This window comes from Opisthocomus hoazin, chromosome 2, assembly GCF_030867145.1.
Source record: "Opisthocomus hoazin isolate bOpiHoa1 chromosome 2, bOpiHoa1.hap1, whole genome shotgun sequence".
In the NCBI taxonomy this organism is placed as follows: domain Eukaryota; kingdom Metazoa; phylum Chordata; class Aves; order Opisthocomiformes; family Opisthocomidae; genus Opisthocomus; species Opisthocomus hoazin.
Window position 1 is genome coordinate 132,637,125 of NC_134415.1, and position 138,373 is coordinate 132,775,497.

Sequence of the window (138,373 nt, forward strand, 5' to 3'; positions counted from 1 at the left end):
GGAAACAGCCAGCAGCTGCTGCTGTGACTTGGGATAACCTTTTCCAGGCGAGCATTGTCCTTCAACCAGCTGCAGGCTGGCCTAGAGGAGGGCTGGGCAGGGTGCAACTGCCAGATCTGTCCCTGCACCCCCAGATCTCATCTCCCGACTGTCTCATGGCTGCCTGCCCCATGCTCTCACCAAAGTTGCCATGGCTGCTCCTCTGCATTGGCTGTTGTCTTGCCTCCTGTTCACTGGAAGATTATGTCCAAGGTATGTTGTGAGGGTTCATTCACATCAGTTCAGCCATGTCCATGTGCTGGCTGCTGTATCTTATTTCTCTCACGTGGGGGTGGAATTAACTCATTGATCCTTTGTGATAATAGCAATGGAGGGCAAAGGTACAGCAAATCACAGATACTTTCTATAAAACTGCTACAGGAAATTCCCCTATTGTCTTCAGCAAAGGAATGGGCTCAGATCCATCACCAGATTGTAGATACCAATACTTTGAGACTTTATGAACTTTATGAAAAGTGGAAAGCCCCTCTGCTAATCATTAATAATTCCCGATCCTTCTTTTTTATTCATTTGGTGATGGTGGTTTTTTTACGATCTGCTGTATAACTGGATTTGGGGAATTCAGTGCTACCCAAGAACAGACATTTATACTTCTGGTTTTCAGAGGGTATTGTGAAGTCAAGAGTTCTGCTATGTAATTACGTGCAATGTGAAAAGTAATTTATTTTGTTGGGTTTAGACCATCTGCCCAATTATTTCTTCTGGTGCTTCCTAGTTTCTATCATAAGACACAGGTAATAATTATTTGCTATGTACACGCACTGCCCCATTTGTGACACTGCAGCTCCTTGCCATCTTTCCCAGCTGATAATTTCTTTTCTACCCTTTTAAGATGGGACATTTAGACAGCATATGGTGTTTGAGATATGGATGTCCTGGGTATTGATACATTGATAACAATGTTACCCCTCAGCCCTTTCCCAGATCATTTACACCAGGGGAAGGCATCGAAGCCAAGAGCCTAGTAAAGCTAAAAAGGGATCTGACAGGCATACTGATAGCAAAAGTATACACTATTATCATGGTCACTGAGCACATGCATGGTGGAAGTTACTGAGCTTCTTTGCTTTGGAACTAAAATCAGCCTCTATCACAGCCCACACTGACACCCCTGGGGAAGTAGTTTATTTGTAATTGCTCGTTCTACAAACGAGGGTGCAGATGAGCAGAGGAATGTACAAAGCACTGAACCTGGGGCAGAAAAGCTAACCCCAGCGAGAAAAAGAATGAGGAGTACTGGGCAAGTGCTCCATCTCACGCTGAAGACTGCTCTGCTGTAGTGACCAGCTGCCATGGAAAAGGAGGCGTCGTGCACCTGTGTAAACGAACACATAGCCTGCAAGAAGCCTGCTCAGGTTCAGATGCCTAATTTTCTGCCTGGTAGTGCTGCTGCTTCTTCTGGGACTTGGTGTTCAGCCAGGGGCTTGGGTTTCACGGAAGAAGAAAACTCACCTAAGAGTCCTTAAGAGGAAGGTTTGGACAAAGCAGCTTATGGTGAAAATATAAATTAGGTTGGATTGTTTAGCCTAGAAACTATGAAACTGAGGGGGATGTGCTGACAGCTTCTCTTTATATGTCTGACAGCTGCCAAGTATATGCAAGGCTGCTGCAGAGACAGGAATGTATCCTCTCTGCTTTGTCTCCGCTCTGCATAGCAGCATTTTTGAGGTGAGGGCCAGGGCTACGCCTGTCCTCTTCTGCTCCTGTGTTGGCCCAACCACTCTCAGATTGACTGGGCTACACTGCCAGTCTTTCCCTGTGAATGGTCACAGCCCTGCCCTAACTGCTCGGTGCACTCTCGTTATGCCCCACAGCATCGCAAAGCCATTGTGTTGCATTAGACCCAGATACATATCCGGCAATGGGAACATCGCTGTAGGCTGAGACAAAGGCATGGAGGTCTCTATACACCAACCCTCTGCATCCACAGAATGCATTATCTGGTACCCTCTGTAAATCATTACTTCCTACCCTCAAGCTTCTTTGTGAGAGCCAGTGCTCGCGCACAGTTTTGGTGGGCAGGAAAGGTCTGATTTCATGGATAGGTCATTCTCTTTCTCTTCCTGCTGTGTCCCATTCCCTTTCAGACTTTGCTACCCTGAGATGAGGTCCCTGGCTGGCAGCCTTGTGTGCCCCTACTCACCCCAGCCACCACTCCTGCTGCCATCCCTGTCTGCCTTGTGCAGCGCCTTGGCAAGGCCACAGTGCTGCAGACACTGCTCCACTGCAGGGCCCCCTTGGAGCAGTGTCTGTGCCAAGCCCCTCTGTCAGAACAAGATCTGGGAAATGGTGCCAAATGCAAGGCCACGCCAGCACTTCTCCTCCCCATTACACCACAGCCACGCAGAGCAGTGCAGAACGTGCAGGCTGGGCTTGTCATGGTGTCATCTGCTCAGAGACACACATTTCTAGACCCAGCCCACAGCTGAGGACCTGGGACAGCTGCACCCCTGCCTCCCTGGCCCAAAACTGTGGCTGGCCATCGTGGCGAGGCTGGGATTGAGGCACTGCACAAGGAACAAGGGCTGTGCCCGCTCCTGGGCAGGGCTGCAGATCTATGGCTTGAGGTGGAAGAATCTTGCACAGCTGGACACAGATACACTGCAATGCAGCAGTTGGTGCTGGCATATGGGGCTTTCAGGTGAAACGAAAGCCAAGACCTGGTGCACCCACTTGTCTGCTTCTGACAAAGATGGAGAGATGAATCTGTGAAAGGCTCACAGACCTCACCAGAGCTGACCAGGCTTGCCTCTCTTCTTTCTCCTGCAAAAGTTTCCCCTGAACCACTCTCAGTGGAGACTGGGTTATGCCCTGGGTGAGGAGTCATCCCTCACCTGGTTAGTTGTAACGGTCAGGCTACCGTCCTGAATACTTGTTAGCCATTTAAATGCGCAGTCAGTTTCTGAGGTCTGCTAAATATCTGCTCTCTTTGTTGTGTCTCACTCCCTGGAGTCAATGTCACATCTGTCCCATCCTGTGCTGGGATTAGGATCACATCCCCCTCCTCATGTGGGAGCTATCTGGAGATGCCTCTGCCCATTCACAGACCTGTTGTTGGCAAGGTCTGTAACAGCCCCAGGGCACTGAGCACCTGCTGGCTTTGCTGTGCTTGCCTCCAATGACCCGTGTTGAAATTATTGCAAATCACAGGTTTGTGTCAGCACAGATACAGGTGCAGGTTATGTTTCTTTATGACCAGGATGAAGTGTTTGCTCTTCACCAAACCCACAGGGTATTGAACCCTGCTGGCTGTGCTCTCTGCTCACTCTGAGTGGGAGGTCTGTGTGCATCAGTATTGCTGAGGTCTCAGCAGCCAGGGTTGCAGTGCTCACCTCGTCTTCAGTTCCAGGGGAGCTCCATTGAGACATGAACCCCAGGAAAAGCTGCAGAAGGAAAAAAACATGCTCTTACAGGCACATTCAGAGAGAAGCATTGGTTCTTGGAGTTTTCCCCAGTGTCCAAATGTGTTATAGACTTCACAGGAAGCTGAAGACATACAAGAAATCACAGTGTTGTATATATTGTGAGATGCGACATATAGATTGATTATAGTAGATCTGAAAGTTTTAAGACTGTTTATTAGCCTGTCTAGACAGGAGGAGTGGGTTGGAGACAAACACAAAACATTGCAGTGAAGGGAAAACAGAAGAAAAATTGTTTTAGCCAGGAAATTATCAGCATTGGTGTTAACATTATCATATCAGTGATAATAATGTCCCATACAAGTCTTCCATATTAGCAAGAATCATAACATAAAGGTTGTTGAATGTATTTGAGAAGTGAAGCCCAAGAAATTCCCATCAAGGATGTCCTCAGGGTCTGAGGCGTCTTCAGAAATCCTGTCTTGACAGTGGCCAGATGTACATGTTTCAGACAATGTACTGCAGGTGGCACGTACCAGGGACTGTCCTGTCAAGTCATTGCATTTTACTTGTAACTTCTTGTCAGAAATTTTAACTTGAACTTTGACCCCCCCCCAACCTTCAAATTGTTTTTACTAAAAAGCCCACCCTGTTGTGCACAAGAGGACCAGTATCGCAGCAGTGAACCTTTCTGTGGCTTTCCCTCCAGAGGCAATGAAGCCATGTAACCAGGGCTGTGCAGATTCTGCATCTCTGCAGAATAGAAAATTGTCACTGTGGAGGTTTGCCTTGGTGGCCCTGGCAACATGAGGTGAGACAGAGCCATGTGAGCAGCATCTCCCGAGTTTCTTTTATCTAGCCTGTCTCAAAGGCATACCTAGGTCACAGTAAGGCTTGCCTGGCCCCTCTTAACTCTGGCCTTTGACTATAGAAGTCTGGAAACCTGGTTGCACACATGCAGAAGGCCAGTGTTGGCCCGTTTATTTACTGCATCAGGAAACAATACCTACTGTGGGCAAATTACAAGATCCTCTACTAAAAGAGTTCCAGAATTGTAGAAGATATCCTATGAAAATGCAGATATAAGTACTTAGATGCAAGTTTGATCTGCAGTCAAATGCTTTTTAAAACACTGCTTTTAGAACACATTTTTATAAAATAAGAGAGGATTATCCCATTGCAGTTTTAAGTTCTTGAAGACTGAAAAGACAGATGACCAAACACTTTTAATGTCAATCACGTGTCCTCCATGATCTTCCGAGGCACAGAGGTGAGGCTGACAGATTGGTAGTTCCCAGGGTAGTTCTTGGTTCAGCTTTTGCAGTGGAGCTGCGGGGAACAGATGCTGCCCCTCAGAATGTACCCAGAGATGTTCTGTTTCTGCCATTCTTTGCTGAGGCCAGCCTATCCAGACATGCTTCTCAGGTGAGACTCAGAGTTGTCCCTCTCCTCCCACTGATTTCACAGAATCACAGAATGGTAGGGGTTGGAAGGGACCTCTGGAGATCATCTAGTCCAACCTCCCTGCTAAAGCAGGTTCACCTAGAGCAGCCTGTACAGGACCATGGCCAGGCGGGTTTTGAATAGCTCTCGAGGAGGAGACTCCCCAGCCTCTCTGGGTAGCCTGTTGCAGGGCTCTGTCACCCTCAGAGTAAAGAAGCTCTTCCTCATGTTCAGCTGGAACTTGGTCTCAGCACCAAGCCTGTCAGAGTTCAAGGACCATCTGGATGATGCTCTTAGTCATAGGGTTTCATTTTAGGTAGTCTTCCAAGGAGCAGGCAGTTGGACTCAATGATCCTTACGGGTACCTTCCAACTTGAAGATATTCTATGCTTCATGTAGCTGACATTGGTTTTCACCAACACATTGCCTGGTGTCTGCAGCAGTGGTCTCTGCATGCACAGCTCCTGGGTCTCTGCCGTGGGAACTGTCAGACCACAGCTCAGGCCCTGTCAGAGTCCTTCTGCAAATTAACGCAAAAAGCAGATAAATGTGAATCTGCATCTGGCAGGTGACTGAAGGCTGTCAGCCCTCCTGGCTGGGGCAGCTGCTTCTGCACAGAAGTCAGGCACCCAGGTCTGTGTGGGGTGCACAGGGTCTTGGCCTGGCAAAGGTTCTGCCCCAGCATCCAGTACCTGCTGTCCTGCAGCTGCTGGCAGCAGCGGAGATGGATTGGGGTAGAGGCAGCAAGATCTCCTCCTGCCTGCACGTCCCTCTTCCTGCATGTTGCAATGTAGGGACATCCATGACACTGTTTCCAGCCACCCTTTCCAGACCCCTTGGATTGCCTCATGCAGGCCTCCAGGGCTGTATGCTTCCCAGGGTGCTGTCTGCTGCCGGGTGATTTCCAAAGTGCCCCCATTTCTTTTGCTGTAAAAAAATACCACCACCAACAACAAACCCCAACTTGATGCTTTCAGCTATTTACAACTCATTTTGGCTTGCCAAAGACACATCTCACATGTGTGACTTGCCACTATTTCAGGCACAAGGCTCACTGGGCTGATGGACTTCACTGATTTACTGGGATTTGAAGTAAGCAAATCAGACCAGTCCCATGGCCCTTCTACCTGCAAATCCTGGCAGAAACCAAACCTTTCCCTCTCACTCTGAAATGTATAAACCAGTGATAGCTAAGGAGGAAGGCAAGCAGCCCAGTCACAGTCCCTCTATATTATGAACCGAACTGTGAGCCTGACATACAGCTGTGTATGTGATATTAGTATAGTAGATGTGTCGCGAATCTTCAAAACAGTTCCCAATACAATCTGCAGACTCTGAAAGTTGGGCTGTCAGAGAAACTGCAATTTGGATGAATGCCTAGGCAGGAGCCTCACAGGCTGACTCTAAGCATTGGTTTCACAGAATCGTAGAATGATAGAATGGTTTGGGTTGGAAGGGACCTTATAGATGCCATCTTACAGGCAACATGCACATCTGTCTGCTTTCCACTGCCCAGTCATAGAATCATAGAATCGTAGAATTGTTTGGGTTGGAAGGGACCTTAAAGATCATCTAGTTCCAAACACCTTGACATGGGCAGGGATACCTTCCACTACACCAGGTTGCTCAAAGCCCCATCCAACCTGGCCTTGAACACTTCCAGTGAGGGGGCACTTCCATTTCACTGGCCTGTGAGGTAAAGTGCAGACATCTCTGGAGAGACGGTCAGGCAGTGAACCTTGGTGGCAAACGGCTGTCCTGCTGAGCATGTGGGGTGGCCAGGCATGGCCTCCCATGGCTGCCAGTAGGCTGTCTCTAAGAGACCAGTCCTGACGAGGCTTCTGACATTCGCCAGTGATCATAGAAAGCTTTGGGTTGGCAGGGCTTGGCTGGCAGGGACAGGCAAGGCAAGCCTGACACAGGGAGGGCAGGTTTGAGGAGTTTGTGGGGAAAATAGATTGTTCTAGATAAATAGATCCTGAAGGGTGTGTGGGCAAGGACAAATGCATCTGTGGACAGGCCAGAAACACAGTGCTGCCTTAACCTTGCATTACTGAAGCTGTGTGGGAGCAGAGCTAGATTTTAGGCTAAACAGTATCCTCTGTCTCTTGAGATTAAGTCCCCAGCTGATAAAAAGAGGTTGAGAGCCAGGATGGCCCCCGACTATCCCCAGATATTTGGATGTAGCACACAGCACAGAAAGCTCTACCATGGGACAGGGAACCTTGAAGCAGTGATGCAGATTTATCTCCTTCATGTGGTACAGCTCTACAGGTACACAAGATCCTGGACAGGTGTCGTGGTTTAATCCCAGCTGGCAACTAAGTCCCACACAGCCACTTGCTCACTCCCTGCCCACCGCAGGATGGGAGAGAGAATCAGAAGGGTAAAAGTGAGAAAACTCGTGGGCTGAGATAGACAGTTTAACAGGTAAAGCAAAAGCCACACACGTAGTAAAGCAAACCAAGGAATTCATTCCCCACATTTGGCAGGCAGGTGTTCAGCCATCTCCAGGAAAGCAGGACTGCATCATGCATGGTTACTTGGGAAGACAAATGCCATCACTCCGAAGGTCCCTCCCTTCCATCTTCTTCCCCCCGCTTTCTGTGCTGAGCATGATGTCATATGGTCTGGAATATCCCTTGGGTCTGTTGGGGTCAGGTGTCTCGGCTGTGTCCCCTCCCAACTCCTTGTGCACCCCCAGCCTGCTCACTGGCGGGGTGGGGCGAGCAGCAGAAAAGGCCTTAACTCTGTGTAAGCACTGGTCAACAATAATGAAAATATCTCTATGTTATCAACACCGTTTTCAGCACAAATCTAACACATAGCCTCATAGTAGCTACTACGAAGAAAATTAACTCTATTCTAGGCAAAACTAGCACAGCAGGTGATGGGTCTTCTTTGCATCTCTCCTGCAGGAATGATAAGATTGAGGGCTGGTGCTACACTTTCCGCCAGATTGCTGACTGGATGCAGAAGCTGCAGGAATTGCACAAAGCCTTCATCCTCAACCCTGGTGTGGGGGTGTGTAGCACTCCCCACCAACCGTGCTCACTTCAGGGATGGCACCTGACTGCTTTTTTGGGGTGTCTCTCCACTTTACAATGCTGTCTCTTATCTTCCACATGGTATTATGATAAGGAAGAGTCTGGGCATCATGGAAGACAAGGGGCAGGTGGGGTGGAAGGCAGCTGGGTTAGCAGACACACATCTCTGCGGTTGCTAATGTTTGGGTAAATTATGAAGGCATTCACAACCTTTAACCCCAGCAACATCTCTTCTCTCAGTCAGTCTGGGCTCTTACCTTATCACAGGTTACGCTGCTTCTGTGCAATCATGTTAAAAGATGGTACAGGAGACACAAGTTCAGTGTTCTGTCAGCTAGGGAGAAGCTCCACCCTCACTGCTCCCATTGGCATGGTTCCATGGCCTCCATCCTTACTGATACCATGTTGCAATGTCTGAAGTCCCCCACAGCAGATGAGCACCGGCAATAAACAACCACAGCAGGTTTTTGTATCAGGACACCACTGGGGCAAACTGCCACAAGCATGAGCTGTCCTGCAATTCTCTAGCTTCCCTGCGCCATAGGACCCATGCCACTAAAGACCAGGTGCCCAGGCAGGAATGTTTGACGGCTAATAGCCATGCACAATTCCTCTTTCTATCCCATTTCATCAGCCTGAAAGCATTTGTGGTTCTTCATGCACGAAAGGTGGAAGTGCCACCAAGATCCTGCAGGAGACTGTGCTGCTGGCGGCGAGCAAGACAGTCTCTAGGGAGAGTAAAATCTCAGATAAGTGAGTGTTGGGTTGCTGAACACCAGCAAGCAATCAGGCAGGTAGCCTCCCCATGACACACAGCTCATCACAGCTGACACTGATCTGTGGAAAGATCCCTCTAGCTGGCTGCTGCTGCTGCTTGCTGTGAACGGCACCTAGGCTGGCCTCCTTCCAGAGAGGACACAGCACCTGGTCTAGTTTGACCGGGTGCACGGGCTCCTGTGAGGGCTGACTGCACCCTTCCTCTCTCTAGGTGCCTCGTGGAAATCCTGAGAACATATGAATGGGTCAACAAAGTCACTATGCTCAGAGCACACAGGTAGCTGCAGGCACGAGGTGAGGAGTCCTGTCAGTCCCCTTCCACCCAGAGTAGCAGTGCTAGCTTTAGGGTTGGAAGAAAGGGATGCGGTGTCAGTGCACACAGCTCAGGCAAAGGCCAGTTAAGTGCCTGATTCTGCAAGTGTCCAGAGAAGAAAACTGCACCTTTGGGAATTGGAGGAAGCAAGTTCTACCATAGCCTGGATCTATGCACTGCACTTCATTTTGACAGCAGCTCCTCTTCCACGTTTCCCGTCCCCTGAATATGTTGGTAGCTCCCACATGTCCCATAGGCTGTGCTTTTCTGTTCATATCTTACAAACCTCTTGTCACCCATTACAGGATCTTCCTACCCCAGACCACTTACCACCTGGCTCAGCCAGCACCTGGCTCTGCAAAGCTGCTAGCACTGCCAGTCAGTGATCACCTTATGCTATGCCTTCCCCAGTCTGCAGAAGGCGGCCTGTGCGTACATGGTGGGCTGGCACACGCTGGATCTCATTGCGATCATGGATGGTGTAGAGTCCATCCCAGCCTTTGGGGCAGGTAAGAGACTATCCTGTGCAGCAGACACAGTATTCCTCAGTGCATGGGATATCCTGAGACCTGACTGCTGTGTACTTTGCACGGAAAGGGTCAGACAGCAAGTGCATGGTATCGCTAATAATTGTGAATGGCTTAAGGAGGACCTACCTTTCCGCTGGGCAGCTTTCCAGCCACACTTCCCTAAGACTGTAGCATTGCATGGGGTTGTTGTGACCCAAATGCAGGACCTCGCACTTGGCCTTGTTAAAACTCACACAGTTGACCTCTGCCCATCAATCCAGCCTGTCAGATCGCCCTGCATAGCCTTCCTACCCTCAAGCAGATTGACACTCCTGCCCAATTTGGTGTCATCTGCAAACTTACTGAGGGTGCACTCAACCCCCTCATCCAACTCATTGATAAAGATGTTAAACAACACTGGCCCCAATACTGAGCCCTGGGAGCCAGCTCCCTCAGTGCTCTTGGGTGGATCCCATCTGGCCCCATAGACTTGTCAGTGTAGATGGAAGGACTCTGAGCACAGCCAGAAACCTACCTTCTGAGTTCATTGACTGGTTTTACCAGGGCTCTAAAGGCTTCTGAGGCAGGTTTCTGGGGGTCTAGGGACTTCTGGAACAGACTAGACTTGGGACCAAAGAGGCTGTGGGATCTCCATCCTAGCAGATACTCAAAGTCAGCTGCACAGACCTGAGCAACCTACTTTAATAGGAACTGTTTTGAGCTGGGGTGGTTGGACCAGCAACCTCCGTAAGTCTCTCCCCACCTGAGTTTTTCTGCAACTCTGTGAGGCAAATGAGTTACCACTGTTTGATGCTGCAGTATCAAAGCAATGGGAACCATTATAGGGGCCCAGAGCACAATTCGTTGTTAGTTGTGCCAGCACGTGCCTTTCTTGGCATTGCCTGTCTTGCTTGGACATATGCACAGACACATATGATGTTCATGCAGCTATAAGCATTACTGGTTGTGGCTATGCATGGGGTCATTTATTATAGCTTGATCTTCACTTCACACTGGTTTAGGCCGTCTCTCTCTCCTGGCTCTAATGTGCAGTGTTCTTCTCACAGTGATTTGCAGGGCACTCCCAGGCCAGGTGTCTGGATAGCCTCCTGCAGGTTGTGTATGTCTCTGAGGTGTTGTCAGATGACCTCTGCAACAAAGAAATCCACACACACATTCTGGTAGCAACTGAAAAAGACAAGGTAGTTGGGATCTCGTGCACCACTCACGTGTCCCATACCCCCCCCTTACAGCGCAGGACACCAGCAAGCCCAGCCCTGGCTCCAGCCCATTCAGATGCTTGTGTCAAGCACGAGTTAAACACCCCACTGTGCACAAAAGGTGGAAACTGTCTTTTGAATGCCAGCCTGAGAGAGGAAGCCTGAGCAGAAACAGCAGAAAAGCACCAGCAGAGCCTTTCCTTGGCAGACTGGGGAGGCAGAGCCAGTGGGCAGGGAGCTCTTGGCTCTTGGGCTGTTTGCACCACGCAAGAAGGGCTCCCCACAGCATGGCGTGATGCAGGGGTGCTGGTATCCCCTTGGTGTCTGGGTAGTCGGGGTGGTCCAGCAGATGCTGATTTTCTCTCTCATATCCTCGCAGGTTGTCCACACAGCTCTCTTGTGCTTGTTGAGGAACTACTCAGTGCAGGAAGCCTGAACATGCGTGGACACCTCCCATTCCATCTGTGCAGCCATTGAGGCTTCATTGAATGCGCCGGGGCACAAACAGGGGGCAGACAAAACAGATGCTGCAAGCTGTATCACATAGTAAGCAGGATCCTGACTCCAAGGAGCCTCAGAGAGGATTTCTGCGTTTGGGTTGGTCCAGGCATATCTTCTGGCTGGGCAGCCACACTATTTTCCAGCTGAGGAGGTGTTCTGATGCCCTGAACAAGACTAGCAGTTAGGGATGGTAAATTAATCTTCACAGCAGTGGGAGGGAACGGGGTAATGTTCTGGACTCTCCTGCTTTGATCTGGGTTACTAGTTTCTCCTCAGGTGAGATGTAATACTGTCTAGAGTCCTGCTATGAAGGTTCAGGCTTCACTGACCTCCCCAGACTGCTCTGGGACAATCCAACCTGTAGACTGTAGGGTGGGCAGGTGCAGAGCATTGTTCCTAATCACTTGGGGAATTGAGGTTGAGAGCTGTAATCTCTTAGAAGAATACTTGTTCTCCCTGGCTATGGAGGAGAAGAAGCATGGGACTGGAAGGGACCAATGGAGTCACTGATTCCAGTCTCTGCTGTCAGGATCAACATGCTGTATCATCTCTTTCACTGCCTGGTCAAGATCCTTCACAAAAGTAATTTGATTTCTCATTCCCTCTTTTACCACTGTGTACTTGGTTTGCATGGCAAGGTTTTGGTATTAGAAGGGCTACAGGGGTGGCTTCTGTGAGAAGCTCCTAGACGCTTTCCCTATGTCCGACAGAGCCGGTGCCAGCCGGCTCCAAGACGGACCCGTCGCTGGCCAAGGCCAAGCCAAGTAGCAACGGTGGTAGCGCCTCTGTGATAACATATTTAAGGAAAAAAAAAAGTGCAAAACTGTGTAATGGCATTTGCAGCTGGAGAGAGTAGTGAGAACTCTGCAGACACCAAGGTCATTGAAGAAGGAGGAGGAGCAGGTGCTCCAGACGCCAGAGCAGATTCCCCTGCAGCTTGTCGTGAAGATCATGGTGAGGTAGACTGTCCCCTTGCAGCCCACGGAGGTCCACAGTGGAGCAGATCCCCATCTGCAGCCCGGGGAGGACCCCGCGCTGGAGCAGGAGGATGCACCCGGAGGAGGCTGTGACCCTGTGGGGACCTCATGCTGGACCAGGCTCCTGGCAGGACCTATGGACAGAGGAGCCCACGCTAGAGCAGCCTGTTCCTGAAAGATGGCACCCCATGGGAATGACTCACACTGGAGAAGTTCACAGAGAACTGTCTGCTATGGGTGGTACCCCATGCTGGAGCATGGGAGGAGTATGAGTCATCCTCCCCCTGAGGATGAAGGAGCGGCAGCGACAATGTGTGATGAACTGATTGCAACCCCATTCCCTGTACCCCTGTGCAGCTCCGGGGAGGTAGAGAATATGGGAGTAAAGTTAAGCCCGGGAAGAATGGATGGGTGGGGGAAAGGTGTTTTAAGATTTGATTTCTCCTTATCCTGCTCCGATTTGATTGGTGCTAAATTAAACTAATTTCTCCAAGCTGAGTCTGTTTTGCCCATGACAGTAATTGGTGAGTGATCTCTCCCTGTCCTTATCTCGACCCACCAGCCTTTCACCCTATTTTTTCTCCCCTGTCCAGCTGTGGAAGGGGAGCTACAGAGCAGCTTTTGCAGGCACCTGGTGTCCAGACAGGCTAAACCACGACATTCACACCTCGCTCCTTTGAGGTTTGCACCTTTCATTTCTTTTAGCCTATACTCACTAATGGCCAGTGAACACTGACCTCAACACTAACTCCTTGACTGAATAAATGGAAATCATGTAGTTGCTCAAAGCCTTGTCCAACTTGACCCTGAACACTTCCAATCATGAAGCATCCACAGCTTCTCTGGGCAACTTACTCCAGCATCTGTCTCACCACCCCCATTGTAAAAAAATTCTTCCTTACGTCCAATCTAAATCTACCCTCTTTTGGTTTAAAACCATTATCCCTTCTCCTTTCACTGCAGGTCTTGGTAAAAAGTCACTCCATCTTTCTTAGAAGTCCCCTTTAAATACTGAAAGGCCACAATAAGGTCTCTCTTATGCCTTCTCCAGGATAAGCAACCTCAACTCTCAGCCTTTCTTCACAGGTGTGGCATTCCAGCCTTCTGATTGTTTTCGTGGCCCTCCTCTGGACCCGCTCCAACAGGTCCATGTCCCTCTTGTTCTGTGGGCTGCAGAGCTGAACACAGTGATCCGGGCAGGGTCGCACAAGAGCAGAGCGGAGTGGCAGAAGTGCCTCCCTTGACCAGCTGTCCATGCTTCTTTTGTTCCAGCCCAGGATATAATTGGCCTTCTGGGCTGCAAGCACACATTGCCATCTCATGTCCAAGTTTTTGGTATCCCCAAGTCCTTCTCTGCAGGGCTGCTCTCAATCCATTTATTACCCAGTCTGTATTCATATTGGGGATTGGTCTGGCCCATGTGCAGGACCTTGCACTTGGCCTTGTTGCACTTCATGAGGTTCTCATGCGCCCACTCCTCAAGCCTGTCAAGGTCCTTCTGGGTGGTATTCCTTCCCTCAAGAGAATCAATTGCACCACAGAGCTTGGTATCATCTTTATACCTGCACTCAATCCACTTGTCTGCATCACTGATGAAAATATTAAGTAGCATTGGTGCCAATACAGTCCCCTGATGGACATCACTAGTTACTCATCTCCATTTGGACATTGAGCCATTCATTGACTGAAACTCTTTGGATGTGGCCATCCAGCCAATTCCTTATCCACTGAATAGTCCATCCATCAAACCCATATCTCTCCAACTTAGTGACAAGAGTGTTGTGTGAGACTGTGTCAAAAGCCTTACAGAAGTCAAGATAGCATCAGTTGCTCTTTCCTTATCCACCAACACAGTCATTCCATTGCAGAAGGCCACGAGATTAGTCAGGCATGAGCTGCCCTTTGTGAAGTCATGCTGGCTGTCTCTCTGTCATCCATATGCCTTGACGTAGCTTCCAAGAGGATCTGCTCCATGATGTTACTGGACACAGAGGTGAGGCTGACTAACTGGCAGTTCACAGGGTCCTCCTTTTTATGCTTTTTAAAAATCACAGAATGTTAGGGGTTGGAAGGGACCTCTGTGGGTCATCTAGTTCAACTCCCCTGCCGAAGCAGGGTCTCCTACAGCAGGCTGCACAGGACCTTATCCAGGCGGGTCTTGAATATCTCCAGAGAGGGAAACTCCACAACCTCCCTGGGCAGCCTGTTCCAGTGCTCCATCACCCTCAGAGGGAAGAAGTTCTTCCTCATGTTCAGACGGCACTTCCTCTGCTTCAGTTTGTGCCCATTGCCCCTTGTCCTGTCGCTGGGCACCACTGAAAAGAGTCTGGCCCCATCCTCCTGACACCCACCCTGCAGATATTTAGAAGCATTTATGAGGTCCCCACTCAGCCTTCTCTTCTTCAGGCTAAACAAGCCCAGCTCCCTCAGCCTTTCCTCCTAGGAGAGATGCTCCAGTCCCCTCATCATCCTCGTAGCCCTGCGCTGGACTCTCTCCAGTAGCTCCTCATCTTTCTTGAACTCTCCATCATCTGAAAGGTCATGGAGAACAGCAGAGGTGCCTGAAGAATGGAGGAAAGCCAGTGTCACTCCAGGCTGCAAAAAGGGCAAGAAGGAGGACCCAGGGAACTACAGGCGGTCAGCCTCACCTCTGTTCCTGGAAAGGTGATGGAACAGCTCATTCTGCATGTCATCTCTAAGCAAGTGGAGGAAAAGAATGTTATGAGAAGTAGTTGACATGAAATCACCACGGGGAAATCATGCTTGACCCATCTGATAGCTTTCTATGATTGCATGACTGGCTGGGTAGATGAGGGGGGAGCAGTGGATGTTGTCTACCTTGACTCAGCAAGGCTTTCGACACTGTCACCCAGAACATCCTCCTCGGGAAGCTCAGGAAGCGTGGGCTAGATGAGCGGACAGTGAGGTGGCTTGAGAACAGGCCGAATGGCAGAGCTCAGAGGGTTGTGGTCAGCGGTGCAGAGTCTAGTTGGAGGCCTGTAGCTCCTGGTGTTCCCCAGGGGTCAGTACTCGGCCCAGTCTTGTTCAACTTATTCATCAGTGACCTAGATGAAGGCACAGAGTGTACCCTCAGCAAGTTTGCTGATGACGCAAAACTGGGAGGAGTGGCTGATACACCAGAAGGCGAGACCTGGACAGGCTGCAGAGCTGGGTGCAGAGGAACCTGATGATGCTCAACAAGGGCAAGTGCAGGGTCCTGCACCTGGGAAGGAACAACCCCATGCACCAGTACAGGCTCGGGGTGGACCTGCTGGAGAGCAGCTGTGCGGAGAGGGACCTGGAAGTGCTGGGGGATGACAACTTAACCATGAGCCAGTAGTGTGCCCCTGTTGCCAAAAGACCAGTGGTATCCTGGGGTGCATTAAGAGGAGTGTGGGAAGCAGGTCGAGGGAGGTTCTCCTCCCCCTCTACTCTGCCCTAGTGAGGCCCCATCTGGAGTACTGTGTCTAGTTCTGGGCTTCCCAGCTCAAGAAAGATGAGGAGCTACTGGAGAGAGTCCAATGGAGGGCTACGAGGATGATGAGGGGACCGGAGCATCTCTCCTATGAGGAGAGGCTGAGGGAGCTGGGCTTGTTTAGCCTGGAGGAGACTGAGAGGGGATCTGATAAATGCTTACAAAAATCTTAAGGGCGGGTATCAAGAGGATGGAGCCAGACTCTTTTTAGTGGTACCCAGAGACAGGACAAGGGGTAACGGGCACAAACTGAAGCAGAGGAAGTTCCATCTGAACACGAGGAAGAACTTGTTTACTTTGATGGTGATGGAGCCCTGGAACATCAGCAGGCAGGCCGTTTCATGCAGGCAGGAATGACAAACTGCTGCTGTTGTCTCTGCGTAAGTTGCATCCCCTGTTTCACAGGGGTTCCTGCAAACTTTGACAGAAGAGATCCATCTTTTTGGACCTTCTGGCATCATAAAGCTACCATATTGGATAACTTGCATGAAAGGATGATAAGTAATCTCCTGAAAAGTTCTCTGAATTATTATTAATGGCTTTTAACAATTCTTAGAACAATGAGGAAATCCTTGAGGATTAAGGAAAAAAAAAAACCCACAACCCTCAAACCAGCAAGACATTCTCTTTCCTCTTCAAAGAAAAAAAAAGATACAGAACTCTAGTGTTGTGCCAGTATCTAAAGAACAACAAGCTAAGTGGTCAGTCTAAGTACAGCTTATCAGTCTGAAATATTCCACGCAAACGAACAGAACAGTTGACATTAAAGGCTATCATAAGTGAAAACCAGCCAACATGGTTTCACAGAGAACAGTTTTCTGTAAACATTATTTTTTCATTAATTACAAGTCCAGGTTTGTAAAAGTAGCTATTGACATAATACGTTTCTGTAAGGCATTTTTCTTGGCCCCACGTGTTACACAAATATTGGTGGAGCACATTAAATGCTAGTTAGCAAATACTTATAAATAAGGACTTGTCCTAGAGAATCCCAGACCCTGCAGCTATTTGGCATCTTTATCAAGAACGTTAATGAAAGTATAAAACAATTGGAAAGAAACCTGCAGATTAAAAAAGCTGATGACAAATGAAAGCAATGAAAATATTGATTATACATCGAAGTTTTCTGGAAAAGTTACTCAAAAAACCCCACAGTTACTAAGGTCTCTGCTAGAGTAATTCTGTGAAACATATAATGTTTTACAAATGACAGATGAGTTAATCATGTGCTGTCTGGCCTTAAACCCTGTTAACCTGAATTTCTAGAAACAAAGGAAATGGGCCCTCAGACACATTTTCAGAACAATTGAAAAATACACTTAAGAGGGTAAATCACAAACTGAACGTAAACAGTGTAATGAAGCAATTGATGAGGAGAAAAAGAGGTGGCTAAGAGCAGAGCAATATTATCTTTGTAGTCTACATAAAAGAGGCTATTACAGAATACCACAACTGGTTCCTGGTTTGTGTCTCTGGACTTAAAAGGCCAAAAATATACTCATGAATATGTAAAATGTCAGCAAAGAACAAGAAAAAAAAAAGAAAAAAAAAACTTAGATTGAGACTAGCAGGTCTTTTTAGCTCATACAGCAAATTATGTATGGAGTTAATTATGACTACAAATACGCAGGAAGAAATTTCTGATACCATAAAGCTATTTAAGTTACCAGGTCTGAGCAATATGAGATGCAGAGGCTGAAAATAAAAACAAGTTCAAACGAGAAGACACATAATCCTTAGTGTAATTAATAACTTCAACAAGTATCAAGTGACTAGCTGGTCCCTTTTATCACTTCTCCCCCCACACCTCCCAAACAATCTCTTTTTAAATATGTACTCTATCAAATTAAATTTATAAAAGCAAGGCCAAGTTTGGTGGGGCAATGAGTGGTGTTCATCAAGGGTCTGCGTTGGCACCAATGCTATTTAATATCTTCATCAATGATGTAGATAGGTGGATTGAGTGCAGGTATGCATATGACACCAAGCTGCATGGTGCAGTTGATTTGCTTGAGGGAAGGAATACCATCCAGACAGACCTTGACAGAGGAGGGCCACGAAAACAGCGGGCTGGAATGCCTCACCTATGAAGAAAGGCTGAGAGTTTGGGTTGCTTATCCTGGAGAAGGGAGGGCATAAGGGAGACCTTATTGTGGCCTTTCAGTATTTAAAGGGGACTTCTAAGAAAGATGGAGTGACTTTTTACCAAGACCTGCAGTGAAAGGAGAAGGGATAATGGTTTTAAACCAAAAGAGGGTAGATTTAGATTGGACGTAAGGAAGAATTTTTTTACAATGGGGGTGGTGAGACAGAGGCTGGAGCAAGTTGCCCAGAGAAGCTGTGAATGCTCCATCATTGCAATTGCTCAAGGTTAAGCTGGATGGCATTTTGAGCACCTGATCTAGTGAAAGATGTCCCTCTCTGTGGCAACGGGGGTGGACTACATGGTCTTTAAAGGTCCCTTCCAAGCCAAACTATTATATAATTCCAGAGGGTAGAATTTTGTCCTGGATTTGCAAAATGTTAGGCTAACCGTACTCTTAACAATGAACAGTAGACTCGTGGGTACTTGAACAGTAAATCTTTGCACGGTAGGCTGCAGTACAATTAGCTGGTTTTATGTTATTTATAGCCCTGGGTACACATGATGTTGTGAATTCTCCAATTAAAACACCTTCCTTGAGGCTAAATTTTCCCATGCCTTCAGAGCAGTACAGCACGGCTGCAGGCATACTGGGTAGCCTGCCTTAGTCCATCTACAGCAGGATGCAGGTGCTCCTAAACAGATCACACTCCTCAAAAGCAGTGGACTGTGCTGGTGCAGCAGTGCCACCACCTCTTATCAGCTGAGCCTGTTGTAACACTGATGGAGCATCAACGGACTGTTGGATAATGATATTTTTCCACGTGCCATGTTATGTGGGGGAGTATGTTGTTGATGTAACTCTACAAAATCCAAACGGTCACAAAGCATCCATGTCTAGAAAGCAGGTCTGGTTAGTTACTCGTCAATGACAGTAAATAGGACTCTAGACTGAAATCCACTAAGAAAAACCTCCTTTAATTCATGGGTTTGTGTTGTCCATCTATGGCAGGAAGGTAGTAAACATGTGTGGTCAAAGTACAGCTGTGTAGAGTGGAGTACTGAGGAGAAATGGTGCAGACAAATGAACAGCACCAGAGCATGCAGGACAACCAAGTGGGCAGGCTGGGGCGTGCTCTACAAGTAGGGATGGTACCAAGAACACTACACACCCGACAGACAAGAAACCACATTCCTGCACTGGTGACATTTTGTCGTCTTTTATCTTGCCCCTCTTACTACAAACCTTATACACCCTGCACAGAGGTCCACATATTTATACTTCCAGTGCAGCACTGCAACCACAGTGACAGCTGGTTCCAAAAGGCAGTGTAGCTACTGCATGTAAATCACAAAGGAGCATTGCATGCTGTCTCACTACCATACAGGTGTTAATCCCCATGAGAGACAGACCATGCTCAGCTGGGGTCTGCTTTGCTTATTACATGGAAGAGGCAGTTCTTGAGAACACCCTGGCCATGCAGCACTTGCCACTGTCAGGGCCAATGTGATTATTCTGGTAATAACGCCTAAGTATAAACCTGTCTGTTCACTAGGCACTGCAATGGCTTCCCCGTGAATTTCAGCACCAACAGCTTTGGTAGACAGTGAAAATACACAGCGAGGCAACATGGAGCCAGCTGCCCATTTCCTTGCCCGCTAAACTGCAAGGAAAACTTCAAATTTAGCAAATTTCTCGTACAGTGGGTCCTTGGATAACAGAAATTCTGGAGAACCCATTCTCTGCAAGACAGAGTAGGACTGCCTGTGCTGCTGCTTCCTACCAGCTTCTATGACATCTGCTGTATTTATGGAGCACAGGATGATATTCCCTATGATTCAGAGTTCATGCCAACATGTGACTTAAAATAACGAACCCTCTTCTTTTAACCTTTTCCACACAGGGAAGCCACTGCTAATATACCTCATTCACACAAAGGAAGCAATATTGAAAAGAAACAGGTGATATAAGAAGGTGGCGTTTACAGAAAAAAAGGACACTATGGGAGCATGAGCATGACAAGAACACACTGGCACGGCAGTTCAATGGAACCTGGGTTTCAGCATTAGCAAGACTGCTGTGTAGATATGCACCGTCTTGCAATAAGTTTATTTCCCAGGTGAGTTTGAAACAAGTGGTCTTCAGAGGGCCCATGAAGGCCATCTTATTACATCAGCTACTGGGGGTCTCTAAAAGGCCAGTGAATCTCCAAAAGGCTGAAAAGTATTTATTCCTCACTGGGCTGGAAGACCCTCTACATACATTCAACGCCCAGTGCTACAGAAGATAGATCCCAGGGGAATACTGGGTTCCTGACGAGGGTAGTAATGATGTCCCATCACTTCCAAGCAGACCAGAGGTCACGTGCTACTGTCTGGTGCTAAGTCTAAACATCAGTGTATGAAGTAGAGACAGTGCCTTGTGCAGCAGACTGCAGCACACACTAGGAAGGTATTTGCTTTTCTGTGGCAGCCTTGCTAACAGACAGGACAATTACAATACAAGACAGAGCCTTTGTATTCTGCGCAGCGCTACTTTGTGTGCATACTGAGCAAAAAGAACCCTGATCTCACCCATCAGAGGAAGACAACAAAACAGACAGCTGCTGTACCGGAAACCACTAAAAAAGCAACTAATGTGACCCAAACTGAGATTGTAACCAGAGCATGAACTACACTGCTAGTGCCACTGTCCAAAGAAACTACACCAGGAGAGGCAGCCTCTGTACCACAGCTTTGGTTTGAAGTCTCTCACAACTGACCAGAGGCAACAGTTTCAAAATCAAGGTCACCGCGTAGAATGAGGTCACAGTCCCAAAGACAGTCAGTTGCTTGTATTAGCGCTGTGGGTTATGAGTCTGACAGAAGTGGGGCTTGTAACTGAAAAGCTTTAGGATTACTCCTTCTTTTCTCCTAGGGATTTACTTCCGGCCTCGTTTGCGGCTGGTTTTTGGAAATTCGTCTCTCTCTGCAACTTGGGGCTCCCCCTCCTCGCTACTCACACTCTCATTGTCCACCCGCTGTGGACGACCTCTCTTACTTCTCCTAATTTTTTCAACTCCAGCAGCGGGGAGCTTCTTGGTAGCCAGGGTCCCAGTTCTCTTCTTTTTGCCCCGAGTCAAAGGACGTTTCTTCCGTTGCTTCCTCTGCTCTTCTCTTTGGCGGATTTTCATTAGCTTCTCAAAGCTTTTGGTGGTAGTTGTGTTCACATCAAACCAGTCCTGAAGGGTTTAGAAGGCAACAGGTTGGTACTCATGGTGGAAATACCATATAAAGTCTATCAGGGCTCATAATAAAGCAGACTTTTGGGACCAAGGTTTCCTGAAACATGAGATCTGGAAAGACACCTGCCTAACAAAGCGCCGTTCTTTGATGTTCCTCCTCAGTTGTCACTCTGTCTCAGAGGATTCAGATTTGATTTGGCAATTGCCTGGCTAAATGCATGGGAAATGCTGAAGAGCTGAATCGAGCAGCAGCAGCTTGGGACAAGACATGTGACATGACACAACACTTGCTCCCCAGACCAACGCATAAGACCAGCTATGTTTAAGCAAATCAAAGGCCACTTGAGTCTATAGGACCCTGTTCCCAACAGTGAGCAAAGAAAAAATAAAACAGGGCAAGCATCCAGCATTTCCTTCCCAAGACACCCTCCCCACCTCCAACAACCTGGGGTTTGAGGACTTCCATTCCACCTGCCTTACCTCAGCATGCACAGAGTTGATGTGATACTTGACCCCACTCTCTGAAATGAACTCCTTCTCACACAGGAGACATTTATATTTACCAGCCACAAAGTCTCCCTGGCACCAAAACAAAAAAACACCATCATCAATTACTGCCTAGAAGGCTGACGTCCCTATATATTGTATTTGAATCTTGCTCAGATACAACCCAGTAATAAGAAGCAGAAACTCTCATTCATACCAGACAATACTTCAGCTACAGAAGCGCTGACATTATTGATCAGTTACGCCCAGAAAGCATAGGGCTGCTCTGTGAGATGTTACAAGGTCTCCAGCACTGTACCTGGAAAAAACGCTCTTGTAGCTGTGAATCTACAGGTAAGACTGCAGTTTCACTAAAATGCATCCCATTAAGATGCTTCCTCCTTGCCTCAAGCAGTGTTTGCAATGGCAACCCCATCAGGACAAATTGTGAGGAACTCAGATTAGCAGATGGCAGGACAACAGCTCGAACAAGGAGATCTCTGAAGGAAAGGGATAGTCGGGCTATTGGTATAAAAGATAGCGAGTACAGGAAGGCTACCAACCAAGGTACATGTGCCGAGGTGAGATTTGAGTCCTGAGACACTGCAATATACAGATTCACAACCCTGAAACAGTAAAAAAAGTGCATGTCAGCAAAACTCTAGTAAGATATAACTTCTTCCTGCACAAGAAAGTCTTATTCTCTGAAAGACAATTCTAGAAGGGATAAGAGAGGTAGAGGGAGGGAGAGACCAAGTCCTACAAAGCCAGAAAGCTTCTGGTAAAAAGACTGTTAAAAGAGACTTCAGCTATTTCCAGTTTCTGAGCACATTTAGACATAACAAAGAGAACCCTGTCACAGTTACTTTCAGCCTGAGTAAAACGATCATTTGTATGTTGCCTGAAATGCAGCAGAGATGAATTTCAAACAAAGCCCAGAGGCAAGTACAAGACACTTCAATCTTTCCTGTCCTGCTCGTGTATCTAGTGGCACAGAGCAGAAGTACTGCATCCGACATCAACTGTCTCAGTTAAAGGGCAGCTTTACAGGCCTACCCCATGTGAGCTTTAGGCATCAGTCTCAGGATACCAGATCATGCTCAGTCAACAGCCCAGACCCTGAAACAGGATGTAGGTGCAAGACATGCTTCTGGGTTACTGGTCGGTGAAACAGAACAGCTGCTTTCTGGGGACAGCTCCATATACAACATTATGTTGCAATTCTTGTACTTGGAAGTGATGCAAGCCTGAAAACTGGAGAGAGCATGCTGGGGTCGGGGTAGGGCAGGGGGAAGGCATTGTCTCTACACCAAACCCATACGGAGGTCAAGACTGACCCATGGCTACCTGGCAGTATGCACCACATCTACCATTATTTCCACCAATGGGGCCATTTCTTCTCACTGGATCTGACTAGTGGCTGCTGCATGGAATTGTAAGAAACTAAGTGCATATGCATAAGCATCCCTAGACCAGCATAACAGTGCCATGCACGAGTCTTCTATAGCCCATTTCCAGCTTTCAAAACAAAACTTAAGTGCTGTGCCAGACAAAGTCCCTCTACTCTTATGTCTCCATCTCTACTCCTCCCTTCTTCTACAATTAGATTTAGTACATCTGCTAGACAGGCAGGGGCCTGTTATTTTTCAACTAGTCAAACGTCCAAATGGACCATCTCCCAGCTGGATGTGAAAGCTATACCAGTCTGACACCAAGTTACTGGCTCTGAGGTGGACAAACACATCCCCGGAGAGATCATCCCTAGGGCAACAGTCCAAACAGCGTCTTCATTACTCTGACCAACCATACTGAGATGGAGCAGAATTTGTCTCCCACAGAGAGACAAACTGCAGTTTCAAGGTTGTGGAAAGCTGTTGACTCATACAGACCTGAAATCTGTCCCCTTTGAGGCTTCAGAAACACTTAAGGATTACCTGATTTGGGCAGTGGACTCTTCGGTACATCTTTATCTCTGTTTTCCATTTGCACAGCACATCTTGACTAAATGTGGGCAGTCCAGGACGAGTATACTTCAGCTGAGACAAAGAGATGGAACTGAATGCTGGAAGCAAAGTTTGCTACACATAGTTCCAAGTATGTCCCTTTCTCTCCCAGGCTGTGAGACAGAACTGCTATTTCTTCTCCTACTTTAACAGCCAAACTCTCAATAACCAATCTCTTCCCATCTCACTGACTCTCTGCAAACATAACTGAGTCTGGAAATCCCCCACAATACCAGAATCAAAAACTTTCCGTAACTTTGACTACAACAATTCCTCTAAATGTACTTACCCCATTAAAATCATAAATCATCCTTTTCCCTTGGACTTCCCTGAAAGTGTAAAAGATGCTCCTGGAAACTCCGAAGCCTGAAAAACTATGAAATATCACTGCATGGCAGCAGTGATCTGCAGCCTATGACTTGTGAGCAACATACTGCTCATAACTGCCTTCGTTACTTGTGCCCACTGAAAATTACAGCAATAGGATCTGAAAGTCATTATAGCCTCCCTGGATAAAATACTTGTATCACAACAGTTGCTACTGTAGCAATACTGTAAATCTAAGACCAGAGAGAGCAAAACCTGATTCCCCCCCCCCCCCCCCCCCCATATTACTACTTTGATATTGCTTTCCATGGGCCACTAAACACTGGCAACACTGGGTAGTTGTCAGTGCAAGACTCATCTGATGTGAAGAAAGACTCAAACCCTATATAGTACTTTTTAAGGCTTTGTACCTTCCGGTCATCTGGAATCAAGTCCTGCAGAACTTTTCTCTTGGGCCACTCTTTGGCCAGCTCTTCTCCAGCTAGCTCATGGATATAGTAGATTGCCACCTTTGCAGATCTCCTCTGAACTCTGCCTGTTTTGCTTGCCTCCCGTTTTATTTCCTTTGGGTTCTCTGTTCTTCTCTCATCATGGAGGAAAGTGACCTGCAATGAAGGCCAAAAAAGGTGAGCCTCCTTCACTAGTTCATATTTCAGTTACAATAAATACTGTGAATATATATATTCTGCCAAATCCCTCACAAAAACACTGCTGCAGCTGTGGTTCACTGTCACAGACATAGGACAGAAGTGTATCCCACTAGCAAGAACAGACCCCCCACATCTACTCAGGAGGGTCACAGCAGCAAGGCGCAAGCAGAGAGTTTCATGTAGCCACTGGTCTTTAAAGGGTATCACATCACTCACTGTAAAACCCCCATGGACAACAGGCATAGTAGTGCCTGTTCTGCTCCGATGCTGCGTCTTTTAAGAGCAAAGAAAAGCATTTCACAAGTTGTATGTGCTCCCATCATTCTTCCACAGAGCGGAAGTCAGGCTTGGGAAAGTTTATTGCTGCCATGGTGATTTACTATTAAAAACTTCATCCTAGTCACAGAACAGCAACAGCTGCTGCTAGAAGGAAAGTATCAAGGACTGAATACTCCAGGAGAGACAGAAAAATGCAAAGATTTGCTATCCCTAATTACCCACCCAAGTAGCAGACAAAAGCGTATGTGTGTCTCAAGTCTGAATGGCTGAGGTACCACCACACTATCTTGATAACTATGGCAATTTGCACTTACCGGCCCATGCTTAGATCGGAGATGGTAGACAAGTCCTGCCTTTGATTTATACGCTTTTCCACAGTGATGGCACTTCATAGCCATTTTCTCCAGCTCAGAAGCAGCCTTCCCACATTTTTTAGCATGATATAGGTATCCCATTATGCTAGTGAAGCTGCCTGTGCAGCCCTGTCAATGCAGAAGAAAAATGCATGGAAGAAAAACACACTCCAAGTGAGCACAAGACCGCTGTGTACAGAATCCATTTTGCTGACCAAAGTACCATCGCTTTTCCTGCCAGATCAGAGACAATTAGATAGTAAACTTTAATGTTAGTCTATTCAGATAGACAAGATCTGGGACAAAGCATTGGCTGCAACTGGGACAAACTGTTTCTTAGAACTTTGTAGGTAGTGGGCAGCAGAAAAATTCAATATATGGAATGAAGAAGTAGGACGCTAAATGAGGATGCACAAAACTGAAAGACTTTCAGATACAAATGGAGGAGTTGGGCAGAAAAAGAGGAAGGTTTTATACTTGGTTGGCTGGTCAAACCATCTAGAACACAGCAATCTTAGGGTGATGGTAAATAAAACTTTTTTATTTTATTTCGAGTATCTGGTCCCAGCTACTCCTAGGATACAGATATTGTCTCATGCTGCCACAGAGGAAAACAAAAACTCCCATGGTTCCTGCAGATGTCATTTACTAGAGTACCTCGTAACCCTGAAATCAGTGATCAACCTGACACTGAGCTTGGAAACAGGACGAATCAAACGCGCATCAGGAAGATTTTAATGCTGTTAGATGTATTCCTCCACTCCCTTCTCTAGTTAACATCTAGTTAAGCTAGTTAGTGTTCACCAGACTCCTACTTTGTTTAATCATGATGTTTTAACCAAGTACTAGTCATTCCAAAATTCATTCTCTATGCATAATCCTTCACAAGTGTTTAGACAAAATTCTCCAGGCAACCTGCTGCTTTCCAGGTAACACAGCATCTTAAGAGTGAAGGGTATAACATCACACTTGCCCATGACAAGCCATGGGAGGATATACCAAGGTTTGAGGGACAAGGTGCTAGCAGGAGCCCTCAGCCTGTTGTTCTGAGATGCACTGGATACACTGCAACACTGTTTAATACTTTCATCAGTGACACAGACAGTGGGACGGTGCACCCTCAGCAAATTTGCAGATGACACCAAGCTGAGTGGTGCAGTTGACATGCCTGAGGGGCGGGATGTCATCCAGAGGGACCTGGACCAGCTCAAGAAGTGGGCCCATGTGAACCTCATGAGGTTCAACAAGGCCTAGTGCAGGGTCCTTGTATCAAGCCCTGGTATCAATACTGGCTGCGGGATGAAGGGATTGAGAGCAGCCCTGCCGAGAAGAACTTGGGGATACTGGTGAATGAAACACTGGACATGAGCTGACAATGTGCATTTGCAGCACAGAATGTCAACCGTATCCTGGGCTGTGTCAAAAGAAGCATGGCCAGCAGCTTCTGAATCCCCCCAGGGAGGGGATTCTGCCCCTCTACTCCACTCTGGTGAGACCCCACCTGGAGTCCTGAGTCCAGAGGAGGCCACAAAAATGATAAGAGGGCTGGAACCCCCCTGCTGTGAGGAAAGGCTGAGAGAGCTGGGGCTGTTCAGCCTGGAGAAGAGCAGGCTCCAGGTAGACCTTATTGCAGCCTTTCAGTACTCAAGGAGGGCTTACAAGAAAGATGGGGACAGACCTTTTTGTAGAGCCTGTTGCGATAGGACAAGGGTAACGGCTTTAAACTAAAAAAGGGGTAGGTTCAGACCAGACATAAGGAAGACATTTTTTATGATGAGGGTGGTGAAACACTGGAATAGGTTTCCCAGAGAGGTGTTAGATGCCCCATCCCTGGAAACATTCAACATCAGGTTGGACAGGGCTCTGAGTAACCTGATCAAGTTGAAGATATCCCTGCTCATTGCAGGAAGGGTTGGACTAGAAGACCTTTAAAGGTCCCTCCCAACCCAAACTATTCTACGATTCTATGATACTCTGTCTTAAATGCATATCTAGGATCTTGAAACAAATCCAGCTTTGGCCAGCATCAAAGCATACCCAGCAGAACTCACAGTATTTTACATACATGCACCCGCTGCTGCTTAATTCAGGATACTTAGCACAATCCAGCTTACCTGCCTCGTACACTTCAGTTTTCCCATACGCTTCAAAACCTTCCGAAGGCGGTCTCGCTCAAGCTGCTCATCCAATTCTCCTCCCTCCTTCACAACCGGCTAAAGCACAGCAGAAAGATGGAAGAAAAACACAGAATGCTCATTTACAGTTGTTCTCACAAGGAATTCACTACTCAACACACTAGTGAAGGAAAGCTTCTAAAATAACTAAATCTCTGCATCTTACAATTTTACAGAAGTGTATCTAATACAATGATCACTGTCTATATCCCAAACAACTGAAATATCTTTAAAATGAGTAAACTGCCTGAAAATCACTTTGCAGATAAGAGTTTTAACATTTATAAAGCTATCTATGAACAAAACCTCAGTAAGAAATGGTCCCAAACTATACCTGCTGGGAAGGACAAAGGTATGTATTTCCATAATCACTTTTCTCCCCTTCTACCTGTGGGAAGTACTTGCTCATCTGTGTCATGCATCTTTAACATTTAGTGGTCCTACCATTTCCACTTAGTGTAACTAAAGCTAAGCACACTTAACTGCCTGTAACAGTTATTCATCTATGCTAAACTACAGCTCAAGTTCTATTCTCTCTCTGATGGTTAGCATATATTATTTCCTACACTACCTTACATTACACCTAGACTGAACAAAAAGTTAGAACTGAGTGACAAACCTACTCCTCAGGGCCAGAACATGATCCCTGGCCTATTTCATTTATTAGTACTGCTGTAGGTTCAGAAACCACAGTAATGGGAAATATATAAAAAATAACACTAACTAATTATCTAAACTTTAGCCAAACTTCTGAATGACCTTTTCAGTTCTAATTCTGCACAACCACTACAGCAGACATTGCCTTCTTTAAAGTAACAGCAAAGACAAAAAGCAGACTGCAGCAACAGTATCTTTACAGTACACAGAGAAAAGAACTAAACTGCTGCTTCTGCTTTTTTTACCTTTGAACTTGTAAAGAACTGAAATCTAGTCTGCTCCGGATGTAGAAAAACTCCTACGTTCCAGCAAAGGACTGAAAATTGCAGCCTAATGAGTAATCATTTTTCTTCTGATTGAGAATGACTTTCATGTGTGACACATAACCAGACTAAACAGAAATTCACCCTCTCTAAGCTGTAGCACGCTTACCATCTCTGGTAATATTCTACTGTTTTTTTCAGAGGTCAAATCTCACGGGAAAAACAATAGGTAGACAAGATTTGACCAGCTACAACATTTGAAAAAATGCACCATGTTCTGCTTCTGTGTGCACCATGGAAGGAAAAAAAGACTGTCTTGCCTGAATGATTTTTAGATGCACAGCAGTTGTGTTACCTGATTGTTATGATCTGCCATGACATGGTACTTCATGCCTCCTAAAGACTTCAACTGCTTCCCACAGTGATGACATGTGAACATTTCCTAGAAACAAACAAGGACATGGTATGTATAACTGTAAATTAACCAAAGCAGTGGGAAACTCTTTTGGGGGAAAGGAACAGGAGAGCAGAACATTTCATTTGGGCCTGGTAACTGCCCAATTAAGAAGACATTTTATGGAGCTTAACATCTAGGAGAACATGGAAATAGCTACACCTTTGTTCACTACTCCAAACCTCCAGCAAAAGGCTAAGCAAGAAGCCCCAAGCGCAGGCTCTTCTAGATGTATAAATGACTCTTGCTTAGAGACATGATGATGAGATGAAACTGGTCTTAAATGTGACACAAAACAGTGTGCAGGCATTTCTATCAGTAAGCTGAAGAGGAGTAAAGGACACATTGGTCATCTCTTGTGTTCTTACCTGCCTGCAATTTAACATATGTTTCTTCAGTCCTTCTATAGTCTTTCTTACCACAGCCCGGCATGTTGGACAAGTAACTCGGCCTTTGTCCTGAATTTCCAAAGACCATCGCTCTTCCATACTACCTGTCAAAACAAAACGTTTGGAATAGAACTGCAAACATAGTATCTTTTTTTTTTGCCTTTGATGTGCATAATGAATCCTAGAAGGAAACAGGTCACACGCTACCAAACTTACGTCCAGCTACACTCAATAGGTTTAGTTCATTTGCAGCTTTAAAAGTGTCAAGCAACAAGACACACATCACTTCTTTTGGGAAATCATTTTATAAAACTTTTTAATCCTACCATCCCGTTGCAAGGACTGTTATTCCACTTGTTCAGTAGTGATTTTTCCTTCATTCGTTTTTATTACACAATTACTCTAGCATGCAGAGTAAACTTCTCTTTTGGCAAACTGGTTTTCACAGCAAAACCAGTCACAGATGTGACAGAACAGTTTCAGACAGTGTCCATGGTTCAGTTCTACAAACCAAATCTTTAGAACTCCACTTATGTTAGCCAGCAGTTTTGGCACTGAAAGTGAACAGAGCTGCACCACCAAGCCAACTTATTCAACAGTCAGGGAAAAGTATTCTGTGTGGCATGGTTTCCAGTTCCTGGCCTCTTTCTGAAATGCTAAGCAAAAGATTGGCATAATCGATGAGGATTATAAATTACTGAAATGTGTTCTGGGAATAAAGTGGCTTAGCAGCCATCTTCTTGAATTCTTATCATAAAAAGATCTAAAGGCTTTCCTCTTTGCCCAGTAGTAGCAGGCAGGGGTTGTCCCTCCCCAGGTGGATGAGGGAAATGTCTGTGAATTCAACAGCACTTAGCAGAAAACCGCGGTATTTAAAGAGCCCTGTGCGCTACACATACCGAGTCATTCCACTTGCTGAGTCAAGGCTAACGTTATTTTTCTAGGATGGACTGACTGGGTTTCTGACTATCAGGTTACTAAAAGAGGTGATTTGGCAGCTACAGAGTTTTTCCTGCAAACATATTGTGCTGGGTAAAAAAGTAAAAATATTTTAGAGTTTTACAGTGAAACTATTTTAACAAGCTTTTGCTCAGTTCAAAAAGTGATTCCCCCTGCACTGTTCCATGATGCAGTGGCAAAACCACGTGGAACTACACCATTAGGCAGCATGCAGCCTCGCCAATCTTGCTTTGCAGTACTGCCACAGTGCTAAAAGGACAGCAGCCAGTTCTTCCTTGTCAACAGTAAAGTGAACAACAAAATGGAAACACCAGAAACGCAGCTGTTGCTCAGATTCAAATCCTAACATAGCACTTCTCTTTTAGCTGCTTTATAAACAATTCTGAGCAACTGCTGCTTCTTCTTACCTGTGCCATAGGCTTCTGGTTCTTTCTGAACACAGCGGCCTTTTGTTTTGGAGTTCTGTTGTGTTCCAGCTTGCTGTTTTTTTCCTGTTACAACACAAATGAGAAAGACCAGAAGACTTAATTCTGTGAGCCTTGTTAGAAAAAAGCAAGCAGAGATTTTTTGCTAGGAGGCTGCTATTTAGCCTGTTGTCTCAAAGCTACTAATTCAGAAATGTTCGATGCTTTTTTTTTTTTTTAAAGAATTTCAAGATTCTATTCCCTACTCCTTTTCAAAATTTGTAGCTATTTACACCTGCAGGCATTAGTCCCATCCAGATATCTGTAACCTGTATGGTTGTTCATATACAAAGCTCAGCGGATGGAAACTCTTCACACTGAAACATCCTCTGTTCACAGTACAGCTGAGCCAATTTAATGACTTGTTGACAATCAAATGGTCAGTCCCATTCCTCTATTCACTCCTGTTTTCTTTGCACTAAACAACTTCTATTGTTTCAATATTTTCTCATGGGCAATGTTTTTTGCTCAATTCTCCCTGTTCTCGTCGGTTGGTCCACACATTTCCTGAACTGCATTGCCCACTGCTGGAAACAGCACTCCAAGTGTGACCCGGCATTAGAGCAGAAGAATTGCTTCGTATGTCTGAAAGTTTACATTCGTGCTCAAACACCTCAGTAAACATCAGCCTTTTTAAAAACAAGTATGACACTGTCGGTCCCTATTCAGCTTTTAATCTGTTATAAATCTCAAATCCTCTTCTGAAGAACTGACACCTAGGAGGTTGTTCTTTGTTTTTCAGGTGTGCCAATATTTCTTCCTAACTACAGTATCTTTAATTTTACATACTATGTTTCATTCTATTTTTTAACTGTTTCTCTAACATCAAGACCACTTTCAATTTTAGCCTTTTCTTCAACTCAATTGTCATCTCTTTCAGCTTTGTGCTATGCAAATACTTAAAAGTCCTTGGTGACAAAAACAATAGTTAGAATTGAACATAGGACAGATTGTGAACCATCATTCTATACTTTTTTCTATTTCACAGAAATCGCAGAAACTTTAAGGTTGAAAGGGACCTCCTGAGATCACCTAGTCCAACCCTTGTGTTCAGCTACAGTAGGCTGCTGAAGGACATGCCCAGTGAAGTTTTGAGTATCTCCACTGATGGAGACTCCACAACCTCTGGGCAACCTGTGCAGGGTTTGACAACCCTCACTGTAAAAAGTGTATTCTTGTCTTTAAATAGAATTTTATGTGTTTTAATTAGCACCCATCTCCTCTTGTCCTGTCAGTGAGCACTATAGAGAAGAGTATGGCTCCCTGTTCTTCATTCCTTCCCTTGAAGTATTTATACACACTGATAAGATTCCCCTCAAGCCTTCCCTTCTCCAGACTGAAGAGCTGCACCTCTCTCAGCCAGGAAAGACATTCCAACCCTGCACTAAGAATTTCTCCAGTATGTCTCTTGTACTGGGGAGCACAAAACTGGACACAGTACTCCAGATATGGCCTCACCAGTGCTGAGCAGAAAGGAAGGATCACCTCCCTCGACCTGCTGGCAATGCTCTTCCTAATGTAGCCCAGAATGATGTCGGTTGCCTTTGCCACAAGAGTGTGTTCCTGGCTCATGCGCAGCTTGCTGTCCTCCAGGACCCCAAGGTCCCTTGTCTGCAGAGCTGGTTTCCAGAAAATTGGCCCCCAGCATGTGCTGGTACATGGGGTTATTCCTGCATAGGTGCAGGACTTCACATTTCTCCTTGATGAGCCTCAAGAGATTCCTCTCTGCTTAATCCTCCAGCTTGTCTGGTTCCCTGTGATGGCAGCACACCCATCTGGTGTACCACCACTCCTCCCAGTTTTGTGTCATCTGTGTACCTGCGGAGGGTGCACACTGTCCCACTGTCCAGGTTATTAAAGAAAATGTTAAACAGTACTGGCCCCAATATTTACCCCTGGGGTATACCACTAGTTATGTGCCTCCAGTTAGACTTTGTGCTGCTGATCACAACCCCTTAACAATCACAACCCTCCAGGCCCGGATGTTCAGCTGGTTTTCAATCCACTGCACTGTTCATTTGTCTAACCTGTATTTCATCAGCTCATCTATGAGGACGTTGTGGGAAAGAGCACCAAAAACCTTACTAAAACTAATGCAAACAACATCCACTGCTATCCCCTCGATCACCAAGCTAGGAACCTCATTGTAGAAGACTATCGGGTTGATTAAGCTTGATTTGCCCTCCATGAACCCATGCTGACTACTCCCAGTCACCATCTTGTCCTTCATGTGTTTGGAAATGCTTTCCAGGAGGATTCTCTCCATCACCTTCCCAGGGACTGAGGTGAGGCTGACCGGCCTGTAGTTCCCCAGATCTTCCTTCTTTCTGTCCTTGAAGATAGGAGTGATATTTGCTCTCTTCCAGTCTTCAGGAACCTCTCCCAGCCGCCATGACCTTTCAAAGATAATCAAGAGTGGCCTCACAATGACATCAGCCAGCTCTCTCAGCACTCAGAATCACAGAATCACAGAATGGTAGGGGTTGGAAGGGACCTCTGTGGGTCATCTAGTCCAACCCTCCTGCCGAAGCAGGGTCACCTACAGTAGGCTGCACAGGACCTTGTCCAGGCGGGTCTTGAATACCTCCAGAGAAGGAGACTCCACAACCTCCCTGGGCAGCCTGGGCCAGTGCTCCATCACCCTCAGAGGGAAGAAGTTCTTCCTCATGTTCAGACGGAACTTCCTATGCTTCAGTTTGTGCCCACTGCCCCTTGTCCTGTCGCTGGGCACTACTGAAAAGAGCTTGGCCCCATCCTCCTGACCCCCACCCTGCAGATATTTATAAGCATTTATTAGGTCCCCTCGCAGCCTTCTCTTCTTCAGGCTGAACAAGCCCAGCTCCCTCAGCCTCTCCTTGTAGGAGAGATGCTCCAGTCCCCTCACCATCCTTGTAGCCCTCTGCTGGACTCTCTCCAGTAGCTCTTCATCTTTCTTGAACTGGGGAGCCCAGAACTGGACAGAGTACTCCAGGTGAGGCCTCACCAGGGCAGTGTAGAGGGGAAGGAGAACCTTCCTCGACCTGCTGGCCACACTCTTCTTGATGCACCCCAGGATCCCATTGGCTTTCTTGGCAGCCAGGGCACACTGCTGGCTCATGGTTAACCTGTCGTCCACCAGGACACCCAGGTCAGTACAACCCATCAAGCCCCATGGAACTTAGAATCACAGAATCATTTAGGTTGGAAAAGACCTTTAAGATCATCCAGCCCAACCATTAATCTAGCACTGCCAAGTCCACCACTAAACCATATTCGTATATGCCAGGTCTACACATCTTTTAAATACCTCCAGGGATGGTCATTCAACCACTTCCCGGGGCAGCCTGTTCCAATGCTTGACAACCATTTTGATGAAAAAAAATTTCCTAATATCCATTCTCAACCTCACCTGTTACTTGGGAGAAGAGACTGACACCCACCTCGCTACAACATTCTTTCAGGTAGTTGTAGAGAGCGACGAAGTTCCCCTCAGCCTCCTTTTCTCCAGACTAAACAACCCCAGTTCCCTCAGCCGCTCCTTGTAAGACTTGCTCTTTAGACCCCTCACCAGCCTCGTTGCCCTTCTTTGGACACGCTCCAGTACCTCAACGTCCTTCTTGTACTGAGTGGCCCAAAACTGAACATAGTATTTGAGGTGCGGCCTCACCACTGCCGAGTACAAGGGCAGGATCACTTCCCTACTCCTGCTGGTCACGCTATTCCTGATACAAGCCAGGATGTTGCTGGCCTCCTTGGCTACCTGGGCACACTGCTGGCTCAACCACCCCAGGTCCTTTTCCGCTGGGCAGCTTTCCAGCCACTCTTCCCCAAGCCTATAGTGTTGCATGGGGTTGCTGTGATCCAAGTGCAAGACCCAGCACTTGGCCTTGATGAACCTCATACCACTCGCCTTGGCCCATCAATCCGTTCTGTCCAGATACCCCTGCATAGCCTTCCTACCCTCCAGCAGATCAACACTCCTGCCCAGTTTGGTGTCATCTGCAAACTTACTGAGGGAGCACTCAATCCCCTCATCCAGATCATTGATAAAGATATTAAAAAAGACAGGCCTCAAAACTGAGCCCTGAGCAACAACCGCTCGTGACCAGCTGCCAGCTGGATTTAACTCCATTCTCTGCAACTCTGGGCCTAGCCATCCAGTCAGGTTTTTACCCAGCAAAGCATACACCTGTGCAAGCCATGAGCAGCCAGTTTCTCCAGGAGAATGCTGTTCGAAATGGATTCAAAGGCTTTACTAAAGTCTAGGTAGACAATACCCACAGCCTTTCCCTCATCCACTATGCAGGTCACCTTCTCAGAGAAGGAGGTCAAGTTGGTCAAGCAGGACTTGCCTTTCATAAACCCATAGTAACTGGGCCTGATCACCTGGTTGTCCTGTATGTGTCACGTGATGGTACTCAAGATGATCCGCTCCATAACCTTCCTCGGCACTGGGGTCAGACTGACACGTCTGTAGTTCCCTGGATCCTCCTTCCGGCCCTCCTTGCAGATGGGTGTCATATTTGCTAACCTCCAGTCAACTAGGACCTCCTCGGTTAGCCCGCACTGCTGATAAATAATTAGGTATGTCCAGTTTGTTTCAGTGCTCTAACCTCATCCTTCTCCACTGAGTGCAAGGCTTCCTTGCTCCAGACTTTCCCCCTGGTCTCAGGCACCTAGGATTCCTGAAGGATTACTTTAACTGATAAAGACTGAGGCACAGGAAGCACTGACTACCGCAGCCTTTTCCATGTCATTTGTCACCAGTTCCCCTGCCCTGTTCAGCAGTCCACTCACATTTTCCCTAGTCTTCCCTTTGCTGTTCATGTACTTGTAGAATCCTTTCTTGTTGCCTTTCACATTCCTCCCAAGATTCAATTCCAGGTTGTCCTTGGCTTTCCTAACCTCATCCTTGCAAGACTGGACAGGAAATGCATACTTCTCCTGTGTCACCTGCTTCTACTATCACCACTTGTACACTTCCTTTTGCACCTAACCACTGATTAACAGCCCTTTGAAGGCATGAAAGACCTACAATGTCAAGCATTTCTCCCCTCTGTCTCTGTGGTAAAAGAAGAATAAATTGCTTGGGTTTCATTTCTTCTTAACAAACCCATATTGCTGTTATCATCTATTCATTAATCTCCACATGTTTACAGGTAATTTGTCTGATTATTTAGTCCGGAATCTTCTGGGAAACTGAAATGAAGCAGACTAGCCTGTACTTCCCATACCTCCTTTCCTCCCTCCCTTTGCTGGACTTTCAAGAGAGACTGAAATTAGTACAATCATCTCCCACTGTAAAAAAGAAACTAGTCAACTGTCTCCTGTAACAAAATACCCAGAATCAGAAATAGAGTTGGAAGACAGCAGAGGATCACATTTGGGCAGAGAGGAAGACTGAACTACCCGAAGGCTTATAACTAGGAATTACAAGTTAATTGTATTACCTGAAATCTTCTGCTTCTTCTTGGGAGAGTCTTTCAGATCTTCGCCTTCCCCTTGCTCAGATTTCCTCTTGCCTTTCAACAATACTTCATCTGCTAATGAGTAAGAACAGAAATGCTTCAGTCTCATTATTCGGTCTGGATAACAGCTTTGAGTTTGCTGCTGCCTCAGCTTATCCTCGTATTCAAAAGTTTTTGTAAGGCACCTGGACACCAGTGAGCTAGACACAGCATTTTGACTCAATACCATTTAGGTACTCCACAGCCTGCAATCCTCAAACACAGATGTGGAAGAAACAGTGCCACAGCACGGTCCGGGAAAACAATACTCCTCAGGAAGAGAGCTAGAAGGTGCTAGGTTATGTTATAAAAAGCTCATCTGCACACACACAAAAAGAAGCATAGAAAAACAATGTCAGGCAGGGAAACCCAAATAATATCCTGCCTCCCCTAACTGTTTCCAGTCCTATCTCCATGAACACAGAGACGTACAGAAGCACAATGGTAGAGAGGGGAACACAAATTATGGACTCCAAGAAACAGACACCTTCCCCCCAGGCCTGTCCTAGGAGAGCCACCAGGATGAGTCAATGGGAGCCACTCTCTGGACCACCCTTTGCAAAGTGGGAGCAGGGCACTGGTGAGAAGGGAAAGTGTGGTGTTGATGCTTAGGGTTATGTGACACATGGGATGCTAGCAAAGGACAATTCAGGATTACACAAGATCGGGATATGTAGGAGTTGTATCAAAGGAAGGGAAAGGGAGAGAATCAGTTGATTTGGGGAGGATAAAGTGTGGAAAAATAGAGCTGTAAGAGGATAAAAAGGGCCACTTGCCTGTAAACAGGTGATTGGTATGTAAGTCTGGCCATACCTGACACAAAAATAAGAGGGACCAGGGGAGAGTAGTGTCTGTGAGTGTGAGCTTGTCTGTAAGGAGGTCTACACCAGCAAATGGCATGGCTCTGAGGGCCTCAGGGGCTAGTACATCCACGTAACAGGCAACTGAGGAGACTGGGATCCAAAGGCAAGATACTGAGTACATGGAATGTTTTAAGTTCAGCAACAGGAGAGATCCGCATTGCACATATGTATGCACACAAACATACACATATAAGTACTTCTTTTATATATACTTCTAACATATGCTTCTTTCATCTCACTAACACATCTTCATCCTAATCAGCCAGACACAGAAACAGGATGAAGGCTGTTGCTGCTGTTTGTTTGAGTGCTGAGCGCGCCTCTTCATGTTGATCTGTGCAGCTAGCTGTGTATACATGTTGTATACGTGTGCTCATATCGACAGGAACAGATGCTTAGTCTTGCTACTGGTTGGACCTGGGAGTGCGGAGCTGCAGCAACCTCATTTCTATCAAGCTAGCAGATTCGCCTCTCCCCACAACAGGACGGAATACAGATTCTGACTTCAAGATAAGAAGAAAGGGCACTAAAGAAGAGTGAAGTTTTGGCTCTCCACCCCACAAAAAGTCTGGAAAACAGCTCCTATGCCAGGAAATCTGAATATTCCTACAATGACATAAGACCCAAACCACTAAAAATCAGAAAATCATAAATGACAGAACCAAGAAAATAAAAGAAATAAAATCATCCTTAAAAAAATAAAATCAATCACAAAAGCCGTGTCTAATCCAGAGTACTGCAGAATGGTCCCCTTTCTACATCTTTAGTGTTGTTTATTCTATTTTTAAAGCCCTCAAAGCATGCTGATTGGCAGAACCCTTATACATATCTCTTCAACAGATAAAACTGAGTTCAGTCACAGCATCATTAATTTCAATATACAAGCAACTCAAAAGGAACTGCGTAACATCAGAGAATTTTACCTATGTTTCTGCAGTGGAGGAAGTTCATTTCTCCCAATACATGAGCAGCATTACCAAGCTTGTGATCTGTGGCTGAACTGCACTATGACTTTCAGAAGTCATCTAATCTCTCAAAAGAACCAGAAAGAAAAACAGGTTTGCATCAAGCCAAGAGTGATAAGTACCTTTTTTTCCTGAAGATTTGTCAATACTGTTTTTTATTCCTCTCATTTTCAACCAGTAAGCAGGCCTGCGAATAGTCCGCTTGCTTCTGGACTCTGCATTTCCATTCACTTGACTCTCTGGTGAGGCAGAAGAAACGTTGCTGACTGTCTCATCATAGCTACTGGTCAGTCCTACAACAGTAGTTTCCACCTCCTCAAATTGTTTAGACCTGGAAAACATAAACTTGAAATCCTATGTATATATATGCATACATACACACACAACCACAATAACTTGACAGACAACATCCCTTTCATCTTCCCAAGTACTCTAAAAATTCATCCCAGTTCATTGAACCTCCTGACTTTTGTGAACTGAAAAGTACCAGCAAGATAAAACATCCTAAATGTTATTTTTCAGTACATCTTTTAAAGAATGACATTAGAAAGCTACTTGAGAGGAAAAAAAATATTAATCCTTGAGGAAAAAAAATATTAATCCTACCCCACACTTTCAACTTCAGAAGCAGGCAAAAGTTAATCTCAATTTAAAAATATACATTTACTCTTAAGCAACCAATTTGGAATATAAGCGTTCTTCTGCAGCCCATCATTACAGAAGACACCTTTTCCATCCCACAAAGGACAAGATCTCCTTTAGTATGTATTCCAGAGTCAGAGCTGACAGTACACAGTTAAAAGACAACGCTAGTATGAATTATAACCAGCAAGGCTTTCAGCAGTGAAGATGGCCTTACAAATCACACGACATTAAGACTAATTTAGACTAGCCACCAGCACCAATTTTTCTTCCCAGAGATCAGAGGGAACTTTGCTTCACTGTTTTCGAATATTTCTCATGGCCCTGAAATGCCTGGACATTTACAGTACTGTCTGTACATGACAGCAAAATGATTACATGCCCAAGAAACATAGAGTGTCTACTCTCTGGGCAAATACCATTAATGTAAGAACAAAGAACAGAAAACAGAAGCACTTTTCAACATATCCCATTGCTACCACAATTCACAAACTGAAATAAGTAGATTACTTGAATGATGACTGTGATGACCATCCCAGCAATACTCTCCCACACCCTCAGCTGTGGAGCTCACGTTTTAATACATCAATCCAGAAATTAGTAAGTGGGGGACACTGATAGTATCAGGTCAGATCAGCATATACTATGTTTAAGGAGATAATGCGGAAGGATGGGGAGAGGAATTCTCAAATGAAAGCCTTTCAGTTGCAGTCACACTGAAAACACACAGATTTTGGAACACCATTTGGTCTTCAACATAAAATATTAATCTTCTGAGTGCTAAAATCTCTCTTAAAAAAAATTCTGTAAATGAAAGCTAATACCCCTTGAAATGTCAGAGGAGCATTTTTCCTACAAACCAATAAGGAAAGTCAGTGGAGATTCTCATCACACAAGTCATTGCAGCTCTTAAAATTCAGAACACTATGTTAAAGACCAGACATGGTTTTCCCGTTGGAATTTGTCAGCTTTCGTCTTGCCCTCAGTCAACTAGACAAGGAACATTCACATACTTTTTGTTTCCCAGAGACCTCTTGACCTTCTGTTGTCTGTGATGTCCAGGCCTGGTGTCCTAACAAAGTAGAACAACTCACATTAGCAGCATAATTTTTCTTCTTTTTTGCATGTTTCACTTTTCAGTTAAACACAATCACCTGTACTTCGAGGATGTGCATACCATCCTTTTAAAAGGAAACCACTGTTTTCTGCAGCAAGGAAGTGTTTAACCTTTTCAACTCCAGCTGAATTAGAACTGGAATCAAAATCAGGATGAGCTCCTCTACGCTCCCCATACGGAAGCCAATCACTCTCCTGGTACTGGGGCACAATGGAGTGTTCTTTGTCTCCAGTTCATTCAGTGGTACATGCTTTCTGCCTAGACTTTATCACACGATGATATTTTAGATCCTAACTTACTAGCTTTTACATAGTACCTATCTTTTCCTTAATAAAATAATTCTCGCATTTACCATGCCGAGAATCTTGTCTCAGGTCTCTTTCACGCTCTCTTTTCATTTCTTATCTCAATTATTTTGTCATACTCCATCAGCTGCCCAGATGTTCAGTGTATCAACATCACAGAATCCTTTTTCTTATTTAACAAAGATTTTTTTCTTATTTATTGCTTGTTGTTTCTTATAATCCTATTAAGACATGTAATTTCACAGATACCATGGCCACTCCCAAGTCAGTATAAACCACCTTCTTTCAAATACTAATAATGACTCAATGCTGTTCTTCATTGGGAAACCCAGGACAAAAATCTTGGTTATACAGACTAGAAAACAAAAATCACTGCGCAGTAGAAGTATATGAAATACCAAAACTGTAACCTAGGAACAGAGATAGTATTTTGCCACGTACAGCAACTGGCCAAGAAACTGGAAAAAAAAGAGCAACAATATGGATAAATTACCTATCTTCTTTATAGAAGAAGATAATGCACATTATCAACTGGACTATGCTATGAACTGTTTTAGTTATTAGAAATAAATGCTACACATTATCCGGGGAAAACAGCAAACAGGGATATGACAGAATTTGAAGAAGTCATAAAAACATCATGACTTGTCAGGAGGAGATGCTGATAAACTTCAGGTGCTGTATGAAAACTAGAGAATAGGCAGCTTCAAGGTAAATGAAATTCACCACAAAAAAAAAAAAAGCACTGGAAAAAAAATTAACTTCAATCTGTTTCTTATGCTCTTGCCTCTTAAGTTATGCATAGAACAAGCAGTATTTCACTCTTCCCACGACCACAGTCAATGAGAGACACCCTAACCACCAGGTAAGAAATTCAGTAGCAGCACTGACATTACCTAGATGAATTCTTAAACTGTGAGAATGGAGTGTCAGACTTTCTCTGGGCCTCCAGCCCCAGAGTCTCCTCTCATGGAAAGGTTAGGGAAGCAGCAGGAGAGAAATTCACAACTGCCTGATCAATGACTTCACAATCATGTCGTCTTCTTTGCAAGAAAAGTCAATTGAAAGTTTATGTTTCTATTACTTTGATATGGTTTACATGCATCTAGTAGTGCAAACAGCAGTGCTGGGGAAACATCTATATCAGAAACATGGAGAAACCTCAGGAAGGAGCAGCTAGGAAAAATTAGGCCTGTGAAGATATAACGATAAAAATGAACAAATAGGCAGGCATAGTATGTGGCAATTAGCTGGCCTAGTCTATCATTAGAAGCACCCGGATGACTGACAAACATGGAACATGTTCTAAGATTTTTTTCAAGAACTAAAAAATTTTGCATAAAAGTGAAGACTAGCATGAAGAATTTACGTCACAGTTAAGGATCTGCAATAAAAAGAGTTTAGATGATCTGTCTAGCCTTGCTTTCTGCAAAGTTGATAGCAGCAATTATAAAGGAAATATCTACAGAAACTAGTGTTCAAGTTTGTAATATTTTTTTTTTATACAGTGTACTTCCCACTATAGAACACAGAGACTGAACATATGCTGGAATGCCCAAGGGCCAAACATCCGGAAAACAAAAACGCCAACTTCTTTGCACAGGATAGAAAAAAAGAAACAGTGGCCTAGAGCCTGAAAAGATGAAGAAACTTCATTTGCGAGTGGGCCATTTCTGCCTCCCTGGGCACTGTGGGATGCTTCTGTGACCTGGAACACTGCCTGCTGCTGGAGACAGGCTGCTCCACAACAACGCACCTGGAAACACGGTGTTTAAGCAGAGCACAGAAACTCTGACTGGGATCAGGAGACCGATGTATAAGCTGCGAGCGAGTCAATCCTACAGCTACAGCGGAGAGGTATCAGTGGAAGCTCCAAGCGTCCCGCACCACCGTGACTGTCCCTACCCCCGAGGAAAAACCCCCAGGACCCGGGCCCGGCGCGACGGCTCAACACCCTTTGGGGAACTCCCTGTTTCAGTCTCAGGTTTCCATTTCTACCTGTACCCTTCTTGTACTACCACTTCTTGCAACGAAGACCTTTAGGACAAAAAGTAGGACCGGCACCAAGAGCCAGCAGCGCCCCGCTCCAGATGCCTCCCCAGCCCTCGGCCGAGCAGAGCGGGGCTCGCCGCTCCTGCGGGCCGCCCCCCTGCTCCCCGGGCTCGGCGTCAGCGGGCGACTACGCCTTCAAACGGAAAGCAAGCGTTTCCGCCGTCGCTAGCGGCTCTCCAGGCAGCCCACAGCGGGTCCCGCTCGCCGCCCGCCCGCTCCGCGACAGGGCCTAGCCGACGGGCGGCAGCAAACAAGACCCGGGCTGCTCATCGAGCCAAGGCCGTCCCGCCCCCGCAGATCAGCGCTGGTCCGGGCCAGACCCCCTCTCCTTCCAGTCCCGAGCCCAGCGAGACCCTCGGGGCGAAGAACAAGTCCCACCGCGGCTGTTCCTGTGGCGCCGGCCCGCTCCCGCCATGCCGACGGCGCAGCCCATTTTCGCGCGGCTTCTGGCCCCATACGCCCCCCCATCCCGCGCCCCCAGACCACAGCCCGGCCGCGCGCCCCGGGGCAGCAGCCCTCAGCACCTCAGACGAGAACCCCAGGCACTCACCGAACCGCCGCCCCGCATGGTGCCGCCGCCACGTTAGCACGCGCCCCGCCCGCCCGCGCACGACCGCGAGATCCCGCCCGCCCACTTCCGGCCGCCTCCTTGTGGCAGCAGGCGATCCCTGCCCACACGGGGGCGTGTTGCCAGCTTCCCCTGGGCCCCGACCGAGCCGTCCACCGCGGGGAGGCCGCGCGAAGCCTGCGGTGCGTACCCGGCCGGCGGCGGCAGGGCGACAGCCAGGTCCCACGCGCGTCATGGCGGGGCGCTGTGGGGCCGCCCCTCCGTCGTCCTCCGCGCGCCCCGGAAGGACAAGTGGCTGCTGGGAAAATGGCGGCGGCGGCTGCAGAGAGCGGGCTAGCGGCGGCGGCGACGACAACAACCACCACCCCCACCACCACCACCCCCCTCACCCCCCCGGTGTGCGTGCTGGTACTGGGTATGGCCGGCTCCGGGAAAACCACTTTCGTGCAGGTGAGGGGCGGCTGGGGCGCTCTGGGGAGCGGCTGGTTTTCCTCAGCGCTACCTCCATGTCTAGCGAGGCCTGACGCCTCCTCGTGTCCCCTTAGCGACTCGCCGCCCACCTGCATGGGCAACGCTGCCCCCCGTACGTGATCAACCTGGACCCCGCAGTGCGCGACCTGCCCTTCCCTGCCAACATCGGTGAGTCCTGTCGCCCTGGCTTAGCCCCTGGCCGTGGCGGTGGTGGGCGGTGTGAGGGAGGGGCTGGTCCCGGACTAGAGGTGTAGCGTGTTTGTGGGGTCCATCAGAAGAAAAAAGGTATGTTTTGCCATAAATAAATAACACCATTTTTAGTATACTGATTTTCGAATGTTTCGCCGGAGCAGGGGGGCGGGGTATGTGAGATATTTCACCAGATTGCGTATATTGTCTTTAAGAGATTCCAAGTCCTAACAGAATAAGGATTTTAATATATTTTTCTTTTTTTTTTCTTTAAACTTAATTCCTTTCTCGTACCAGTTTTTAACATATGAATTTTCATGACCAAAGGCATTCTTCCATCGTGTTTTTACATCGTGTGGTGTGATTTGATATGTTTAGGTTCTTGTAGGTTTTTTTCTGTCAGCAGTGGGTGTCTTAGCAGGTTCGATCTGGTTCCCTACATCCAGAACAGTGGTATCCATAGGTGCTACCAAGTAACGTCTTTAAAGCACTTTAAAAGGCATGAATTTTAGACAAAATACATTAACAATAAAACAGACCTTGTGTTTAGCTGTTCCAAAGGGCTTACCAATCATTAGGTTTGTGAGGGTCCTGCCTGTTAAACTTTCTAACATTTGTCAGCCTGCCTCTCCAGAGGATGAGAAAGGCAGTGTGGATACCAAAGTTTTTTTATTGATGTCAAGTGAATAATTAGAGTATTCCACTGCTGGAGCTCTAATAACATAGTTAGATGTGTATGCTTTGTTAACTGATGTTCATCAGCTGAGAATACAATTAAACGGAAGTGGTTGCTGGTAGATACGTAAATTGGTGTGTTTCACGTGAATTACATTGGGTTTCATATATATGTTGAGAGCATAGCTAATCTGGTAGATTTTATTTATGCCACTTGGAAGATTTTTCCTGTTGGTGCTGGATCTATTACTGAGATGAAAGAAGACTTGCTAGAAAAAGAAGGGCTTTCACCTGTCAGCAAATTGATGAAGAAGGATATTTTAAAAGTGATGTCCTAAAACTATGTGTCTTCCTCCTCCAGATATCAGGGACACTGTGAAGTACAAAGAAGTCATGAAACAGTATCCTTTTTCTGTCTAAATAATGATATTTGAAATTTTAGATTTTGTGAAAATAGTCTGTCACTTCTGCACACTACAATGAAGGGAACGGGAGGCGTTGGGAATTGCAGTAATATGGAATGTTACATGAAGATCAGAAGTTTTTGACTATGTATTTCTTGCATATGAGGTTAGAAACATATGTTCTATGAGATTTGATACTCCTTGGGTCGTTTTCTCCTGTGCTAAAAGTCATTCTGCCTGATAGTATGTTTTTACAAATAATAGGCACTCTGCCCACATCTGTTTTTTTTTCTCTGTTCTTTTGAAGAGCTTGTATATTTCTTTGTGCAAGCCAGCAGCCTTTTCCCCATGTTTTAAAGAGTCTAATTTTATTTATTATAAACAAATATGCAAATTCCTATTTGCCTGTAGTAGGTGGAGAAAACTATTTTCTACAGCGTTTACCGTAATCAAGGCACTGTTGTCTTTCTGAATTTCAGAGATATTGGACTGTTGGCTCTTGCTGCACAGTAGTTTTATGACTGTAGTTCAGTAACATTACACTAAAAGAACTGCACTTCCAGAGGGTCGTGGAGGTCCTTTGTCTCCTATGTAGTAGCTTATGCAGATGGAGATAATATACAGTGTTTGGTTTTGACTTGCTAGTGTGACTCTTAAATTTAATATTTTAGACAAGAATGAAGATGGTGGGGGATAGGATCCTTGATCTTGGCTGTTGTTCGATTTGGAGTTACCACCAAAACATCCAAGTATAAGTTTCAATTTGATATGTAGGTGCATTATTTGCTTTACTGTGTCTGTTACCCATTACTGGAGTTTAAACATCTCATTAAATAGCGCTTAAGGAGGGTGTCTGAACTTGTATTTGGATACTGAGAGTAGAAGCCCTAGAAGACAGCATGTACTGGTGGATCAGTACTGGTTCTTATGCAGTTAAAAAAAGTTCTCCGTTTTTTGAACATAATTAGTATACAAATCTGTATACATGAAAAAGGATTTTGAAATCTTCGTCTGTAAGCTGTCATTTTGAGTATCTTTGCAACGTTAATCATAGAATCATAGAAAGTTTTGGGTTGGAAGGGACCCCTAGAGGTCATCTAGTCCAACGCGCCTCGCAGCAAGCAGGGACACCACTAACTAGATCAGGTTGCTCAGAGCCCTGTCCAACCTGGTCTTGAATGTTTCCAGTGATGGGGCCTCCACTGCCTCTCTGGGCAACCCGTTCCAGTGTTTCACCACCCTCATTGTAAAGAATTTCTTCCTTATGTCTAGCCTAAACCTACCCTGTTTTAGTTTAAAACCATTACCCCTCGTCCTGTCACTGCTGTCTCTACTAAACAGATTGTCCCCATCTTTCCTATAAGCTCCCTGTAAGTACTGAAAGGCTGCAATCAGGTCTCCCCGCAGCCTTCTCTTCTGCAGGCTGAACAAGCCCAACTCTCTCAGCCTGTCCTCATAGGAGAGGTGCTCCAGCCCTCAAATCATTTTTGTAGCCCTCCTTTGGACCCGCTCCAACAGCTCCATGTCCTTCTTGTGCTGAGGGCTCCAGAGCTGAACGCAGTACTCCAGGTGAGGTCTCACCAGAGCAGAGTAGAGGGGCAGAATTACCTCTCTCAACCTGCCGGCCATGCTTCTCTTGATGCAGCCCAGGACACGGTTGGCCCTCTGGGCTGCCAGCGCACATTGCCGGCTCATGTCCAGCCTTTCGTCTATCAGTACCCCCAAGTCTCTCTCAGCAGGGCTGCTCTCGATCCTTTCATCCCCCAGCCTGTATTGGTACCGGGGATTACCCCGACCCAGGTGTAGGACCTTGCACTTGGCCTTGTTGAACCTCATGAGGTTCACACAGGCCCACCTGTCCAGCTTGTCCAGTTCCCTCTGGATGGCATCCCGTCCTTCTGGTGTCTCAACCGTACCGCTCAGCTTGGTGTCATCTGCGAACTTGCTGAGGGTACACTCGATGTCGCTGTCCATGTCATTGATAAATATAATGAACAGCACCGGTCCCAGTACGGACCCCTGAGGGACTCCACACGTCACTGGTCTCCATCCGGACATTGAGCCGTTGACCACTACCCTTTGGCTGCGACCATCCAACCAATTCCTTATCCACCGAACGGTCCACCCATCAAATCCATGGCTCTCCAATTTAGAGAGAAGAATGTTGTGGGGGACCGTGTCAAAGGCTTTACAAAAATCCAGATAAATGACATCCATTGGTTTTCCCTTGTCCACCCTTGTTGTTACACCATCATAGAAAGCCACTAGGTTGGTCAGGCAGGACTTGCCCTTGGTGAAGCCATGCTGGCTGTCTCAAATCACCTCCCTGGCCTCCATGTGCCTTAGCATAGCTTTTAGGAGGATCTGTTCCATGATCTTCTGAGGCACAGAGGTGAGGCTGACAGGTCGGTAGTTCCCAGGGTCCTCCTTTCTACCCTTTTTGATAATGCCCAGTATAATTTCAGTTCTTCTAAAAATGTATTTGTGTAAGAAATCTTTTAATTATCTTTTGAAGTATAAATTCTTAGAATGAAGTGCATTCAGGGCATTGTTAATTCTCAGTTACTGGCTGTGTTGTGAATCTTTTTGGAAAGACAAAGATGGCTTTGATGCATACACAGAAGTATATTTTCTCTTTGTCCAAAATCGTAATGTTTGACTAATGGCAAGGGGAAGCCATGGCATAGGTAGTTTTCCTTTTGTCAATCACACATGATTGGGCAAGAGAGAGACCATTGTGTATTTGTTGTACTGCTGTATCACTTGGAAGACTTAATTGTGTGTTAAGCGATATTAATTGTGCTATTAGGGATATTGTCTTTTGCTGCAAGGTATCAAATGTGCGTTGTACATGGCCAACTATTATCTGAATTGAAAAAGAAGCTCTCTGAGTTCTGCTTAATCATCTGCTTTCCTAAATGAAGCGTCTAGATATGGACTGGGCCCAAATGGTGGAATAGTGACCTCTCTCAATCTCTTTGCTACAAGATTTGATCAGGTACAAGGTTGTTCCTATGTGATACTGTGCTACAAATACTGTGCTGGGAGACTGAGGAGTTTTTTTTGTGTATTTGGAGTCTCAGAGAGCACTGTGTTTGGTTAGCCTCCTGATACTCCTTTGGAGTTAGAGTATTCTTCATACAGAACCATGTATTTCACAAAGTAGCCAAAGTGCATTAGCTTTCATTGGAGAGATTTCACTTTTTTCAGCTTTTTAAAAAGTAAAATTTAGAAGCCACATGTACAGAACGTTCTTTAGTCTTTGTACATAACTATTCTATTGCACTATGTTCACTATAAAATCTTTCATAGGAGGACTCTGATTTTGAAGTAGGAAAGCTCACTTCTGGACACAGGTTAAGATTTCCTATGGTTATTTGATAATTGACCGCTCTCTTAAGTCAGACTACTAAATCAGCTCTGGGAGTGGGAAATTATGCAAGTTATTGAGACAGTGCACAATTTCTTAGTAAAAAGGCAGGGAACAGCTGCATTTGTTATACTGTTTCTTTAGCCACTTACTAGAACACAGACAAAATCAAGGTTGTCTTTGACCCATGCAGTGTCTGAGCATTTTCCGCCCTTCCTTAGTAGGGCATTTTCACACACTGAAAAGCTTAGAGATTTCAGTCGTCTTCTGATACATACATGCAGCTGTGCAAGTTAATGTAGTTTCTGGTATGAAATTATTATGAAGTTTCCTGTTGTGAGCCTAAAAACAAAGTATACTCCTCCTTTTTCAATCAGGTGATGAAGTTTATTGAAAAAAGACAAAATGCATCCAAGTGAGTACATTCTACCGAGTTCTGCTTTGCTGGGACGGGTGTGGGAAACCCATGTGAAATCCTAGAAAGATTCTCTGAATGTTTTCTAGTTGTTTTTCAGCCTTGGTACAAATTTTATGTGGAAAAGGATAAAGAATTAAAGCAGATGAACTAGACTTTCTTCCGATACGTCAAAGAAATGTCTGCTGATTCCAGTTCTGCTTTTCTCGTCTTCCATTAGACTGTAATTTTTTCTCACTCACTGTTCAAATAGGCAGCAATTAATTCTTCTGAAGAGTTTGCAGTACTAAGTGTCTGTGAAATTGATGCCTTCAGCTTCAATAGAATCTGAAGAGAGTACTTGCTTCTTAGTTACAAAATTGATACAGGAAATTTTCAGGCATGGGCATAGATCTTGTCACTGTTTGGGAGAAGCTTTTCTGATCTGTAACAGAATAATCATGTGATTTGCCCTTATGTGCTTGTGGTAATCTAGTCAGAACGGGACCATGTGCTTAACTAATTTTCTCTTATTTTTTGTTGGGCGTAACTTCTTTGCAGGTATGTTATTATTGACACACCAGGACAAATTGAGGTATTTACCTGGTCAGCATCAGGAACCATCATAACTGAGGCATTGGTAAGTGTTTTCTACATGACAGTGAGGCTGTGTGGAAGAAGTGGCTGTTGAACAGCATGTACTTCTAATTAAAATATCTTTTATTTGTGTTTCCAGGCTTCCTCTTTTCCTGCAGTTGTTGTTTATGTGATGGACACCTCTCGCAGTACTAACCCTGTCACCTTTATGTCCAACATGCTGTATGCCTGCAGGTAAGAAAAGCTGAAAATGCAGGCCATCTGCTTAGGTTGCTGTGTCTCTTTCATACTGCTTTTGGAGGGGAATCGTAGAATGGTTTGGTTTGGAAGGGACCTTTAAAGACCATCTAGTCCACCCCTCCTCCCATGGGCAAGGACATTTTTCACTAGATCTGGTTGCTCAAAACACTGTCCAGCTTGACCTTGAACAACTCTGATGATGGGACACCTACAGCTTCTCTGGGCAACTTGCTCCAATGTCTCACCACTGTTGTCATAAAAAATTTCTTCCTTATGTCCAATCTAAACTTAGCCCCTTCCAGTTTAAAACTGTTGTCCCTTGTCCTGTCACTACAGGCCTCTGTAAAAAGTCTCTCTCTCTCTTTCTTATAAGCCCCCTTTAAATACTGAAAGGCCACAATAAGGTGTCCCTTATGCCCTCTCTTCTCCAGGATGAACAACGCCAACTCTTAGCCTTTCTTCATAGGTGAGGCGTTCCAGCCTTCGGATTGTTTTTGTGGCCCTCCTCTGGACCTGCTCAAACAGGTCCATGAACTTCTTGTACTGTGGGCCCTAGAGCTGGACACAGTGATCCAGGCGGGGTCTCAGAGGGGCAGAATCACCTCCCTCAACCAGCTGTCCACGCTTCTTTTGTTGCAGTCCAGGATAGCATTGCCTTTATGGACAAGCACACATTGATGCCTCATATACACTTAATCTGCTTGGTTATTCTCTTAGTGATTTTATCCATTGGATGAGCAAAATAATTTAGGTGCCAACAGACATCTGGTGGTCATTATGTCAAAACTCCCACTGAAAGGATTAAATAGTCCATGAGACCTTAGTGTGATGAAGGCTAGTTACATCAGAGCTAACGCATTGCCTGTTGCTTATAAAATCATTTATCTAAGGTCTATCGCGATAGCCTACTTTAAGCTGCTTCTTGTAAACACATAATATTTTATTCCTTTTTTTTACTATTATTGATACTTTCGGTGATTTTTCAAGATTTGTTTGGAGCTCAGCATACCATGGAGTTCTTGTTTCACTGTCTTCCTCCTCATACATGGATTTACCTGTTTTCTTTCACATTGAACCGGAGACTAAATACCTAGGTAAAGATCAACATATCTAGAGCTCTCATAATTCATGGTAAATGCTGGCAAAAGGTTTTCAAAAAAATCTATCAGTCCTTGTACCAAGGTCAAAAGCTGCATCACTGTGATAGGTGTATGCAAAACGTGTCTTACTACATGCTGCATTGTCTGACATTAGTGTTGAGTGAAAGATGCTAGAAATGTACAGTGAAATGAATATGTAAGCTCACGTCTCAAGGTAGTTTTGCTTAGTAGATATTTTGAGTTATTTGAGTTCGTTGCTCAGTTCACAAATAATATCTCGGAACCTAAGGTTTGAGTCAAAATCATTAAAAAAATGCAAAGAGAGTTAAAAACTGGGATTTGAGAGTGATAGAAAGTAGCAATCAGAATCAGCCAGGTGTGTAGAACATTTTCTATCTTACAGACATGTGCCTGCATCTTGGGGGAGTATATTTTGTTCAACTATGGTAGGCAGGATCTGGGTGAAAATTACATTCTAGTTGATGCAGAGGAAAATAATTATTTTTTGAAGTCAAATGTTCAGTTTTGCACAAATCTCATCTGTCTTACGCTTAACTTGTTTTCTATTCGAGTGAGATTTAAATTAATTGTAAATTTTTTGTGGTTCTTTTTTTGTTCCCCCCTCCCAGCATCCTGTACAAGACAAAGCTACCTTTCGTTGTTGTCATGAACAAAGTAAGTTAAAGCTGTGGTTGCTATGTCCTAGTGGAACATTGTTCTATTTAGCTTGCTTTACTGTAGTGTCTTTGTCTTACTACAATAACAGATTTTCTAGAAAAGAGAGGCTGCGAGGGAGCTGCAGGCTGAAAACCAAATCTAAAATATACAAATGCACAAGAAGAATCAGTGGTGGGCTATTATACCCAAACATTCGAGTTAGAGATAATACTAACAATTTGAAAAATGTTTTGCACCTTAACCCTAGACTATAAAGAAGCTTAACTTTGTAACATAAGGGTAAGTTTATTACTGAATCCGCTCTTACAGTCCACTGCTTCCTCAGAAAGATTGTCTTAATCATTAATTATTTCTACTCAGCAGCAGGGTAATGACTCATGGTTGGAACTGTGTAACACCTGCTTGTTTTGAAGGAGTACCATGTATTGTAGCAGGCAAAACATAACAAAAGGTGTTTGGTTGTGATCAGTGACACTAAAAACCATGCCAGCATTTTCCAGAAAGCAGATACTTACTAGCCTAAGTATACACCTCTACTGTTAAGTTACTTGTAGAAGCTAGCTGCCAGCTAGCTGGTTCTTCAAATACAAGTGTCATATATTAAAAGAATCCCATTCCCCACAGACATCCTTTCTGTTCAAGGAATTGCCCCCCAACATAGAAAACTCTCTGTGTGTGTGCACATATATCCCATAAGCTTCCTCAAGAAGACCCATGCTTTGAATGTGATTTTTTTTTTTTTGCCTCACACCAGCTGAGTAGGGTGGGTGTCTGATGTATTCCAACACCACACATCTTCCCGGTGATCAAAACCATGCATGTCTTTGATATCTGCTTGCTTACTTAGCAAGTTTTTGTACACTCTTTTCTTTTTAACTCTAGACAGTAATTTTAGAGTAAGCTGTTAAGCTTTTACTGTAGAAAAAGGCATGAGATAGGAAAATTATTCTCTCTGGGGGAGTGAGTGAGTCTGTAGAAGTTCAGCAAGCGCAGCTTGAGCAGTTGTGGGTGAATGCTTATACCCCTATGGGAGTCTGTGAAAGGTATATTGTGTTTCCTCCCAAGTGAAAGCTTTATCTTTTTTTTTTTTTTTTAATCCTCCTCCTTCAAGGGAACCATAAAGAACATATCTTTTACATCTGGCGCCACCATCCATGGATGTGCAGCTGCTTGCAAAATAGCTGTGAAGTTTGCACTGTTTGGTACAGCAGCTGTTAACGGGGGTTGTGGTAGCATTCAGGAGCCGATAATCAGTTGTTAAACCCCACCTCCTGTCTGGTTTCCGAACTGGCCAGGGGAGTGAGCTATATGGGGAGTGGGTTCTGGAGATGATTTGTTGTTTCTTCAAATAAGCAATGACTTCAGAAATTCCATTTCGTGCCGCAGCAGAAATCAGGTATTGCAGTATGTTAGTAATTTTTGAATTGGGGAGTGCAGGGGCTGCATGAATTACGCACACTGCAGTCTCCCTCTTTCTGGCGGGGTTGGGACGGATGTTTGAGCCGAAGGACCACACACTGCCATTCGGCAGGCACCAAGTTAGTCTATTTGAAAGATCAAAACCTAAAATATTTTCGTGGTGATCTTTAGTTGCAAAGTAGTCGACATGCATTTCTCTCCCCGGAGCCATAACCTTGGCAGTTTGACACACTTAACTCTTGGCATCTCGTTTTGTTGGATTTGAAATTTGCGCTCCCATATCTATTAAAAACTTCACTAATTGTCCTTGGGGACCAATTGGAATTAAAATGTATGGGCCATCATCACTTACCCCCTTACAAGCCTCCACTTCCCAGACAGTCAGGCCCAATTGCCTTCCTGACATTCATGTCTGCAGTTCCTCCCTAAGGGGGAGGAAGGGGGTTGTCTCCCGACTGGCCACACAGGAATTGAAATACTCTCCTCTTCAGGATTATCTGGAATGCTTCAATTGGACTCAAGATAATGTCAGTAAGCTGACCTTGAATTGCAGCTCTGGGAATGCTGAGGCTGATGCGTTCCTCCATAATTCATTCCTCAGTTTTAGGGATTCCGGGGGTTTTTAAATTTGTGTCCCTTTGATCTAGCTTCTGTTCCCTGTTTCAGGGAGTTTTTGTGATCTCCTCCCCGGGGCTTCAGGTTTTGTTTTTCACTTGGTGCGCCCATTTCATGGCTGCAGTTAACAATGCTGTGCATTAATTCTGCCCACGCAGGGAGTTGTTTGTGGGCATTTTGAGCGTGATCACCTAATCCCTCCTTGTATTCTGTGTCTGTCTTGATCTTATCTCGTTTTACAACGAGATGGGTTTTAAGAATTGCTGGGACCCCTCTAATCAGTGGTTCTAACATTGCCTTTGTGTGGCCCTGAGTTACTTCTAGGAGGTTTTTCATACCTCCATAATCAGTGACACTACTTGCCATCCTGTTGACTACACCAATTTGTCCTGGAAGGGGCGATGCACTTCACTCCTAAGAGAGAAGCAACAATATATTTATTGATATAAAACAGTGAGCTCATAAAATTTGATAGTAAATGCCACAGTGGTTTAACAAGATTTGATGGCAAAGTACACGGGATTATTTATGTTGTCCATGGATGACAGAGTCAGATAAAACTGTCAGGGAGACCCTCCCATAGAGTCATGATGTCACCGAAAATCCGGGAATAAAACCTCATAACACCAATGTAGTGTTAAAAGGCAGGCATTCTTTATTGCAGCGCTGGATGCACGGGGGATAATTCCACCAAACGTGCATACCTCATACCTTTTCCATGCGGTTTATAGAAATCAAAAATATGTATATTTATTTATACATATTCATTATTATTCTCTTTGGTGATTGGTGCAAATTTGCTTGCTTTGCATGTAAATTATTACTCAGTCATCCTCTTCCATTGTTCTGTTTTGAGTAGGTGGCATTACTTGGGTAGGTGGTCAGTGGGTCGGTGGTTGCGATCTGCCCCTGCCGGAATTACCTTCTACCCACTCGGTTCTCAGTCTTGGCAGTCCTGGTCAGTTTTAGAATCATAGAATCATAGAAAGTTTTGAGTTGGAAGGGACCCCTAGAGGTCATCTAGTCCAACCCCCCCGCAGCAAGCAGGGACACCGCTAACTAGATCAGGTTGCTCAGAGCCCTGTCCAACCTGGTCTTGAATGTTTCCAGTGATGGGGCCTCCACTGCCTCTCTGGGCAACCCGTTCCAGTGTTTCACCACCCTCATTGTAAAGAATTTCTTCCTTATATCTAGCCTAAACCTACCCTGTTTTAGTTTAAAACCATTACCCCTCGTCCTGTCACTGCTGTCTCTACTAAACAGATTGTCCCCATCTTTCCTATAGGCTCCCTGTAAGTACTGAAAGGCTGCAATCAGGTCTCCCCGCAGCCTTCTCTTCTGCAGGCTGAACAAGCCCAACTCTCTCAGCCTGTCCTCATAGGAGAGGTGCTCCAGCCCTCGAATCGTTTTTGTAGCCCTCCTTTGGACCCGCTCCAACAGCTCCATGTCCTTCTTGTGCTGAGGGCTCCAGAGCTGAACGCAGTACTCCAGGTGAGGTCTCACCAGAGCAGAGTAGAGGGGCAGAATCACCTCTCTCAACCTGCCGGCCATGCTTCTCTTGATGCAGCCCAGGACACGGTTGGCCCTCTGGGCTGCCAGCGCACATTGCCGGCTCATGTCCAGTTTTTCGTCTATCAGTACTCCAAGTCCCTCTCGGCAGAGCTGCTCTCGATCCTTTCATCCCCCAGCCTGTATTGTACCGGGGATTACCCCGACCCAGGTGTAGGACCTTGCACTTGGCCTTGTTGATCCTCATGAGGTTCACACAGGCCCACCTGTCCAGCTTGTCCAGTTCCCTCTGGATGGCATCCCGTCCTTCTGGTGTCTCAACCGTACCGCTCAGCTTGGTGTCATCTGCGAACTTGCTGAGGGTACACTCGATGTCGCTGTCCATGTCATTGATAAATATAATGAACAGCACCGGTCCCAGTACGGACCCCTGAGGGACTCCACTCGTCACTGGTCTCCATCCGGACATTGAGCTGTTAGTGGACATTTTCTCAGTTAGCTGCACGAAACCATGCTCCATCATTCCTTTTTGACAGAAACACATTGTCTGTTGTTTTGTTCACATTAGTGATTACCTACATCTATCCCGAAAGACTTCGTATACTCAGTGTTCCCAGATGTAATGTCCAATTGGAATATAGCAGCATTGTTCATTGCCATGGTTAGCTGATTCTATCGCCCTCATTACAATGAGGTTGAGAATGGATGGCCTTGCTTTCTAAACTCCTTCTCAGAGAGGAGTCAAGGTGCAGCTGGATCCAGACTTAACCCAGACTTGGTCAGTTGTTTTCGTCTAAAGGATTATATGTGCACAATCAATCCGTTGTATAACTTAGCTAAGGTTTCAGAGTTACAGCGCACTCATTAATCACTGAGAATCTGTTGCAGCAAGGAATCTCTCAGCCTCGAGGAGTAAACCTTGAGGGGTGTCCCCAGACTAAAGGGGAGATCTTTGTATGCAGCCCGTTGCCGAGCAGGAGAGTTCAAAGGGCTCTTGGGCTGCTCACTATATATGAGGTAGGATGATTGACACAGTCATATTTACGTACCGATAGCAGCTTCCCAGTTTGGCTTGAGTTGGACGTTGATCAGCACTACAGTTAGGTGGTTGCGTTGTCATGAATTAGCACTTGGCTATTATGCTGTTATCTGTCTCCCCCAAGTCCACTTCTATCACTTTAGGCCAGATGCATCCATCACAACTGCCACTGGTGGTTCTCATTTGAGCAGGATTAGGGGAAAAGGGCAGGTCGGGGGCGGTGGGGGTGTCACCGAAAATCTGGGAATAAAACCTCATAACACCAATGTAGTGTTAAAAGGCAGGCATTCTTTATTGCAGCGCTGGATGCACGGGGGATAATTCCACCGAACGTGCATACCTCATACCTTTTCCATGCAGTTTATATAGATCAAAATATACATATTCATTAAATTACATAACCCATTTCTTTCATAGTAAAATTAGTCCATTTTCATACGCTCTTCCCAGCCGTGCTTGCGCAGTGCCTCCTAGTGGTGGTCGTCAGGGGTCCCAAGATGAAGGCTTATCCTCTTCATCACGGTGTCTGTTGATTGACCCCTGTTTCTGCGCAAGCTCAGTCTCCTTCTGCCTCCTGTCCCTGCAGCAGGGTCGCCTTGACCGGTTCTAGGCAACTCCTAGTTTTAATTAAAAACTGACTTCTCTGGTGGGAGATGTATTCTTCAGTTAGTTTTCACAATGTAAGTACCCTGAATACGTCTGTGGTTACAATATATAAGTACCATGAATACATCTGTGGTTAGCTAACAACGTTATTCCTATTTACCATTGCTTAATACTTAATGATTGGAAACTTAACTGTTCGTTCCTACTAATGTCCAGATAGGTAGGGCTGTGCAAGGGACGTAATAGCAGCATTGTTTGTGCTTTGTGGTTAGTTGATTCCATCACCTTGGTTACAGGGGGAAGCACACTGTCACACTGGGAAATTAAATATATCAGAGTTTTAGACACCTCTATATTGTGATAATAGTGGATACACATGTGGCAAGATATGTTTATAAAACTCTTTAATAGACTGTTTGCATACTAATCCATGTAAAATTCTGGAACCATCTCACCTGTTTGTGTCCATTGTCTTGCACTGAGTTTAGATTCTAACTTCTTCAGGTCAGAGCATAGCTCACTTCTTGTAAAGATCCTGTAGGCTGTTACCCAAAGTGAAAATTGCTCCCTCTTCCTGCTGGCCCCCAGGCCAATCAAGAAAGAATGAGATCTTCAGTGAGGACTGTTCTTGTCTGGCCTTAATCATACGATCTGATATTTACAACTTAAACTTTCTTGTAGAGTATGCAATTTTTGGAAGCCCCTTTCCAGTAAACCATAGAAGCCTTTAGACTTGCAATTGTTTCCCTAAATGTGCCTTCTTAAAACTGGGATAGTGGTTGTTTGTCTTTTCTTCCTGTATTCAAGCAGCTGGTTTGATAAAAGCAGAGCTTGGAAAACTTCAGACCACGGCTGAGTATTTTGAAAAGATCAGTGTTTTGAAAGTAAGTTTAAAATGGAAAGTTTTTATTTGTCCACTTAACAGCCTAAGTCTAAGAATTCATTATTACTTCTGAAAATTTTCTCTTCTCCTTCCAGACTGACATAATTGACCACAGTTTTGCAGTTGAATGGATGCAGGACTTTGAGACTTTTCAGGATGCCCTGAATCAAGAGACATCTTATGTCAGTAACCTGACTCGTTCTATGAGTTTAGTGTTGGATGAATTTTACAGTTCACTTAAGGTAAGAATCTTCATTTGTTCACTGCCTCTTATAAAAACCTGGAGAAGAGAAAGCTCAAGGAGGATATTATTGTTATGTAAAAATACCTGATGGGAGGATGTAAGAAAGACAGAGGAAGGCTCTTTTCAGTGGTGCCCAGTGAAAGGACAAGAGGCAGCAGACATGAAGTGAAATACAGGAAACTATGTTTAAACAGAAAAGGGAAAAAAAGAATTGCTGTAATTTTACTGGTTGAGCACTGGAACAGATGATCTAGAGAAATTGTGGAGTCTGCGTCCTTGGAGATACTCAAAATATGCTCAGACAAGATCTTGAGCAACCTGTTCTAGTTAATCCTGCTTTTTGAGCAGGGGAAGGTGGACTAGATGATTTCCAGGGGTATCTTCCAATCTCAACCATTCTGTCCTTCTGTAAAAGGGCTTTACACTGCCCCTTTGAACTGAAATCTGCTGATGAACCTTGCATTGGGGGCGAGGATTTGTTGGTTTGAACATAAAGTAACTTTAGTTGCTTGTCACGCTGAGTGGCAGCCTGAATCATTTAATAGTGAATTATGAGTAATCATTAGAAGAAGGCTAAGATGGACTGGTAAGAGGTAAGGTTCTGTGTTACAGTGTCTCCCATCTGAGATAATTTTCCTGTTCTGGAAGCGTCAGGTACAGTTGGGCAATTTACTGTGTAGGAAGAAGGGAAAGAATCTCAAAAACAAACGAACAAAATCCTGTATTTTTGCTAAGGCAAGAAAAAGTGGTTTTTTTTCCACTGACCAGGTTTTGACAGGACAAATCCATTCAGTTTCTCTGAAAACACTGTACATCAAAGGATGTTAATAATCCCATAGTCTGTGCTTAAAAGGGTTCAGCTAATTGTGTTTTTCATCAGCTTTTACTTAAGAAAAAGCAAGCTAGTGGCCTTATGGATGTTACAAGAAAGGCAATGAAAACAAAAAAGTAATTCCATTCATATAGATAATGATCTTTTAGCGAAAACAAAAATATTCTCTGTGCCTTATGGGGAACAATATACGGTATTTCAAAATGGATTGTAGCAGTGCCATATACAGGACTAAAGTACTTCCCTTATTTGCTAATCAATTGTTTGTGTGCATTTCCTATCTATTAGAATATTAGACTGGAGAGCAGGACATATGCAGACGATTATAGATTAGAAGGCAGCTTGTACTTAAGCACAATGAAAGTATAAATACTAATATATATCAGCACAGTGCCTAGACTAGTGCTTAAAATCCCATGGAATGCTTGATTGTCTGCATATTTACTGTATTAGTGATAAAATGCAAGGCTGTGTTGGAAAAAGCCTTACATTTGAAAGCGAGTAGTTAAGACTTCTCGCTTATGGAAAAGAGGGGGAATTTCCATTAGAGGATACAAGATTCTTAAGGGTCACCAAGTACTGGCTAGTAATAGTCTTAATTAAAGGTATTTTTAGATCAGTGATTTAATAAAAGCAGGATAAATAGCCAGAAGTGTAATGACAGACAAGTTCAAATTAGAAACCAGATGTGCATTTTGAATGTATTGCCATAGTAACTGATTAAATTCTCCATCTCTTGCTGTTCTGGGGGTTGAATTGGGTACCTTTTAAAACGTGCTTCAGCTAAATACAAAGTATTAAACAGAACTTCAGAGGCAAAAGCTCAGTTCTTGCAGTCTATTTTACTCTTTAATTCTAGTGAACTGATACTGCAGCAGTCATACTAAGCACTTATAATACTAGGTTCAGAATGAGAACTTGGATTATTAACAATAACCAAGCAGACAGAAGAAAGACTTGCTCTTTCTTTTGAATTGTCCATCTTGTTCATTATGTGTAGGCATTGTGTTGTCTGACTATTTTTTGTGGAGTATTGAGATTGGAGATACAAGGATGGGTGCCAAGTCAGCTTTTATTTATTTTTTTAAACTGTTACTTTTCCCCTGCCCACCTCCCCCCCCCCCCCCCCCTTTCTCCATGGTAAAATTTGTAAAACAGACAGGAAAACCCAGGTCGCTGAGTTAAATGAGAGAGAGAGAGGAAGGAAGGAGAAAAAAAACCAACCAAACAAAAAAAAACCAACCAAAAACTGGAGGTAGGAAACATTAGCAGCAGGTGGAGAAAGAGGTTGAAAGTAGGAATGACAGAAGCAGAAGTATTACTGCATACTCTTATGCCACTGTGATAATTAAATGGATATCATTATATTCCCCTATTTTTTTAGTTAAGTGTTTTGGGTTTTTTTTTATAAAGACACTGCTTAGTCTTTCCAGCTCTGATCATCCATCAGTTACCTAAAAACTTGGTTCAGTTACTCTTCAGTTCTGGTATATGGTTTTCTTTTATAGGTGGTTGGTGTTTCTGCTGTGCTCGGAACAGGACTGGATGATTTTTTTGTTCAGCTTTCTAAAGCTGTAGATGAATATGAGAGGTAAGGTGATAACCTTTGATCCTTGACCCAGTGAATACTTCCTGAAGTTATGGATTCATGAGCTCACTCCTTTTATTTGAAGGGATGTTCACTTTTCACAGCCAAGGTAGTCTAGGGTTTCCTTGCCAACCATATCCTGGGCTGCATCAAAAGAAGCATGGCCAGCAGGTCGAGGGAGGGTGTTCTGCCCCTCCACTCTTGTGAGACCCCACCTGGAGTCCTGTGTCCAGCTCTGGGGCCCCGAACAGAAGAAGGACATGGAGCTGTTGGGGTGAGTCCAGAAGGCCACAAAGATGATCAGAGGGCTGGAACACCTCTCCTGTGAAGACAGGATGAGAGAGTTGGGGCTGTTCAGCATGGAGAAGAGAAGGCTCCGGAGAGACCTTATCGCAGCCTTGCAGTTCGTACAGGGGGTGTACGAGAAAGCTGGAGAGGGACTTTTTACAAAGGCATGTAGTGGTAGGACAAGGGGTAATGGATTTAAACTAGGAGAGGATAGGTTTAGATTAGGTATAAGGAAGAAATTCTGTACTATGAAGGTGGTGAGGCACTGGAGCAGGTTGTGCATGCCCCCTCCCTGGATGTGTGCAAGGCCAGGTTGGATGGGGCTTTAAGCAACCTGATCTAGAGGAACGTGTCCGGGCAGGTTGGAACTAGATGATCTTTAAGGCCCTTTACAGCCCAAACAATTCTATGAGTCTAATAAACTTAAGTGTGAGAGTCAGCATAAGAAGCAGCAATCAAAAGGAACTATTCAGTGGTGAATTTTTGTGCTAACTGTTCAGCAGAATAAGTAAAAGCTATTTATGCCAGCAGGTCTGTGAAGTCATGTTTTTCCTCTGAGTTCGTACAGTGATTAAGGTTTGAATCGTCCTCAAGAAGCTAACAGATCAGTTTGGCAAACTGAGTAGATGAGCAAGCTGAAATTCAATAATTCTTTGAGAATTTGTTCCTTACTGGATTCCTCCCCATGAAATACTGACAGGCTGCTTTATAACATTATAAAACAAATCTAGTAACTTGGATTACTTGGAAATAACCTAAACCAGACCATAGACTACTGTTAGAGGAAAATACATCATGCCGGCTTGGATAACTAGAGCGAGGCTGCTACAGCTTCATGTTCCCAGGTCTGATTACTCTGGCTTGGTCATGCCCCCAGGTCTGCATACTGCCTAGTTTCTGCTTGCATGCAAATAAACCCTTTTATTCCCTTATCCCTCTATTTCCCACACTTGTTCCTGCCCTCATCTCCTAAATCCTTCCCTTTGTCCACCCCTAAACATCCCATAATAAATCCAGTGCTATCCCAAATGCTCTTTCCCTGCACCCCATAACGTGTCCCACACCGCTAGGCAGCCACCCTTCTGTGCTCGCAAGATGAGCCAAAGAGCTCCTGATGAGGCATAGTGGTCAGTGTATGCCAGGACCATGGGGCTAGTGGTTCTCCTGGATAGGGTATCCCATCCTCTGAGTCCTAAATTTGGATTCCCTGCCTGCCACCATGGCCCTGTGCTTCTCTGGGCTTGTTGAGAGGGGTCTGTGATGGTTTGATGGCTCCCCTGTGATGGACCTGGGAGTATCTGGACAGGGTATTATTTGAGGCCATAGATGGCTATGTACTTTTTAGGAAAGAGAGGCCAGCAAGGCAGTGTGGTGGAGTTGCTCTTTATGTGAGGGAACAACTGGAATGCATCGAGCTCTGCCTAGCGGTGGATGAAGAACAGGTCGAAAGCTTATGGGTAAGAATTAAGGGACAGGCTGGGTGATGCTGTTGTGGGTGTTTACTGCAGGCCACCTGGTCAGGAAGAGGGAGTCAATGAGGCGTTCTACAGACAGTTTAAAGTAGCCTCATGATCACAAGCCTTGGTTCTCATCGGGGACTTCAACCACCCTGCTATCTGCTGGAAAGACCACACAGCCAGGCACACACAGTCCAGCAGGTTCCTGCAGAGCATTGATGATAACTTTTTGACACAGGTGGTGGAGGAGCCAATGAGGAGGGGTGTGCTGCTGGACCTTTTACTGACAAATAGAGCAGGACAGGTTGAGGATGTGGAGGTTGGGGGCAGCCTTGGCTGCAGTGACTATGAGATGGTGGAGTTCAGGATCCTGCGTGGAGGAAGCGGGGCAATAACTAAGATCGCATCCTTGGACTTCAGGAGAGCTACCTTTGGCCTCTGCAAGGACCTACTTAGAGGAATCCCATGAGTTAGGGCTCTAGATCGTAGGGGGGTCCAAGAGAGCTGATTACTATTCAAGCATCACTTCCTACATGCTCAGGATCCAGGCATCCCCATCTGTAAGAAATTGAGCAAAAACTAAAAAGTACATAGCCATCTATGACAGGGGATGTATCTTCTCAGGGGAGTGAGGCCACTGGGAGAATCCCATGAGGGATTATTGGAGGCTGTATTATGAGAGTTATTGGAGCCCATTTGTTTGCTTGGGAGCGGGGGTTAAGCATCAAGCGACCAAGTGTTCACTTCACTGCAGATCTCCCTGCTTTTAATTTGTGCCAGAAAATGGTATCGTCTTTAAAAATATGTGTGTGTGCGTGGGCATACTTATGTATATATAAAAACTTGTATCTATATACTGGACCTGTTGCTCACCACTTCAGAAGAACTTATTGGAGAGGTCAAGACTGGTGGTAGCCTGGGCTGCAGTGATCATGCCCTGGTGGAATTCATGGTCTCAAGGGGTACATGCCAGGCAATGAGTGTAGCCAAGAACATAAATCTTAGGAAAGTGAACTTTCAGTTCCTTAAGGGACTGGTAGATGGCACCCCCTGGGAAACTGCCCTCAGGAGTAAAGCAGCACAAGAGACCTGGCCGCTCTTTAAAGGTATTTTTGTTAGAGGACAAGAACGCTGAATTCCCACATGCAAGGAATCAGGAAAGGAAGGCAGGAGACCAGCATAGCGGAGTAAGGATCTCCTGGAAAATGCGTACGCAGTGGAAGCAGGCACACACATCCTAGGAAAACTATAGGGATACTGGCCAAGAGTTTAAAGATGGTATGAGGAAAGCTAAGGCCCAGCGGGAGCTAAATTTCCAAGGGATAATGAGCAACTCATTCTGGAGGTCATCATTGAGCAAGTGGAGGAAAAGAAGGCTATGAGAAGTAGTTGACATGAAATCACCAAGGGGAAATCATGCTTGACCCATCTGATAGCTTTCTACGATGGCATGACTGGCTGGGTAGATGAGGGGGGAGCAGTGGATGTTGTCTACCTTGACTTCAGCAAGGCTTTCGACACGGTCTCCCATAACATCCTCCTAGGGAAGCTCAGGAAGCGTGGGCTAGATGAGCGGACAGTGAGGTGGCTTGAGAACAGGCCGAATGGCAGAGCTCAGAGGGTTGTGGTCAGCGGTGCAGAGTCTAGTTGGAGGCCTGTAGCTCCTGGTGTTCCCCAGGGGTCAGTACTCGGCCCAGTCTTGTTCAACTTATTCATCAGTGACCTAGATGAAGGCACAGAGTGTACCCTCAGCAAGTTTGCTGATGACGCAAAACTGGGAGGAGTGGCTGATACACCAGAAGGCGAGACCTGGACAGGCTGCAGAGTTGGGTGCAGAGGAACCTGATGATGCTCAACAAGGGCAAGTGCAGGGTCCTGCACCTGGGAAGGAACAACCCCATGCACCAGTAGAGGCTCAGGGTGGACCTGCTGGAGAGCAGCTGTGCGGAGAGGGACCTGGAAGTGCTGGGGGATGACAACTTAACCATGAGCCAGTAGTGTGCCCCTGTTGCCAAAAGACCAGTGGTATCCTGGGGTGCATTAAGAGGAGTGTGGGGAAGCAGGTCGAGGGAGGTTCTCCTCCCCCTCTACTCTGCCCTAGTGAGGCCCCATCTGGAGTACTGTGTCTAGTTCTGGGCTTCCCAGCTCAAGAAAGATGAGGAGCTACTGGAGAGAGTCCAATGGAGGGCTACGAGGATGATGAGGGGACTGGAGCATCTCTCCTATGAGGAGAGGCTGAGGGAGCTGGGCTTGTTTAGCCTGGAGGAGACTGAGAGGGGGTCTGATAAATGCTTACAAAAATCTTAAGGGCGGGTATCAAGAGGACAGGGCCAGACTCTTTTTAGTGGTGCCCGGTGACAGGACAAGGGGCAATGGGCACAAACTGAAGCAGAGGAAGTTCCATCTGAACACGAGGAAGAACTTGTTTACTTTGAGGGTGACAGAGCCCTGGAACACGTTGCCCAGAGGGGCTGGGGAGTCTGCTTCTCTGGAGATACTCAAAACCTGCCTGGTCAAGGTCCTGTGCAGCCTGCTCTAGGTGACCCTGCTTTCGAAGGGGGTTGGTTGGACACGTACTGGTCTCTGGTTTCCATGAGGAGAAGCAGCTGTCACAAAAACAGCACCACATTAACCATCTCTTCTGTCTGGGGCAGTAGGGAGCATTGACTGCCTGTGCATGATGCCTGCGTCAGCCAGCTGGGCTGTGGCTGACCCAGTGACCCTGCTTTGGCAGAAGGGTTGGACTAGATGATTTCCAGAGATCCCTTCCAACCCCTACCATGCTGTGATTCTGTGATATCCACATCCACTTTATCCTTACTTCATTACAGAAATATTCCAAAGGTCCCATAGTGGTACAGTAGTTTGGAAGTCTGTGACGAACAGTCTTTTTGTATGAGATCCCATTTGAACTGTCTGAGGACACACAAGTACTGTCAGAGTCTCATGTCTGTAATTAGAGGACAGTGGTAGATGTGCTTATTAGGTATAGCAGTGAAATCACTACCTCAGTTGAGCTGGTTTAATTTCCAACAAGATGGTGTGAGAAAGGTTTGCAATTTTCATAAAGTATGTTCACTTATTTTGCATCCATTGGTTTCAGAATCCAAATCTGGGTAAAAAGTACCATGGTTCTTTCTGAAATGTCTCTCAAACATGAAAGCTTAGAGAAAATTTGTAGGGTAGAAACAAGCCTCCAAGGCGATCCTTTCTTAATATGTCATGTATTAGTTCAGACTGAATGAACTCTCTTTATTTATCTTTTCAGAGAATATCGTCCAGAATATGAGCGCCTGAGAAAAACACTGGTAAGTATTTTTAACTGTTGTATACATGGGCAGCAGATCTTGGGGTCACTTTTGTGCACACAATTGCCTCTATCTTGGGAGTGTCTAGCATTTCATTTACTAATCATACTCAGTGTGGTAAAACTCCTGTCCTGAAGCTCACCATCTGTCTTTTTTTCCTAGATTTGGTGGAGCATATCTTCACGAAAATAAAGATGTTTTGTAAAACAGATGTTGCTTGGTGTTTTAGTACTAATAATTTTTTTGAGCAAATTGTGAAAACATGATGGGGAAAGATTTTTGTATCTTCCATTCAGAAGGAGGGAGACTTTTTAAAAATTACTTTCCACGTGATTTGTTGAGAATATCACTTCATCTTTCTGCACCAGTGAAGTGTACTGTTTTAACTGAGACAATTAGTAATGAAGACTGAATTGCAGTACCAAAATCAGTAGCTCTTTTCATCCTGAGTTCTGGCTGTCCGAAGGACAGTTCTCTGCAGGCACAACTTCACTGAGTTTGGCTTCCTTATGCCGCTGAATATATATACTTCTTGAAGTCGGTCCTGCTGGAGTTTGCTTTCCATATTTATCCAAAAGTTCCGTGTAACTTAGTTGTAATGTAAGACCTGCTTACTGACTTCTGCTACCTAGCTGGGGGACAAACTGATAGTATTGGGTGAGATTGCTCTTCTACTGATGTTTTAAATGTACTTAGAACCCATATGTAACTTTGTACCTATAGGAGAAAGCTCAAAATAAGCAAAAGAGAGAGCAGCTGGAACACTTGTGGAAGGACATGGGCAGCGTGTGTGTGCAGGGCAACACACTTGCAGGTACATTACTAGGAAGATTAAGTTTACTGCAGAAGTTGTCTCAAGGGTCTGCCTTGAGAAGTCATATAGTGCTTTTCTGTCTTAACAGAAAAAGTGTGAAAGCAGCTTTATGTTAGTAAAGATGAGTGGGGCTTTAGTTCCTGTGGGATGGGTCAGACTTGGCTCTTCTATGTGTCAATCACAGACATGAGAAGAAGAAACCCTACTGTGTAGATATGGCAATGGATGTGTTGCACACCACACCGGGTAACAAACTCTGTGTGAGACAACAGACGTATTAGAAGTAATGACATACTTCAGAAAAAGTGAAGCAGTCAAATTGGAATATGAGAAAGTTCTGCTGTTCGTTGAACTGTTTCCTCATATGATGTTGAGTATGGTGCTGATGCAGTCTGTCCTGTGTCTTTGGAATCCAGAAGCAGCTTTCTGTCCCTTGAGAGTAGGTATTAATTGCTGTGTTTATGTGCAAATAGAAATTGTCTAGGCATAACAGGGCATGAGTTAACTTTCTTGTTAAAATGCTGGTTTGTGTATAGCCATTTCTGTTCCTTCCAAGGGTCTGATGATTATTCTGCAGTGGGTCCCTCTGAGCTGATCCTAACACGAGGAACTCTTGATGAAGAAGAAGAGAGGGAGAGTGATACTGATGACATTGACCATGAAGGTAAGGGAATGAGGGATCTGATCTGAAAGATGCCTGTCTAGTCAGGAAATACCCTCTGTATTTCATTAACTGGATTGACTGTAATGAGAGCCTAGAAAATAAGCAAAAATTGTCACCCAAATACAGGTGTCTGAATCTGTAGCAGAAGCCCAGCTGCAGTGCTTAGTCCAGTGATACCACTCTCTAACCTTTGTGAAAATTCAATTGTAAATTTTCTGTTCAAGTAATTATTTTTAATAGGTGTATATAATATGCGTAAACTAGATGACTTGCTATGCTCAGAGCATGCAGTGACCTCTGAACCTGATTAACACACGATATGTCTTATCATCTGTTTGACCTTACAGTTTCTGCCCCTGGTTCTCTTCTGTTTTCCTGTGACTCCTGATCTTGGAGCAATCTTCTGAATTCTTACAGTGTGTGATTTTTCTCCTATATAGCTCGCAGACTTAATCTTCATTCTTTCCCTGTTCCATTTATATTTAGGATCACTTCTTTTCCCTTGTAATGAAGTTGAAGATCAAATAGACTTTGTGTTGCTCTGACTAGCCTGACTCTAGCTTTCTTGAGTAACACAAGTAGAGCAAGTGCTGAAATAGGGCTGAACTGTGGATTTTTTTCCCCCCAGTTACTGAGGAGAGTCATGAAGAACCAGCCTTCAGAAACTTTATGCAAGAGATGCGGATGAAATACCAGAGAAGCAGCAACCTGAATGAATGAGAAAGTTTGGAATCCCTTGTAATGGAGTTAAAAATAATAGAACAGCATAAAGAAACTTGTATGGAACCATGGATGAAGTCTTCTGTCAACAGCTTCTTCTGATACATTTGTATCTTTCTTCCTGCAGTAACCATTGGTCATGTGAGTCGAAGGCCTTGTATCCAACTGGCTGCATGTTTGGTCATCTGCCACTGTGACTTCTTGAAGCTGAAGGAACCAGATAGCACTTTCGTTTGCTCCACATTCTTTAGATGTGCCTGTTGAGAGCTTAGATTCTGAGCTCTGACAGCATTAGCATCTAGAGTACTTACTGCTCTCCAAAAGTGCATTCTGTTCACCTTCACCTTGTGTAGACAGGTATCTTCTGCAGTCAGGACACAAGTGAAATCTCCACTACATGAAACTTCATCAATCTAGTGTTTGATGTTTTGATTTTAATTAAATATATTTTATGTACTAACAAATGTGTGGTGGTTAATAGCAGGAGATTTCATTTTGCCGTTCTAATGTGAGACTTTTTTTCTATGCTTACAGCCCACAGCAAATGCATCTTAATTACATTACATAGACACAATACCTGCTAGGAAAATCTTGAGTAAAGAAAGTTCCCAGGAGGGAAAGTAGTAAAAAGAATGTCTTGATTCAGCTGAGAGCTGAAGTACACATGGTGTGTACTGGCTGCATATATCTGCAGGTAACATAAACCAAAGGCATTTCTATAGATGAATGCTTACGTGGAATGTAAACAAGGACTTAGAGATTGGATAGTACTTATTTTCCTTGTAGGCACCATGGGCATAGATGTTCACTTGCTCTTTACCATTCTGAACTCTGGAATCTGTTTTCTTTCCCTCCACTCAATGCTGTAGCCTCACTAGAGAGGGAGTACAGTAGGAATCTGGCAGCAGGATCTGCTAGCACAGGTTCTGTAGGTTTGTGGGAAAAGAATTTCTGTGAAATTTAAAAGCATAGCTGGCAGGGAAGGGCAATTGACAACTAGCTGTTACCTGCCAGCTCTGATATGCTTACTGCTTGATTGATGTAGGGCTTTCCAAGAGTGTGACAATTTCAAATTTAGATAAACTAGACTGATCCTAGGAAGAAGTATTATCAGAAGCAAAGCTGAAACAAAAAATTTATAGCGTAGTTAGTGGTCAGGTTAAAGTAATACACTTGTTGTTAATCATAGAATAGTTTGGGTTGGAAGGAAGCTTTAAAGGTCATCTAGTCCAACCCCCACTGCAATGAGCAGGAACATTTTCAACTTGATCAGGTTTCTCAGAGCCCCAGTCTTGAATGTTTCCAGGGATGGGGGATCTAACAGCTCTCTGGTAAACATGTTCCACTGTTTCATGACCCTCATCATAAAAAATGTCTGAATCTACCCTCTTTTGGTTTAAAACCATTACCCCTTGTTGCAACAAGCCTTACAAAAAGGTCTGTCCCCATCTTTCTTGTAAGCCCACTTTAAGTACTGAAAGGCTGCAATAAGGTCTCCCCAGAGCCTTCTGCGGGCTGAACAACCCCAACTCTCTCAGCCTTTCCTCATAGCAGAGGGGTTCCAGCCCTCTTATCATTTTTGTGGTCTCCTCTGGACCCGCTCCAGCAGGTCCATGTCTGTCCTGTGCTGAGGGCTCCCGAGCTGGATGCAGGACCCCCTGGGGGGTCTCCCCAGAGCAGAGCAGAGGGGCAGAATCCCCTTACTCGCCCTGCTGCCCATACTGCTGGGGATGCAGCCCAGGATATGGTTGGCTTTCTGGGTTACGAGCACGCATTGTTGGCTCATGTCCAGCGTTTCATCCACCCACTGCTCATAGTTTGGATAGCTGCTCATGGTTTGGATGGGTGTATGCTTTGCTGGGTAAAAAACTCGCTGAATGGCCGAGCCCATAGAGTGATGGTGAATGGAGTTAAATCCAGTTGGCGGCTGGTCATGAGTGGTTGTTCCCCAGGGCTCAGTTTTGGGGCCTGTCTAGTTTAATATCTTTATCAATGATCTGGATGAGGGGATTGAATGCTCCCTCCGTAAGTTTGCAGATGACACCAAGTTGGGCAGGAGTGTAGATCTGCTGGAGGGTAGGAAGGCTCTGCAGAGCAATTTGGACAGACTGGATCGATGGGCCAAGGTCAATTGTATGAGGTTCAACAACAGGGCCAAGTGCTGGGTCTTGCACTTGGATCACAACAACCTCATGCAATGCTACAGGGTTGGGGAAGAGTGGCTGGAGAGCTGCCTGGCGGAAAAGGACCTGGGGGTGTTGGTCGACAGCCAGCTGAACATGAGCCAGCAGTGTGCCCAGGTGGCCAAAAAGGCCAATGGCATCCTGGCTTGCATCAGGAATAGTGTGGCCAGCTGGAGTAGGGAAGTGATCATGCCCCTGTACTGGGCACTGGTGAGGCTGCACCTCAAGTACTGTGTTTGGTTTTGGGCCCCTCAGTACAAGAAGGACACTGAGTTGCTGGAGCGTGTCCAGAGAAGGGCAGTGAGGCTGGTGGAGGCTCTGGAGAGCAAGTCTTACAAGGAGTGGCTGAGGGAACTGGGGCTGTTTAGTTTGCAGAAGAGGAGGCTGAGGGGGGACCTCATTGCTCTCTACAACTGCCTGAAAGGAGGTTGTGGTGAGGTGGGTGTTGGTCTCTTCTCCCAAGTGACCAGCGACAGGGTGAGAGGCAATGGCATCAAGTTGCATCAGGGGATTAGATGGGATATTAGGAAAAATTTATTTACAGAAAGGGTGGTCAGGTATTGGAACAGGCTGCCCAGGGCAGTGGTGGAGTCACCATCCCTGGAGGTATTCAAAAAACATGTAGACGTGGCACTTCGGGACATGGTTTAGCAGGCATGGTGGTGTTGGATTGATGGTTGGACTTGATGATCTTAGAGGTCTTTTCCAACCTTAATGATTCTGTGATTAAGTCCTTCTTAGCGGGGCTGCTCTCAATCCCTTTATCCCCCAGCCTGTACTGATACTGGGGGTTGTCCCGAGCCAGATGCAGGACCTCGCACTTGGCCTTCTTGAACCTCATGAAGTTCATATGGGCCCATTTCTGGAGCCTGTCCAGGTCTCTCTGTTCTGTCAGTTTGTTGTGATGTACAGTGTGGATCCCTCCAGTAGCTTGGCTTAGACGCTCAGTCTGCCGAATAGCTGGTCCTGGTCTTGGTTTCCTGTGTTACTAGCACATGGACATAATGAGCCTCTGAGGCCTCCAGCCCCGCTCCACTTGCTGGTACAGACCTTACTTGCATGCATGCACATGCTTACACATGAGCACACAACCCTCTGGTATTTGGCCCAGACTCCCCTAGTTCCTCTGGTAACCAACTGCTGTTGTTGCCTTGCCCTTAGAGACACACGGACACATGTGCACCCTCCCCTTTTCTAATTGTCCCTTAATCAGGGACAAGGCATGGCCAGACAACCCTCTGAGCATAGATTTTGGTAGTTTGATTCATTTTCAGGATAATTTTTTGAGGGCCAGCAACTTGAAGTCACTCTGCCCATTTTGTTGATTTCAGTCATGTTTTAAGGAAGCATGTGCAGAAGGGGCCTAAGAGGGGTGGCAGCCCTGTGCTCCCTGCCCCTGTCTGCCTGGAGTCTGGTGCTTTTGAAAATTTCTTTCTCCATCTCTCTATCCAGCCACTGTTTTTTAATTCCTCCCTCTCTGCCCTGTTGCCCATGGAATCTTTTGCCTTTCTCCGTCTCTCTTGGGCCGGCTCTCTGTCCCTATTCATTGATTCTTCCCTCTCCACCCTGTAGCCTGTTGCTTTTGTCCTTTGTCCTTCTTACTGTCTCTGGCTCCCCAGTGACCCTATTTTAGAATCCCCCCTTCTTTCTGTACGCATTGCTGTTCATTTTGCTCTCCAGCTCTTTTTTCCAGCTCCCAGTCCCTATTTCTTAATTCTTCACTCTTTGCCCTGTAGCAGGTAGCTAGGTGGTTTGTTTTGGGTTGTTTCCCCCACGCTCACACCTTCCCTCCATCATTCGCTGTCCTGGCTCCCTTTTCTGGTTGTTTCATTCCTCCCTCTCTGCCCTGCTCTTTGTAGTTTTTTTTTTTTTTTGTCTTTCCCCATCTCTCTTTGTCCAGGTCACTGCCCTTATTCTTTTTTCCTCCTTCTCTGTTGTGCTGCCTGTTGCAGGTTTTTTTCTGCATCTCTGTCCTGCTCCCCTGTCCTTCTTTTTCAGTCTCTGTCCTGTTCCCTCTCTTTCTTTCTGCTGCCGCTCTTCCTGTCTCCATGCTGGTTCTTTCTCCATCTCTGTGGGACTGCCTGTCCCCGTCCTTCTCTCACTGTCCCTTTCCCTGCTTTGTGCTTTCTCGTTACACCGCCACTGTCCAGCCGGCTGTCACTTTTCTCCTCTCTTATAGCGTCCTGGACCCTGCTCCTCATTTTAGGCAGCTGCTGCTGTGCAGCGCGTCGCTCCGGGAGCCGACTGTCTGTCTGTTCTCCGCTGGACCAACGGGTGCAGCTGCGGGAAGGACTGCCGAGGTGTCAAAGGGGCAGAGGGAGCATCGGGGGCCCCGAGCAGACCCGCTCGACAGGACTGGTTGGGTGTGTGACTGAATAAACACCTGCGGTCCCCTTTACCCTCGCGGCTGCGTTTGTGCTTGGTTTGCACGGGACGAGGGGCTGCGCCAGAGGCCAGGGGAGGAGGGGACGGGCTGTGGGGCTGGGGCGACGGCCCCCTGTTCCTGCCGGGCTCCAGCCGTGGGCCGGGTCCGGGTGCGAGCAGCGGGGCTGATGGCGACAGCCCCTCCCTCTGCCGGTGGAGGGCCCGGTGCTGCCGTGGCCCGGGTGGCCGTGGAGGGGCCGGTGCGAGCCGAGGGAGGAGCGGAGCCGTGGCCGGGCTGCGGCTGCAGCGAGGGAGAAGGTGAGCGTGGGGTGGGCGGGGCGGCCGATGGAGAGGCGGGTCCCGGGGAAAGCCCCCGGGAGGCGGGCGGGGGTACCTGCCGAGCGGGGTCCGTGTGGGAGGCGAGGAGCGGCGGGGTTCCGGCTCCGTTTCGGGCACGGTGTCCCCGCAAGCCGAGGCCCGCAGCTCCCGCGGCGTGCTGGGAGCTGTAGTGCTGGGGCGCGGGGCGCGCGGTCGGCCGCGCTGCTCCCCGGGGCATGCCGGGAGGTGTAGTCTTCGGGCTGCCGGGCGGCCGAGCCGCGCTGGCCAGGGCATGCCGGGAGGTGTCGTTTTCAGGGACTCGGCTGGCGGGCAGCCGCAGTGCTCTCGGGCGTGTGCGGCGAGGCGTCGTCCTTGGTCCCGCCACAGCGCCCGCTGCGCGGGACGAAGGGTAGTTCTGTGGCCGGTTCCGTGTGTTTTTCTGCAGCCTTCCCGCTGCGCCCGGTCCCCGGAAAGCGGTGCGGCCGCGCCTGGACAGGGCGTGCCGCGGGGCTCGCTGCTGCCACCCAGTGAGCAAAGTTCGGTACTGCGGCTCGGGAGACGCGAATGCGTGGTGGCGCCGTGTCCAAGAGCTCGCTGCTGCCACCCGGTGACCAAAGTTCAGTACTGCGGCTCGGGAGGCGCCAATGGGCGGTGCGCCCTGTCAAGAGCTCGCTGCTGCCACCCGGTGACCAAAGTTCGGTACTGCCGCTCGAGTGGCGCAGGTGCTGTGCGCGCTGAGAGGAGCCGTGCCCTGTGTGTCCGGCGCTGCAATAAAGAACGCCTGCCTGCTTGCTGAAATGCCCAAGCGGCTTCAGAGAGTCTTTGTGTTTGCCCAATGACGGCATCGTGGGCTCCAAGCCGTGGGCCGGAGGAGCCCCAGGTGCGGGGCAGCGGGGCTGATGGCGACGGCCCCTCCCTCTGCCGGTGGAGGGCCCGGTGCTGCCGTGGCCCGGGTGGCTGTGGAGGGGCCGGTGCGAGCCGAGGGAGGAGCGGAGCCGTAGCCGGGTTGCGGCTGCAGCGAGGGAGAAGGTGAGCGCGGGATGTGGGAAGGGGTGGATGGAGCGGCGGGTCCCGGGGAAAAGCCCCCGGGAGGGCGGAGTCCGTGTCGGGGGCAAGGAGCGGCGGGGGTGCGGCGCCGTGTCGGAGCCGCGAGTCGGGGGCTGCCCGGAGCGGGAGGCGCGCGGCAGGGCGCTGCCCGGAGCCGTGCGGGGTTGCCCCCCCGTGGCGGCGGCGCGGCCTGCCCGGAGCCGCAGCCGGGCGGCGGCGCCGCGCCGTACCCGGTGTCGCCGCCCTCTGGCCGCAATGCGGTACTGCAGCCCGGCGCTCCGCGCAGGGACTGGCCCCTCCGGCGCGCCGTCGGCGCGTGGCGCATGCGCGGTGCGGCTGAGCGGCATGGCGGCGGCCGGGTGGCGGGTGCTGGGGCGGCGGGGGAGCAGAGAGGCCAGCGGTGAGGCGCGGGCTCCCCTCCGGCAGGTGCGGGGGTGCGTGGTGGCTGCCCGAGGGTGGTGGGACGGGAGGCTTCGAGCCGTCCGCCTCGGCGGTCTGCTGGTGCGCTGGAGGCGAGGCGGGTGCGGGCAGCCCCGGGGCCAGAGGCGGGAGGTGATGGAAGAGAAGAGGGGAAGGAGGAGGGCACCCCCCGCAGCTCGCCAGCGCTCCCCCGGCCCCGCTCGCCCCGCGCAGCCGCCGCCAGCTCCAGCACGTCCCCTGAAGCCTGTCCCGGAGCCGCCGGCCTCCCCCAAGGCCCGTGGTGCGGGCGGCACGCTGGCCCTCGAGCGTGCCTCAGTCTCCCTTAACGCGGTCGCCGCTGCTTCTTTCTGTGTGTCAGGGGCCGTGCTGAGGACGAGTTTGTCCGCTCCTGCCCTGGGGATGCCGTTGGCTGCGCCCGCTCCAGGCTTGTGTGGGCTGCGTGTGCCGGGCCTTGCTTTCCTGGTGGCGGAAAGGGAGAGGCGGAGCGCTGAGTGGCTGCGGACAGGAGCTGGCGTGGCTGAAGCTGGAGAGTCCCGAGAAGGCTGAAGAAGAAATGGAAGGCCACCTGGCTGGCAGCTGCCTGGCGCTGCAGGCAGGAGAGAGCCTGCCTCTGCAGGTGAGGAAGGCTCCCTCTTGGTAGCCCACAGCAGGCCAGGCCGCCAGCGTGCCCCGCAGGGTCTGTATGTGTCACCAGCAGCAGCATGGTACGGTTGTGGAGCGCGCGAACGAGGCTACGTGCCTAGGGAGCCTCGTCTCGTCAGAGCTGCGAGACATGCGTGTTTTCTCTTAGGTAGAGGACAGCCAAGCGACCGGAGTTACGGAAGAGGAAGGGGGGAGAGCAGGAGAGAGAAGCGTCTGAAGCGGCAGAGTCTCCCGGCAGCGCCGAGAGCGAGAGCTGCGGTGAGTGCCGGGCCCTCGGGGCCCTGTCGCCCCTCTTCTGCGTCCCGAGCTGTCCCCTGGATCCCTCTCTCTCCCACGCTGCTGTGATTTTTTTTTTTTTTTTTTCCTTTTTCCTTTTCTTTTCCTTTCCCTGTACCTCCCGCCTTCTGTCTGTGTTTGTGTCCTGCTCCCTCTCCCTCTTTTTCTCCCTCCAGAATTTCTCTAGCTGGCTCCCTGTCTCTATTTCTCTGTCCTGCTGCCTGTCCGGTCGTTTCTTGCTATACGTCCCTGTTCAGCCGGCTCTCCCTTTTTTGCCTTTCTCTCCTTCTCTGTCCTGCTTCATGGCCCTTTCTTGTCTTTCTCTGTCTCTCTGTTCTCTAGCCCCTTGCTGGTTTGTTTTGGGGTTTTCCTGCACCCCCGCCCCCTTCTTGGTCTCTTCGTCTAGATCTGACCCTTTCTTTGTTTCTCGGTCCCTTTTTTCCTGTTCACTGTCCTTTTTCTCTCTCTGTCTGTGTGTCCTGCGCTCCGTTGCTATCTTTGTCTCTCCTTTCTTCTTCATCTCCTCCCCCTGCCCCCATCTCTCGCTCACCGGCCCTACGCTTTCTTGCTCCGACTCTGCAAGGCTCCTCGTCCCTGTTTTTCTTGATTTCTCTACCTCTCTGGCGTTTTCTTTCGACCTTTCTTTCTCTCTGAGCTCCTCGGTCTTCTCCCTTATCTTATTTTCCTCTTCCTAGTGCTCTGCTCTGCCCTGCTCCCCATCGCTTATTTTCTCTCTCTGTTTCTCTGCCCTGCTCCCCCACCCTCTGTCTCTTTCTCCATCCCCCTCTGCTGCTCCCCAGCAGTGTTTTTCCTTTCTCCAGCTTTCTGACCTGCTCCCCCCCGACCCTGGTTGACCTTCCCAGGTTTTGTTCTGCGTCTCCATCCTGCTGCTGTCCTGATCTATCCTTTTATGCCCTTCTCTTTCTCTCTCTTTTCGTGTGTCCCCGCTGCTTTTTTCCCATCTCTGTCCAGATTCCTGTCCCTTTCCTTTCTCTTCTTGCTGTCCTGGTGCCCTGCTTCCTCTTGCTGTTTTCTCTGCCTTTCTCTCTCTGCACCATTCCCTCTCCCATCCTTTATTTCTCTATCCCCCTGTGCAGATAGCTGTCCCTTCTTTCCTTTCTCTCTTCCTCGGTATTTTTTTCTTTCTCCATACCTCTCTCCCACTGCCCGTCACAGTCACTCCCCCCCCCCCCCCCCCCAATGCTGTCCTGCTCTCTGTCCCTTTTCTCTGTCTGTCATTTTGTCCTGCTCCCTGTGTCTGTTTTTTTAATTCCTCCCTCACTGTCCCTCAGCCCGGTGCTGTTTTTTCCCTTCTCCGCCTCTCTCTCCTGCTGCCCACTGAGGCTTTTCCCCCTCCGTCTCTGTCCTGCTCCCGTGTCTCTTATTGTTGCCTGTCTCTTTCTTTATCCTGCCTCCCTGTCCCCTTTTTCTCTCTCAGTATCACCTTGTCCCACTCCCTTTCTCTGACAATCTGTCCTGCTCCTTGTCCTTCGCTTTCCCTTCTCTATCATTCCCCATCCTTCTTCTGGCCTTTCTTCCTTCTCTTTCTGCCCTGCTGCCGCAGTGCTTCTTTCTCCACCGCTGTCCTGCTCCCTGGCCCTTGTTTCCTCTCGCCGTCCCTCTGTCCTGGTTCCTGTGCCCCGGTTTTTCTGTTTCTCTGTCCTGCTGCCTGTCTGGTTGTTTCTTGCTAGACCTCCCTGTCCAGCCGGCTCTCCCTTTTTGCCTTTCTCTCCTCCTCTGTCCTGCTTCCTCGTCCTTTCTTCTCTTCTTCTGTCTCTCTGTCCTCTAGCTCCTTGCTGGTTTGTTTTGGGGTTCCCTCCCCGGCACCCCCCCCCACCCCACCCCTTCTGGGTCTCTTTGTCTAGATCTGACCCTTTCTTTGTCTCTGTGTCGTGTGCTTTGTTGCCATCTTTGTCTCTCCTTTCTTCTTCATCTCCTCCCCCTGCCCCCATCTCTCTCTCCCTCTTTCGCGCTCACCGGCCCTACGCTTTCTTGCTCCGTCTCTGCAAGGCTCCTCGTCCCTGTTTTTCTTGATTTCTCTACCTCTCTGGCGTTTTCTTTCGACCTTTCTTTCTCTCTGAGCTCCTCGGTCTTCTCCCTTGTCTTATTTTCCTCTTCCTAGTGCTCTACCCTGCTCCCCATCGCTTATTTTCTCTCTCCGTTTCTCTGCCCTGCTCCCCGTCCCTCCCTCCTTTTTCTCTCTGTCATTCTTTCCGCTTCCCTGGACCTCACTCTCTCTGCAATCTCGCGTCCTACTCCCTGTTTGTATCCCACCGTCCTGATCCCCATCCCTCTCTTTGCCTCTCCCTCTGGCCTTGTCCCTCTGGCCTCCTACTCGTCGCTACTTTTTTCTTCCTTTCTCTACCTCTCTGCCTCTGTCCTGTCGCTTTCTTCCTCTCTCTCTGGGCAGTGTTTCTTTCTCCATCTGTGCCCCCTCCCTGTCCCTTTTCTCTTATTCTCTCTGTCCTCCGTCCTCCCCGTAACTCTTTGTCTGTGTATCACCATACTGCTGCCTGTCCCTTTGTTTCTCGCTATATGCCCCTGTCCAGCTTGCTGTCCCGTTATTCTCCTCTGTCCTGCTCCTTGGCCTTTTTTCTAGCCCATCACTGATTTTACTTTCTCCACCTCTTTGGCCTGATCTGTGTGTCTCCTGCCCTCGTCCATCTGGCTTGTTCCCTCTACTTGTGTCTCCCTCCAGCGTTCTTTATTCCCCTGATTCAGTTTCTCTCTTGATCCGTCAGTTCTGCTGCCCGCTCGTCATTCTCTCTCTGTCTCTCTCTCTTTCCCTCTGTCCTGTTCCTGCGCGTAGTGCGCGAGCAAGCGAGGCTACGTGCCTAGGGAGCCTCGTCTCGTAAGAGCTGCGAGACATGGACGTTTTCTCTTAGGTGGGGGACAGCCAAGAGACCGGAGTTACGGAAGAGGAGTGGAGGAGAGCAGGAGAGAGAAGCGTCTGAAGCGGCAGAGTCTCCCGGCAGCGCCGAGAGCGAGAGCTGCGGTGAGTGCCGGGCCCTCGGGGCCCCGTCGCCCCTCTTCTGCGTCCAGGCTTTCCCCTGGATCCCGCTCTTTCCCACACTGCTGTGATTTTTGTTCTTTTTTTTTCTCCCTGCCTCCCCCAACCCCCTCCCTTCTCCCGTGTACCTGCTTTCTCCATCTCTGTCTGACCAGCTCCCTGTCCCCATCTTTTAGGTCCTCCCTCTCTGCCCTGTTACCCGTCGCCATTTTTGTTTTCTCCGTCTCTCTCGGTCTGGCTCAAGGTCCTGATTTTTTTAAGTTCCTCCCTCTCTGCCCCGTAGCCTGTCACTTCTGCAGGTCTGTTTCTCCACCCTCTCCCTGTGCGGCTCCCAGCCCCTCTTTCGCACTTCCTCCCTCTGGAGCCTGTGGCCCGTTGCTTTCCCCCCCTCTTATTTCTCTCTCTCTGTCTCCCCGCCCCTGTTTTTTCACTCCTCCTGTCTCTGCCCTAGAGCCCGTCAGGAGTTCTTTCATCCTCTGGCTCTCTCTTTCCAGTTCCCAGGCCCTGTTTTTCAATTTTGTCCTCCTCGGCCCTGTGCCACGGTGCGATTTCATTTCTTTTGCCGTCTCTCCCGGTCCGGCTCCCTGCCAGGATTTTTTAATCCCTCCCTCTCTGTCTTGTAGCCCATTGCTGTTTTCTCTGTCTCTGTGTCCCTCTGTCCGGCTCCCTGTCTTTACTTATTATTTTTGTTGAGTTCCTCCCTCTCTGCCGTGTACGCGGTGCTGTTTACACTTTCGTTCCCGGACGTCTCTCTGTAGATTGCTCCCAGTCCTGTTTGTTTTAATCCCTCCCTCTCTGTCTGTCGTGGTTTAACCTGGCAGCCGGCAACTAAGCACTAGAGAGCCGCTCGCTCGCAGCCCCCACCCCCGCCCCGTTCCCTCCCCAGCGGGATGCGGAGGAGAAATGGACCAAAGGTAAAACTTGTCGCTTGAGATAAAGACAGTTTAGTAAGGCAACAAAGGAAATACTGCTGGTAATGCTAATAACGATGATAATAACAATAATGGCAACAACGCACATGCGAACCAAACTATACGCAGTACAGTTTCTCTCACCACCCGATGACCGGTGCACAGGCAGTCCCCGAGCAGCGATTGCGGAACCCGGAAATCGCAAGTTTCGCTAAATTCCAAAATAGTTTGACCTCCCGGACGAGAGCGGGTTCCAGCTCGCGGCAACGAGAAGAGCCGATTCCTGCCCCGCAGCCAGCCCCCATTCCTAAGCTGCGCGTGACGTCTGTGGTACGGAGTATTTCCACTGGCCAGCTTGGGCTAGCCCTGTAGCCTGTCGCAGGTGGTGGTGGTGGTGTGTTTGCCCCCCGGCCATTTCTTTCTCCATTGCGCTCTGTCCGGCTTCCTGTCCCTGCTTTTCAATTCTTCCCTCGCTGCCCTGTGGCCCGTTGCTATCTTCCCTTTTTCTGTCTCTCTGTGTATGGCTCCCGCTGCCTTCCTTTTTGAAATTCCTCCCTCTCCGTCTGGGAGCCCATCGTGGTTTTTCCTTTCTGCGTCTCTCTCTGGCTGGCTTCTGCTCCCTGGGTTTCAATTTCTTCCTTCTGGGCCCTTTAGCCTGTGGCAATTTTACTTCTTTCTCGGGCTCTGGATCCCAATTTTCTAATTCCTCCTCGTCTCCCCTCCCCTGCCCCTTTTTCCAGCTCCCTCCCCGGCTCCCTATCCCTGTGTTTTAATTCCTCCCTCTCTGCTCTCTAGCTGTCGCTGTACTTCCCGTATGCCTTGCTCCGCATCTGGCGCCTCGTCCCTGTCTTTGCATTCCTCCCTCTCCTCCCTATAGCCTTGTCTTTTGTCATCTCTCTGGTCCAGATCCCTGTTTTTGCCGCCTTCTCTCTCTGCCTTACTGCCCCTGGCTATTTTTAATTCCTCCCGCTCTGACTGCCCGGCTCCGGATCCCTATTGTTTCATTCCTCCCTCTCTGTCCTGTAGCCCGTCGGTATTTTTTCTTTCTCTAGCTCTCTTTGTCTGGCTCCCTGTCCCTGTTGTTCAGCTTCTTCCTTCTTGGCACTGTAGCGTGTTGTGACTCTGTTTCTTTCTCCACCTCTCTGTCTTCCCAGCTCCTCGTCCCTCACTTCTAAGTCCTCCCTCTCTGTCCTGTTGCCTATTGGATTCAGCCCTGCCCCCCCCCCTTCAGTCTTTCTTGCTTGCCGTGCCTGTTTTTTAAGTCCTCCCTCTCTGCCACATCACCCATTGCTTTTTTCTTTTCTCCATCTCTCTACGTCTGTCTCACTGCCCCCGTTTTTTAGTTCTTCCTCTCTGCCCTATGCCCTGCTGCTGTGTTTGCCTTTCTCGGTCCCTCCCTGTGCGGCTCCCTGTCCCCATTTATTAACTCCTGCCTCTTCTTCCTGCACCCACCACTGTTCTCCGCGATCTCCAGCTCTCTCTGTGTGGCTCCCCGTCCTCAGTGTTTAATTCGTCCCTCTGCCCCCTGTAGCCCCACGCTATTGGTCTGTCTGTCTCCATCTCTCTGTGTCCAGCTCCCTGGCGCTGTTTTTGGTTTCCCCCAGCCCATCTTGTAGCCCATCACTGGTTTTGTTTCGTTGTTTTTTTGGTCTTCCTCTTTGTCTCGCTGTCCAGCTCCTGGTCGCTGTTCTTCAATCCCTCCGTCTTCCCTGGAGCGTGCTTTTTGCTTTTTTTCCATTCTCCACTGTGCTCTGTCCGGTCCCCTGTTGCTCTTTATCCATTCCTCCCTCTCTGCCCCGTGCCCCGTCACTTCTTCTCCTTTTATTTCTGCCTTTCCCTCTGTCCGACTCCCTGTGCCTGGTTTTTAAATTCCTCCCTCTCTGCCCTGTCACCCGTGCCATCTTTTGCCTTTCTCGGTCTCTCTCTGGCCAGCGCTCTGTCCTTATTCATCGATTCTTCCCTCTCCACCTCGTAGCCTGTTGCTTTTGTCCTTTGTCCTTCTTACTTGTGTCTGTCTTACCTGATGACCCTGTTTTAGAATCCCCCCCTTTCTTTCTGTACACATTGCTCTTGGGCTTTTTGCTCTCTGGCTCTCTTTTGTTCAGCTCCCGCTCCCTACTTCTTAAGTCTTCCCTCTTTTTCCCTGTAGCGTGTAGCTATGTGGTTTGTTTCGTGCTGTCCTGCCCGCCCTCGCCCCTTCCCTCGGTCGTTTGCGGTCCCGGCTCCCCGTCCATGTTGTCTCATTCCACCCTCTCTGCCCTGTTTTTGTAGCTTTTTTTTTTGTCTTTCCCCATCTGTCTCAGTGCGGGTCCTCGCTGTCCCTTTCCCTGCTTCGTGCTTTCTCGTTACACCGCCGCTGTCCAGCCATCTGTCACTTTTCTCCTCTCTTGTAGTGGCCTGCACCCTGCTCCTCATTTTTGGCAGCCTCTGCCGAGCAGCGCGTCGCTCCTGGAGCCGACTGACCGACTGTTCCCCGCTGGAGCAACGGGCGCAGCTGCGGGAAGGAGTGCCGAGGTGTCGGAGGGGCAGAGGGAGCGTCGGGGGCCCCGAGCCCCGGCGCAGAGCGGCTCCCGGGACTGGCTGGGTGCGTGACTGAATAAAGACCTGCGGTCCCTTTTGCCCTCGCGGCTGCGTTTGTGCTTGGTTTGCACGGGACGAGGGGCTGCGCCAGAGGCCAGGGGAGGAGGGGACGGGCTGTGGGGCTGGGGCGACGGCCCCCTGTTCCTGCCGGGCTCCAGCCGTGGGCCGGGGCCGGGGGAGCCCCGGGTGCGGGCAGCGGGGCTGATGGCGACGGCCCCTCCCTCTGCTGGTGGAGGGCCCGGTGCTGCCGTGGCCCGGGTGGCCGTGGAGGGGCCGATGCGAGCCGAGGGAGGAGCGGAGCCGTGGCCGGGCTGCGGCTGCAGCGAGGGAGAAGGTGAGCGTGGGGTGGGCGGGGCGGCCGATGGAGAGGCGGGTCCCGGGGAAAGCCCCCGGGAGGCGGGCGGGGGTACCTGCCGAGCGGGGTCCGTGTGGGAGGCGAGGAGCGGCGGGGTTCCGGCTCCGTTTCGGGCACGGTGTCCCCGCAAGCCGAGGCCCGCAGCTCCCGCGGCGTGCTGGGAGCTGTAGTGCTGGGGCGCGGGGCGCGCGGTCGGCCGCGCTGCTCCCCGGGGCATGCCGGGAGGTGTAGTCTTCGGGCTGCCGGGCGGCCGAGCCGCGCTGGCCAGGGCATGCCGGGAGGTGTCGTTTTCAGGGACTCGGCTGGCGGGCAGCCGCAGTGCTCTCGGGCGTGTGCGGCGAGGCGTCGTCCTTGGTCCCGCCACAGCGCCCGCTGCGCGGGACGAAGGGTAGTTCTGTGGCCGGTTCCGTGTGTTTCTGCAGCCTTCCCGCTGCGCCCGGTCCCCGGAAAGCGGTGCGGCCGCGCCTGGAGAGCGCGTGCCGCGGGGCTCGCTGCTGCCACCCGGTGAGCAAAGTGCGGTACTGCGGCTCGGGTGGCGCCAATGCGCGGTGGCGCCGCGTCCAAGAGCTCGCTTCTGCCACCCGGTGACCAAAGTTCAGTACTGCGGCTCGGGAGGCGCCAATGCGCGGTGCGCCCTGTCAAGAGCTCGCTGCTGCCACCCGGTGACCAAAGTTGGGTACTGCCGCTCGAGTGGCGCAGGTGCTGTGCGCGCTGAGAGGAGCCGTGCCCTGTGTGTCCGGCGCTGCAATAAAGAACGCCTGCCTGCTTGCTGAAATGCCCAAGCGGCTTCAGAGAGTCTTTGTGTTTGCCCAATGACGGCATCGTGGGCTCCAAGCCGTGGGCCGGGGCCGGAGGAGCCCCAGGTGCGGGCAGCGGGGCTGATGGCGACGGCCCCTCCCTCTGCCGGTGGAGGGCCCCGTGCTGCCGTGGCCCGGGTGGCTGTGGAGGGGCCGGTGCGAGCCGAGGGAGGAGCGGAGCCGTAGCCGGGTTGCGGCTGCAGCGAGGGAGAAGGTGAGCGCGGGATGTGGGAAGGGGTGGATGGAGCGGCGGGTCCCGGGGAAAAGCCCCCGGGAGGGCGGGGTCCGTGTCGGGGGCAAGGAGCGGCGGGGGTGCGGCGCCGTGTCGGAGCCGCGAGTCGGGGGCTGCCCGGAGCGGGAGGCGCGCGGCAGGGCGCTGCCCGGAGCCGTGCGGGGTTGCCGCCCCGTGGCGGCGGCGCAGCCTGCCCGGAGCCGCAGCCGGGCGGCGGCGCCGCGCCGTACCCGGTGTCGCCGCCCTCTGGCCGCAATGCGGTACTGCAGCCCGGCGCTCCGTGCAGGGACTGGCCCCGCCGGCGCGCCGTCGGCGCGTGGCGCATGCGCGGTGCGGCTGAGCGGCATGGCGGCGGCCGGGTGGCGGGTGCTGGGGCGGCGGGGGAGCAGAGAGGCCAGCGGTGAGGCGCGGGCTCCCCTCCGGCGGGTGCGGGGGTGCGTGGTGGCTGCCCGAGGGTGGTGGGACGGGAAGCTTCGAGCCGTCCGCCTCGGCGGTCTGCTGGTGCGCTGGAGGCGAGGCGGGTGCGGGCAGCCCCGGGGCCAGAGGCGGGAGGCGATGGAAGAGAAGAGGAGAAGGAGGAGGGCACCCCCCGCAGCTCGCCAGCGCTCCCCCGGCCCCGCTCGCCCCGCGCAGCCGCCGCCAGCTCCAGCACGTCCCCTGAAGCCTGTCCCGGAGCCGCCGGCCTCCCCCAAGGCCCGTGGTGCGGGCGGCACGCTGGCCGTCGAGCGTGCCTCAGTCTCCCTTAACGCGGTCGCCGCTGCTTCTTTCTGTGTGTCAGGGGCCGTGCAGAGGACGAGTTTGTCCGCTCCTGCCCTGGGGATGCCGTTGGCTGCGCCCGCTCCAGGCTTGTGTGGGCTGCGTGTGCCGGGCCTTGCTTTCCTGGTGGCGGAAAGGGAGAGGCGGAGCGCTGAGTGGCTGCGGACAGGAGCTGGCGTGGCTGAAGCTGGAGAGTCCCGAGAAGGCTGAAGAAGAAATGGAAGGCCACCTGGCTGGCAGCTGCCTGGCGCTGCAGGCAGGAGAGAGCCTGCCTCTGCAGGTGACGAAGGCTCCCTCTTGGTAGCCCACAGCAGGCCAGGCCGCCAGCGTGCCCCGCAGGGTCTGTATGTGTCACCAGCAGCAGCATGGTATGGTTGTGGAGCGCGCGAACGAGGCTACGTGCCTAGGGAGCCTCGTCTCGTCAGAGCTGCGAGACATGCGTGTTTTCTCTTAGGTAGAGGACAGCCAAGCGACCGGAGTTACGGAAGAGGAAGGGAGGAGAGCAGGAGAGAGAAGCGTCTGAAGCGGCAGAGTCTCCCGGCAGCGCCGAGAGCGAGAGCTGCGGTGAGTGCCGGGCCCTCGGGGCCCTGTCGCCCCTCTTCTGCGTCCCGAGCTGTCCCCTGGATCCCTCTCTCTCCCACGCTGCTGTGATTTTTTTTTTTTTTTTTCTTTTTCCTTTTCTTTTCCTTTCCCTGTACCTCCCGCCTTCTGTCTGTGTTTGTGTCCTGCTCCCTCTCCCTCTTTTTCTCCCTCCAGAATTTCTCTAGCTGGCTCCCTGTCTCTGTTTCTCTGTCCTGCTGCCTGTCCGGTCGTTTCTTGCTATACGTCCCTGTTCAGCCGGCTCTCCCTTTTTTGCCTTTCTCTCCTTCTCTGTCCTGCTTCATGGCCCTTTCTTGTCTTTCTCTGTCTCTCTGTTCTCTAGCCCCTTGCTGGTTTGTTTTGGGGTTTTCCTGCACCCCCGCCCCCTTCTTGGTCTCTTCGTCTAGATCTGACCCTTTCTTTGTTTCTCGGTCCCTTTTTTCCTGTTCACTGTCCTTTTTCTCTCTCTGTCTGTGTGTCCTGCGCTCCGTTGCCATCTTTGTCTCTCCTTTCTTCTTCATCTCCTCCCCCTGCCCCCATCTCTCGCTCACCGGCCCTACGCTTTCTTGCTCCGACTCTGCAAGGCTCCTCGTCCCTGTTTTTCTTGATTTCTCTACCTCTCTGGCGTTTTCTTTCGACCTTTCTTTCTCTCTGAGCTCCTCGGTCTTCTCCCTTATCTTATTTTCCTCTTCCTAGTGCTCTGCTCTGCCCTGCTCCCCATCGCTTATTTTCTCTCTCTGTTTCTCTGCCCTGCTCCCCCACCCTCTGTCTCTTTCTCCATCCCCCTCTGCTGCTCCCCAGCAGTGTTTTTCCTTTCTCCAGCTTTCTGACCTGCTCCCCCCCCGACCCTGGTTGACCTTCCCAGGTTTTGTTCTGCGTCTCCATCCTGCTGCTGTCCTGGTCTATCCTTTTATGCCCTTCTCTTTCTCTCTCTTTTCGTGTGTCCCCGCTGCTTTTTTCCCATCTCTGTCCAGATTCCTGTCCCTTTCCTTTCTCTTCTTGCTGTCCTGGTGCCCTGCTTCCTCTTGCTGTTTTCTCTGCCTTTCTCTCTCTGCACCATTCCCTCTCCCATCCTTTATTTCTCTATCCCCCTGTGCAGATAGCTGTCCCTTCTTTCCTTTCTCTCTTCCTCGGTATTTTTTTCTTTCTCCATACCTCTCTCCCACTGCCCGTCACGGTCACTTCCCCCCCCCCCGCCCCCCCCATGCTGTCCTGCTCTCTGTCCCTTTTCTCTGTCTGTCATTTTGTCCTGCTCCCTGTGTCTGTTTTTTTAATTCCTCCCTCACTGTCCCTCAGCCCGGTGCTGTTTTTTCCCTTCTCCGCCTCTCACTCCTGCTGCCCACTGAGGCTTTTCCCCCTCCGTCTCTGTCCTGCTCCCGTGTCTCTTATTGTTGCCTGTCTTTCTCTTTATCCTGCCTCCCTGTCCCCTTTTTCTCTCTCAGTATCACCTTGTCCCACTCCCTTTCTCTGACAATCTGTCCTGCTCCTTGTCCTTCGCTTTCCCTTCTCTATCATTCCCCATCCTTCTTCTGGCCTTTCTTCCTTCTCTTTCTACCCTGCTGCCGCAGTGCTTCTTTCTCCACCGCTGTCCTGCTCCCTGGCCCTTGTTTCCTCTCGCCGTCCCTCTGTCCTGGTTCCTGTGCCCCGGTTTTTCTGTTTCTCTGTCCTGCTGCCTGTCTGGTTGTTTCTTGCTAGACCTCCCTGTCCAGCCGGCTCTCCCTTTTTGCCTTTCTCTCCTCCTCTGTCCTGCTTCCTCGTCCTTTCTTCTCTTCTTCTGTCTCTCTGTCCTCTAGCTCCTTGCTGGTTTGTTTTGGGGTTCCCTCCCCGGCACCCCCCCCCCCACCCCACCCCTTCTGGGTCTCTTTGTCTAGATCTGACCCTTTCTTTGTCTCTGTGTCGTGTGCTTTGTTGCCATCTTTGTCTCTCCTTTCTTCTTCATCTCCTCCCCCTGCCCCCATCTCTCTCTCCCTCTTTTGCGCTCACCGGCCCTACGCTTTCTTGCTCCGTCTCTGCAAGGCTCCTCGTCCCTGTTTTTCTTGATTTCTCTACCTCTCTGGCGTTTTCTTTCGACCTTTCTTTCTCTCTGAGCTCCTCGGTCTTCTCCCTTGTCTTATTTTCCTCTTCCTATTGCTCTACCCTGCTCCCCATCGCTTATTTTCTCTCTCCGTTTCTCTGCCCTGCTCCCCGTCCCTCCCTCCTTTTTCTCTCTGTCATTCTTTCCGCTTCCCTGGACCTCACTCTCTCTGCAATCTCGCGTCCTACTCCCTGTTTGTATCCCACCGTCCTGATCCCCATCCCTCTCTTTGCCTCTCCCTCTGGCCTTGTCCCTCTGGCCTCCTACTCGTCGCTACTTTTTTCTTCCTTTCTCTACCTCTCTGCCTCTGTCCTGTCGCTTTCTTCCTCTCTCTCTGGGCAGTGTTTCTTTCTCCATCTGTGCCCCCTCCCTGTCCCTTTTCTCTTATTCTCTCTGTCCTCCGTCCTCCCCGTAACTCTTTGTCTGTGTATCACCATACTGCTGCCTGTCCCTTTGTTTCTCGCTATATGCCCCTGTCCAGCTTGCTGTCCCGTTATTCTCCTCTGTCCTGCTCCTTGGCCTTTTTTCTAGCCCATCACTGATTTTACTTTCTCCACCTCTTTGGCCTGATCTGTGTGTCTCCTGCCCTCGTCCATCTGGCTTGTTCCCTCTACTTGTGTCTCCCTCCAGCGTTCTTTATTCCCCTGATTCAGTTTCTCTCTTGATCCGTCAGTTCTGCTGCCCGCTCGTCATTCTCTCTCTGTCTCTCTCTCTTTCCCTCTGTCCTGTTCCTGCGCGTAGTGCGCGAGCAAGCGAGGCTACGTGCCTAGGGAGCCTCGTCTCGTAAGAGCTGCGAGACATGGACGTTTTCTCTTAGGTGGGGGACAGCCAAGAGACCGGAGTTACGGAAGAGGAGTGGAGGAGAGCAGGAGAGAGAAGCGTCTGAAGCGGCAGAGTCTCCCGGCAGCGCCGAGAGCGAGAGCTGCGGTGAGTGCCGGGCCCTCGGGGCCCCGTCGCCCCTCTTCTGCGTCCAGGCTTTCCCCTGGATCCCGCTCTTTCCCACACTGCTGTGATTTTTGTTCTTTTTTTTTCTCCCTGCCTCCCCCAACCCCCTCCCTTCTCCCGTGTACCTGCTTTCTCCATCTCTGTCTGACCAGCTCCCTGTCCCCATCTTTTAGGTCCTCCCTCTCTGCCCTGTTACCCGTCGCCATTTTTGTTTTCTCCGTCTCTCTCGGTCTGGCTCAAGGTCCTGATTTTTTTAAGTTCCTCCCTCTCTGCCCCGTAGCCTGTCACTTCTGCAGGTCTGTTTCTCCACCCTCTCCCTGTGCGGCTCCCAGCCCCTCTTTCGCACTTCCTCCCTCTGGAGCCTGTGGCCCGTTGCTTTCCCCCCCTCTTATTTCTCTCTCTCTGTCTCCCCGCCCCTGTTTTTTCACTCCTCCTGTCTCTGCCCTAGAGCCCGTCAGGAGTTCTTTCATCCTCTGGCTCTCTCTTTCCAGTTCCCAGGCCCTGTTTTTCAATTTTGTCCTCCTCGGCCCTGTGCCACGGTGCGATTTCATTTCTTTTGCCGTCTCTCCCGGTCCGGCTCCCTGCCAGGATTTTTTAATCCCTCCCTCTCTGTCTTGTAGCCCATTGCTGTTTTCTCTGTCTCTGTGTCCCTCTGTCCGGCTCCCTGTCTTTACTTATTATTTTTGTTGAGTTCCTCCCTCTCTGCCGTGTACGCGGTGCTGTTTACACTTTCGTTCCCGGACGTCTCTCTGTAGATTGCTCCCAGTCCTGTTTGTTTTAATCCCTCCCTCTCTGTCTGTCGTGGTTTAACCTGGCAGCCGGCAACTAAGCACTAGAGAGCCGCTCGCTCGCAGCCCCCACCCCCGCCCCGTTCCCTCCCCAGCGGGATGCGGAGGAGAAATGGACCAAAGGTAAAACTTGTCGCTTGAGATAAAGACAGTTTAGTAAGGCAACAAAGGAAATACTGCTGGTAATGCTAATAATGATGATAATAACAATAATGGCAGCAACGGACATGCGAACCAAACTATACGCAGTACAGTTTCTCTCACCACCCGATGACCGGTTCACAGGCAGTCCCCGAGCAGCGATTGCGGAACCCGGAAATCGCAAGTTTCGCTAAATTCCAAAATAGTTTGACCTCCCGGACGAGAGCGGGTTCCAGCTCGCGGCAACGAGAAGAGCCGATTCCTGCCCCGCAGCCAGCCCCCATTCCTAAGCTGCGCGTGACGTCTGTGGTACGGAGTATTTCCACTGGCCAGCTTGGGCTAGCCCTGTAGCCTGTCGCAGGTGGTGGTGGTGGTGTGTTTGCCCCCCGGCCATTTCTTTCTCCATTGCGCTCTGTCCGGCTTCCTGTCCCTGCTTTTCAATTCTTCCCTCGCTGCCCTGTGGCCCGTTGCTATCTTCCCTTTTTCTGTCTCTCTGTGTATGGCTCCCGCTGCCTTCCTTTTTGAAATTCCTCCCTCTCCGTCTGGGAGCCCATCGTGGTTTTTCCTTTCTGCGTCTCTCTCTGGCTGGCTTCTGCTCCCTGGGTTTCAATTTCTTCCTTCTGGGCCCTTTAGCCTGTGGCAATTTTACTTCTTTCTCGGGCTCTGGATCCCAATTTTCTAATTCCTCCTCGTCTCCCCTCCCCTGCCCCTTTTTCCAGCTCCCTCCCCGGCTCCCTATCCCTGTGTTTTAATTCCTCCCTCTCTGCTCTCTAGCTGTCGCTGTACTTCCCGTATGCCTTGCTCCGCATCTGGCGCCTCGTCCCTGTCTTTGCATTCCTCCCTCTCCTCCCTATAGCCTTGTCTTTTGTCATCTCTCTGGTCCAGATCCCTGTTTTTGCCGCCTTCTCTCTCTGCCTTACTGCCCCTGGCTATTTTTAATTCCTCCCGCTCTGACTGCCCGGCTCCGGATCCCTATTGTTTCATTCCTCCCTCTCTGTCCTGTAGCCCGTCGGTACTTTTTCTTTCTCTAGCTCTCTTTGTCTGGCTCCCTGTCCCTGTTGTTCAGCTTCTTCCTTCTTGGCACTGTAGCGTGTTGTGACTCTGTTTCTTTCTCCACCTCTCTGTCTTCCCAGCTCCTCGTCCCTCACTTCTAAGTCCTCCCTCTCTGTCCTGTTGCCTATTGGATTCAGCCCTGCCCCCCCCCCTTCAGTCTTTCTTGCTTGCCGTGCCTGTTTTTTAAGTCCTCCCTCTCTGCCACATCACCCATTGCTTTTTTCTTTTCTCCATCTCTCTACGTCTGTCTCACTGCCCCCGTTTTTTAGTTCTTCCTCTCTGCCCTATGCCCTGCTGCTGTGTTTGCCTTTCTCGGTCCCTCCCTGTGCGGCTCCCTGTCCCCATTTATTAACTCCTGCCTCTTCTTCCTGCACCCACCACTGTTCTCCGCGATCTCCAGCTCTCTCTGTGTGGCTCCCCGTCCTCAGTGTTTAATTCGTCCCTCTGCCCCCTGTAGCCCCACGCTATTGGTCTGTCTGTCTCCATCTCTCTGTGTCCAGCTCCCTGGCGCTGTTTTTGGTTTCCCCCAGCCCATCTTGTAGCCCATCACTGGTTTTGTTTCGTTGGTTTTTTGGTCTTCCTCTTTGTCTCGCTGTCCAGCTCCTGGTCGCTGTTCTTCAATCCCTCCGTCTTCCCTGGAGCGTGCTTTTTGCTTTTTTTCCATTCTCCACTGTGCTCTGTCCGGTCCCCTGTTGCTCTTTATCCATTCCTCCCTCTCTGCCCCGTGCCCCGTCACTTCTTCTCCTTTTATTTCTGCCTTTCCCTCTGTCCGACTCCCTGTGCCTGGTTTTTAAATTCCTCCCTCTCTGCCCTGTCACCCGTGCCATCTTTTGCCTTTCTCGGTCTCTCTCTGGCCAGCGCTCTGTCCTTATTCATCGATTCTTCCCTCTCCACCTCGTAGCCTGTTGCTTTTGTCCTTTGTCCGTCTTACTTGTGTCTGTCTTACCTGATGACCCTGTTTTAGAATCCCCCCCTTTCTTTCTGTACACATTGCTCTTGGGCTTTTTGCTCTCTGGCTCTCTTTTGTTCAGCTCCCGCTCCCTACTTCTTAAGTCTTCCCTCTTTTCCCTGTAGCGTGTAGCTATGTGGTTTGTTTCGTGCTGTCCTGCCCGCCCTCGCCCCTTCCCTCGGTCGTTTGCGGTCCCGGCTCCCCGTCCATGTTGTCTCATTCCACCCTCTCTGCCCTGTTTTTGTAGCTTTTTTTTTTGTCTTTCCCCATCTGTCTCAGTGCGGGTCCTCGCTGTCCCTTTCCCTGCTTCGTGCTTTCTCGTTACACCGCCGCTGTCCAGCCATCTGTCACTTTTCTCCTCTCTTGTAGTGGCCTGCACCCTGCTCCTCATTTTTGGCAGCCTCTGCCGAGCAGCGCGTCGCTCCTGGAGCCGACTGACCGACTGTTCCCCGCTGGAGCAACGGGCGCAGCTGCGGGAAGGAGTGCCGAGGTGTCGGAGGGGCAGAGGGAGCGTCGGGGGCCCCGAGCCCCGGCGCAGAGCGGCTCCCGGGACTGGCTGGGTGCGTGACTGAATAAAGACCTGCGGTCCCTTTTGCCCTCGCGGCTGCGTTTGTGCTTGGTTTGCACGGGACGAGGGGCTGCGCCAGAGGCCAGGGGAGGAGGGGACGGGCTGTGGGGCTGGGGCGACGGCCCCCTGTTCCTGCCGGGCTCCAGCCGTGGGCCGGGGCCGGGGGAGCCCCGGGTGCGGGCAGCGGGGCTGATGGCGACGGCCCCTCCCTCTGCCGGAGGAGGGCCCGGTGCTGCCGTGGCCCGGGTGGCCGTGGAGGGGCCGATGCGAGCCGAGGGAGGAGCGGAGCCGTGGCCGGGCTGCGGCTGCAGCGAGGGAGAAGGTGAGCGTGGGGTGGGCGGGGCGGCCGATGGAGAGGCGGGTCCCGGGGAAAGCCCCCGGGAGGCGGGCGGGGGTACCTGCCGAGCGGGGTCCGTGTGGGAGGCGAGGAGCGGCGGGGTTCCGGCTCCGTTTCGGGCACGGTGTCCCCGCAAGCCGAGGCCCGCAGCTCCCGCGGCGTGCTGGGAGCTGTAGTGCTGGGGCGCGGGGCGCGCGGTCGGCCGCGCTGCTCCCCGGGGCATGCCGGGAGGTGTAGTCTTCGGGCTGCCGGGCGGCCGAGCCGCGCTGGCCAGGGCATGCCGGGAGGTGTCGTTTTCAGGGACTCGGCTGGCGGGCAGCCGCAGTGCTCTCGGGCGTGTGCGGCGAGGCGTCGTCCTTGGTCCCGCCACAGCGCCCGCTGCGCGGGACGAAGGGTAGTTCTGTGGCCGGTTCCGTGTGTTTCTGCAGCCTTCCCGCTGCGCCCGGTCCCCGGAAAGCGGTGCGGCCGCGCCTGGAGAGCGCGTGCCGCGGGGCTCGCTGCTGCCACCCGGTGAGCAAAGCGCGGTACTGCGGCTCGGGTGGCGCCAATGCGCGGTGGCGCCGCGTCCAAGAGCTCGCTGCTGCCACCCGGTGACCAAAGTTCAGTACTGCGGCTCGGGAGGCGCCAATGCGCGGTGCGCCCTGTCAAGAGCTCGCTGCTGCCACCCGGTGACCAAAGTTGGGTACTGCCGCTCGAGTGGCGCAGGTGCTGTGCGCGCTGAGAGGAGCCGTGCCCTGTGTGTCCGGCGCTGCAATAAAGAACGCCTGCCTGCTTGCTGAAATGCCCAAGCGGCTTCAGAGAGTCTTTGTGTTTGCCCAATGACGGCATCGTGGGCTCCAAGCCGTGGGCCGGAGGAGCCCCAGGTGCGGGGCAGCGGGGCTGATGGCGACGGCCCCTCCCTCTGCCGGTGGAGGGCCCGGTGCTGCCGTGGCCCGGGTGGCTGTGGAGGGGCCGGTGCGAGCCGAGGGAGGAGCGGAGCCGTAGCCGGGTTGCGGCTGCAGCGAGAGAGAAGGTGAGCGCGGGATGTGGGAAGGGGTGGATGGAGCGGCGGGTCCCGGGGAAAAGCCCCCGGGAGGGCGGGGTCCGTGTCGGGGGCAAGGAGCGGCGGGGGTGCGGCGCCGTGTCGGAGCCGCGAGTCGGGGGCTGCCCGGAGCGGGAGGCGCGCGGCAGGGCGCTGCCCGGAGCCGTGCGGGGTTGCCGCCCCGTGGCGGCGGCGCGGCCTGCCCGGAGCCGCAGCCGGGCGGCGGCGCCGCGCCGTACCCGGTGTCGCCGCCCTCTGGCCGCAATGCGGTACCGCAGCCCGGCGCTCCGCGCAGGGACTGGCCCCTCCGGCGCGCCGTCGGCGCGTGGCGCATGCGCGGTGCGGCTGAGCGGCATGGCGGCGGCCGGGTGGCGGGTGCTGGGGCGGCGGGGGAGCAGAGAGGCCAGCGGTGAGGCGCGGGCTCCCCTCCGGCGGGTGCGGGGGGTGCGTGGTGGCTGCCCGAGGGTGGTGGGACGGGAAGCTTCGAGCCGTCCGCCTCGGCGGTCTGCTGGTGCGCTGGAGGCGAGGCGGGTGCGGGCAGCCCCGGGGCCAGAGGCGGGAGGTGATGGAAGAGAAGAGGGGAAGGAGGAGGGCACCCCCCGCAGCTCGCCAGCGCTCCCCCGGCCCCGCTCGCCCCGCGCAGCCGCCGCCAGCTCCAGCACGTCCCCTGAAGCCTGTCCCGGAGCCGCCGGCCTCCCCCAAGGCCCGTGGTGCGGGCGGCACGCTGGCCCTCGAGCGTGCCTCAGTCTCCCTTAACGCGGTCGCCGCTGCTTCTTTCTGTGTGTCAGGGGCCGTGCTGAGGACGAGTTTGTCCGCTCCTGCCCTGGGGATGCCGTTGGCTGCGCCCGCTCCAGGCTTGTGTGGGCTGCGTGTGCCGGGCCTTGCTTTCCTGGTGGCGGAAAGGGAGAGGCGGAGCGCTGAGTGGCTGCGGACAGGAGCTGGCGTGGCTGAAGCTGGAGAGTCCCGAGAAGGCTGAAGAAGAAATGGAAGGCCACCTGGCTGGCAGCTGCCTGGCGCTGCAGGCAGGAGAGAGCCTGCCTCTGCAGGTGAGGAAGGCTCCCTCTTGGTAGCCCACAGCAGGCCAGGCCGCCAGCGTGCCCCGCAGGGTCTGTATGTGTCACCAGCAGCAGCATGGTACGGTTGTGGAGCGCGCGAACGAGGCTACGTGCCTAGGGAGCCTCGTCTCGTCAGAGCTGCGAGACATGCGTGTTTTCTCTTAGGTAGAGGACAGCCAAGCGACCGGAGTTACGGAAGAGGAAGGGAGGAGAGCAGGAGAGAGAAGCGTCTGAAGCGGCAGAGTCTCCCGGCAGCGCCGAGAGCGAGAGCTGCGGTGAGTGCCGGGCCCTCGGGGCCCTGTCGCCCCTCTTCTGCGTCCCGAGCTGTCCCCTGGATCCCTCTCTCTCCCACGCTGCTGTGATTTTTTTTTTTTTTTTTTTCCTTTTTCCTTTTCTTTTCCTTTCCCTGTACCTCCCGCCTTCTGTCTGTGTTTGTGTCCTGCTCCCTCTCCCTCTTTTTCTCCCTCCAGAATTTCTCTAGCTGGCTCCCTGTCTCTATTTCTCTGTCCTGCTGCCTGTCCGGTCGTTTCTTGCTATACGTCCCTGTTCAGCCGGCTCTCCCTTTTTTGCCTTTCTCTCCTTCTCTGTCCTGCTTCATGGCCCTTTCTTGTCTTTCTCTGTCTCTCTGTTCTCTAGCCCCTTGCTGGTTTGTTTTGGGGTTTTCCTGCACCCCCGCCCCCTTCTTGGTCTCTTCGTCTAGATCTGACCCTTTCTTTGTTTCTCGGTCCCTTTTTTCCTGTTCACTGTCCTTTTTCTCTCTCTGTCTGTGTGTCCTGCGCTCCGTTGCCATCTTTGTCTCTCCTTTCTTCTTCATCTCCTCCCCCTGCCCCCATCTCTCGCTCACCGGCCCTACGCTTTCTTGCTCCGTCTCTGCAAGGCTCCTCGTCCCTGTTTTTCTTGATTTCTCTACCTCTCTGGCGTTTTCTTTCGACCTTTCTTTCTCTCTGAGCTCCTCGGTCTTCTCCCTTATCTTATTTTCCTCTTCCTAGTGCTCTGCCCTGCTCCCCATCGCTTATTTTCTCTCTCTGTTTCTCTGCCCTGCTCCCCCACCCTCTGTCTCTTTCTCCATCCCCCTCTGCTGCTCCCCAGCAGTGTTTTTCCTTTCTCCAGCTTTCTGACCTGCTCCCCCCCGACCCTGGTTGACCTTCCCAGGTTTTGTTCTGCGTCTCCATCCTGCTGCTGTCCTGATCTATCCTTTTATGCCCTTCTCTTTCTCTCTCTTTTCGTGTGTCCCCGCTGCTTTTTTCCCATCTCTGTCCAGATTCCTGTCCCTTTCCTTTCTCTTCTTGCTGTCCTGGTGCCCTGCTTCCTCTTGCTGTTTTCTCTGCCTTTCTCTCTCTGCACCATTCCCTCTCCCATCCTTTATTTCTCTATCCCCCTGTGCAGATAGCTGTCCCTTCTTTCCTTTCTCTCTTCCTCGGTATTTTTTTCTTTCTCCATACCTCTCTCCCACTGCCCGTCACAGTCACTCCCCCCCCCCCCCCCATGCTGTCCTGCTCTCTGTCCCTTTTCTCTGTCTGTCATTTTGTCCTGCTCCCTGTGTCTGTTTTTTTAATTCCTCCCTCACTGTCCCTCAGCCCGGTGCTGTTTTTTCCCTTCTCCGCCTCTCTCTCCTGCTGCCCACTGAGGCTTTTCCCCCTCCGTCTCTGTCCTGCTCCCGTGTCTCTTATTGTTGCCTGTCTCTTTCTTTATCCTGCCTCCCTGTCCCCTTTTTCTCTCTCAGTATCACCTTGTCCCACTCCCTTTCTCTGACAATCTGTCCTGCTCCTTGTCCTTCGCTTTCCCTTCTCTATCATTCCCCATCCTTCTTCTGGCCTTTCTTCCTTCTCTTTCTGCCCTGCTGCCGCAGTGCTTCTTTCTCCACCGCTGTCCTGCTCCCTGGCCCTTGTTTCCTCTCGCCGTCCCTCTGTCCTGGTTCCTGTGCCCCGGTTTTTCTGTTTCTCTGTCCTGCTGCCTGTCTGGTTGTTTCTTGCTAGACCTCCCTGTCCAGCCGGCTCTCCCTTTTTGCCTTTCTCTCCTCCTCTGTCCTGCTTCCTCGTCCTTTCTTCTCTTCTTCTGTCTCTCTGTCCTCTAGCTCCTTGCTGGTTTGTTTTGGGGTTCCCTCCCCGGCACCCCCCCCCCACCCCACCCCTTCTGGGTCTCTTTGTCTAGATCTGACCCTTTCTTTGTCTCTGTGTCGTGTGCTTTGTTGCCATCTTTGTCTCTCCTTTCTTCTTCATCTCCTCCCCCTGCCCCCATCTCTCTCTCCCTCTTTCGCGCTCACCGGCCCTACGCTTTCTTGCTCCGTCTCTGCAAGGCTCCTCGTCCCTGTTTTTCTTGATTTCTCTACCTCTCTGGCGTTTTCTTTCGACCTTTCTTTCTCTCTGAGCTCCTCGGTCTTCTCCCTTGTCTTATTTTCCTCTTCCTATTGCTCTACCCTGCTCCCCATCGCTTATTTTCTCTCTCCGTTTCTCTGCCCTGCTCCCCGTCCCTCCCTCCTTTTTCTCTCTGTCATTCTTTCCGCTTCCCTGGACCTCACTCTCTCTGCAATCTCGCGTCCTACTCCCTGTTTGTATCCCACCGTCCTGATCCCCATCCCTCTCTTTGCCTCTCCCTCTGGCCTTGTCCCTCTGGCCTCCTACTCGTCGCTACTTTTTTCTTCCTTTCTCTACCTCTCTGCCTCTGTCCTGTCGCTTTCTTCCTCTCTCTCTGGGCAGTGTTTCTTTCTCCATCTGTGCCCCCTCCCTGTCCCTTTTCTCTTATTCTCTCTGTCCTCCGTCCTCCCCGTAACTCTTTGTCTGTGTATCACCATACTGCTGCCTGTCCCTTTGTTTCTCACTATATGCCCCTGTCCAGCTTGCTGTCCCGTTATTCTCCTCTGTCCTGCTCCTTGGCCTTTTTTCTAGCCCATCACTGATTTTACTTTCTCCACCTCTTTGGCCTGATCTGTGTGTCTCCTGCCCTCGTCCATCTGGCTTGTTCCCTCTACTTGTGTCTCCCTCCAGCGTTCTTTATTCCCCTGATTCAGTTTCTCTCTTGATCCGTCAGTTCTGCTGCCCGCTCGTCATTCTCTCTCTGTCTCTCTCTCTTTCCCTCTGTCCTGTTCCTGCGCGTAGTGCGCGAGCAAGCGAGGCTACGTGCCTAGGGAGCCTCGTCTCGTAAGAGCTGCGAGACATGGACGTTTTCTCTTAGGTGGGGGACAGCCAAGAGACCGGAGTTACGGAAGAGGAGTGGAGGAGAGCAGGAGAGAGAAGCGTCTGAAGCGGCAGAGTCTCCCGGCAGCGCCGAGAGCGAGAGCTGCGGTGAGTGCCGGGCCCTCGGGGCCCCGTCGCCCCTCTTCTGCGTCCAGGCTTTCCCCTGGATCCCGCTCTTTCCCACACTGCTGTGATTTTTGTTCTTTTTTTTTCTCCCTGCCTCCCCCAACCCCCTCCCTTCTCCCGTGTACCTGCTTTCTCCATCTCTGTCTGACCAGCTCCCTGTCCCCATCTTTTAGGTCCTCCCTCTCTGCCCTGTTACCCGTCGCCATTTTTGTTTTCTCCGTCTCTCTCGGTCTGGCTCAAGGTCCTGATTTTTTTAAGTTCCTCCCTCTCTGCCCCGTAGCCTGTCACTTCTGCAGGTCTGTTTCTCCACCCTCTCCCTGTGCGGCTCCCAGCCCCTCTTTCGCACTTCCTCCCTCTGGAGCCTGTGGCCCGTTGCTTTCCCCCCCTCTTATTTCTCTCTCTCTGTCTCCCCGCCCCTGTTTTTTCACTCCTCCTGTCTCTGCCCTAGAGCCCGTCAGGAGTTCTTTCATCCTCTGGCTCTCTCTTTCCAGTTCCCAGGCCCTGTTTTTCAATTTTGTCCTCCTCGGCCCTGTGCCACGGTGCGATTTCATTTCTTTTGCCGTCTCTCCCGGTCCGGCTCCCTGCCAGGATTTTTTAATCCCTCCCTCTCTGTCTTGTAGCCCATTGCTGTTTTCTCTGTCTCTGTGTCCCTCTGTCCGGCTCCCTGTCTTTACTTATTATTTTTGTTGAGTTCCTCCCTCTCTGCCGTGTACGCGGTGCTGTTTACACTTTCGTTCCCGGACGTCTCTCTGTAGATTGCTCCCAGTCCTGTTTGTTTTAATCCCTCCCTCTCTGTCTGTCGTGGTTTAACCTGGCAGCCGGCAACTAAGCACTAGAGAGCCGCTCGCTCGCAGCCCCCACCCCCGCCCCGTTCCCTCCCCAGCGGGATGCGGAGGAGAAATGGACCAAAGGTAAAACTTGTCGCTTGAGATAAAGACAGTTTAGTAAGGCAACAAAGGAAATACTGCTGGTAATGCTAATAACGATGATAATAACAATAATGGCAACAACGCACATGCGAACCAAACTATACGCAGTACAGTTTCTCTCACCACCCGATGACCGGTGCACAGGCAGTCCCCGAGCAGCGATTGCGGAACCCGGAAATCGCAAGTTTCGCTAAATTCCAAAATAGTTTGACCTCCCGGACGAGAGCGGGTTCCAGCTCGCGGCAACGAGAAGAGCCGATTCCTGCCCCGCAGCCAGCCCCCATTCCTAAGCTGCGCGTGACGTCTGTGGTACGGAGTATTTCCACTGGCCAGCTTGGGCTAGCCCTGTAGCCTGTCGCAGGTGGTGGTGGTGGTGTGTTTGCCCCCCGGCCATTTCTTTCTCCATTGCGCTCTGTCCGGCTTCCTGTCCCTGCTTTTCAATTCTTCCCTCGCTGCCCTGTGGCCCGTTGCTATCTTCCCTTTTTCTGTCTCTCTGTGTATGGCTCCCGCTGCCTTCCTTTTTGAAATTCCTCCCTCTCCGTCTGGGAGCCCATCGTGGTTTTTCCTTTCTGCGTCTCTCTCTGGCTGGCTTCTGCTCCCTGGGTTTCAATTTCTTCCTTCTGGGCCCTTTAGCCTGTGGCAATTTTACTTCTTTCTCGGGCTCTGGATCCCAATTTTCTAATTCCTCCTCGTCTCCCCTCCCCTGCCCCTTTTTCCAGCTCCCTCCCCGGCTCCCTATCCCTGTGTTTTAATTCCTCCCTCTCTGCTCTCTAGCTGTCGCTGTACTTCCCGTATGCCTTGCTCCGCATCTGGCGCCTCGTCCCTGTCTTTGCATTCCTCCCTCTCCTCCCTATAGCCTTGTCTTTTGTCATCTCTCTGGTCCAGATCCCTGTTTTTGCCGCCTTCTCTCTCTGCCTTACTGCCCCTGGCTATTTTTAATTCCTCCCGCTCTGACTGCCCGGCTCCGGATCCCTATTGTTTCATTCCTCCCTCTCTGTCCTGTAGCCCGTCGGTATTTTTTCTTTCTCTAGCTCTCTTTGTCTGGCTCCCTGTCCCTGTTGTTCAGCTTCTTCCTTCTTGGCACTGTAGCGTGTTGTGACTCTGTTTCTTTCTCCACCTCTCTGTCTTCCCAGCTCCTCGTCCCTCACTTCTAAGTCCTCCCTCTCTGTCCTGTTGCCTATTGGATTCAGCCCTGCCCCCCCCCCTTCAGTCTTTCTTGCTTGCCGTGCCTGTTTTTTAAGTCCTCCCTCTCTGCCACATCACCCATTGCTTTTTTCTTTTCTCCATCTCTCTACGTCTGTCTCACTGCCCCCGTTTTTTAGTTCTTCCTCTCTGCCCTATGCCCTGCTGCTGTGTTTGCCTTTCTCGGTCCCTCCCTGTGCGGCTCCCTGTCCCCATTTATTAACTCCTGCCTCTTCTTCCTGCACCCACCACTGTTCTCCGCGATCTCCAGCTCTCTCTGTGTGGCTCCCCGTCCTCAGTGTTTAATTCGTCCCTCTGCCCCCTGTAGCCCCACGCTATTGGTCTGTCTGTCTCCATCTCTCTGTGTCCAGCTCCCTGGCGCTGTTTTTGGTTTCCCCCAGCCCATCTTGTAGCCCATCACTGGTTTTGTTTCGTTGTTTTTTTGGTCTTCCTCTTTGTCTCGCTGTCCAGCTCCTGGTCGCTGTTCTTCAATCCCTCCGTCTTCCCTGGAGCGTGCTTTTTGCTTTTTTTCCATTCTCCACTGTGCTCTGTCCGGTCCCCTGTTGCTCTTTATCCATTCCTCCCTCTCTGCCCCGTGCCCCGTCACTTCTTCTCCTTTTATTTCTGCCTTTCCCTCTGTCCGACTCCCTGTGCCTGGTTTTTAAATTCCTCCCTCTCTGCCCTGTCACCCGTGCCATCTTTTGCCTTTCTCGGTCTCTCTCTGGCCAGCGCTCTGTCCTTATTCATCGATTCTTCCCTCTCCACCTCGTAGCCTGTTGCTTTTGTCCTTTGTCCTTCTTACTTGTGTCTGTCTTACCTGATGACCCTGTTTTAGAATCCCCCCCTTTCTTTCTGTACACATTGCTCTTGGGCTTTTTGCTCTCTGGCTCTCTTTTGTTCAGCTCCCGCTCCCTACTTCTTAAGTCTTCCCTCTTTTCCCTGTAGCGTGTAGCTATGTGGTTTGTTTCGTGCTGTCCTGCCCGCCCTCGCCCCTTCCCTCGGTCGTTTGCGGTCCCGGCTCCCCGTCCATGTTGTCTCATTCCACCCTCTCTGCCCTGTTTTTGTAGCTTTTTTTTTTGTCTTTCCCCATCTGTCTCAGTGCGGGTCCTCGCTGTCCCTTTCCCTGCTTCGTGCTTTCTCGTTACACCGCCGCTGTCCAGCCATCTGTCACTTTTCTCCTCTCTTGTAGTGGCCTGCACCCTGCTCCTCATTTTTGGCAGCCTCTGCCGAGCAGCGCGTCGCTCCTGGAGCCGACTGACCGACTGTTCCCCGCTGGAGCAACGGGCGCAGCTGCGGGAAGGAGTGCCGAGGTGTCGGAGGGGCAGAGGGAGCGTCGGGGGCCCCGAGCCCCGGCGCAGAGCGGCTCCCGGGACTGGCTGGGTGCGTGACTGAATAAAGACCTGCGGTCCCTTTTGCCCTCGCGGCTGCGTTTGTGCTTGGTTTGCACGGGACGAGGGGCTGCGCCAGAGGCCAGGGGAGGAGGGGACGGGCTGTGGGGCTGGGGCGACGGCCCCCTGTTCCTGCCGGGCTCCAGCCGTGGGCCGGGGCCGGGGGAGCCCCGGGTGCGGGCAGCGGGGCTGATGGCGACGGCCCCTCCCTCTGCCGGTGGAGGGCCCGGTGCTGCCGTGGCCCGGGTGGCCGTGGAGGGGCCGATGCGAGCCGAGGGAGGAGCGGAGCCGTGGCCGGGCTGCGGCTGCAGCGAGGGAGAAGGTGAGCGTGGGGTGGGCGGGGCGGCCGATGGAGAGGCGGGTCCCGGGGAAAGCCCCCGGGAGGCGGGCGGGGGTACCTGCCGAGCGGGGTCCGTGTGGGAGGCGAGGAGCGGCGGGGTTCCGGCTCCGTTTCGGGCACGGTGTCCCCGCAAGCCGAGGTCCGCAGCTCCCGCGGCGTGCTGGGAGCTGTAGTGCTGGGGCGCGGGGCGCGCGGTCGGCCGCGCTGCTCCCCGGGGCATGCCGGGAGGTGTAGTCTTCGGGCTGCCGGGCGGCCGAGCCGCGCTGGCCAGGGCATGCCGGGAGGTGTCGTTTTCAGGGACTCGGCTGGCGGGCAGCCGCAGTGCTCTCGGGCGTGTGCGGCGAGGCGTCGTCCTTGGTCCCGCCACAGCGCCCGCTGCGCGGGACGAAGGGTAGTTCTGTGGCCGGTTCCGTGTGTTTCTGCAGCCTTCCCGCTGCGCCCGGTCCCCGGAAAGCGGTGCGGCCGCGCCTGGAGAGCGCGTGCCGCGGGGCTCGCTGCTGCCACCCGGTGAGCAAAGTGCGGTACTGCGGCTCGGGTGGCGCCAATGCGCGGTGGCGCCGCGTCCAAGAGCTCGCTGCTGCCACCCGGTGACCAAAGTTCAGTACTGCGGCTCGGGAGGCGCCAATGGGCGGTGCGCCCTGTCAAGAGCTCGCTGCTGCCACCCGGTGACCAAAGTTGGGTACTGCCGCTCGAGTGGCGCAGGTGCTGTGCGCGCTGAGAGGAGCCGTGCCCTGTGTGTCCGGCGCTGCAATAAAGAACGCCTGCCTGCTTGCTGAAATGCCCAAGCGGCTTCAGAGAGTCTTTGTGTTTGCCCAATGACGGCATCGTGGGCTCCAAGCCGTGGGCCGGAGGAGCCCCAGGTGCGGGGCAGCGGGGCTGATGGCGACGGCCCCTCCCTCTGCCGGTGGAGGGCCCGGTGCTGCCGTGGCCCGGGTGGCTGTGGAGGGGCCGGTGCGAGCCGAGGGAGGAGCGGAGCCGTAGCCGGGTTGCGGCTGCAGCGAGGGAGAAGGTGAGCGCGGGATGTGGGAAGGGGTGGATGGAGCGGCGGGTCCCGGGGAAAAGCCCCCGGGAGGGCGGGGTCCGTGTCGGGGGCAAGGAGCGGCGGGGGTGCGGCGCCGTGTCGGAGCCGCGAGTCGGGGGCTGCCCGGAGCGGGAGGCGCGCGGCAGGGCGCTGCCCGGAGCCGTGCGGGGTTGCCCCCCCGTGGCGGCGGCGCGGCCTGCCCGGAGCCGCAGCCGGGCGGCGGCGCCGCGCCGTACCTGGTGTCGCCGCCCTCTGGCCGCAATGCGGTACTGCAGCCCGGCGCTCCGCGCAGGGACTGGCCCCTCCGGCGCGCCGTCGGCGCGTGGCGCATGCGCGGTGCGGCTGAGCGGCATGGCGGCGGCCGGGTGGCGGGTGCTGGGGCGGCGGGGGAGCAGAGAGGCCAGCGGTGAGGCGCGGGCTCCCCTCCGGCGGGTGCGGGGGTGCGTGGTGGCTGCCCGAGGGTGGTGGGACGGGAAGCTTCGAGCCGTCCGCCTCGGCGGTCTGCTGGTGCGCTGGAGGCGAGGCGGGTGCGGGCAGCCCCGGGGCCAGAGGCGGGAGGTGATGGAAGAGAAGAGGGGAAGGAGGAGGGCACCCCCCGCAGCTCGCCAGCGCTCCCCCGGCCCCGCTCGCCCCGCGCAGCCGCCGCCAGCTCCAGCACGTCCCCTGAAGCCTGTCCCGGAGCCGCCGGCCTCCCCCAAGGCCCGTGGTGCGGGCGGCACGCTGGCCCTCGAGCGTGCCTCAGTCTCCCTTAACGCGGTCGCCGCTGCTTCTTTCTGTGTGTCAGGGGCCGTGCAGAGGACGAGTTTGTCCGCTCCTGCCCTGGGGATGCCGTTGGCTGCGCCCGCTCCAGGCTTGTGTGGGCTGCGTGTGCCGGGCCTTGCTTTCCTGGTGGCGGAAAGGGAGAGGCGGAGCGCTGAGTGGCTGCGGACAGGAGCTGGCGTGGCTGAAGCTGGAGAGTCCCGAGAAGGCTGAAGAAGAAATGGAAGGCCACCTGGCTGGCAGCTGCCTGGCGCTGCAGGCAGGAGAGAGCCTGCCTCTGCAGGTGAGGAAGGCTCCCTCTTGGTAGCCCACAGCAGGCCAGGCCGCCAGCGTGCCCCGCAGGGTCTGTATGTGTCACCAGCAGCAGCATGGTATGGTTGTGGAGCGCGCGAACGAGGCTACGTGCCTAGGGAGCCTCGTCTCGTCAGAGCTGCGAGACATGCGTGTTTTCTCTTAGGTAGAGGACAGCCAAGCGACCGGAGTTACGGAAGAGGAAGGGAGGAGAGCAGGAGAGAGAAGCGTCTGAAGCGGCAGAGTCTCCCGGCAGCGCCGAGAGCGAGAGCTGCGGTGAGTGCCGGGCCCTCGGGGCCCTGTCGCCCCTCTTCTGCGTCCCGAGCTGTCCCCTGGATCCCTCTCTCTCCCACGCTGCTGTGATTTTTTTTTTTTTTTTTTTCCTTTTTCCTTTTCTTTTCCTTTCCCTGTACCTCCCGCCTTCTGTCTGTGTTTGTGTCCTGCTCCCTCTCCCTCTTTTTCTCCCTCCAGAATTTCTCTAGCTGGCTCCCTGTCTCTATTTCTCTGTCCTGCTGCCTGTCCGGTCGTTTCTTGCTATACGTCCCTGTTCAGCCGGCTCTCCCTTTTTTGCCTTTCTCTCCTTCTCTGTCCTGCTTCATGGCCCTTTCTTGTCTTTCTCTGTCTCTCTGTTCTCTAGCCCCTTGCTGGTTTGTTTTGGGGTTTTCCTGCACCCCCGCCCCCTTCTTGGTCTCTTCGTCTAGATCTGACCCTTTCTTTGTTTCTCGGTCCCTTTTTTCCTGTTCACTGTCCTTTTTCTCTCTCTGTCTGTGTGTCCTGCGCTCCGTTGCCATCTTTGTCTCTCCTTTCTTCTTCATCTCCTCCCCCTGCCCCCATCTCTCGCTCACCGGCCCTACGCTTTCTTGCTCCGTCTCTGCAAGGCTCCTCGTCCCTGTTTTTCTTGATTTCTCTACCTCTCTGGCGTTTTCTTTCGACCTTTCTTTCTCTCTGAGCTCCTCGGTCTTCTCCCTTATCTTATTTTCCTCTTCCTAGTGCTCTGCCCTGCTCCCCATCGCTTATTTTCTCTCTCTGTTTCTCTGCCCTGCTCCCCCACCCTCTGTCTCTTTCTCCATCCCCCTCTGCTGCTCCCCAGCAGTGTTTTTCCTTTCTCCAGCTTTCTGACCTGCTCCCCCCCGACCCTGGTTGACCTTCCCAGGTTTTGTTCTGCGTCTCCATCCTGCTGCTGTCCTGATCTATCCTTTTATGCCCTTCTCTTTCTCTCTCTTTTCGTGTGTCCCCGCTGCTTTTTTCCCATCTCTGTCCAGATTCCTGTCCCTTTCCTTTCTCTTCTTGCTGTCCTGGTGCCCTGCTTCCTCTTGCTGTTTTCTCTGCCTTTCTCTCTCTGCACCATTCCCTCTCCCATCCTTTATTTCTCTATCCCCCTGTGCAGATAGCTGTCCCTTCTTTCCTTTCTCTCTTCCTCGGTATTTTTTTCTTTCTCCATACCTCTCTCCCACTGCCCGTCACAGTCACCCCCCCCCCCCCCCCCCCCATGCTGTCCTGCTCTCTGTCCCTTTTCTCTGTCTGTCATTTTGTCCTGCTCCCTGTGTCTGTTTTTTTAATTCCTCCCTCACTGTCCCTCAGCCCGGTGCTGTTTTTTCCCTTCTCCGCCTCTCACTCCTGCTGCCCACTGAGGCTTTTCCCCCTCCGTCTCTGTCCTGCTCCCGTGTCTCTTATTGTTGCCTGTCTCTTTCTTTATCCTGCCTCCCTGTCCCCTTTTTCTCTCTCAGTATCACCTTGTCCCACTCCCTTTCTCTGACAATCTGTCCTGCTCCTTGTCCTTCGCTTTCCCTTCTCTATCATTCCCCATCCTTCTTCTGGCCTTTCTTCCTTCTCTTTCTGCCCTGCTGCCGCAGTGCTTCTTTCTCCACCGCTGTCCTGCTCCCTGGCCCTTGTTTCCTCTCGCCGTCCCTCTGTCCTGGTTCCTGTGCCCCGGTTTTTCTGTTTCTCTGTCCTGCTGCCTGTCTGGTTGTTTCTTGCTAGACCTCCCTGTCCAGCCGGCTCTCCCTTTTTGCCTTTCTGTCCTCCTCTGTCCTGCTTCCTCGTCCTTTCTTCTCTTCTTCTGTCTCTCTGTCCTCTAGCTCCTTGCTGGTTTGTTTTGGGGTTCCCTCCCCGGCACCCCCCCCCCACCCCACCCCTTCTGGGTCTCTTTGTCTAGATCTGACCCTTTCTTTGTCTCTGTGTCGTGTGCTTTGTTGCCATCTTTGTCTCTCCTTTCTTCTTCATCTCCTCCCCCTGCCCCCATCTCTCTCTCCCTCTTTCGCGCTCACCGGCCCTACGCTTTCTTGCTCCGTCTCTGCAAGGCTCCTCGTCCCTGTTTTTCTTGATTTCTCTACCTCTCTGGCGTTTTCTTTCGACCTTTCTTTCTCTCTGAGCTCCTCGGTCTTCTCCCTTGTCTTATTTTCCTCTTCCTAGTGCTCTACCCTGCTCCCCATCGCTTATTTTCTCTCTCCGTTTCTCTGCCCTGCTCCCCGTCCCTCCCTCCTTTTTCTCTCTGTCATTCTTTCCGCTTCCCTGGACCTCACTCTCTCTGCAATCTCGCGTCCTACTCCCTGTTTGTATCCCACCGTCCTGATCCCCATCCCTCTCTTTGCCTCTCCCTCTGGCCTTGTCCCTCTGGCCTCCTACTCGTCGCTACTTTTTTCTTCCTTTCTCTACCTCTCTGCCTCTGTCCTGTCGCTTTCTTCCTCTCTCTCTGGGCAGTGTTTCTTTCTCCATCTGTGCCCCCTCCCTGTCCCTTTTCTCTTATTCTCTCTGTCCTCCGTCCTCCCCGTAACTCTTTGTCTGTGTATCACCATACTGCTGCCTGTCCCTTTGTTTCTCACTATATGCCCCTGTCCAGCTTGCTGTCCCGTTATTCTCCTCTGTCCTGCTCCTTGGCCTTTTTTCTAGCCCATCACTGATTTTACTTTCTCCACCTCTTTGGCCTGATCTGTGTGTCTCCTGCCCTCGTCCATCTGGCTTGTTCCCTCTACTTGTGTCTCCCTCCAGCGTTCTTTATTCCCCTGATTCAGTTTCTCTCTTGATCCGTCAGTTCTGCTGCCCGCTCGTCATTCTCTCTCTGTCTCTCTCTCTTTCCCTCTGTCCTGTTCCTGCGCGTAGTGCGCGAGCAAGCGAGGCTACGTGCCTAGGGAGCCTCGTCTCGTAAGAGCTGCGAGACATGGACGTTTTCTCTTAGGTGGGGGACAGCCAAGAGACCGGAGTTACGGAAGAGGAGTGGAGGAGAGCAGGAGAGAGAAGCGTCTGAAGCGGCAGAGTCTCCCGGCAGCGCCGAGAGCGAGAGCTGCGGTGAGTGCCGGGCCCTCGGGGCCCCGTCGCCCCTCTTCTGCGTCCAGGCTTTCCCCTGGATCCCGCTCTTTCCCACACTGCTGTGATTTTTGTTCTTTTTTTTTCTCCCTGCCTCCCCCAACCCCCTCCCTTCTCCCGTGTACCTGCTTTCTCCATCTCTGTCTGACCAGCTCCCTGTCCCCATCTTTTAGGTCCTCCCTCTCTGCCCTGTTACCCGTCGCCATTTTTGTTTTCTCCGTCTCTCTCGGTCTGGCTCAAGGTCCTGATTTTTTTAAGTTCCTCCCTCTCTGCCCCGTAGCCTGTCACTTCTGCAGGTCTGTTTCTCCACCCTCTCCCTGTGCGGCTCCCAGCCCCTCTTTCGCACTTCCTCCCTCTGGAGCCTGTGGCCCGTTGCTTTCCCCCCCTCTTATTTCTCTCTCTCTGTCTCCCCGCCCCTGTTTTTTCACTCCTCCTGTCTCTGCCCTAGAGCCCGTCAGGAGTTCTTTCATCCTCTGGCTCTCTCTTTCCAGTTCCCAGGCCCTGTTTTTCAATTTTGTCCTCCTCGGCCCTGTGCCACGGTGCGATTTCATTTCTTTTGCCGTCTCTCCCGGTCCGGCTCCCTGCCAGGATTTTTTAATCCCTCCCTCTCTGTCTTGTAGCCCATTGCTGTTTTCTCTGTCTCTGTGTCCCTCTGTCCGGCTCCCTGTCTTTACTTATTATTTTTGTTGAGTTCCTCCCTCTCTGCCGTGTACGCGGTGCTGTTTACACTTTCGTTCCCGGACGTCTCTCTGTAGATTGCTCCCAGTCCTGTTTGTTTTAATCCCTCCCTCTCTGTCTGTCGTGGTTTAACCTGGCAGCCGGCAACTAAGCACTAGAGAGCCGCTCGCTCGCAGCCCCCACCCCCGCCCCGTTCCCTCCCCAGCGGGATGCGGAGGAGAAATGGACCAAAGGTAAAACTTGTCGCTTGAGATAAAGACAGTTTAGTAAGGCAACAAAGGAAATACTGCTGGTAATGCTAATAACGATGATAATAACAATAATGGCAACAACGCACATGCGAACCAAACTATACGCAGTACAGTTTCTCTCACCACCCGATGACCGGTGCACAGGCAGTCCCCGAGCAGCGATTGCGGAACCCGGAAATCGCAAGTTTCGCTAAATTCCAAAATAGTTTGACCTCCCGGACGAGAGCGGGTTCCAGCTCGCGGCAACGAGAAGAGCCGATTCCTGCCCCGCAGCCAGCCCCCATTCCTAAGCTGCGCGTGACGTCTGTGGTACGGAGTATTTCCACTGGCCAGCTTGGGCTAGCCCTGTAGCCTGTCGCAGGTGGTGGTGGTGGTGTGTTTGCCCCCCGGCCATTTCTTTCTCCATTGCGCTCTGTCCGGCTTCCTGTCCCTGCTTTTCAATTCTTCCCTCGCTGCCCTGTGGCCCGTTGCTATCTTCCCTTTTTCTGTCTCTCTGTGTATGGCTCCCGCTGCCTTCCTTTTTGAAATTCCTCCCTCTCCGTCTGGGAGCCCATCGTGGTTTTTCCTTTCTGCGTCTCTCTCTGGCTGGCTTCTGCTCCCTGGGTTTCAATTTCTTCCTTCTGGGCCCTTTAGCCTGTGGCAATTTTACTTCTTTCTCGGGCTCTGGATCCCAATTTTCTAATTCCTCCTCGTCTCCCCTCCCCTGCCCCTTTTTCCAGCTCCCTCCCCGGCTCCCTATCCCTGTGTTTTAATTCCTCCCTCTCTGCTCTCTAGCTGTCGCTGTACTTCCCGTATGCCTTGCTCCGCATCTGGCGCCTCGTCCCTGTCTTTGCATTCCTCCCTCTCCTCCCTATAGCCTTGTCTTTTGTCATCTCTCTGGTCCAGATCCCTGTTTTTGCCGCCTTCTCTCTCTGCCTTACTGCCCCTGGCTATTTTTAATTCCTCCCGCTCTGACTGCCCGGCTCCGGATCCCTATTGTTTCATTCCTCCCTCTCTGTCCTGTAGCCCGTCGGTATTTTTTCTTTCTCTAGCTCTCTTTGTCTGGCTCCCTGTCCCTGTTGTTCAGCTTCTTCCTTCTTGGCACTGTAGCGTGTTGTGACTCTGTTTCTTTCTCCACCTCTCTGTCTTCCCAGCTCCTCGTCCCTCACTTCTAAGTCCTCCCTCTCTGTCCTGTTGCCTATTGGATTCAGCCCTGCCCCCCCCCCCTTCAGTCTTTCTTGCTTGCCGTGCCTGTTTTTTAAGTCCTCCCTCTCTGCCACATCACCCATTGCTTTTTTCTTTTCTCCATCTCTCTACGTCTGTCTCACTGCCCCCGTTTTTTAGTTCTTCCTCTCTGCCCTATGCCCTGCTGCTGTGTTTGCCTTTCTCGGTCCCTCCCTGTGCGGCTCCCTGTCCCCATTTATTAACTCCTGCCTCTTCTTCCTGCACCCACCACTGTTCTCCGCGATCTCCAGCTCTCTCTGTGTGGCTCCCCGTCCTCAGTGTTTAATTCGTCCCTCTGCCCCCTGTAGCCCCACGCTATTGGTCTGTCTGTCTCCATCTCTCTGTGTCCAGCTCCCTGGCGCTGTTTTTGGTTTCCCCCAGCCCATCTTGTAGCCCATCACTGGTTTTGTTTCGTTGTTTTTTTGGTCTTCCTCTTTGTCTCGCTGTCCAGCTCCTGGTCGCTGTTCTTCAATCCCTCCGTCTTCCCTGGAGCGTGCTTTTTGCTTTTTTTCCATTCTCCACTGTGCTCTGTCCGGTCCCCTGTTGCTCTTTATCCATTCCTCCCTCTCTGCCCCGTGCCCCGTCACTTCTTCTCCTTTTATTTCTGCCTTTCCCTCTGTCCGACTCCCTGTGCCTGGTTTTTAAATTCCTCCCTCTCTGCCCTGTCACCCGTGCCATCTTTTGCCTTTCTCGGTCTCTCTCTGGCCAGCGCTCTGTCCTTATTCATCGATTCTTCCCTCTCCACCTCGTAGCCTGTTGCTTTTGTCCTTTGTCCTTCTTACTTGTGTCTGTCTTACCTGATGACCCTGTTTTAGAATCCCCCCCTTTCTTTCTGTACACATTGCTCTTGGGCTTTTTGCTCTCTGGCTCTCTTTTGTTCAGCTCCCGCTCCCTACTTCTTAAGTCTTCCCTCTTTTCCCTGTAGCGTGTAGCTATGTGGTTTGTTTCGTGCTGTCCTGCCCGCCCTCGCCCCTTCCCTCGGTCGTTTGCGGTCCCGGCTCCCCGTCCATGTTGTCTCATTCCACCCTCTCTGCCCTGTTTTTGTAGCTTTTTTTTTTGTCTTTCCCCATCTGTCTCAGTGCGGGTCCTCGCTGTCCCTTTCCCTGCTTCGTGCTTTCTCGTTACACCGCCGCTGTCCAGCCATCTGTCACTTTTCTCCTCTCTTGTAGTGGCCTGCGCCCTGCTCCTCATTTTTGGCAGCCTCTGCCGAGCAGCGCGTCGCTCCTGGAGCCGACTGACCGACTGTTCCCCGCTGGAGCAACGGGCGCAGCTGCGGGAAGGAGTGCCGAGGTGTCGGAGGGGCAGAGGGAGCGTCGGGGGCCCCGAGCCCCGGCGCAGAGCGGCTCCCGGGACTGGCTGGGTGCGTGACTGAATAAAGACCTGCGGTCCCTTTTGCCCTCGCGGCTGCGTTTGTGCTTGGTTTGCACGGGACGAGGGGCTGCGCCAGAGGCCAGGGGAGGAGGGGACGGGCTGTGGGGCTGGGGCGACGGCCCCCTGTTCCTGCCGGGCTCCAGCCGTGGGCCGGGGCCGGGGGAGCCCCGGGTGCGGGCAGCGGGGCTGATGGCGACGGCCCCTCCCTCTGCCGGTGGAGGGCCCGGTGCTGCCGTGGCCCGGGTGGCCGTGGAGGGGCCGATGCGAGCCGAGGGAGGAGCGGAGCCGTGGCCGGGCTGCGGCTGCAGCGAGGGAGAAGGTGAGCGTGGGGTGGGCGGGGCGGCCGATGGAGAGGCGGGTCCCGGGGAAAGCCCCCGGGAGGCGGGCGGGGGTACCTGCCGAGCGGGGTCCGTGTGGGAGGCGAGGAGCGGCGGGGTTCCGGCTCCGTTTCGGGCACGGTGTCCCCGCAAGCCGAGGCCCGCAGCTCCCGCGGCGTGCTGGGAGCTGTAGTGCTGGGGCGCGGGGCGCGCGGTCGGCCGCGCTGCTCCCCGGGGCATGCCGGGAGGTGTAGTCTTCGGGCTGCCGGGCGGCCGAGCCGCGCTGGCCAGGGCATGCCGGGAGGTGTCGTTTTCAGGGACTCGGCTGGCGGGCAGCCGCAGTGCTCTCGGGCGTGTGCGGCGAGGCGTCGTCCTTGGTCCCGCCACAGCGCCCGCTGCGCGGGACGAAGGGTAGTTCTGTGGCCGGTTCCGTGTGTTTCTGCAGCCTTCCCGCTGCGCCCGGTCCCCGGAAAGCGGTGCGGCCGCGCCTGGAGAGCGCGTGCCGCGGGGCTCGCTGCTGCCACCCGGTGAGCAAAGTGCGGTACTGCGGCTCGGGTGGCGCCAATGCGCGGTGGCGCCGCGTCCAAGAGCTCGCTGCTGCCACCCGGTGACCAAAGTTCAGTACTGCGGCTCGGGAGGCGCCAATGGGCGGTGCGCCCTGTCAAGAGCTCGCTGCTGCCACCCGGTGACCAAAGTTGGGTACTGCCGCTCGAGTGGCGCAGGTGCTGTGCGCGCTGAGAGGAGCCGTGCCCTGTGTGTCCGGCGCTGCAATAAAGAACGCCTGCCTGCTTGCTGAAATGCCCAAGCGGCTTCAGAGAGTCTTTGTGTTTGCCCAATGACGGCATCGTGGGCTCCAAGCCGTGGGCCGGGGCCGGAGGAGCCCCAGGTGCGGGCAGCGGGGCTGATGGCGACGGCCCCTCCCTCTGCCGGTGGAGGGCCCCGTGCTGCCGTGGCCCGGGTGGCTGTGGAGGGGCCGGTGCGAGCCGAGGGAGGAGCGGAGCCGTAGCCGGGTTGCGGCTGCAGCGAGGGAGAAGGTGAGCGCGGGATGTGGGAAGGGGTGGATGGAGCGGCGGGTCCCGGGGAAAAGCCCCCGGGAGGGCGGGGTCCGTGTCGGGGGCAAGGAGCGGCGGGGGTGCGGCGCCGTGTCGGAGCCGCGAGTCGGGGGCTGCCCGGAGCGGGAGGCGCGCGGCAGGGCGCTGCCCGGAGCCGTGCGGGGTTGCCGCCCCGTGGCGGCGGCGCAGCCTGCCCGGAGCCGCAGCCGGGCGGCGGCGCCGCGCCGTACCTGGTGTCGCCGCCCTCTGGCCGCAATGCGGTACTGCAGCCCGGCGCTCCGCGCAGGGACTGGCCCCTCCGGCGCGCCGTCGGCGCGTGGCGCATGCGCGGTGCGGCTGAGCGGCATGGCGGCGGCCGGGTGGCGGGTGCTGGGGCGGCGGGGGAGCAGAGAGGCCAGCGGTGAGGCGCGGGCTCCCCTCCGGCGGGTGCGGGGGTGCGTGGTGGCTGCCCGAGGGTGGTGGGACGGGAAGCTTCGAGCCGTCCGCCTCGGCGGTCTGCTGGTGCGCTGGAGGCGAGGCGGGTGCGGGCAGCCCCGGGGCCAGAGGCGGGAGGTGATGGAAGAGAAGAGGGGAAGGAGGAGGGCACCCCCCGCAGCTCGCCAGCGCTCCCCCGGCCCCGCTCGCCCCGCGCAGCCGCCGCCAGCTCCAGCACGTCCCCTGAAGCCTGTCCCGGAGCCGCCGGCCTCCCCCAAGGCCCGTGGTGCGGGCGGCACGCTGGCCCTCGAGCGTGCCTCAGTCTCCCTTAACGCGGTCGCCGCTGCTTCTTTCTGTGTGTCAGGGGCCGTGCAGAGGACGAGTTTGTCCGCTCCTGCCCTGGGGATGCCGTTGGCTGCGCCCGCTCCAGGCTTGTGTGGGCTGCGTGTGCCGGGCCTTGCTTTCCTGGTGGCGGAAAGGGAGAGGCGGAGCGCTGAGTGGCTGCGGACAGGAGCTGGCGTGGCTGAAGCTGGAGAGTCCCGAGAAGGCTGAAGAAGAAATGGAAGGCCACCTGGCTGGCAGCTGCCTGGCGCTGCAGGCAGGAGAGAGCCTGCCTCTGCAGGTGAGGAAGGCTCCCTCTTGGTAGCCCACAGCAGGCCAGGCCGCCAGCGTGCCCCGCAGGGTCTGTATGTGTCACCAGCAGCAGCATGGTATGGTTGTGGAGCGCGCGAACGAGGCTACGTGCCTAGGGAGCCTCGTCTCGTCAGAGCTGCGAGACATGCGTGTTTTCTCTTAGGTAGAGGACAGCCAAGCGACCGGAGTTACGGAAGAGGAAGGGAGGAGAGCAGGAGAGAGAAGCGTCTGAAGCGGCAGAGTCTCCCGGCAGCGCCGAGAGCGAGAGCTGCGGTGAGTGCCGGGCCCTCGGGGCCCTGTCGCCCCTCTTCTGCGTCCCGAGCTGTCCCCTGGATCCCTCTCTCTCCCACGCTGCTGTGATTTTTTTTTTTTTTTTTTCCTTTTTCCTTTTCTTTTTCTGCGAGCCGCTCGCTCGCAGCCCCCACCCCCGCCCCGTTCCCTCCCCAGCGGGATGCGGAGGAGAAATGGACCAAAGGTAAAACTTGTCGCTTGAGATAAAGACAGTTTAGTAAGGCAACAAAGGAAATACTGCTGGTAATGCTAATAACGATGATAATAACAATAATGGCAACAACGCACATGCGAACCAAACTATACGCAGTACAGTTTCTCTCACCACCCGATGACCGGTGCACAGGCAGTCCCCGAGCAGCGATTGCGGAACCCGGAAATCGCAAGTTTCGCTAAATTCCAAAATAGTTTGACCTCCCGGACGAGAGCGGGTTCCAGCTCGCGGCAACGAGAAGAGCCGATTCCTGCCCCGCAGCCAGCCCCCATTCCTAAGCTGCGCGTGACGTCTGTGGTACGGAGTATTTCCACTGGCCAGCTTGGGCTAGCCCTGTAGCCTGTCGCAGGTGGTGGTGGTGGTGTGTTTGCCCCCCGGCCATTTCTTTCTCCATTGCGCTCTGTCCGGCTTCCTGTCCCTGCTTTTCAATTCTTCCCTCGCTGCCCTGTGGCCCGTTGCTATCTTCCCTTTTTCTGTCTCTCTGTGTATGGCTCCCGCTGCCTTCCTTTTTGAAATTCCTCCCTCTCCGTCTGGGAGCCCATCGTGGTTTTTCCTTTCTGCGTCTCTCTCTGGCTGGCTTCTGCTCCCTGGGTTTCAATTTCTTCCTTCTGGGCCCTTTAGCCTGTGGCAATTTTACTTCTTTCTCGGGCTCTGGATCCCAATTTTCTAATTCCTCCTCGTCTCCCCTCCCCTGCCCCTTTTTCCAGCTCCCTCCCCGGCTCCCTATCCCTGTGTTTTAATTCCTCCCTCTCTGCTCTCTAGCTGTCGCTGTACTTCCCGTATGCCTTGCTCCGCATCTGGCGCCTCGTCCCTGTCTTTGCATTCCTCCCTCTCCTCCCTATAGCCTTGTCTTTTGTCATCTCTCTGGTCCAGATCCCTGTTTTTGCCGCCTTCTCTCTCTGCCTTACTGCCCCTGGCTATTTTTAATTCCTCCCGCTCTGACTGCCCGGCTCCGGATCCCTATTGTTTCATTCCTCCCTCTCTGTCCTGTAGCCCGTCGGTATTTTTTCTTTCTCTAGCTCTCTTTGTCTGGCTCCCTGTCCCTGTTGTTCAGCTTCTTCCTTCTTGGCACTGTAGCGTGTTGTGACTCTGTTTCTTTCTCCACCTCTCTGTCTTCCCAGCTCCTCGTCCCTCACTTCTAAGTCCTCCCTCTCTGTCCTGTTGCCTATTGGATTCAGCCCTGCCCCCCCCCCCTTCAGTCTTTCTTGCTTGCCGTGCCTGTTTTTTAAGTCCTCCCTCTCTGCCACATCACCCATTGCTTTTTTCTTTTCTCCATCTCTCTACGTCTGTCTCACTGCCCCCGTTTTTTAGTTCTTCCTCTCTGCCCTATGCCCTGCTGCTGTGTTTGCCTTTCTCGGTCCCTCCCTGTGCGGCTCCCTGTCCCCATTTATTAACTCCTGCCTCTTCTTCCTGCACCCACCACTGTTCTCCGCGATCTCCAGCTCTCTCTGTGTGGCTCCCCGTCCTCAGTGTTTAATTCGTCCCTCTGCCCCCTGTAGCCCCACGCTATTGGTCTGTCTGTCTCCATCTCTCTGTGTCCAGCTCCCTGGCGCTGTTTTTGGTTTCCCCCAGCCCATCTTGTAGCCCATCACTGGTTTTGTTTCGTTGTTTTTTTGGTCTTCCTCTTTGTCTCGCTGTCCAGCTCCTGGTCGCTGTTCTTCAATCCCTCCGTCTTCCCTGGAGCGTGCTTTTTGCTTTTTTTCCATTCTCCACTGTGCTCTGTCCGGTCCCCTGTTGCTCTTTATCCATTCCTCCCTCTCTGCCCCGTGCCCCGTCACTTCTTCTCCTTTTATTTCTGCCTTTCCCTCTGTCCGACTCCCTGTGCCTGGTTTTTAAATTCCTCCCTCTCTGCCCTGTCACCCGTGCCATCTTTTGCCTTTCTCGGTCTCTCTCTGGCCAGCGCTCTGTCCTTATTCATCGATTCTTCCCTCTCCACCTCGTAGCCTGTTGCTTTTGTCCTTTGTCCTTCTTACTTGTGTCTGTCTTACCTGATGACCCTGTTTTAGAATCCCCCCCTTTCTTTCTGTACACATTGCTCTTGGGCTTTTTGCTCTCTGGCTCTCTTTTGTTCAGCTCCCGCTCCCTACTTCTTAAGTCTTCCCTCTTTTTCCCTGTAGCGTGTAGCTATGTGGTTTGTTTCGTGCTGTCCTGCCCGCCCTCGCCCCTTCCCTCGGTCGTTTGCGGTCCCGGCTCCCCGTCCATGTTGTCTCATTCCACCCTCTCTGCCCTGTTTTTGTAGCTTTTTTTTTTGTCTTTCCCCATCTGTCTCAGTGCGGGTCCTCGCTGTCCCTTTCCCTGCTTCGTGCTTTCTCGTTACACCGCCGCTGTCCAGCCATCTGTCACTTTTCTCCTCTCTTGTAGTGGCCTGCACCCTGCTCCTCATTTTTGGCAGCCTCTGCCGAGCAGCGCGTCGCTCCTGGAGCCGACTGACCGACTGTTCCCCGCTGGAGCAACGGGCGCAGCTGCGGGAAGGAGTGCCGAGGTGTCGGAGGGGCAGAGGGAGCGTCGGGGGCCCCGAGCCCCGGCGCAGAGCGGCTCCCGGGACTGGCTGGGTGCGTGACTGAATAAAGACCTGCGGTCCCTTTTGCCCTCGCGGCTGCGTTTGTGCTTGGTTTGCACGGGACGAGGGGCTGCGCCAGAGGCCAGGGGAGGAGGGGACGGGCTGTGGGGCTGGGGCGACGGCCCCCTGTTCCTGCCGGGCTCCAGCCGTGGGCCGGGGCCGGGGGAGCCCCGGGTGCGGGCAGCGGGGCTGATGGCGACGGCCCCTCCCTCTGCCGGTGGAGGGCCCGGTGCTGCCGTGGCCCGGGTGGCCGTGGAGGGGCCGATGCGAGCCGAGGGAGGAGCGGAGCCGTGGCCGGGCTGCGGCTGCAGCGAGGGAGAAGGTGAGCGTGGGGTGGGCGGGGCGGCCGATGGAGAGGCGGGTCCCGGGGAAAGCCCCCGGGAGGCGGGCGGGGGTACCTGCCGAGCGGGGTCCGTGTGGGAGGCGAGGAGCGGCGGGGTTCCGGCTCCGTTTCGGGCACGGTGTCCCCGCAAGCCGAGGCCCGCAGCTCCCGCGGCGTGCTGGGAGCTGTAGTGCTGGGGCGCGGGGCGCGCGGTCGGCCGCGCTGCTCCCCGGGGCATGCCGGGAGGTGTAGTCTTCGGGCTGCCGGGCGGCCGAGCCGCGCTGGCCAGGGCATGCCGGGAGGTGTCGTTTTCAGGGACTCGGCTGGCGGGCAGCCGCAGTGCTCTCGGGCGTGTGCGGCGAGGCGTCGTCCTTGGTCCCGCCACAGCGCCCGCTGCGCGGGACGAAGGGTAGTTCTGTGGCCGGTTCCGTGTGTTTCTGCAGCCTTCCCGCTGCGCCCGGTCCCCGGAAAGCGGTGCGGCCGCGCCTGGAGAGCGCGTGCCGCGGGGCTCGCTGCTGCCACCCGGTGAGCAAAGTGCGGTACTGCGGCTCGGGTGGCGCCAATGCGCGGTGGCGCCGCGTCCAAGAGCTCGCTGCTGCCACCCGGTGACCAAAGTTCAGTACTGCGGCTCGGGAGGCGCCAATGGGCGGTGCGCCCTGTCAAGAGCTCGCTGCTGCCACCCGGTGACCAAAGTTCGGTACTGCCGCTCGAGTGGCGCAGGTGCTGTGCGCGCTGAGAGGAGCCGTGCCCTGTGTGTCCGGCGCTGCAATAAAGAACGCCTGCCTGCTTGCTGAAATGCCCAAGCGGCTTCAGAGAGTCTTTGTGTTTGCCCAATGACGGCATCGTGGGCTCCAAGCCGTGGGCCGGGGCCGGAGGAGCCCCAGGTGCGGGCAGCGGGGCTGATGGCGACGGCCCCTCCCTCTGCCGGTGGAGGGCCCCGTGCTGCCGTGGCCCGGGTGGCTGTGGAGGGGCCGGTGCGAGCCGAGGGAGGAGCGGAGCCGTAGCCGGGTTGCGGCTGCAGCGAGGGAGAAGGTGAGCGCGGGATGTGGGAAGGGGTGGATGGAGCGGCGGGTCCCGGGGAAAAGCCCCCGGGAGGGCGGGGTCCGTGTCGGGGGCAAGGAGCGGCGGGGGTGCGGCGCCGTGTCGGAGCCGCGAGTCGGGGGCTGCCCGGAGCGGGAGGCGCGCGGCAGGGCGCTGCCCGGAGCCGTACCCGGTGTCGCCGCCCTCTGGCCGCAATGCGGTACTGCAGCCCGGCGCTCCGTGCAGGGACTGGCCCCGCCGGCGCGCCGTCGGCGCGTGGCGCATGCGCGGTGCGGCTGAGCGGCATGGCGGCGGCCGGGTGGCGGGTGCTGGGGCGGCGGGGGAGCAGAGAGGCCAGCGGTGAGGCGCGGGCTCCCCTCCGGCGGGTGCGGGGGTGCGTGGTGGCTGCCCGAGGGTGGTGGGACGGGAAGCTTCGAGCCGTCCGCCTCGGCGGTCTGCTGGTGCGCTGGAGGCGAGGCGGGTGCGGGCAGCCCCGGGGCCAGAGGCGGGAGGCGATGGAAGAGAAGAGGAGAAGGAGGAGGGCACCCCCCGCAGCTCGCCAGCGCTCCCCCGGCCCCGCTCGCCCCGCGCAGCCGCCGCCAGCTCCAGCACGTCCCCTGAAGCCTGTCCCGGAGCCGCCGGCCTCCCCCAAGGCCCGTGGTGCGGGCGGCACGCTGGCCGTCGAGCGTGCCTCAGTCTCCCTTAACGCGGTCGCCGCTGCTTCTTTCTGTGTGTCAGGGGCCGTGCTGAGGACGAGTTTGTCCGCTCCTGCCCTGGGGATGCCGTTGGCTGCGCCCGCTCCAGGCTTGTGTGGGCTGCGTGTGCCGGGCCTTGCTTTCCTGGTGGCGGAAAGGGAGAGGCGGAGCGCTGAGTGGCTGCGGACAGGAGCTGGCGTGGCTGAAGCTGGAGAGTCCCGAGAAGGCTGAAGAAGAAATGGAAGGCCACCTGGCTGGCAGCTGCCTGGCGCTGCAGGCAGGAGAGAGCCTGCCTCTGCAGGTGAGGAAGGCTCCCTCTTGGTAGCCCACAGCAGGCCAGGCCGCCAGCGTGCCCCGCAGGGTCTGTATGTGTCACCAGCAGCAGCATGGTACGGTTGTGGAGCGCGCGAACGAGGCTACGTGCCTAGGGAGCCTCGTCTCGTCAGAGCTGCGAGACATGCGTGTTTTCTCTTAGGTAGAGGACAGCCAAGCGACCGGAGTTACGGAAGAGGAAGGGAGGAGAGCAGGAGAGAGAAGCGTCTGAAGCGGCAGAGTCTCCCGGCAGCGCCGAGAGCGAGAGCTGCGGTGAGTGCCGGGCCCTCGGGGCCCTGTCGCCCCTCTTCTGCGTCCCGAGCTGTCCCCTGGATCCCTCTCTCTCCCATGCTGCTGTGATTTTTTTTTTTTTTTTTTTCTTTTTCCTTTTCTTTTCCTTTCCCTGTACCTCCCGCCTTCTGTCTGTGTTTGTGTCCTGCTCCCTCTCCCTCTTTTTCTCCCTCCAGAATTTCTCTAGCTGGCTCCCTGTCTCTGTTTCTCTGTCCTGCTGCCTGTCCGGTCGTTTCTTGCTATACGTCCCTGTTCAGCCGGCTCTCCCTTTTTTGCCTTTCTCTCCTTCTCTGTCCTGCTTCATGGCCCTTTCTTGTCTTTCTCTGTCTCTCTGTTCTCTAGCCCCTTGCTGGTTTGTTTTGGGGTTTTCCTGCACCCCCGCCCCCTTCTTGGTCTCTTCGTCTAGATCTGACCCTTTCTTTGTTTCTCGGTCCCTTTTTTCCTGTTCACTGTCCTTTTTCTCTCTCTGTCTGTGTGTCCTGCGCTCCGTTGCCATCTTTGTCTCTCCTTTCTTCTTCATCTCCTCCCCCTGCCCCCATCTCTCGCTCACCGGCCCTACGCTTTCTTGCTCCGACTCTGCAAGGCTCCTCGTCCCTGTTTTTCTTGATTTCTCTACCTCTCTGGCGTTTTCTTTCGACCTTTCTTTCTCTCTGAGCTCCTCGGTCTTCTCCCTTATCTTATTTTCCTCTTCCTAGTGCTCTGCTCTGCCCTGCTCCCCATCGCTTATTTTCTCTCTCTGTTTCTCTGCCCTGCTCCCCCACCCTCTGTCTCTTTCTCCATCCCCCTCTGCTGCTCCCCAGCAGTGTTTTTCCTTTCTCCAGCTTTCTGACCTGCTCCCCCCCCGACCCTGGTTGACCTTCCCAGGTTTTGTTCTGCGTCTCCATCCTGCTGCTGTCCTGGTCTATCCTTTTATGCCCTTCTCTTTCTCTCTCTTTTCGTGTGTCCCCGCTGCTTTTTTCCCATCTCTGTCCAGGTTCCTGTCCCTTTCCTTTCTCTTCTTGCTGTCCTGGTGCCCTGCTTCCTCTTGCTGTTTTCTCTGCCTTTCTCTCTCTGCACCATTCCCTCTCCCATCCTTTATTTCTCTATCCCCCTGTGCAGATAGCTGTCCCTTCTTTCCTTTCTCTCTTCCTCGGTATTTTTTTCTTTCTCCATACCTCTCTCCCACTGCCCGTCACGGTCACTTCCCCCCCCCCGCCCCCCCCATGCTGTCCTGCTCTCTGTCCCTTTTCTCTGTCTGTCATTTTGTCCTGCTCCCTGTGTCTGTTTTTTTAATTCCTCCCTCACTGTCCCTCAGCCCGGTGCTGTTTTTTCCCTTCTCCGCCTCTCACTCCTGCTGCCCACTGAGGCTTTTCCCCCTCCGTCTCTGTCCTGCTCCCGTGTCTCTTATTGTTGCCTGTCTTTCTCTTTATCCTGCCTCCCTGTCCCCTTTTTCTCTCTCAGTATCACCTTGTCCCACTCCCTTTCTCTGACAATCTGTCCTGCTCCTTGTCCTTCGCTTTCCCTTCTCTATCATTCCCCATCCTTCTTCTGGCCTTTCTTCCTTCTCTTTCTACCCTGCTGCCGCAGTGCTTCTTTCTCCACCGCTGTCCTGCTCCCTGGCCCTTGTTTCCTCTCGCCGTCCCTCTGTCCTGGTTCCTGTGCCCCGGTTTTTCTGTTTCTCTGTCCTGCTGCCTGTCTGGTTGTTTCTTGCTAGACCTCCCTGTCCAGCCGGCTCTCCCTTTTTGCCTTTCTCTCCTCCTCTGTCCTGCTTCCTCGTCCTTTCTTCTCTTCTTCTGTCTCTCTGTCCTCTAGCTCCTTGCTGGTTTGTTTTGGGGTTCCCTCCCCGGCACCCCCCCCCCCCCCCCCACCCCTTCTGGGTCTCTTTGTCTAGATCTGACCCTTTCTTTGTCTCTGTGTCGTGTGCTTTGTTGCCATCTTTGTCTCTCCTTTCTTCTTCATCTCCTCCCCCTGCCCCCATCTCTCTCTCCCTCTTTTGCGCTCACCGGCCCTACGCTTTCTTGCTCCGTCTCTGCAAGGCTCCTCGTCCCTGTTTTTCTTGATTTCTCTACCTCTCTGGCGTTTTCTTTCGACCTTTCTTTCTCTCTGAGCTCCTCGGTCTTCTCCCTTGTCTTATTTTCCTCTTCCTATTGCTCTACCCTGCTCCCCATCGCTTATTTTCTCTCTCCGTTTCTCTGCCCTGCTCCCCGTCCCTCCCTCCTTTTTCTCTCTGTCATTCTTTCCGCTTCCCTGGACCTCACTCTCTCTGCAATCTCGCGTCCTACTCCCTGTTTGTATCCCACCGTCCTGATCCCCATCCCTCTCTTTGCCTCTCCCTCTGGCCTTGTCCCTCTGGCCTCCTACTCGTCGCTACTTTTTTCTTCCTTTCTCTACCTCTCTGCCTCTGTCCTGTCGCTTTCTTCCTCTCTCTCTGGGCAGTGTTTCTTTCTCCATCTGTGCCCCCTCCCTGTCCCTTTTCTCTTATTCTCTCTGTCCTCCGTCCTCCCCGTAACTCTTTGTCTGTGTATCACCATACTGCTGCCTGTCCCTTTGTTTCTCGCTATATGCCCCTGTCCAGCTTGCTGTCCCGTTATTCTCCTCTGTCCTGCTCCTTGGCCTTTTTTCTAGCCCATCACTGATTTTACTTTCTCCACCTCTTTGGCCTGATCTGTGTGTCTCCTGCCCTCGTCCATCTGGCTTGTTCCCTCTACTTGTGTCTCCCTCCAGCGTTCTTTATTCCCCTGATTCAGTTTCTCTCTTGATCCGTCAGTTCTGCTGCCCGCTCGTCATTCTCTCTCTGTCTCTCTCTCTTTCCCTCTGTCCTGTTCCTGCGCGTAGTGCGCGAGCAAGCGAGGCTACGTGCCTAGGGAGCCTCGTCTCGTAAGAGCTGCGAGACATGGACGTTTTCTCTTAGGTGGGGGACAGCCAAGAGACCGGAGTTACGGAAGAGGAGTGGAGGAGAGCAGGAGAGAGAAGCGTCTGAAGCGGCAGAGTCTCCCGGCAGCGCCGAGAGCGAGAGCTGCGGTGAGTGCCGGGCCCTCGGGGCCCCGTCGCCCCTCTTCTGCGTCCAGGCTTTCCCCTGGATCCCGCTCTTTCCCACACTGCTGTGATTTTTGTTCTTTTTTTTTCTCCCTGCCTCCCCCAACCCCCTCCCTTCTCCCGTGTACCTGCTTTCTCCATCTCTGTCTGACCAGCTCCCTGTCCCCATCTTTTAGGTCCTCCCTCTCTGCCCTGTTACCCGTCGCCATTTTTGTTTTCTCCGTCTCTCTCGGTCTGGCTCAAGGTCCTGATTTTTTTAAGTTCCTCCCTCTCTGCCCCGTAGCCTGTCACTTCTGCAGGTCTGTTTCTCCACCCTCTCCCTGTGCGGCTCCCAGCCCCTCTTTCGCACTTCCTCCCTCTGGAGCCTGTGGCCCGTTGCTTTCCCCCCCTCTTATTTCTCTCTCTCTGTCTCCCCGCCCCTGTTTTTTCACTCCTCCTGTCTCTGCCCTAGAGCCCGTCAGGAGTTCTTTCATCCTCTGGCTCTCTCTTTCCAGTTCCCAGGCCCTGTTTTTCAATTTTGTCCTCCTCGGCCCTGTGCCACGGTGCGATTTCATTTCTTTTGCCGTCTCTCCCGGTCCGGCTCCCTGCCAGGATTTTTTAATCCCTCCCTCTCTGTCTTGTAGCCCATTGCTGTTTTCTCTGTCTCTGTGTCCCTCTGTCCGGCTCCCTGTCTTTACTTATTATTTTTGTTGAGTTCCTCCCTCTCTGCCGTGTACGCGGTGCTGTTTACACTTTCGTTCCCGGACGTCTCTCTGTAGATTGCTCCCAGTCCTGTTTGTTTTAATCCCTCCCTCTCTGTCTGTCGTGGTTTAACCTGGCAGCCGGCAACTAAGCACTAGAGAGCCGCTCGCTCGCAGCCCCCACCCCCGCCCCGTTCCCTCCCCAGCGGGATGCGGAGGAGAAATGGACCAAAGGTAAAACTTGTCGCTTGAGATAAAGACAGTTTAGTAAGGCAACAAAGGAAATACTGCTGGTAATGCTAATAACGATGATAATAACAATAATGGCAACAACGCACATGCGAACCAAACTATACGCAGTACAGTTTCTCTCACCACCCGATGACCGGTGCACAGGCAGTCCCCGAGCAGCGATTGCGGAACCCGGAAATCGCAAGTTTCGCTAAATTCCAAAATAGTTTGACCTCCCGGACGAGAGCGGGTTCCAGCTCGCGGCAACGAGAAGAGCCGATTCCTGCCCCGCAGCCAGCCCCCATTCCTAAGCTGCGCGTGACGTCTGTGGTACGGAGTATTTCCACTGGCCAGCTTGGGCTAGCCCTGTAGCCTGTCGCAGGTGGTGGTGGTGGTGTGTTTGCCCCCCGGCCATTTCTTTCTCCATTGCGCTCTGTCCGGCTTCCTGTCCCTGCTTTTCAATTCTTCCCTCGCTGCCCTGTGGCCCGTTGCTATCTTCCCTTTTTCTGTCTCTCTGTGTATGGCTCCCGCTGCCTTCCTTTTTGAAATTCCTCCCTCTCCGTCTGGGAGCCCATCGTGGTTTTTCCTTTCTGCGTCTCTCTCTGGCTGGCTTCTGCTCCCTGGGTTTCAATTTCTTCCTTCTGGGCCCTTTAGCCTGTGGCAATTTTACTTCTTTCTCGGGCTCTGGATCCCAATTTTCTAATTCCTCCTCGTCTCCCCTCCCCTGCCCCTTTTTCCAGCTCCCTCCCCGGCTCCCTATCCCTGTGTTTTAATTGCTCCCTCTCTGCTCTCTAGCTGTCGCTGTACTTCCCGTATGCCTTGCTCCGCATCTGGCGCCTCGTCCCTGTCTTTGCATTCCTCCCTCTCCTCCCTATAGCCTTGTCTTTTGTCATCTCTCTGGTCCAGATCCCTGTTTTTGCCGCCTTCTCTCTCTGCCTTACTGCCCCTGGCTATTTTTAATTCCTCCCGCTCTGACTGCCCGGCTCCGGATCCCTATTGTTTCATTCCTCCCTCTCTGTCCTGTAGCCCGTCGGTATTTTTTCTTTCTCTAGCTCTCTTTGTCTGGCTCCCTGTCCCTGTTGTTCAGCTTCTTCCTTCTTGGCACTGTAGCGTGTTGTGACTCTGTTTCTTTCTCCACCTCTCTGTCTTCCCAGCTCCTCGTCCCTCACTTCTAAGTCCTCCCTCTCTGTCCTGTTGCCTATTGGATTCAGCCCTGCCCCCCCCCCCCTTCAGTCTTTCTTGCTTGCCGTGCCTGTTTTTTAAGTCCTCCCTCTCTGCCACATCACCCATTGCTTTTTTCTTTTCTCCATCTCTCTACGTCTGTCTCACTGCCCCCGTTTTTTAGCTCTTCCTCTCTGCCCTATGCCCTGCTGCTGTGTTTGCCTTTCTCGGTCCCTCCCTGTGCGGCTCCCTGTCGCCATTTATTAACTCCTGCCTCTTCTTCCTGCACCCACCACTGTTCTCCGCGATCTCCAGCTCTCTCTGTGTGGCTCCCCGTCCTCAGTGTTTAATTCGTCCCTCTGCCCCCTGTAGCCCCACGCTATTGGTCTGTCTGTCTCCATCTCTCTGTGTCCAGCTCCCTGGCGCTGTTTTTGGTTTCCCCCAGCCCATCTTGTAGCCCATCACTGGTTTTGTTTCGTTGTTTTTTTGGTCTTCCTCTTTGTCTCGCTGTCCAGCTCCTGGTCGCTGTTCTTCAATCCCTCCGTCTTCCCTGGAGCGTGCTTTTTGCTTTTTTTCCATTCTCCACTGTGCTCTGTCCGGTCCCCTGTTGCTCTTTATCCATTCCTCCCTCTCTGCCCCGTGCCCCGTCACTTCTTCTCCTTTTATTTCTGCCTTTCCCTCTGTCCGACTCCCTGTGCCTGGTTTTTAAATTCCTCCCTCTCTGCCCTGTCACCCGTGCCATCTTTTGCCTTTCTCGGTCTCTCTCTGGCCAGCGCTCTGTCCTTATTCATCGATTCTTCCCTCTCCACCTCGTAGCCTGTTGCTTTTGTCCTTTGTCCTTCTTACTTGTGTCTGTCTTACCTGATGACCCTGTTTTAGAATCCCCCCCTTTCTTTCTGTACACATTGCTCTTGGGCTTTTTGCTCTCTGGCTCTCTTTTGTTCAGCTCCCGCTCCCTACTTCTTAAGTCTTCCCTCTTTTCCCTGTAGCGTGTAGCTATGTGGTTTGTTTCGTGCTGTCCTGCCCGCCCTCGCCCCTTCCCTCGGTCGTTTGTGGTCCCGGCTCCCCGTCCATGTTGTCTCATTCCACCCTCTCTGCCCTGTTTTTGTAGCTTTTTTTTTTGTCTTTCCCCATCTGTCTCAGTGCGGGTCCTCGCTGTCCCTTTCCCTGCTTCGTGCTTTCTCGTTACACCGCCGCTGTCCAGCCATCTGTCACTTTTCTCCTCTCTTGTAGTGGCCTGCACCCTGCTCCTCATTTTTGGCAGCCTCTGCCGAGCAGCGCGTCGCTCCTGGAGCCGACTGACCGACTGTTCCCCGCTGGAGCAACGGGCGCAGCTGCGGGAAGGAGTGCCGAGGTGTCGGAGGGGCAGAGGGAGCGTCGGGGGCCCCGAGCCCCGGCGCAGAGCGGCTCCCGGGACTGGCTGGGTGCGTGACTGAATAAAGACCTGCGGTCCCTTTTGCCCTCGCGGCTGCGTTTGTGCTTGGTTTGCACGGGACGAGGGGCTGCGCCAGAGGCCAGGGGAGGAGGGGACGGGCTGTGGGGCTGGGGCGACGGCCCCCTGTTCCTGCCGGGCTCCAGCCGTGGGCCGGGGCCGGGGGAGCCCCGGGTGCGGGCAGCGGGGCTGATGGCGACGGCCCCTCCCTCTGCCGGTGGAGGGCCCGGTGCTGCCGTGGCCCGGGTGGCCGTGGAGGGGCCGATGCGAGCCGAGGGAGGAGCGGAGCCGTGGCCGGGCTGCGGCTGCAGCGAGGGAGAAGGTGAGCGTGGGGTGGGCGGGGCGGCCGATGGAGAGGCGGGTCCCGGGGAAAGCCCCCGGGAGGCGGGCGGGGGTACCTGCCGAGCGGGGTCCGTGTGGGAGGCGAGGAGCGGCGGGGTTCCGGCTCCGTTTCGGGCACGGTGTCCCCGCAAGCCGAGGCCCGCAGCTCCCGCGGCGTGCTGGGAGCTGTAGTGCTGGGGCGCGGGGCGCGCGGTCGGCCGCGCTGCTCCCCGGGGCATGCCGGGAGGTGTAGTCTTCGGGCTGCCGGGCGGCCGAGCCGCGCTGGCCAGGGCATGCCGGGAGGTGTCGTTTTCAGGGACTCGGCTGGCGGGCAGCCGCAGTGCTCTCGGGCGTGTGCGGCGAGGCGTCGTCCTTGGTCCCGCCACAGCGCCCGCTGCGCGGGACGAAGGGTAGTTCTGTGGCCGGTTCCGTGTGTTTCTGCAGCCTTCCCGCTGCGCCCGGTCCCCGGAAAGCGGTGCGGCCGCGCCTGGAGAGCGCGTGCCGCGGGGCTCGCTGCTGCCACCCGGTGAGCAAAGCGCGGTACTGCGGCTCGGGTGGCGCCAATGCGCGGTGGCGCCGCGTCCAAGAGCTCGCTGCTGCCACCCGGTGACCAAAGTTCAGTACTGCGGCTCGGGAGGCGCCAATGCGCGGTGCGCCCTGTCAAGAGCTCGCTGCTGCCACCCGGTGACCAAAGTTGGGTACTGCCGCTCGAGTGGCGCAGGTGCTGTGCGCGCTGAGAGGAGCCGTGCCCTGTGTGTCCGGCGCTGCAATAAAGAACGCCTGCCTGCTTGCTGAAATGCCCAAGCGGCTTCAGAGAGTCTTTGTGTTTGCCCAATGACGGCATCGTGGGCTCCAAGCCGTGGGCCGGAGGAGCCCCAGGTGCGGGGCAGCGGGGCTGATGGCGACGGCCCCTCCCTCTGCCGGTGGAGGGCCCGGTGCTGCCGTGGCCCGGGTGGCTGTGGAGGGGCCGGTGCGAGCCGAGGGAGGAGCGGAGCCGTAGCCGGGTTGCGGCTGCAGCGAGAGAGAAGGTGAGCGCGGGATGTGGGAAGGGGTGGATGGAGCGGCGGGTCCCGGGGAAAAGCCCCCGGGAGGGCGGGGTCCGTGTCGGGGGCAAGGAGCGGCGGGGGTGCGGCGCCGTGTCGGAGCCGCGAGTCGGGGGCTGCCCGGAGCGGGAGGCGCGCGGCAGGGCGCTGCCCGGAGCCGTGCGGGGTTGCCGCCCCGTGGCGGCGGCGCGGCCTGCCCGGAGCCGCAGCCGGGCGGCGGCGCCGCGCCGTACCCGGTGTCGCCGCCCTCTGGCCGCAATGCGGTACTGCAGCCCGGCGCTCCGCGCAGGGACTGACCCCTCCGGCGCGCCGTCGGCGCGTGGCGCATGCGCGGTGCGGCTGAGCGGCATGGCGGCGGCCGGGTGGCGGGTGCTGGGGCGGCGGGGGAGCAGAGAGGCCAGCGGTGAGGCGCGGGCTCCCCTCCGGCAGGTGCGGGGGTGCGTGGTGGCTGCCCGAGGGTGGTGGGACGGGAAGCTTCGAGCCGTCCGCCTCGGCGGTCTGCTGGTGCGCTGGAGGCGAGGCGGGTGCGGGCAGCCCCGGGGCCAGAGGCGGGAGGTGATGGAAGAGAAGAGGGGAAGGAGGAGGGCACCCCCCGCAGCTCGCCAGCGCTCCCCCGGCCCCGCTCGCCCCGCGCAGCCGCCGCCAGCTCCAGCACGTCCCCTGAAGCCTGTCCCGGAGCCGCCGGCCTCCCCCAAGGCCCGTGGTGCGGGCGGCACGCTGGCCGTCGAGCGTGCCTCAGTCTCCCTTAACGCGGTCGCCGCTGCTTCTTTCTGTGTGTCAGGGGCCGTGCTGAGGACGAGTTTGTCCGCTCCTGCCCTGGGGATGCCGTTGGCTGCGCCCGCTCCAGGCTTGTGTGGGCTGCGTGTGCCGGGCCTTGCTTTCCTGGTGGCGGAAAGGGAGAGGCGGAGCGCTGAGTGGCTGCGGACAGGAGCTGGCGTGGCTGAAGCTGGAGAGTCCCGAGAAGGCTGAAGAAGAAATGGAAGGCCACCTGGCTGGCAGCTGCCTGGCGCTGCAGGCAGGAGAGAGCCTGCCTCTGCAGGTGAGGAAGGCTCCCTCTTGGTAGCCCACAGCAGGCCAGGCCGCCAGCGTGTCCCGCAGGGTCTGTATGTGTCACCAGCAGCAGCATGGTACGGTTGTGGAGCGCGCGAACGAGGCTACGTGCCTAGGGAGCCTCGTCTCGTCAGAGCTGCGAGACATGCGTGTTTTCTCTTAGGTAGAGGACAGCCAAGCGACCGGAGTTACGGAAGAGGAAGGGAGGAGAGCAGGAGAGAGAAGCGTCTGAAGCGGCAGAGTCTCCCGGCAGCGCCGAGAGCGAGAGCTGCGGTGAGTGCCGGGCCCTCGGGGCCCTGTCGCCCCTCTTCTGCGTCCCGAGCTGTCCCCTGGATCCCTCTCTCTCCCATGCTGCTGTGATTTTTTTTTTTTTTTTTTTCTTTTTCCTTTTCTTTTCCTTTCCCTGTACCTCCCGCCTTCTGTCTGTGTTTGTGTCCTGCTCCCTCTCCCTCTTTTTCTCCCTCCAGAATTTCTCTAGCTGGCTCCCTGTCTCTATTTCTCTGTCCTGCTGCCTGTCCGGTCGTTTCTTGCTATACGTCCCTGTTCAGCCGGCTCTCCCTTTTTTGCCTTTCTCTCCTTCTCTGTCCTGCTTCATGGCCCTTTCTTGTCTTTCTCTGTCTCTCTGTTCTCTAGCCCCTTGCTGGTTTGTTTTGGGGTTTTCCTGCACCCCCGCCCCCTTCTTGGTCTCTTCGTCTAGATCTGACCCTTTCTTTGTTTCTCGGTCCCTTTTTTCCTGTTCACTGTCCTTTTTCTCTCTCTGTCTGTGTGTCCTGCGCTCCGTTGCCATCTTTGTCTCTCCTTTCTTCTTCATCTCCTCCCCCTGCCCCCATCTCTCGCTCACCGGCCCTACGCTTTCTTGCTCCGACTCTGCAAGGCTCCTCGTCCCTGTTTTTCTTGATTTCTCTACCTCTCTGGCGTTTTCTTTCGACCTTCCTTTCTCTCTGAGCTCCTCGGTCTTCTCCCTTATCTTATTTTCCTCTTCCTAGTGCTCTGCTCTGCCCTGCTCCCCATCGCTTATTTTCTCTCTCTGTTTCTCTGCCCTGCTCCCCCACCCTTTGTCTCTTTCTCCATCCCCCTCTGCTGCTCCCCAGCAGTGTTTTTCCTTTCTCCAGCTTTCTGACCTGCTCCCCCCCCGACCCTGGTTGACCTTCCCAGGTTTTGTTCTGCGTCTCCATCCTGCTGCTGTCCTGATCTATCCTTTTATGCCCTTCTCTTTCTCTCTCTTTTCGTGTGTCCCCGCTGCTTTTTTCCCATCTCTGTCCAGATTCCTGTCCCTTTCCTTTCTCTTCTTGCTGTCCTGGTGCCCTGCTTCCTCTTGCTGTTTTCTCTGCCTTTCTCTCTCTGCACCATTCCCTCTCCCATCCTTTATTTCTCTATCCCCCTGTGCAGATAGCTGTCCCTTCTTTCCTTTCTCTCTTCCTCGGTATTTTTTTCTTTCTCCATACCTCTCTCCCACTGCCCGTCACGGTCACTTCCCCCCCCCCCCCCCCGCCCCCCCCATGCTGTCCTGCTCTCTGTCCCTTTTCTCTGCCTGTCATTTTGTCCTGCTCCCTGTGTCTGTTTTTTTAATTCCTCCCTCACTGTCCCTCAGCCCGGTGCTGTTTTTTCCCTTCTCCGCCTCTCACTCCTGCTGCCCACTGAGGCTTTTCCCCCTCCGTCTCTGTCCTGCTCCCGTGTCTCTTATTTTTGCCTGTCTTTCTCTTTATCCTGCCTCCCTGTCCCCTTTTTCTCTCTCAGTATCACCTTGTCCCACTCCCTTTCTCTGACAATCTGTCCTGCTCCTTGTCCTTCGCTTTCCCTTCTCTATCATTCCCCATCCTTCTTCTGGCCTTTCTTCCTTCTCTTTCTACCCTGCTGCCGCAGTGCTTCTTTCTCCACCGCTGTCCTGCTCCCTGGCCCTTGTTTCCTCTCGCCGTCCCTCTGTCCTGGTTCCTGTGCCCCGGTTTTTCTGTTTCTCTGTCCTGCTGCCTGTCTGGTTGTTTCTTGCTAGACCTCCCTGTCCAGCCGGCTCTCCCTTTTTGCCTTTCTCTCCTCCTCTGTCCTGCTTCCTCGTCCTTTCTTCTCTTCTTCTGTCTCTCTGTCCTCTAGCTCCTTGCTGGTTTGTTTTGGGGTTCCCTCCCCGGCAAACCCCCCCCACCCCACCCCTTCTGGGTCTCTTTGTCTAGATCTGACCCTTTCTTTGTCTCTGTGTCGTGTGCTTTGTTGCCATCTTTGTCTCTCCTTTCTTCTTCATCTCCTCCCCCTGCCCCCATCTCTCTCTCCCTCTTTCGCGCTCACCGGCCCTACGCTTTCTTGCTCCGTCTCTGCAAGGCTCCTCGTCCCTGTTTTTCTTGATTTCTCTACCTCTCTGGCGTTTTCTTTCGACCTTTCTTTCTCTCTGAGCTCCTCGGTCTTCTCCCTTGTCTTATTTTCCTCTTCCTATTGCTCTACCCTGCTCCCCATCGCTTATTTTCTCTCTCCGTTTCTCTGCCCTGCTCCCCGTCCCTCCCTCCTTTTTCTCTCTGTCATTCTTTCCGCTTCCCTGGACCTCACTCTCTCTGCAATCTCGCGTCCTACTCCCTGTTTGTATCCCACCGTCCTGATCCCCATCCCTCTCTTTGCCTCTCCCTCTGGCCTTGTCCCTCTGGCCTCCTACTCGTCGCTACTTTTTTCTTCCTTTCTCTACCTCTCTGCCTCTGTCCTGTCGCTTTCTTCCTCTCTCTCTGGGCAGTGTTTCTTTCTCCATCTGTGCCCCCTCCCTGTCCCTTTTCTCTTATTCTCTCTGTCCTCCGTCCTCCCCGTAACTCTTTGTCTGTGTATCACCATACTGCTGCCTGTCCCTTTGTTTCTCGCTATATGCCCCTGTCCAGCTTGCTGTCCCGTTGTTCTCCTCTGTCCTGCTCCTTGGCCTTTTTTCTAGCCCATCACTGATTTTACTTTCTCCACCTCTTTGGCCTGATCTGTGTGTCTCCTGCCCTCGTCCATCTGGCTTGTTCCCTCTACTTGTGTCTCCCTCCAGCGTTCTTTATTCCCCTGATTCAGTTTCTCTCTTGATCCGTCAGTTCTGCTGCCCGCTCGTCATTCTCTCTCTGTCTCTCTCTCTTTCCCTCTGTCCTGTTCCTGCGCGTAGTGCGCGAGCAAGCGAGGCTACGTGCCTAGGGAGCCTCGTCTCGTAAGAGCTGCGAGACATGGACGTTTTCTCTTAGGTGGGGGACAGCCAAGAGACCGGAGTTACGGAAGAGGAGTGGAGGAGAGCAGGAGAGAGAAGCGTCTGAAGCGGCAGAGTCTCCCGGCAGCGCCGAGAGCGAGAGCTGCGGTGAGTGCCGGGCCCTCGGGGCCCCGTCGCCCCTCTTCTGCGTCCAGGCTTTCCCCTGGATCCCGCTCTTTCCCACACTGCTGTGATTTTTGTTCTTTTTTTTTCTCCCTGCCTCCCCCAACCCCCTCCCTTCTCCCGTGTACCTGCTTTCTCCATCTCTGTCTGACCAGCTCCCTGTCCCCATCTTTTAGGTCCTCCCTCTCTGCCCTGTTACCCGTCGCCATTTTTGTTTTCTCCGTCTCTCTCGGTCTGGCTCAAGGTCCTGATTTTTTTAAGTTCCTCCCTCTCTGCCCCGTAGCCTGTCACTTCTGCAGGTCTGTTTCTCCACCCTCTCCCTGTGCGGCTCCCAGCCCCTCTTTCGCACTTCCTCCCTCTGGAGCCTGTGGCCCGTTGCTTTCCCCCCCTCTTATTTCTCTCTCTCTGTCTCCCCGCCCCTGTTTTTTCACTCCTCCTGTCTCTGCTCTAGAGCCCGTCAGGAGTTCTTTCATCCTCTGGCTCTCTCTTTCCAGTTCCCAGGCCCTGTTTTTCAATTTTGTCCTCCTCGGCCCTGTGCCACGGTGCGATTTCATTTCTTTTGCCGTCTCTCCCGGTCCGGCTCCCTGCCAGGATTTTTTAATCCCTGCCTCTCTGTCTTGTAGCCCATTGCTGTTTTCTCTGTCTCTGTGTCCCTCTGTCTGGCTCCCTGTCTTTACTTATTATTTTTGTTGAGTTCCTCCCTCTCTGCCGTGTACGCGGTGCTGTTTACACTTTCGTTCCCGGACGTCTCTCTGTAGATTGCTCCCAGTCCTGTTTGTTTTAATCCCTCCCTCTCTGTCTGTCGTGGTTTAACCTGGCAGCCGGCAACTAAGCACTAGAGAGCCGCTCGCTCGCAGCCCCCACCCCCGCCCCGTTCCCTCCCCAGCGGGATGCGGAGGAGAAATGGACCAAAGGTAAAACTTGTCGCTTGAGATAAAGACAGTTTAGTAAGGCAACAAAGGAAATACTGCTGGTAATGCTAATAACGATGATAATAACAATAATGGCAACAACGCACATGCGAACCAAACTATACGCAGTACAGTTTCTCTCACCACCCGATGACCGGTGCACAGGCAGTCCCCGAGCAGCGATTGCGGAACCCGGAAATCGCAAGTTTCGCTAAATTCCAAAATAGTTTGACCTCCCGGACGAGAGCGGGTTCCAGCTCGCGGCAACGAGAAGAGCCGATTCCTGCCCCGCAGCCAGCCCCCATTCCTAAGCTGCGCGTGACGTCTGTGGTACGGAGTATTTCCACTGGCCAGCTTGGGCTAGCCCTGTAGCCTGTCGCAGGTGGTGGTGGTGGTGTGTTTGCCCCCCGGCCATTTCTTTCTCCATTGCGCTCTGTCCGGCTTCCTGTCCCTGCTTTTCAATTCTTCCCTCGCTGCCCTGTGGCCCGTTGCTATCTTCCCTTTTTCTGTCTCTCTGTGTATGGCTCCCGCTGCCTTCCTTTTTGAAATTCCTCCCTCTCCGTCTGGGAGCCCATCGTGGTTTTTCCTTTCTGCGTCTCTCTCTGGCTGGCTTCTGCTCCCTGGGTTTCAATTTCTTCCTTCTGGGCCCTTTAGCCTGTGGCAATTTTACTTCTTTCTCGGGCTCTGGATCCCAATTTTCTAATTCCTCCTCGTCTCCCCTCCCCTGCCCCTTTTTCCAGCTCCCTCCCCGGCTCCCTATCCCTGTGTTTTAATTCCTCCCTCTCTGCTCTCTAGCTGTCGCTGTACTTCCCGTATGCCTTGCTCCGCATCTGGCGCCTCGTCCCTGTCTTTGCATTCCTCCCTCTCCTCCCTATAGCCTTGTCTTTTGTCATCTCTCTGGTCCAGATCCCTGTTTTTGCCGCCTTCTCTCTCTGCCTTACTGCCCCTGGCTATTTTTAATTCCTCCCGCTCTGACTGCCCGGCTCCGGATCCCTATTGTTTCATTCCTCCCTCTCTGTCCTGTAGCCCGTCGGTATTTTTTCTTTCTCTAGCTCTCTTTGTCTGGCTCCCTGTCCCTGTTGTTCAGCTTCTTCCTTCTTGGCACTGTAGCGTGTTGTGACTCTGTTTCTTTCTCCACCTCTCTGTCTTCCCAGCTCCTCGTCCCTCACTTCTAAGTCCTCCCTCTCTGTCCTGTTGCCTATTGGATTCAGCCCTGCCCCCCCCCCCTTCAGTCTTTCTTGCTTGCCGTGCCTGTTTTTTAAGTCCTCCCTCTCTGCCACATCACCCATTGCTTTTTTCTTTTCTCCATCTCTCTACGTCTGTCTCACTGCCCCCGTTTTTTAGCTCTTCCTCTCTGCCCTATGCCCTGCTGCTGTGTTTGCCTTTCTCGGTCCCTCCCTGTGCGGCTCCCTGTCGCCATTTATTAACTCCTGCCTCTTCTTCCTGCACCCACCACTGTTCTCCGCGATCTCCAGCTCTCTCTGTGTGGCTCCCCGTCCTCAGTGTTTAATTCGTCCCTCTGCCCCCTGTAGCCCCACGCTATTGGTCTGTCTGTCTCCATCTCTCTGTGTCCAGCTCCCTGGCGCTGTTTTTGGTTTCCCCCAGCCCATCTTGTAGCCCATCACTGGTTTTGTTTCGTTGGTTTTTTGGTCTTCCTCTTTGTCTCGCTGTCCAGCTCCTGGTCGCTGTTCTTCAATCCCTCCGTCTTCCCTGGAGCGTGCTTTTTGCTTTTTTTCCATTCTCCACTGTGCTCTGTCCGGTCCCCTGTTGCTCTTTATCCATTCCTCCCTCTCTGCCCCGTGCCCCGTCACTTCTTCTCCTTTTATTTCTGCCTTTCCCTCTGTCCGACTCCCTGTGCCTGGTTTTTAAATTCCTCCCTCTCTGCCCTGTCACCCGTGCCATCTTTTGCCTTTCTCGGTCTCTCTCTGGCCAGCGCTCTGTCCTTATTCATCGATTCTTCCCTCTCCACCTCGTAGCCTGTTGCTTTTGTCCTTTGTCCTTCTTACTTGTGTCTGTCTTACCTGATGACCCTGTTTTAGAATCCCCCCCTTTCTTTCTGTACACATTGCTCTTGGGCTTTTTGCTCTCTGGCTCTCTTTTGTTCAGCTCCCGCTCCCTACTTCTTAAGTCTTCCCTCTTTTCCCTGTAGCGTGTAGCTATGTGGTTTGTTTCGTGCTGTCCTGCCCGCCCTCGCCCCTTCCCTCGGTCGTTTGCGGTCCCGGCTCCCCGTCCATGTTGTCTCATTCCACCCTCTCTGCCCTGTTTTTGTAGCTTTTTTTTTTGTCTTTCCCCATCTGTCTCAGTGCGGGTCCTCGCTGTCCCTTTCCCTGCTTCGTGCTTTCTCGTTACACCGCCGCTGTCCAGCCATCTGTCACTTTTCTCCTCTCTTGTAGTGGCCTGCACCCTGCTCCTCATTTTTGGCAGCCTCTGCCGAGCAGCGCATCGCTCCTGGAGCCGACTGACCGACTGTTCCCCGCTGGAGCAACGGGCGCAGCTGCGGGAAGGAGTGCCGAGGTGTCGGAGGGGCAGAGGGAGCGTCGGGGGCCCCGAGCCCCGGCGCAGAGCGGCTCCCGGGACTGGCTGGGTGCGTGACTGAATAAAGACCTGCGGTCCCTTTTGCCCTCGCGGCTGCGTTTGTGCTTGGTTTGCACGGGACGACGGGCTGCGCCAGAGGCCAGGGGAGGAGGGGACGGGCTGTGGGGCTGGGGCGACGGCCCCCTGTTCCTGCCGGGCTCCAGCCGTGGGCCGGGGCCGGGGGAGCCCCGGGTGCGGGCAGCGGGGCTGATGGCGACGGCCCCTCCCTCTGCCGGTGGAGGGCCCGGTGCTGCCGTGGCCCGGGTGGCCGTGGAGGGGCCGATGCGAGCCGAGGGAGGAGCGGAGCCGTGGCCGGGCTGCGGCTGCAGCGAGGGAGAAGGTGAGCGTGGGGTGGGCGGGGCGGCCGATGGAGAGGCGGGTCCCGGGGAAAGCCCCCGGGAGGCGGGCGGGGGTACCTGCCGAGCGGGGTCCGTGTGGGAGGCGAGGAGCGGCGGGGTTCCGGCTCCGTTTCGGGCACGGTGTCCCCGCAAGCCGAGGCCCGCAGCTCCCGCGGCGTGCTGGGAGCTGTAGTGCTGGGGCGCGGGGCGCGCGGTCGGCCGCGCTGCTCCCCGGGGCATGCCGGGAGGTGTAGTCTTCGGGCTGCCGGGCGGCCGAGCCGCGCTGGCCAGGGCATGCCGGGAGGTGTCGTTTTCAGGGACTCGGCTGGCGGGCAGCCGCAGTGCTCTCGGGCGTGTGCGGCGAGGCGTCGTCCTTGGTCCCGCCACAGCGCCCGCTGCGCGGGACGAAGGGTAGTTCTGTGGCCGGTTCCGTGTGTTTCTGCAGCCTTCCCGCTGCGCCCGGTCCCCGGAAAGCGGTGCGGCCGCGCCTGGAGAGCGCGTGCCGCGGGGCTCGCTGCTGCCACCCGGTGAGCAAAGCGCGGTACTGCGGCTCGGGTGGCGCCAATGCGCGGTGGCGCCGCGTCCAAGAGCTCGCTGCTGCCACCCGGTGACCAAAGTTCAGTACTGCGGCTCGGGAGGCGCCAATGCGCGGTGCGCCCTGTCAAGAGCTCGCTGCTGCCACCCGGTGACCAAAGTTGGGTACTGCCGCTCGAGTGGCGCAGGTGCTGTGCGCGCTGAGAGGAGCCGTGCCCTGTGTGTCCGGCGCTGCAATAAAGAACGCCTGCCTGCTTGCTGAAATGCCCAAGCGGCTTCAGAGAGTCTTTGTGTTTGCCCAATGACGGCATCGTGGGCTCCAAGCCGTGGGCCGGAGGAGCCCCAGGTGCGGGGCAGCGGGGCTGATGGCGACGGCCCCTCCCTCTGCCGGTGGAGGGCCCGGTGCTGCCGTGGCCCGGGTGGCTGTGGAGGGGCCGGTGCGAGCCGAGGGAGGAGCGGAGCCGTAGCCGGGTTGCGGCTGCAGCGAGAGAGAAGGTGAGCGCGGGATGTGGGAAGGGGTGGATGGAGCGGCGGGTCCCGGGGAAAAGCCCCCGGGAGGGCGGGGTCCGTGTCGGGGGCAAGGAGCGGCGGGGGTGCGGCGCCGTGTCGGAGCCGCGAGTCGGGGGCTGCCCGGAGCGGGAGGCGCGCGGCAGGGCGCTGCCCGGAGCCGTGCGGGGTTGCCGCCCCGTGGCGGCGGCGCGGCCTGCCCGGAGCCGCAGCCGGGCGGCGGCGCCGCGCCGTACCCGGTGTCGCCGCCCTCTGGCCGCAATGCGGTACCGCAGCCCGGCGCTCCGCGCAGGGACTGGCCCCTCCGGCGCGCCGTCGGCGCGTGGCGCATGCGCGGTGCGGCTGAGCGGCATGGCGGCGGCCGGGTGGCGGGTGCTGGGGCGGCGGGGGAGCAGAGAGGCCAGCGGTGAGGCGCGGGCTCCCCTCCGGCGGGTGCGGGGGTGCGTGGTGGCTGCCCGAGGGTGGTGGGACGGGAAGCTTCGAGCCGTCCGCCTCGGCGGTCTGCTGGTGCGCTGGAGGCGAGGCGGGTGCGGGCAGCCCCGGGGCCAGAGGCGGGAGGTGATGGAAGAGAAGAGGGGAAGGAGGAGGGCACCCCCCGCAGCTCGCCAGCGCTCCCCCGGCCCCGCTCGCCCCGCGCAGCCGCCGCCAGCTCCAGCACGTCCCCTGAAGCCTGTCCCGGAGCCGCCGGCCTCCCCCAAGGCCCGTGGTGCGGGCGGCACGCTGGCCGTCGAGCGTGCCTCAGTCTCCCTTAACGCGGTCGCCGCTGCTTCTTTCTGTGTGTCAGGGGCCGTGCTGAGGACGAGTTTGTCCGCTCCTGCCCTGGGGATGCCGTTGGCTGCGCCCGCTCCAGGCTTGTGTGGGCTGCGTGTGCCGGGCCTTGCTTTCCTGGTGGCGGAAAGGGAGAGGCGGAGCGCTGAGTGGCTGCGGACAGGAGCTGGCGTGGCTGAAGCTGGAGAGTCCCGAGAAGGCTGAAGAAGAAATGGAAGGCCACCTGGCTGGCAGCTGCCTGGCGCTGCAGGCAGGAGAGAGCCTGCCTCTGCAGGTGAGGAAGGCTCCCTCTTGGTAGCCCACAGCAGGCCAGGCCACCAGCGTGTCCCGCAGGGTCTGTATGTGTCACCAGCAGCAGCATGGTACGGTTGTGGAGCGCGCGAACGAGGCTACGTGCCTAGGGAGCCTCGTCTCGTCAGAGCTGCGAGACATGCGTGTTTTCTCTTAGGTAGAGGACAGCCAAGCGACCGGAGTTACGGAAGAGGAAGGGAGGAGAGCAGGAGAGAGAAGCGTCTGAAGCGGCAGAGTCTCCCGGCAGCGCCGAGAGCGAGAGCTGCGGTGAGTGCCGGGCCCTCGGGGCCCTGTCGCCCCTCTTCTGCGTCCCGAGCTGTCCCCTGGATCCCTCTCTCTCCCACGCTGCTGTGATTTTTTTTTTTTTTTTTTCTTTTTCCTTTTCTTTTCCTTTCCCTGTACCTCCCGCCTTCTGTCTGTGTTTGTGTCCTGCTCCCTCTCCCTCTTTTTCTCCCTCCAGAATTTCTCTAGCTGGCTCCCTGTCTCTATTTCTCTGTCCTGCTGCCTGTCCGGTCGTTTCTTGCTATACGTCCCTGTTCAGCCGGCTCTCCCTTTTTTGCCTTTCTCTCCTTCTCTGTCCTGCTTCATGGCCCTTTCTTGTCTTTCTCTGTCTCTCTGTTCTCTAGCCCCTTGCTGGTTTGTTTTGGGGTTTTCCTGCACCCCCGCCCCCTTCTTGGTCTCTTCGTCTAGATCTGACCCTTTCTTTGTTTCTCGGTCCCTTTTTTCCTGTTCACTGTCCTTTTTCTCTCTCTGTCTGTGTGTCCTGCGCTCCGTTGCCATCTTTGTCTCTCCTTTCTTCTTCATCTCCTCCCCCTGCCCCCATCTCTCGCTCACCGGCCCTACGCTTTCTTGCTCCGACTCTGCAAGGCTCCTCGTCCCTGTTTTTCTTGATTTCTCTACCTCTCTGGCGTTTTCTTTCGACCTTCCTTTCTCTCTGAGCTCCTCGGTCTTCTCCCTTATCTTATTTTCCTCTTCCTAGTGCTCTGCTCTGCCCTGCTCCCCATCGCTTATTTTCTCTCTCTGTTTCTCTGCCCTGCTCCCCCACCCTTTGTCTCTTTCTCCATCGCCCTCTGCTGCTCCCCAGCAGTGTTTTTCCTTTCTCCAGCTTTCTGACCTGCTCCCCCCCCGACCCTGGTTGACCTTCCCAGGTTTTGTTCTGCGTCTCCATCCTGCTGCTGTCCTGATCTATCCTTTTATGCCCTTCTCTTTCTCTCTCTTTTCGTGTGTCCCCGCTGCTTTTTTCCCATCTCTGTCCAGATTCCTGTCCCTTTCCTTTCTCTTCTTGCTGTCCTGGTGCCCTGCTTCCTCTTGCTGTTTTCTCTGCCTTTCTCTCTCTGCACCATTCCCTCTCCCATCCTTTATTTCTCTATCCCCCTGTGCAGATAGCTGTCCCTTCTTTCCTTTCTCTCTTCCTCGGTATTTTTTTCTTTCTCCATACCTCTCTCCCACTGCCCGTCACGGTCACTTCCCCCCCCCCCCCCGCCCCCCCCATGCTGTCCTGCTCTCTGTCCCTTTTCTCTGCCTGTCATTTTGTCCTGCTCCCTGTGTCTGTTTTTTTAATTCCTCCCTCACTGTCCCTCAGCCCGGTGCTGTTTTTTCCCTTCTCCGCCTCTCACTCCTGCTGCCCACTGAGGCTTTTCCCCCTCCGTCTCTGTCCTGCTCCCGTGTCTCTTATTTTTGCCTGTCTTTCTCTTTATCCTGCCTCCCTGTCCCCTTTTTCTCTCTCAGTATCACCTTGTCCCACTCCCTTTCTCTGACAATCTGTCCTGCTCCTTGTCCTTCGCTTTCCCTTCTCTATCATTCCCCATCCTTCTTCTGGCCTTTCTTCCTTCTCTTTCTACCCTGCTGCCGCAGTGCTTCTTTCTCCACCGCTGTCCTACTCCCTGGCCCTTGTTTCCTCTCGCCGTCCCTCTGTCCTGGTTCCTGTGCCCCGGTTTTTCTGTTTCTCTGTCCTGCTGCCTGTCTGGTTGTTTCTTGCTAGACCTCCCTGTCCAGCCGGCTCTCCCTTTTTGCCTTTCTCTCCTCCTCTGTCCTGCTTCCTCGTCCTTTCTTCTCTTCTTCTGTCTCTCTGTCCTCTAGCTCCTTGCTGGTTTGTTTTGGGGTTCCCTCCCCGGCAAACCCCCCCCACCCCACCCCTTCTGGGTCTCTTTGTCTAGATCTGACCCTTTCTTTGTCTCTGTGTCGTGTGCTTTGTTGTCATCTTTGTCTCTCCTTTCTTCTTCATCTCCTCCCCCTGCCCCCATCTCTCTCTCCCTCTTTCGCGCTCACCGGCCCTACGCTTTCTTGCTCCGTCTCTGCAAGGCTCCTCGTCCCTGTTTTTCTTGATTTCTCTACCTCTCTGGCGTTTTCTTTCGACCTTTCTTTCTCTCTGAGCTCCTCGGTCTTCTCCCTTGTCTTATTTTCCTCTTCCTAGTGCTCTACCCTGCTCCCCATCGCTTATTTTCTCTCTCCGTTTCTCTGCCCTGCTCCCCGTCCCTCCCTCCTTTTTCTCTCTGTCATTCTTTCCGCTTCCCTGGACCTCACTCTCTCTGCAATCTCGCGTCCTACTCCCTGTTTGTATCCCACCGTCCTGATCCCCATCCCTCTCTTTGCCTCTCCCTCTGGCCTTGTCCCTCTGGCCTCCTACTCGTCGCTACTTTTTTCTTCCTTTCTCTACCTCTCTGCCTCTGTCCTGTCGCTTTCTTCCTCTCTCTCTGGGCAGTGTTTCTTTCTCCATCTGTGCCCCCTCCCTGTCCCTTTTCTCTTATTCTCTCTGTCCTCCGTCCTCCCCGTAACTCTTTGTCTGTGTATCACCATACTGCTGCCTGTCCCTTTGTTTCTCGCTATATGCCCCTGTCCAGCTTGCTGTCCCGTTGTTCTCCTCTGTCCTGCTCCTTGGCCTTTTTTCTAGCCCATCACTGATTTTACTTTCTCCACCTCTTTGGCCTGATCTGTGTGTCTCCTGCCCTCGTCCATCTGGCTTGTTCCCTCTACTTGTGTCTCCCTCCAGCGTTCTTTATTCCCCTGATTCAGTTTCTCTCTTGATCCGTCAGTTCTGCTGCCCGCTCGTCATTCTCTCTCTGTCTCTCTCTCTTTCCCTCTGTCCTGTTCCTGCGCGTAGTGCGCGAGCAAGCGAGGCTACGTGCCTAGGGAGCCTCGTCTCGTAAGAGCTGCGAGACATGGACGTTTTCTCTTAGGTGGGGGACAGCCAAGAGACCGGAGTTACGGAAGAGGAGTGGAGGAGAGCAGGAGAGAGAAGCGTCTGAAGCGGCAGAGTCTCCCGGCAGCGCCGAGAGCGAGAGCTGCGGTGAGTGCCGGGCCCTCGGGGCCCCGTCGCCCCTCTTCTGCGTCCAGGCTTTCCCCTGGATCCCGCTCTTTCCCACACTGCTGTGATTTTTGTTCTTTTTTTTTCTCCCTGCCTCCCCCAACCCCCTCCCTTCTCCCGTGTACCTGCTTTCTCCATCTCTGTCTGACCAGCTCCCTGTCCCCATCTTTTAGGTCCTCCCTCTCTGCCCTGTTACCCGTCGCCATTTTTGTTTTCTCCGTCTCTCTCGGTCTGGCTCAAGGTCCTGATTTTTTTAAGTTCCTCCCTCTCTGCCCCGTAGCCTGTCACTTCTGCAGGTCTGTTTCTCCACCCTCTCCCTGTGCGGCTCCCAGCCCCTCTTTCGCACTTCCTCCCTCTGGAGCCTGTGGCCCGTTGCTTTCCCCCCCTCTTATTTCTCTCTCTCTCTGTCTCCCCGCCCCTGTTTTTTCACTCCTCCTGTCTCTGCCCTAGAGCCCGTCAGGAGTTCTTTCATCCTCTGGCTCTCTCTTTCCAGTTCCCAGGCCCTGTTTTTCAATTTTGTCCTCCTCGGCCCTGTGCCACGGTGCGATTTCATTTCTTTTGCCGTCTCTCCCGGTCCGGCTCCCTGCCAGGATTTTTTAATCCCTCCCTCTCTGTCTTGTAGCCCATTGCTGTTTTCTCTGTCTCTGTGTCCCTCTGTCCGGCTCCCTGTCTTTACTTATTATTTTTGTTGAGTTCCTCCCTCTCTGCCGTGTACGCGGTGCTGTTTACACTTTCGTTCCCGGACGTCTCTCTGTAGATTGCTCCCAGTCCTGTTTGTTTTAATCCCTCCCTCTCTGTCTGTCGTGGTTTAACC

General features: G+C 52.7%; 2 protein-coding genes across 11 annotated transcripts; one reads left to right on the forward strand and one right to left on the reverse strand.

Moving 5' to 3' along the window:
* Positions 1–3,618: 3,618 nt before the first annotated feature.
* On the reverse strand, positions 3,619–42,721 carry ZNF512 (zinc finger protein 512). 10 transcript variants are annotated; one of them, XR_012763281.1, is made up of 15 exons: positions 42,639–42,721; positions 39,420–39,478; positions 37,887–38,095; positions 35,880–35,972; positions 30,394–30,477; positions 29,006–29,130; positions 28,539–28,625; positions 27,204–27,302; positions 25,051–25,218; positions 24,218–24,412; positions 23,412–23,513; positions 22,041–22,103; positions 21,472–21,570; positions 5,558–10,661; positions 3,619–5,385 (listed from the first exon to the last, which is right to left on the reverse strand). XR_012763281.1 is itself a non-coding variant. In XM_075415185.1 (14 exons), the coding sequence occupies exons 1-14, from the start codon at positions 42,681–42,683 to the stop codon at positions 10,554–10,556; spliced, it is 1,536 nt and encodes a 511-aa protein (XP_075271300.1). In that variant the 5' UTR covers positions 42,684–42,721; the 3' UTR covers positions 3,619–10,553. The 10 variants fall into 10 exon arrangements, 9 of the variants coding, with proteins under 9 accessions (XP_075271300.1, XP_075271299.1, XP_075271296.1 ...); XM_075415185.1 differs by having other exon boundaries at positions 3,619–10,661; XM_075415181.1 differs by lacking the exons at positions 3,619–5,385; positions 5,558–10,661 and adding an exon at positions 15,939–20,988 and having other exon boundaries at positions 35,880–35,969.
* Positions 42,447–67,016, forward strand: GPN1 (GPN-loop GTPase 1). The gene is given in 15 exon segments (XM_075415190.1): positions 42,447–42,650; positions 42,653–42,898; positions 42,994–43,087; positions 44,145–44,184; positions 47,119–47,185; positions 47,935–47,972; positions 48,513–48,591; positions 48,688–48,782; positions 50,518–50,563; positions 56,733–56,879; positions 59,222–59,304; positions 64,315–64,354; positions 65,078–65,168; positions 65,725–65,832; positions 66,461–67,016. Coding segments are annotated over 15 exon segments (1,470 nt in total). The 3' UTR covers positions 66,553–67,016.
* The last annotated feature ends 71,357 nt before the right edge of the window (positions 67,017–138,373 follow it).

Coding starts and splice junctions, on each gene's coding strand:
- ZNF512 (XM_075415180.1), bottom strand. CDS start 42,683: ATGACGCGCGTGGGACCTGGCTGTCGCCCTGCCGCCGCCGGCCGG. Junction 35,973..37,886: donor CAAATCTTCAGGAAAAAAAG/GTACTTATCACT, acceptor CTTACTCATTAG/CAGATGAAGTATTGTTGAAA. Junction 20,989..21,471: donor TCAACTCTGTGCATGCTGAG/GTAAGGCAGGTG, acceptor TAAACCCTTCAG/GACTGGTTTGATGTGAACAC.